The sequence below is a fragment of the Salmo salar genome, chromosome ssa16 (genome assembly GCF_905237065.1).
Source record: "Salmo salar chromosome ssa16, Ssal_v3.1, whole genome shotgun sequence".
Taxonomy (NCBI): domain Eukaryota; kingdom Metazoa; phylum Chordata; class Actinopteri; order Salmoniformes; family Salmonidae; genus Salmo; species Salmo salar.
This window is the reverse complement of record NC_059457.1, coordinates 71,699,682-71,842,417: the sequence shown is the minus strand read 5'-3', so window position 1 is coordinate 71,842,417 and position 142,736 is coordinate 71,699,682. Positions and strand designations below refer to the sequence as shown.

The window sequence follows — 142,736 nt, the reverse complement described above, 5'->3', positions numbered from 1 at the left end:
CACACACACACACACACACACACACACACACACACACACACACACACACAATATGTGCCACTCTCATGCTTACATTGAATCAACATGGCACAGTATAGAGTTTACCCCAGCCACTGGGTCTGACAGACACACAGAGCGAGAGGGAGAGAGGGAGAGAGAGAGAGAGAGAGAGAGAGAGAGAGAGAGAGAGAGAGAGAGAGAGAGAGAGACAGAGACAGAGACAGAGACAGAGAGAGACAGAGAGACAGAGACAGAGAGAGAGAGAGAGACAGAGAGACAGAGAGAGAGAGACAGAGAGAGAGAGACAGAGAGAGAGAGATGCATCCCTGTCTCACCCCACAGCGCTGTGGAAAGAAATGTGTGTTTTTTGCCAATTTTAACCAAACAACAAGTGTGCGGTTAAAATTGGCAAAACCACACACATTTCTTTCCACAGCGCTGTGGGGTGAGACAGGGATGCAGCTTAAGTCCCACCCTCTTTGACATATATATTAACGAATTGGCGAGGGCACTAGAACAGTCTCCAGCACCCGGCCTCACCCTACTAGAATCTGAAATCAAGTGTCTACTGTTTGCTGATGATCTGGTGCTTCTGTCCCTAACCAAGGAGGGCCTATAGAAGCACCTAGATCTTCTGCACAGATTCTGTCAGACCTGGGCCCTGACAGTAAATCTCAGTAAGACAAAAATATTCGTGCTCCAAAAAATGTCCAGTTGCCAGGACCAGAAAAACAAATTTCATCTAGACACCGTTGCCCTAGAGCACACAAAAACTATACATACCTCGGCCTAAACATCAGCGCCACAGGTAACTTCCACAAAGCTGTGAACAAGCTGAGAGACAAGGCAAGAAGGGCGATCTATTGCCCTTTATGGTTGTGAGGTCTGGGATCTGCTCACCAACCAAGAATTCACAATATGGGACAAACACCAAATTGAGACTCTGTATGCAGAATTCTGAATTAGGTCGATACCCGCTAATTATCAAAATCCAGAAAAGAGCCGTTAAATTCTACAACCACCTAAAAGGAAGCGATTCCCAAACCTTCAATAACAAAGTCATCACCTACAGAGATGAACCTGGAGAAGAGTCCCCTAAGCAAGCTGGTCCTGGGGCTCTGTTCACAAACATAAACAGACCCAACAGAGCCCCAGGACAGCAACACAAACAAATCATGAGAAAACTAAAAGATAATTACTTAACAGATTTCAAAGAATTAACAAAAAACAGTGCAAGCTATGATGCTATTTGGCCCTAAACAGAGAGTATACAGTGACAGAATGTAACTGACCAAAACGTAAGGAAGGCTTTGAATATGTACAGACTCAGTGAGCATAGCCTTGCTCTCAAGAGAAGACACACTGCCCACACAATTAGGTGGAAACTGAGCTGCACTTCCTAACCTCCTGCCAAATGTATGACCATATTAAAGACACATATTTCCCTCAGATTACACAGATCCACAGAGAATTTGAAAACTAACCCAATTTTGATAAACTCCCATATCTACTGGTTGAAATACCACAGTGTGCCATCACAGCAGCAAGATTTGTGACCTTTTGCCGCAAGAAAAGGGCAACCAGTGAAGAACAAACACCATTGTAAATACAACCCATATTTATGTTTATTTATCAACAACTATTTGCACATAATATGACATTTGAAATGTCTTTATTCTTTTGGAACTTCTGTGAGTGTAATGTTTTCCGTAAATTTGTATTGTTTATTTCAGTTTTGTTCATTATCTACTTCACTTGCTTTGGCAATATTAACATATGTGCCCCATGCCAATAAAGCCCTCAAATTTAAATTGAATTTAGGAGGGGGGGGGTAGAGTAGAGAGAGAGGTAAAGGAGATGGGGAGCAAGAGAGAGAAAGAAGACTGGAATAAATGTCCAACACGTCACACAGTGTCATCTTTACAATGTGTATTTATGTGGTGGGGGACACTAGGACCGTGGTGGACCCCTATCGGCCAGGCAGCCCCTTCCACTGTTGCCGAGGGATATGGAGGTGTGATGTGTTGAGTCACAGTGTAGAGGATTTACTACATCTGTAACAACGCCCATGGAGACAGACAGACACACACACACACACACACACACACACTATCCGGTCAAAAGTTTTAGAACCTCAATTATTCCAGTTTTTATTGAAATTCACACAGTTTAATCTCTTAATGTACTCTGAAACTAAAGCATAGAACAGATAAACAAATGGAAACAAAAATAAATTATGGAATAGTTTTGTTTAACAAAATTGTATCTATATTTTTGACTCATAAAATTAGGCACCTTTTGCAGACATAACAGCCGAACACACTTGTGGCATTCTTTCTACAATGGAAATCAAATATTGTTCGGAAAGGTCTTCCCAACACTGTTGCAAAAGTTCGCACAAATGTGTAGCACTTGTAGGTTTCTTTGCTTTCACCCTTCTGCCCAGTTCATCCCAAACCAGCTGGACGGGGTTTAAGGCTGGAGACTGTGCTCAAAAGTACCTTTTGATGGTGTAGGAAACTGTACTCACTGACACCTTGACTTTCTTTGCAATTTCTATAAAGGAAAGACCCTACACTTTTAAGGGTTATAATGGTCTGTCGGTCTTCCTTTATTAATTGCCTTTTTCTCTCCATTATGATAGTAATATACTACTTCCTTCCAGTACAATACCGTGCAAATAATGCTTAAGAGGGTGTAGTAACAGTCTGTCCCAACACTGCTTTTATACAGACAAAGTAATCAACAAAAGTTGGGACACCTGTAGGAATTGTTAGCGTCAACTTTCAAGGCTTAATTTACGACCATTACTGCAGAACAGCTGTAAGTGGTTAACCCTTTACATGTTCCCTGAAAAAAGGCATTTTTTTATAACTGAAATGTACCTTATTTTTCAGTTTTTTTGATAACCAAAACTTTTATTTTTATTTTTTACCTCTGGCAGTTTACCTTCGTACCATTTCAGGTTATTCACTGGACTTTCAAAAAAATGTCAATAAAAACTGTAAAAATGGGGGCGTTCTAAACTTTTGACTGGTAGTGTTCACGCACACCGAATGAATGACGTCACAGTAAGAAGGGGCGGTTGATAAAGCGATATCAGATCGAGATAAAGAAGGATGGCGGTAAGTAGCTTACATTTAGAGGATAACACATTAATGCACAGACGAGACAATCCGTGTGTGTGTGTGTGTGTGTGTGTGTGTGTGTGTGTGTGTGTGTGTGTGTGTGTAGAAATGAAAACCACAACACCATGATGGAATGACTTAGAAAGAGGGAGGAGATGGAGGTGAGGAGAAAGGAGGAGGGAAGAAAGGAGAAAGAAGATGAGGAGGAGGAGGAGGAGGAAGGACTGTGGGGAAGTTGGGCACCATCCATCCCCAGGACTGAATGGGGTGAATTGGGGATGAATGCGGCCTTGTTTTTATGTGTTAGAAACAAAGAACACACCAAACATGTCTAAACCTATCAGGCTTATATTGTCAAAATAACCTGTCAATATATTAGCATATAATAGATTATCCTGCAGAAAACACATGTAGTTTATAGAATAAGGTTTTCTACTGGGCCAAACTCAGTGGGCTAGCAAACTGGTGACCGGACAAGAGATCTGTTAGCGCCGCCGGAAAAGAGACGGAGCGAAAAGTCGTAAATTAGTTTATTGATCTGGGAGAATCGGTAACAACGCAATTTAAACACCAAGACATGAGAGGGCTTCTCTCTCTCTGCAGTGACGGAATCCAGTGCTTCGTAAAAGAGGGACGGGGATGTTTCATCAATCATTTAATAGCAGATGTCAGGATGGACACAGAGAGAGAGATTTCCACATTGTTAAAAACACTGTATATGGCTTATAATATAACACTTGAAATGCCTTTATCGCTTTGAAACCTTTATGAGTGCAATGTTTACTGTAAATAGTTTTTTAATTTTTTTATTGTTGATGTTGTTTTGTTTCTTCTCACTTTTGTTTATTTCACTTGCTTTGACATGGTAAACTTATGTTTCCCATGCCAATAAAACCCCTTTGAATTGAATTGACTTGAGAGAGAGATTCGGACATGGAGTTAATAAATCGTAATAACAACCATAGCCATCGCAACTCGCTGTCTCACCTACAGTCAATTCGTATCCTTCCATTTCGCCTTCATCGTACAGAAGCAACCACCCTCTCTTCTTCCTCCTCTCTCCACCCCTCCTCAAATCCCGCAATAGCCACACCTCCCATCCTCCTTCTCCGAGACACAGCCCCACACAGCCACCCCAGAGAGGGTAGAAAGACCCCCCCTGATCATACTAATACCCCAGTAGGTTAGTAGCTTGACTAGTAACAATACCACGCTTTTCTCCCTTAACAGACTGGTCTTAATCCGAAACGCAGCATTATGGAAAGACTAGCCGATTTTCTGATCAGCCTGCATTTAGCCAATTAGGCTACTCCTCTCGTCCTCTGAGAGAATGGACAGATGAGGATGGCAGTGCAGGCTACATGATGAGTGGTGTGGTGCCATTTTAGCACATCCTGTCAGTAGACTTTAGTCTAATATGATAGGTAGGCTAGTATTCACTTGTGTTGATGACATTGGCCTACATTGAGAGAGAGAGAGCGAGCGAGAAAGCAAATATTTTCGATATTGTGACACATAACCTACACCTACTATATTTTCTCCCGTAGCCTACCCGAATAGTTTTATTATGCTTGTGTCTGTCGAGGGTCGGCCATAAATGGATTCTTGTTGAACCATCATCATAGCCTACACCAAATAAAATGTCCAAACGATATTCACACAACGGGTCTTATGACAGGCTACCATGTAATTTCATATTTCTATTATTAGGCCAACCAGCACCGGGGGAAAATAATGTTCAACGGCAGAAAAGCGATTCTCTCATCCCAGCTTACCTCTGCGAAAAACGCCTCCATTCTTCTCTATGTTGCTGCCCGGCGCGCGTGAAGTCAGTCCGTGGGCAGACGCTTGCCCCAGTGTTAACCGGGAGCTAAATTACAGTGGGCATCGGGCGAGCTCGGTGTGGGTGGTGGTGGAAGAGTCTTCTTGGTCCTGTTCGGTGGTGATTTCCATTCATTTGTAAGCGTCCCGATTGAAATCCGAACGGCTACAATCCCTGATGTGTGTTCCCACCCAACGCGAACAGAGAGAGAGGAGACACACACACACACCTCTTCTCGGTGTGTGCCGCTATAAAAAAAAAAGTAAGATAAATCCCAAACAGGGAAGCCAACGGTTCCCTCTTCAGTCCTGGCCGGGAACTGACGGACTCCACCGAGCCGCAACCGAGTGTGTGTTTGTGTGAAAACGAATAATGGTAAGGATAATGATTATGAGAGACAGAGCGAGGTAGCAACGTTATCATCACTTGCACATATTTATCCAAACTGTTTGACGCCACCACAACAGAGGACATGATATCCGAGTCTCAGGAATTCTCTGTTTGTTTCTGAAGAGGAGGAAAATAACAGGATGTGAACAGAGCTGGGAGTCAGACACGCACGCGCACACACACAGTTAATCATTGGGCGGCCAGTAACCGAAAAGTTGCTGGATCGAATCCCCGAGCTGACAAGGTAAAAATCTGTCGTTCTGCCGCCTGAGCAAGGCAGTTAACCCACTGTTCCCTGGGCATCGAAGACGTGGATGTTGATTATGGCAGCCCCCCGTACCTCTCTGATTCAGAGCGGTTGGGTTAAATGTGGAAGACACATTTCAGTTGAATGCATTCAGTTGTACAACTTTCATTATGTGATCTTTCCCAAAAAGCCAACCTTTGTGGACTACCTGGGACAGAAACCGCCCTCAGGGCCAGAAGAAATACTATGCCCTCTCCGTCCATCTCTCTCTATCTGTCTCTCTCAGTCTCTCTGCTTGTGTCTGCCCATTAGCCATGTCACATGTTGTCTGTGGGCAATCCAATCACTCACAATGTCAAAGCCAATCAGTTTTAGGGGAAATGGCTGTAAATATATTTTTTATCAACCTCTCTCTTTCTCTCTCTACTACATTCTTTATATTTTCTGTCTAGATACACATTTATAACCGTCTGAAATAAGAGACAAAAAGAGAGAGGACGCCGACAGGCTATTCATCTGAGAGAGTGACCACAGAGAGAGAGAGAGAGCGAGCGAGAGACAGAGAGAGATAGAGGGAAAACTATCCAACTCTGGTTCTGGAAAGTTACCTGGAGTGCAGGGTTTCATTCCAGCCCTGCAGTAACACACCTGATTCAGCTAATTATGGTCCAGACAGAGAGAAGACCTTGATTAGTTGAATATTTGAATCAGGTGTGTTTGTGATGCGCAAGAACAAAAGCTTCCTTATTGTGAGTCACTCTGGATAAGAGCATCTGCAATATGACTCAAATGTCTGTGACTGGTGCGAATTAGCCAGTGGAGAGAGAAGCTTGTATCAGATCAGTTATAAGAAACAGCATCTTCAGATTGGAACCTTACATGGTCACACATTTTCAAGAAGTGGACATTTTCCGTTGACAGTTGAGAAGCAGCAAGAGGCAGCCCTATGATGCAGCCAGGGTTCATGAAGCACCAGTTGCATCTGGTTCTGTCACCATCAGCATGTTCAACCTGAGATGTTTTGACCCATCAGAGACCATCACCACTGCACTCTGCTCTGACATGTCAGGCCCTCCACGATTCTGTAGAAAAGATGAGGAGATATTGGGCTCAGCATCACGGGGTCGCCAGTATTGCAACATGGAGGCATAAGATAACTGACCAAAAGCAGATATAAGGTGAGTGGTTCACCACAACACATCAAATCAAATGTTATTTGTCACATGTGCCGAATACAACAGATGTGGCCCTTACAGTGAAATGCTTACTTACAAGCCCTCAACCAACAATGCAGTTTTAAGAAGAAATATAACAAATAATTAAGGAGCAACAATAAAATAACAGTAGCGAGGCTATATACAGGGGGTTCTGGTACAGAGTCAATGTTCGGGGGCACCGGTTAGTCGAGGTAATAGAGGTAATATGTACATGTAGGTAGAGGTAAAGTGACTATGCATGGATAATAAACAGAGAGTAGCAGCAGGTTAAAAATGGGGGGAGGCGGGGGGACAATGTAAATAGTCTGGGTAGCCATTTGATTAACTGTTTCAGCAGTCTTATGGCTTGGGGATAGAAGCTGTTAAGAAGCCTTTTTGACCTAGACTTGGTGCTCTGGTACTGCTTGCCGTGTGGTAGCAGAGAGAACAGTCTATGACTAGGGTGGCTGGAGTCCTTGGCAATTGTTTGGGCCTTCCTCTGACACCGCCTGGTATAGAGATCCTGGATCGCAGGAAGTTTGGCCCCAGTGATGTACTGGGCCATACACACTGCCCTCTGTAGTGCCTTGCGTTTGGAGGCAGAGCAGTTGCCATAACATCCGGGGATGTGACCAGTCAGGATGCTCTCGATGGTGCAGCTGTAGAACTTTTTGAGGATCAGAGGACCCATGCCAAATCTTTTCAGTCTCTTGAGGGGGAAAAGGCGTTATCGTGCCCTCTTCACAACTGTCTTGGTGTGTTTGGACCATGTTAGTTTGTTGGTGATGTGGACACCAAGGAACTTGCAGCTCTCAACCTGCTCCACTACAGCCCCGTTGTTGAGAATGGGGGCGTGCTCGGTCCTCCTTTTTCTGTAGTCCACAATCATCTCCTTTGTCTTGATCATGTTGAGGCTGTTATCCTGGCACCACACTGCCAGGTCTCTGACCACCTCCCTATAGGCTGTCTCATCGTTGTCAGTGATCAGGCCTACCACTGTTGTGTCATCTGTAAACTTAATGATGGTGTTGGAGTCATGCTTGACCATGCAGTTATGGGTGAACAGGGAGTACAGGAGGGGACTGAGCACGCACCCCTGAGGGGCCCCTGTGTTGAGGATCAGCGTGGCAGATGTGTTGTTACCTACCCTTACCACCTGGGGGCGGCCCATCAGGAAGTCCAGGATCCAGTTGCAGTGTTTAGTCCCAATGTCCTTAGCTTAGTTATGAGCTTTGAGGGCAGTATGGTGTTGAACGCTGAGCTGTACTCAATAAATAGGGCAGTGTGGAGTGCAATAGAGATTGCATCATCTGTGGATCTGTTGGGGCGGTATGCAAATTGGAGTGGGTCTAGGGTTTCTGGGATAATGGTGTTGATGTGAGCCATGACCAGCCTTTCAAAGCACTTCATGGCTACAGACTACAGACGTGTTCTTGGGCACAGGGACTATGGTGGTCTGCTTGAAACATGTTGATATTACAGACTCGGTCAGAGACAGGTTGAAAATGTCAGTGAAGACACCTGCCAGTTTGTCAGCGCATACTTGGAGTAGATGTCCTTGTAATCCGTCTGGCCCTGTGGCCTTGTGAATCTTGACCTGTTTACATGTTATACTCACATGTGTTACGGAGACTGTGATCACACAGTCGTCCGGAACAGCTGATGCTCTCATGCACGCTTTAGTGTAGCTCGCCTCGAAGTGAGCATAGAAGTTATTTAGCTCGTCTGGTAGGCTCGTGTCACTGGGCAGCTCGCGGTGCTTCCCATCAATAGAGACAGGGTGTGTACAATGGCTTCAGTCACAAAGCTGAGCGTTTTACTGGCTGGTCTGATCCGAACCTCCCATGCTGTCCAAGAAACCTATGAGATTATAGAAGGTGATGAATATCTCTTTTACAACGATGAATAAAATGACAACTGCTTAATATCCAACTGTAAAGCTAAAGAGAGCCTGTTGCTGTTGAACATTCCTAACCCTACGCCTGAGAAATCCACACTGGATGCAGAATTATCGAAGCGACCGAAGCTTACTTTCAGATCATCTCAGAACATTTGAACTGTCCTGCTCCAGAACCTGTCTCAGTCAGACTCTGGACTATACAAGGTGGAGTGCTGGACAGCTGGCAAGGTGTCGTTCCAGAAAAGCATCAACCGCAGTACTGTACATGGTCGGACGGTGTCTGACATAATGTATGCACATTTCAGAGGGCGCTAATTAGACCTGCAGTGTAGGGCTCCATAGGGTGGCGATAATATTACTGTGAGATGGGTCCTGAAGGACTATCATGACATTGACAAATCCATAAAGCCCGTAACGGAGGAAGTAAGCGGTCAAGTGCAGCTGACTGAGCACGGCTATTCTCTCCATATGACCAACTTCACCTTTAATGATGTAGGTGTTTACAGTTGCCTGGTAGTGGAGAGACAGAGTTGTGTTTAATCTGTCCATACCGGTGATTTTTAAGCCAAAGTATAGTCAGCCCCCAGTGGAAGAGGAGGCTGTACTTCACAATGGGACAGAGGAATGGGCCCAGGAAAGCCCAGTTGGAGGACTCACCAAAGTATCACCATCTCAAACCCAATCAGGGCCTGGGGAAATCCTTACTGACCAAGAGAAGCAGGCGGACTATCTTGTGACTAGAGCATCGTCATGAAATTACACCCTGGTCATCCCACCCCTGATGCCCAAACACTCAGGGTATTACTTGTGCATAAAAGTGTCCCCACTAAAAATCTTCAGAATATATCATCTGCCGGTGTGCCCCAAATCTGAGCCCCTCATAGAGTTCTTCTCAGAGGGAGGGGAGGTTGCTCTCAGATGTAACTCTGATGTCAAGGAGTATGATAGGTTAGTGTGGTACTGAAAGACTGCTACGGTGGACAACGCTTTTCTGATAGGGAGGAGTGACATACCTACAAATAGAGATGATGAGTACAAACAAATGCCTGAAGGTGTAGACGGCAGATTGAATGCATCTCCCCCTTCCGTCTCTCTGGTCCTCTCTAACCTCTCACAGGAGGACAGTGGGGAGTACTGTTGTGCTGTCATGTCTAAGACAGTCTGTTTATCAATAACTACAACCTTCTTGATCAACGGGGAGAGGGGCCCCTTTGGCATCGACTCCACGTTCTATGCAGTTGACTCTTCACTGATGGCCTGTGCTCTGCTGGAGAGTGTCTGTGCTGTAATCACGGTGAACCTGAAGACCAGGAGAAGAGACCAGGCTACCCTGAAGGCCCGAAGGACTGCAACCAAGATGCAGGGGCAGCAGAACAGCAGAGGGGAAGAGGAGAGTGAAGAAGAGAGGGAAGAGACAGGACAGTGAAGCGTAAAAGGGTTAGTTCACTATTGCAGCTTTTTTTTCTTCACTTATTCACTTGGTTTAAAGTGCATATTCAGGTTATTTTGTTACTTTTAGCAGCTATAGGCTAGAATTTACTATTTATGAGCGTAACAAAGCTAATGGAATTTAAAAAATATATATATACACACTACTGTTCAAAAGTTTGGGGTCACATAGAAATGTCCTTGTTTCTGAAAGAAAAGCACAATATCTACATAGGCGTACAGAGGCCCATTATCAGCAACCGTCACTTGTCACAGGATCCAACGAAAGTGGCGCCCCTCCTCGGTCAGGCAGCGCTCGGCGGTCGTCGTCGCCGGCCGATTAGCTGCCACCGATCGTTGTTTCTGTGTCTTTTAGTTTTGTCTGTCTGTTCCGCACCTGTTTTGTGTCTGTCATTAGTGGGGGCTTATTTAATGTGTGTTTTCATTTGGGGTTTTGTGCGGGATTGTTTATTGTCCACTCAGGACGGTGGGACGTATTTTTGTACGTTGTGTTTCCGACAGTTTTGTCAAAAGATTTACCGGGCTGCGCCCCTTGCCTTTTGTGCCGTGGAATATATACCTTTTTTGTGTTTTATGGGAATGTGTTTTTCCCAGGCAAACTTTGTGTAGCGCCCTGTGCTTTACGGCCTTTGTGTGTGTCATTTCATTAAAAGACACTCACCTCCAGAACCTCTGTCTCCTGCATCTGATTCCGCCTCTACACCAGTCCAAATCAGTCGTGACAGAATCCCGCACCTGAACACTTATGGAGTCAGCAGGAGCAGAAGCGCCGTCCATGGCTGAGCAGGTCTCCCAACATGCCGGCCTCCTCCACCGCCTAGGCTCGGACATGGATCAGGTGTTGGCCCGGTTGGAGAGCTGGGAGAGAGGTGCCTCCCCAGCCGGACCAGCTCCAGTCCCTCACCCTGCGCCCCTACCCACACCCACTGAAGCGGGTGCCAGCGGGATCCGGATTTCACCTCCCAGGGAGTTCGATGGGACGGCCGCTGGGTCCAAGGGGTTCCTCCTCCAACTAGAACTGTACCTGGCGACCGTCCGCCCCCCTCCCTCCGACGAAGAGAGGGTGAGCGTCCTCGTCTCGTGTCTCACGGGTCGAGCCCTGGAATGGGCCAATGCGGTCTGGGATGGTCCAGACTCGGCCCGGGGTGACTACCCTGAGTTCGCCCGCCGCTTCCGGGCGGTTTTCGATCATCCCCCGGAGGGCAGGGCGGCGGGTGAGCTACTATTCCGTTTGAGACAGGAGACGAGGACCGCTCAGGATTTCGCGTTGGATTTCGCTCCACAGCCCATGGAGATAGGGGGGCTGCATCGAGGAGGACCAGAGGGGGGGGTCTCTCCTGCACCCGATGTGGGCGCAGAGGACACACTGTGGACCGATGCTGGAGAGGTCCCTCCGGGAGTTTGGAGGGCAGGCAGAGCACTACTTCGACCCCCCAGGTGAGTCCGCACCAGCCACACCCAGAGCCCCCCGTCGACCACTTGTACACCTCCGTTTGTTTTCCAAATTTTTCCCCTCACTTCCAGTATAAGGCGCTAGTCGATTCAGGTGCAGCTGGGAGTTTTATGGACCATGGGTTAGCTAAGAGGTTAGGGATTCCCCGGGTTCAGCTGGACCACCCCTTCCCCGTGCACGCCCTAGATAGTCGACCGCTAGGGTCAGGCCAAGTAGGGGAGGTCACCGTGCCACTGGTTATGCAGACGTGGGGGGGTCATGTGGAGCGTATCAGCCTGTTCATCATTGACTCCCCAGCGTTTCCAGTGGTACTAGGAATCCCCTGGCTAGCCACACACAACCCCCAGATTTCGTGGGGGCAGAGGGCTCTAACGGGGTGGTCGAGGGAGTGCTCAGGTAGGTGCATAGGAGTTTCCATCGGTGCGACTACGGTGGAGAGTCCAGACCAAGTCTCCACCGTGCACATTCCCTCAGAGTATGCTGATTTGGCTATCGCTTTCAGTAAGACGAAGGCGACTCTATTACCCCCCCATCGACGAGGGGATTATGCGATAAACCTCCAGGCCGACGCGGTTCTTCCTAGGAGTCACGTGTATCCTCTGTCTCAGGAGGAGACAGTGGCTATGGATACATACGTCACTGAGTCCTTGAGACAGGGATACATTCGGCCCTCTAAATCCCCCGTCTCCTCGAGCTTCTTTTTTGTGAAGAAGAAGGAGGGAGGTCTGCGCACGTGCATTGACTATAGAGGTCTAAATGCTATCACAGTGGGTTTCAGTTACCCGCTACCTCTCATTGCTACGGCAGTGGAGTCATTTCACGGGGCGTGCTTCTTCACGAAATTGGATCTCAGGAGTGCGTATAACCTGGTGCATATCCGAGATGGAGTCGAGTGGAAAACCGCATTTAGTACCACATCGGGCCATTATGAGTACCTCGTCATGCCGTATGGGTTAAAGAATGCTCCCGCTGTCTTCCAATCCTTTGTGGACGAGGTCCTTAGGGACATGCTCGGGCAGGGTGTGGTGGTGTACATCGATGACATCCTGATCTGCTCCAGAGGCGGACAGAGCCTTCCATCGTCTGAAGGTTCTGTTTACCAATGCACCTGTCCTGGCGCATCCGGACCCCTCTTTGCCATTCATAGTGGAGGTGGAGGCTGGGGTAGGAGCTGTGCTATCGCAGCGCTCGGGCGTTCCTCCGAAGCTCCGCCCATGTGCGTTCTTTTCTAAGAAGCTGAGCCCGGCGGAGCGCAACTATGATGTGGGGGACCGGGAGCTGTTAGCCGTGGTCAGGGCTTTGACGGTGTGGAGACATTGGCTTGAGGGGGCACGTCACCCTTTTCTCATCTGGACCGACCACCGTAACCTGGAGTATATTCGGGCAGCGAGGAGGCTTAATCCCCGTCAGGCAAGGTGGGCCATGTTTTTTACGAGGTTTAACTTTACCCTCTCGTACATTCCAGGTTCCCGGAACCGGAAGGCTGACGCACTGTCGCGTCTCTACGACACCGAGGAGCGGACCATCGATCCTACTCCCATACTCCCCGCCTCCTGTCTGGTGGCACCGGTGGTATGGGAGGTGGATGCGGACATCGAGCGGGCGGGTCGGTCAGAACCCACTCCACCGCAGTGTCCCGTGGGCCTGAAATACGTTCCGCTTGGTGTTCGCGATCGCCTGATCCGATGGTCCCATACTCTACCCTCCTCGGGTCATCCTGGGGTGGAACGGACAGTGCGGGGCCTGAAGGGAAGGTACTGGTGGCCCACCTTGGCTGAGGATGTTCGGCGTTATGTCTCTTCCTGTTCAGTGTGCGCTCAGTGTAAGGCTCCTAGGCACCTACCTCGAGGGAAATTACAGCCCCCCCCCGTTCCACAACGGCCCTGGACTCACCTCTCGGTGGATTTCCTTACGGATCTCCCGCCGTCTCAGGGGAACACGGCGATCCTGGTCGTTGTGTTCCAATAGCACGTTGTGTTAGCTAATCCAAGTTTATCATTTTAAAAGGCTAATTGATCATTAGAAAACCCTTTTGCAATTATGTTAGCACAGCTGAAAACTGTTGTTCTGATTTAAGAAGCAATAAAACTGGCTTTCTTTAGACTAGTTGAGTATCTGGAGAATAATCAAATCAAATGTATTTGTCACATACACATGGTTAGCAGGTGTTAATGCAAGTGTAGCGAAATGCTTGTGCTTCTAGTTCCGACCATGCAGTAAGATCTAACAAGTAATATAACCTAACAATTTCACAACAACTACCTTATACACACACAAGTGTAAAGGAATGAATACGAATATGTACATAAAAATATATAAATGAGTGATGGCCGAACGGCACAGGCAAGATGCAGTAGACGGTATAGGGTACAGTATATACATATGAGATGAGTAATGTAGGGTATGAAAACATAAAGCGGCATAAGCAATTGTGGGTTCGATTACAGGCTCAAAATGGCCAGAAACAAAGTGTCACGCCCTGACCTGAGAGAGCTTTTTTATGTCTCTATTTAGGTTTGGTCAGGGTGTGATTTGGGTGGGCATTCTATGTCCTTTTTCTATGTTTTTGTATTTCTTTGTTTTGGCCTGGTATGGCTCTCAATCAGGGACAGCTGTACATCGTTGTCGCTGATTGGGAGCCATACTTAGGCAGCCTGTTTTCCTTTGGAGTTTTGTGGGTAGTTGTTTTCTGTCTTGTGTTTTTCACCTGACAGAACTGTTGGTTTTTGTTTCTTTGTTTAAGTGTTTCGTCATCTTTAATAAATTATGACCACTTACCACGCTGCATCTTGGTCCCCTCTTTCAGACGATCGTTACAGAACTACCCACCACAACTGGATCAAGCAGCGTGCTTGGGAGGAGATGGACACCTGGTCTCATGAGGAGTGGATTGGGAGGAGAGACTGGACTTGGGGCCAGGTGATCGACAGATATCGGAGCCTACCCGGGAAGAACGAGAGGCAGCCCCCCCCAAAAAATTGGGGGGGCACACGGGTAGTTTAGCTGGACCAAGGGTGAGGCCTGAGTCAACTACCTGTGCTTTTTGTGGTAAGCATGTGCCTGCCTCTCGCACTCTCTCTCCAGTGCGCCTGCCCAGCCCAGTACGTCCTGTTCCTGCTCCTCGCACTAGCCTTGTAGTGTGCACTCCCCGTCCTGAGCCTCCGGCGACAGTTCCCCGTCCAGGGCTTCCGGCGACAGTTCCCCGTCCAGAGCTTCCGGCGACAGTTCCCCGTCCAGAGCTTCTGGCGACAGTTCCCCGTCCAGAGCTTCCGGCGACGTTTTACAGTCCGGAGCCTGCAGAGACGGCCTACAGTCCGGAGCCTGCAGAGACGGCCTACAGTCCGGAGCCTGCAGAGACGGCCTACAGTCCGGAGCCTGCAGAGACGGCCTACAGTCCGGAGCCTGCAGAGACGGCCTACAGTCCGGAGCCTGCAGAGACGGCCTACAGAGACGGCCTGTCCGGCGCTGCCAGAGTCGCCCTCCAGTCTGGGGCCCGCGGCGAGGGACCCCGCTCTAGAGGCGCCACCAAAGTGGGGTGAGCCAGTGGTGGAGCGGGGTCTGCGTCCCGCTCCAGAGCCGCCACCGCGGAGAAATGCCCACCCAGACCCTCCCCTATAGATTCAGGTTTTGCGGCCGGAGTCTGCACCTTTGGGGGGGGGGGTACTGTCACGCCCTGACCTGAGAGAGCTTTTTTATGTCTCTATTTAGGTTTGGTCAGGGTGTGATTTGGGTGGGCATTCTATGTCCTTTTTTCTATGTTTTTGTATTTATTTGTTTTGGCCTGGTATGGCTCTCAATCAGGGACAGCTGTACATCGTTGCCGCTGATTGGGAGCCATACTTAGGCAGCCTGTTTCCTTTGGGGTTTTGTGGGTAATTGTTTTCTGTCTTGTGTTTTTCACCTGACAGAACTGTTGGCTTTCGTTTTTGTTTCTTTGTTTAAGTGTTTCGTCATTTATAATAAATTATGACCACTTACCACGCTGCATCTTGGTCCCCTCTTTCAGACGATCATTACACAAATAACTTTCTTCTGAAACTCGTCAGTCTTTTCTTGTTCTGAGAAATGAAGGCTAATTCCATGCGAGAAATTGCCAAGAAACTGAATATCTCGTACAACGCTGTGTACTACTCCCTTCATAGAACAGCGCAAACTGTCTCTAACCAGAATAGAAAGAGTGGGAGTCCCCGGTGCACAACTGAGCAAGAGGACAAGGACATTAGTGTCTAGTTTGAGAAACAGACGCCTCACAAGTCCTCAACTGGTAGCTTCATTAAATAGTACCTGCAAAAAACACCAGTCTCAACGTCAACAGTGAAGAGGTGACTCCGGGATTCTGGCCTTGCAGGCAGAGTTGCAAAGAAAAAGCCATATCTCAGACTGGCCAATAAAAAGAAAAGATTCAGATGGGCAAAATAACACAGACACTGGACAGAGGAACTCTGCCTAGAAGGCCAGCATCCCGGAGTCGCCTCTTCACTGTTGACGTTGAGACTGGTGTTTTGCGGGTACTATTTAATGAAGCTGCCAGTTGAGGACTTGTGAGGCGTCTGTTTCTCAAACTAGACACTCTAATGTACATGTCGTGTGTGTGTGTGTGTGTGTGTGTGTGTGTGTGTGTGTGTGTGTGTGTGTGTGTGTGTGTGTGTGTGTGTGTGTGTGTGTGTGTGTGTGTGTGTGTGTGTGCGTGTGTGTGAACAGTAAATTGATCTGCCCCCTACACACAACACTGACCTCCATCCCGCCTCTGCCCACCATTCATTATTTCATTACCCCCTGACTCAAACGCAGAGGACAGAATATGTATTTCACTAACCCATCCCCCCACTATCACAAACACATTACTCAAAACCCTCTGACACAAAGCTACTTGAATGCTGTATAGTGTATGCATTTGTACAGTGAGGGAAAAAAGTATTTGATCCCCTGCTGATTTTGTACGTTTGCCCACTGACAAAGAAAGGATCAGTCTATCATTTTAATGGTAGGTTTATTTGAACAGTGAGAGACAGAAAAACAACACAAATATCCAGAAAAACGCATGTCAAAAATGTTATAAATTGATTTGCATTTTAATGAGGGAAATAAGTATTTGACCCCCTCTCAATCAGAAAGATTTCTGGCTCCCAGGTGTCTTTTATACAGGTAACGAGCTGAGATTAGGAGCACACTCTTAAAGGGAGTGCTCCTAACCGCAGCTTGTTACCTGTAAAAAAGACACCTGTCCACAGAAGCAATCAATCAATCAGATTCCAAACTCTCCACCATGGCCAAGACCAAAGAGCTCTCCAAGGATGTCAGGGACAAGATTGTAGACCTACACAAGGCTGGAATGGGCTACAAGACCATCGCCAAGCAGCTTGGTGAGAAGGTGACAACATTTTGTGAGATTATTCGCAAATGGAAGAAACACAAAAGAACTGTCAATATCCCTCGGCCTGGGGCTCCATGCAAGATCTTACCTCGTGGAGTTGCAATGATCATGAGAACATTGAGGAATCAGCCCAGAACTACACGGGAGGATCTTGTCAATGATCTCAAGGCAGCTGGGACCATAGTCACCAAGAAAACAATTGGTAACACACTACGCCGTGAAGGACTGAAATCCTGCAGCGCCCGCAAGGTCCCCCTGCTCAAGAATACATATACATGCCCGTCTGAAGTTTGCCAATGAACATCTGAATGACTCAGAGGACAACTGGTGAAAGTGTTGTGGTCAGATGAGACCAAAATGGAGCTCTTTGACATCAACTCAACTCGCCGTGTTTGGAGGAGGAGGAATGCTGCCTATGACCCCAAGAACACCATCTCCACCGTCAAACATGGAGGTGGAAACATTATGCTTTGGGGGTGTTTTTCTGCTAAGGGGACAGGACAACTTCACCGCATCAAAGGGACGATGGACGGGGCCATGTACCGCCAAATCTTGGGTGAGAACCTCCTTCCCTCAGCCAGGGCATTGAAAATGGGTCGTGGATGGGTATTCCAGCATGACAATGACCCAAAACACACGACCAAGGCAACAAAGGAGTGGCTCAAGAAGAAGCACATTAAGGTCCTGGAGTGGCCTAGCCAGTCTCCAGACCTTAATCCCATAGAAAATCTGTGGAGGGAGCTGAAGGTTCGAGTTGCCAAACGTCAGCCTCGAAACCTTAATGACTTGGAGAAGATCTGCAAAGAGGTGTGGGACAAAATCCCTCCTGAGATGTGTGCAAACCTGGTGGCCAACTACAAGAAACGTCTGACCTCTGTGATTGCCAACAAGGGTTTTGCCACCAAGTACTAAGTCATGTTTTGCAGAGGGGTCAAATACTTATTTCCCTAATTAAAATGCAAATCATTTTAAAACATTTTTGACATGCGTTTTTTTCTGAATTTTTGTTTTTCTGTCTCACTGTTGAAATAAACCTACTATTAAAATGATAGACTGATCATTTCTTTGTTAGTGGCCAAACGTACAAAATCAGCAAGGGATCAAATACTTTTTTCCCCCACTGTATGTATGCTGTTATGCATGTTTTAGTGTGTGCATGTACAGTATACATCTGCATGAGTATGTGTGTCAGTCTCCTCTGACTGGTTCTTTAATGTCTGCACTGGTCTTTCAGGGAGGCAGAGGGGGAGGGAAGGGGGGAGAGGGGTGAGGGTATTTAGGGAAATACAGTAGGAGAAGGGGGGTGCGATCTAATTAAGAATCCCATGAGCGATTACTTCATCCTGGATACCCCCGATCACCACAGGGGACTCCCCCCACAACACACACACACACACACACACACACACACACACACACACACACACACACACACACACACACACACACACACACCAATGACAGCATGTCTTCTGACTAAATTATCTGGCGTGGCGACCTCCTGGCTCCCTACAGACAGAGAGGTAATTTAATCAGCTATATCCCCTTCAGCCGCGCATGCACATGTGTGCACGCACACACACACACTGACACAGCTTAGTTAGGCAAGTCAGCCCATTCATACATATGTGAACAACAATGACAGTGAAACTGTACAAAAGCCCTCAGAGTGGAGCAGCATACTTCTGAGATGGACTTGATCAGGCAAGTTGATTTCACCTGTTGACGCTCTCATGCAATCACACACCTGTCACTAATTATCAGGACTGGCCTGATAGGCTTTAAATACAAACTAGAAGTGTGAATGAGCCTGTCAAGCCATTTCTCAGTTTCTTACCAGTTGTGTTTGTCCAAGTTAAAAGAGTCATTTTTGTTTTGCTTCTTCTATTTTCTTTATTTGAGATGTATTGGTTTAATAGGTTTATCCTGATCACCTTTTATGTCGTATAAAAATGTACGTTTATTCACCGGAGTGCTGTCCTATTTCTGTTCTTTGGATTATATACGAGGATTGAGCACCTGATTTAAGTTTCTATAAGGTGGATTGGAGCACGTTGTTAATCTTTTCATGTTATGTAACCTGCTTATGACATCTCATTTTGTTACAGAACCACACACACACCAACCTTTACCATGTCCAACCACCAGTCCTAAATAAATATGTGAACTTTGGCAATATCTCTGCCGTCTGTTTGGTCTCCGACTGGAGCAGAGTACCCCTGGTGACATCTATCCCACTCCAATTCGCATACCGCCCCAACAGACCCACAGATGACGCAATCTCTATTGCACTCCACACTGCCCTCTCCCACCCCTGAACAAAAGGAACACCTATGTGAGAATGCTGTTCATTGACTACAGCTCAGCCATCAACACCATAGTGCCATCCAAGCGCATCACTAAACTAAGGACCCTGAGATGAAACACCTCCCTCTGCAACTGGGTCCTGGTCTTCTTGATGGGATCCTGGTCTTCCTGACGGGCCGCCCCCAGGTGTTGAGGGTAGGCAACACATCCGCCAAGCTGACCCTCAACACTGGGGTCCCTCAGGGGTGCGTGCTTAGTCCCCTCCTGTTCACCCATGACTGCGTGGCCGCAAACAACTCCAACACAATCATCAAGTTTGCTGACGACACGACGGTGATAAGCCTGATCACCGACGACGATGAGACGGCCTACAGGGAGGTCTCTCTCAACGTCAGTAAGACAAAGGAACTGATCGCTGAGCACTTTAAGTTCCTCGGTGTCCACATTACGAAGGAATTATCATGGTGCACACACACCAACACAGTCGTGAAGAGGGCACAACAAGCCCCCTCAGGAGGCTGAAAAGATTTGGCATGGGTAGCTGCACCATTGAGAGCATCTTGCCTGGCTGCATCACCGCTTGGTATAGCAACTGCTTGGCATCTAACCGCAAGGCGCTACAGAGAGTAGTGTGTACGGCCCAGTACATCACTGGGGCCGAGCTCCCTGCCATCCAGGACCTCTATACCAGGCGGTATCAGAGGAAGGCCCTAAAAATTGTCAAAGACTCCAGCCACCCAAGTCATAGACTGTTCTCTCTGCTACCTCACGGCAAGCGGTACCGATACACCAAGTCTGCAACCAACAGAACTCTGAGCAGTTTCTACCCCCAAGCCATAATACTGCCAAATAGTCTGGGAAGCTATTAAACAAACTATCTTCATTGACTCTTTTTGCACTAACTCTTTTGACTCATTTATTATCTATCCTGTCTAGTCACTTTACCCCTACCTATATGTACATATTTACCTCAATTACCTCATACCCCTGCACATTAACTCGGTACTGGTACCCCGTGTATATAGCCAACTTATCGTTACTCATTGTGTGTTCTTTTTTTAATATTGTTCTGTCTGCATTGTTGGGAGGAGCCCGCAACAAAGCATCTCACTGTTAGTTTACAGCTGTTGTTTACGAAGCATGTGTCAAATAAACTGTGATTTGATCCAGCCACTTACATACCTTGGGTTCGTTGGCCTACTTTTCAGAAACATACTGTTCATTCGTCAGTACACTGCATTTAAGGTTGTTTTACACACTGAGGGCTGTGTTATGGACAGAAGGTGTTGCCCAGGGGACTATTGCCATATCATCATATTAGCATCTCAGTATCAACTAAGGGTTGTTGTCAGAATAGATGTGTGTGTATATAAACTGTACACTCCTAGAAAAAAGGGTTCTTCGGCTGTCCCTATAAGACAACCCTTTTTGGTTCCAGGTAGAACTCTTTTTGGTTCCAAGTAAAGGGTTCTAGATACCACTTTTATTTCCTAAGAGTGTAGTGTTTCTGTCTTGGACAGACTTTATCAGATTATCCCAAATGAATCCTAATCGCACCAGATTTAATAGCCCTACTCACTATAATGAGCAGATTACACACGCACACATGTACACACGCCTGCACACACGCATACAAAGACAGACAGCGAGAGAAAGGGGGTAGAGGGTGAGATGGAGAGCGATGTGGGGAGAATGAAAGGATGAAACAGATGGCCAAATAGTTTCTTTATATATGCAACACGCACGTGTCCATCAGTGTTAACAGACATACTGAACAAAAGGCCAGCTGTCACTCCAGCGGCCCACCGTCACATTATGAATATTCTCATCCACACACTCCACAATGTCTATGTAGCTTGTTTGAGAACAAACAACTTGGTTAATAGCAGATACATGTAATTGGGAGTCTAATCGACTTCATCATTAGACTGTAAGGCACAGCCAATGCAACTTCAAACTTTAGCAGTAGGTTGGGTTTGTAGCTCAACCCAGAGGTTAGTTTTAGTATAGCAGCACCTCCGACTGTGTCAATGTTATTGTAATACCATACATATTCACCAAGTGGCGGTAAAATACCATTCATTGAATTTAGAGGCGCGCCCATAAATTCTTTATTAAAGAATTAAGGCTTTATTAAAAATGACTGTACATTCAATTAATGTAAGTTTTCTCGTCGTCAGGAACTACATGTAGTCTAGATACTTTTGCGTTTTAGATGACGATAGATGAGATTGCTTTACATTTAATTCAAAATATGGAGGAATTTAATAATTGACCATTAACCAAAACCTGCATGGCAAAAACCCTGTGTGAGGTTCAAAGGGCGTGTCATGAAAGCCGAACCAGAAGCTTTGAGGGCCCACCTCTTACTGTCTATGACTGGCTGTTTTTTTCCCCGTTTGGGAAAAACACTCTTCTGATTGGCTAAACCAGGTATGCATCAGCCGTGACAGGCATTAGTGTACATGATGTGTTTTCAGAAATGAAACCAAATGTCGCTTCAGACTCAAAATGAAACACGAAAACAAAACCTAAAAAAGGGCTCGGCGATTCTCCTTGACGATTAGACCGCCTGCCGTTGACGTATCAAAGGTAGGCTGCGACAGACTAATAGTCTAATGCAGTATGAAAATATAGAGCTAAATCATTGATGTTTTTGTAGATCTGTCATAAACAAGCACCTTTTTTCAACAATAGCATTTTGCCAGTATCCTGAGAACCAAATAATCTTGACGGTTTCGGTTCTTCCTAGGGTAACACATTTGCCTACACTTTCCCGGGCTACCTAGCTAACGTTACACAGTTTGTGTGTGCTTTATAAAATCATTGCTATATTGTAAGCAGTGGGATAGGCTTATCGTTACAATTTCATAATATTATAATTGTAATGTTCCATGTTCTCTTTCTGTAGGGTGAAATGTAAGCGGCAATCCCTTTACGTGTAATAATCCTGGAATGGAGCTAATCTATGCTTGGTCAACAAAGGTGGGCTATTTTCTTGTATGTAGGCCTAAATACGTGTAGCCGAATCATTTTCCAGGTAAACTATTTGCTGAAGACTCGAAGATGCAACAATGTTTACACTTACATGTAGATTATAACATAGGAGGAGGCTGCGTGTCATTGTCGCCTTTCAAAAGACTAGCTGGATCAGGAACGCCCATTGCATATAAATTAAAGCCACGCTCCTAACGTTGGTCGAAAAGCATTAATATACTTGGTTTTTGACGCTCACAATTTGTCACGTGAGTAAAATTAGAGCCATAGGATATTTGTAGGCCATAATGTGGTTTAAAACGCTCTCTGTCTCAATGTCTGTGGTTGTGATTCCGCTCGAGTCGCAGAGCACATTTCGCAACACTGTTCCATTGTGTCAGCAGCGTTCTGCCAGTGACATGTCTACATTGGCCAACATGATTAACGTCGGGTGTTTTATACTAAGCAAACGGTCATGGAACTTTTGTAGTATTATGGCTTATTATTTGCTGCAAGAATTGCTTTTGTGTGCCTGTATCCACACCTGTCAGTTGGCTGTCGTGTCTTTCAAGCATTGCTACATCCGGGTTCCAGTGATTGATGGAGCACAGGTGTGATATGGCTTATTTACATGTTTGGCTTCCTTTCCTCGCCTCCTCTCCTTTATCTACTTTCATGTGAGGAGCTGGGTAGGTGAATGTCTGAACGAGGCTCCCTCTGTTACTCAATCCAGTGCAGATGAGGGAAGAGAAAGACAGATGGTTATTGTAATAGACTATCTGTGGATTTATGGCACTGATCTCTCTCTCTCCCACCCTTTCTGTGGTCCACAGGTCCAATCAGTAGCTAGGGGCTTGATTTGCTGGGTGTAACTGAAGCTGTGGTTACCATGGCAGCACACTTTGACACAGAGTACCAGCGCCTAGAGGCTTCATACAGTGACTCTCCACCCGGAGAGGAGAACCTGCTGGTGCACATACCTGATGGAAACAAGTGTAAAGTTCTTAAGTAGATACACACACACACACACGCACACGCACACGCACACACACTAACCTGTTTTTGTTGTTGACTGTTCTCTGCAGCGCCGTGGCACCACATAGAGAATTTGGACCTGTTCTTCCAGAGGATATCCTTTTACCCCTCTGTGTCTCTGTACTCCCGGATCATTCACTACTACAACTACCCCAGGGGTTATTTTAAGACCGGAAGGGTCAACACCTTCCGGGAGAATAATAGAATCTGGTGTGTAAGAGCAGGGCTGGAATAAAAGCCTGCACGCCCAGTAGCTCTCCAGGAGGAGGAATGTTGAGCTTGTGACCTGAGTTAATACTATAGCCGACTAGACTTTCATTATGAGAGGACACATGCTACTTTTATGTCATCATCTGATCCTTGACCCCTGACACGTCTATAACCTGCACCAGAAGAATGGCTTCACCTGTATGCTGCTGGGAGAGGTCTTTGAGCTGGTGTAAGTACACTGTGTGTGTGTGTGTGTGTGTGTGTGTGTGTGTGTGTGTGTGTGTGTGTGTGTGTGTGTGTGTGTGTGTGTGTGTGTGTGTGTGTGTGTGTGTGTGTGTGTGTGTGTGTGTGTGTGTGTGTGTGTGTGTGTGTGTGTGTGTGTGTGTGTGTGTGTGTGCGTATGTCTTCTATGTGGTCCATGTCGGTGCCCTGAGGGGTCGTTTTTAACTTTTACTTCTCTCTCCTCTTTCCCCCTTTCTCCCCCTCTGTAGCCAGTTGCTGTTTGTGGTAGGATTCACAGTCTTCTTGGCTAACTGTGTGGACTATGACATTCTGTTCGCTAACAAGTTTGTCAACCACACCGACTCCTCCAAAGTCACGCTGCCTGACGCCTTCCTGCCTGTGGACGTCTGCAGCGCAAGGTAAGGCTTATAAACACTTCATAAATGCTTTATAAATGCATTCTAAACACTTTATGAACACGTCTTTAGCACTCAAGTTGATAAGGAATGCTGGAAATTGTCCTTACTGCTTGTTGTTTTCCCACCGGTATCCATGACAACCTGCTTGTTGTTTTCCCACCGGTATCCATGACAACCTGCTTATTGTTTTCCCACCGGTATCCGTGACAACCTGCTTGTTGTTTTCCCGCCAGTATCCATGCCAGCCCGCTTGTTGTTTTCCCGCCAGTATCCATGACAACCTGATTGTTGTTTTCCCGTCAGTATACGTGACAACGTGGCAGTGATGTTTGTGTTGATGATATCTGGAGTGTTCTGGCTGCATCGCCTCATCAAGTTCATCTACAACGTCTGCTGCTACTGGGAGATACGCTCCTTCTACACCAACGCACTCAAGATGAGCATGGTGAGTGTGTGTGTGTGTGTGTGTCGGTCTGCGTGTCTTCAACCTACTGGTTCAACTACTGATCTCCACCCCTCCTCTATTCCTCCCTTTTCCTCTCGCTTCTCCTCCTCCCCTCCCCCTCTCCTCCTCCTTGTCTCCCTCTCTCCTCCTCTCATTCTCCCCCTTCTCCTCCCCCCTCTCTAGGCAGAGCTGCCATACTTCACATGGCAGGAGGTTCAGGCCCGGATCGTTGAGATCCAGAAGGAACACCAGATCTGTATCCACAAGAAAGAACTCACAGAACTGGACATATACCACCGTATCCTGCGCTTCAAAAACTACATGGTGTGTCTGTGTGCACTCACGTGTGTTTGTGTTAGTGTCAGAGTACAGCTTCTTTACCATTCCTCGCTTGTACTCCTGCTACTGAACCACCTGTCAATCAAAAACAACACCACCTAAAGCCCTTTCTTCTTCCTCCAGGTTGCCATGATAAATAAGTCCCTCCTTCCCGTGCGTTTCCGCCCGCCACTGCTCGGGGAGAGTGTGTTTTACACCCGCGGCCTCAAGTACAACTTTGAACTCATCTTCTTCTGGGGGCCAGGTTGGTGTGTGTGTGTGTGTGTGTGTGTTGGAGTGCTTGGTACGCTTTGTTTGGTACACTTTTCACTCACTAGTGATGCACCGATATGACATTTTTGGCCGATTCCAATATTTTCCTTGCCAAAAAAAAAAACATACCGATATAACATTTTTTAGTGGCCTTTTAAGCATTCTAGTACAGTTAAATAGTTAACACACACACACATGGACGCAGCGGTCTAAGGCACTGCATCTCAGTGCAAGAGGCGTCACTACAGTCCCTGGTTCGAATCCATGTTGTATCACATCCGGGCCGTGGTTGGGAGTCCCATAGGGCGGCGCACAATTGGCCCAGTGTTGTCCGGGTTTGGCCGGGGTAGGCCGTCATTGGTAATAAGAATTTGTTCTTAACTGACTAGTTAAATAAAGGTTACACACACACACACACCACACTGACCAAAAATGTATTTTGTTGGCATTTATGTATGTCCCCATTACCAGTAAAAACATAATCAAAACCTATTTCTTTCACTTGCTGTGCTGTTTGGTTGTTCAGTTTCATTCTCGACCAGGATTCCTATGGACGCCGTTTGGGTAAAGATACACGTCAAATAAGCTTGTTGACCAATCAGGACCTGAGTATGACTGCACGTCACATAATAATTTAACGCAATCATACATTTTTTTCGTAGTTATTACACATTGATTACACTGTCACTCGTATTTCATAAGTCACAACGATTCATCGATACATATGCTATGATGCTGGTCAAGTTGTCTCGCGCACCTACAGTGCTGGTCATTAAAATAAAAGCTAACTAGCTGATGGATGCAAACAATGTTCTTCCCCAAAAACGTAGCAATATGACAGTCTGTTTCAGTAGCTATAGTTAGCTATCTAAATACACTGCTCAAAAAAATAAAGGGAACACTTAAACAACACAATGTAACTCCAAGTCAATCACACTTCTGTGAAATCAAACTGTCCACTTAGGAAGCAACACTGATTGACAATACATTTCACATGCTGTTGTGCAAATGGAATAGACAACAGGTGGAAATTATAGGCAATTAGCAAGACACCCCCAATAAAGGAGTGGTTCTGCAGGTGGGGACCACAGACCACTTCTCAGTTCCTATGCTTCCTGGCTGATGTTTTGGTCACTTTTGAATGCTGGCGGTGCTTTCACTCTAGTGGTAGCATGAGACGGAGTCTACAACCCACACAAGTGGCTCAGGTAGTGCAGCTCATCCAGGATGGCACATCAATGCGAGCTGTGGCAAGAAGGTTTGCTGTGTGTCCAGAGCATGGAGGCGCTACCAGGAGACAGGCCAGTACATCAGGAGACGTGGAGGAGGCCGTCGGAGGGCAACAACCCAGCAGCAGGACCGCTACCTCCGCCTTTGTGCAAGGAGGAGCAGGAGAAGCACTGCCAGAGCCCTGCAAAATGACCTCCAGCAGGCCACAAATGTGCATGTGTCTGCTCAAACGGTCAGAAACAGACTCCATGAGGGTGGTATGAGGGCTCGACGTCCACAGGTGGGGGTTGGGCTTACAGCCCAACACCGTGCAGGATGTTTGGCATTTGCCAGACAACACCAAGATTGGCAAATTCGCCACTGGCGCCCTGTGCTCTTCACAGATGAAAGCAGGTTCACACTGAGCACGTGACCAACGTGACAGAGTCTGGAGACGCCGTGGAGAACGTTCTGCTGCCTGCAACATCCTCCAGCATGACCGGTTTGGCGGTGGGTCAGTCATGGTGTGGGGTAGCATTTCTTTGGGGGGCCGCACAGCCCTCCATGTGCTCGCCAGAGGTAGCCTGACTGCCATTAGGTACCGAGATGAGATCCTCAGACCCCTTGTGAGACCATATGCTGGTGTGGTTGGCCCTGGGTTCCTCCTAATGCAAGACAATGCTAGACGTCATGTGGCTGGAGTGTGTCAGCAGTTCCTGCAAGAGGAAGGCATTGATCCTATGAACTGGCCCGCCCGTTCCCCAGACCTGAATCCAATTGAGCACATCTGGGACATCATGTCTCGCTCCATCCACCAACGCCACGTTGCACCACAGACTGTCCAGGAGTTGGCGGATGCTTTAGTCCAGGTCTGGGAGGAGATCCCTCAGGAGACCATCCGCCACCTCATCAGGAGCATGCCCAGGTGTTGTAGGGAGGTCATACAGGCACGTGGAGGCCACACACACTACTGAGCCTCATTTTGACTTGTTTTAAGGACATGACATCAAAGTTGGATCAGCCTGTAGTGTGGTTTTCCACTTTAATTTTGAGTGTGACTCCAAATCCAGACCTCCATGGGTTGATAAATTGGATTCCCATTGATTATTTTTGTGTGATTTTGTTGTCAGCACATTCAACTATGTAAAGAAAAAAGTATTTAATAAGATTATTTCTTTCATTCAGATCTAGGATGTGTTGTTTAAGTGTTCCCTTTATTTTTTGGAGCAGTATATATAGATAGGTGTCATCATCCAAAATAACCCTCATTTATAAGACCGTTCTTATTTGATTAATGGTGGCCGGACCCATCTATCGGAAACTAGCCACAGTAAGGATTAGCCACAATAGTGGACTTTGCGGTTAGCCTTAAATAAAAGTATGTCATTGACAGTGATACAAATAGTAGAATTATGCCACAATTGAGTAGATCATGCTAAACGAGGTTGGAATGTTATATAAAATCAACAAAAGACAATCATTTGTTAATTTGACAAAAATCTGTTGAAATCACACTGGATGTATTATACTTTAGAATTGCATTGAGGGCATACTTATTTCACTGTACAGCCTTACCTATGGATGGTGGTTCAATGACATGGGATATCAGTCTACTCAGTGACACCCAGAGAACATTAGCGTCGTAGCTCTTGTTGCGTGACTCTGAAACAACTGTGAATTGAGCCACATTTGTTGTCAACCTATGTGTATTGAACACTATTCCCGAGGAAAAACAATACTGCGTGGATGTTTTGGGGTTTGATAACTCTGAGGAGGACATTGGGGAAAAAATATATTTGGTATTGAGTAGACTGACACCCCATTTCATTGATCCCCAATCCTTAGCTAAAGCTGTACAGTGCAATATGAATGTCAATACACACAATAAGCTGACTGGGGAGGTGGTTTCACACAGTCACAGTCATGCGATAATAGCTACAACGCTAATATTTGCGTAAAGTCTTCACAGTTGTGTTCTGTGGGTGTCACCGAGTAGACTGATACTCCATTTAATTGCTTCACATTCCAACCTTGTTTAACATAATCTAGTCTAAATATGGCAGGATTCCACAAATTGTAACCTGCATCACTTTCAAAGAGGTACTTTTATTTTGAAGGCAAACCGCAAATTCCAATATTGTGCCTAATCCTTATTGTGGCTAGCATCACAACACATAACCCGGTCCGGTTGAGCCTCACTAGTCAGATGAAGTTAGCTGGTTGCTTATAACGTTAGCTTTGGGCAACAGGGTTAAGTAGCTGGCTAGCTACCCAGCTAGCAATGAGGAATCGGCCCAGAAGCGGCACTCTTCCGTGGGGCCGGAAATTATTGAATCGGGTGTCGGACTCGGCCCGGAATCAAAATGAATGACTGCCCAGAATTGGCCCAAGTACATCGGGCCGTTTCCGTCTACCAGAATTCAGCCGACTTTGCCGGCGTCTTACCAGAATCTCCCTAGAAGCGGCCCGATGCAAATTGATATAAATGTATTCAAAATTACCCGATTTTAGTCATTTTAAGTATGAATACTATACATTTTATACATACAAATTATACCCATCCACAAATAAAGATTTTGTCTCGGAGGAAACACATGGGGACCGTGTCAGCGTGCATGCGCCTGGCCCGCCACAGGAGTCGCTACACCGCGATGGGACCAATACATCCCGGCCGGTCAAACCCTCCCCTAGCTCGGACGACACTGGGCCAATTGTGCATCGCCTCATGGGTCTCCCGGTGGTGGCCGGCACGCGTCTCGAACCAGCATCTGTAGCAGCGCAGTTTGCACTGCGATGCAGGGTCTTAGACAGCTGCACAACTCGGGAGGCTCGATCCACAACGTTTTTAAATGCTTATCAATTGCCTTGCACATAGTATCAAAATACTACACAGGACTTAAAGAATTTCATTTAAATGTTAATTGTATTTTTTGATCACAGAAAATATGTAAAAATAAGTAATGAGATGTTAATTATATAAAGCAGCCCGTGTAATCATCTGCCAGAGAGTAGCCCCAATCGGCCCGAGCACCAAGTAATACATTTGGGCCAGATAACTCACACCAGAATTGGCCCAAGCTCAATCCCCACATCCTAGCCATAAGTAGCCACATGATGTCGGCCGAGTCTGACTCTCAGCCGAGTGCCCCGACTCTCAGCCGGAATCGGCCCAGATCCACTGTGCTAGCTGGGTATTTATTTTCATGAACTGAAGTTCAATTTCAATAGGCAAACAACAAGTGGCAACCTAGCTAATACTTACTCACAAGGATTCCTAAATCATTGCTAAGAATAACTGGTCATTGTTTTCAGGCAGGATGTATTAGTGCTAGCTAGGTACCAAGCTAAAGCTAGCTAGCTACCCCAGATGTTGCGGTTGATCAGATAATGCTTTATTACCAACGCGGTATTGTAAACATATCGTTCGTGGCCGGTGTTTGCTTGTTTGCAGATTTTTTTTTGTACAGCTTTGACAGTGCTACTGATAGTAGTGGTGGCACTTGGCTTACACGTGCAAATTCAGAACACACAACATTCAATAATAGAACTGTGTTATTTGACTTGTCAAATTAAAAGCTTATTTAACGCGTCAAATAGTGTTATTTGACGTGTATCTTTTTTGACACCCAAAGACCCAAACAGCGTTCCATAGTATGTCGTGAAGCTAATAGCAGTGACGCTATTACTGTGTAACTCCAGTAGGGCAACATCTGAAAAATAGCGCACTTGGTAGTGTGTACCGGTGCTCGACCAGTCGCGAAAGCCAACATCACCCATGACAGAGAACGGTTGATTATCAAAGACATTGAATTCCATTATCTTGGCTTTAATGGATTTTGCCTTTGAGTTGTCTCGCTGAAAATGTCTTACTCTTTCAAGTGTCTGCGCGACTTGTTGAGTGCTCGATCCACACAGCAGGCATTGTGGGATAGGTGAGGAATGCTGTGTTGCAGGTGTAGCGCCAAATTTTACGTGGCGCCATTACGTTATGTACCTACGTTATATAGGTATGCACGGTAGCTTTGACATCGGTTTTGCACATCGGCGTTAAACTAGAAATCGGGCCGATACCGACGTTGCCGTTTTTAGCTAATATCGTCTGATTCCGATATGTTCACCGATTCTTTTTATTTTTTATATTGTGCATCCCTACTTTTCACCTCTCCCTCTGTCTCTCTCTCTCGCTCTCTCTGTGTCTCTCTCTCACCCCCCCCTTCCCAGGCTCTCTGTTTGAGAGTGAGTGGAGTTTGAAGCCACAGTATAAGAGAGGTGGTAACAGGCTGGAGCTGGCAGACAAACTGGCATCACGTATACTGTGGATCGGCATCGCCAACCTCGTACTCTGTCCTGTCGTACTGGTCTGGCAAATACTGTATGCCTTCTTCAGCTATACAGAGGTAGGGACACACACACACACCGCTGTGCTCCGTTATGGAGGTGTAGCAGATACTGTAAAGCTCATTTCTTTGTGTGTAGGTGATAAAGCGTGAGCCAGGTAGTTTGGGAGCGAGGTGTTGGTCTCTGTACGGTCGATGTTACCTTCGCCACTTCAATGAGCTGGACCATGAACTGATGTCACGGCTCAGCAAGGGCTACAAAGTAGGACTGAACACACACACACACACACACACACACACACACACACACACACACACACACACACAAGGTGTGTAAGGTCATTATTGTGAAATTGATGAACTGATTCTTGTCTGTTGCTATCAGTGGTGGCTAAATGCCAGATTTTCTTCACTTCTGTGTGTGTCCCTCCTCCCAGGCGTCCTCTAGGTATATGAACTGCTTCCTGTCCCCGTTGCTGACGGTGGTGGCTAAGAACGTGGCGTTTTTTGCTGGCTCCCTATTGGCTGTCCTCATTGCTCTGACCATCTACGACGAAGACGTCCTCGCCGTGGAACACGTCCTGTCATCCATCACCCTGCTGGGAGTGTGTATCACTGTCTGCAGGTGTGTGTCTGTCTGTGTGCTAAGTCGTTTTGAAGGGTTTAGTACATTCTTTCACATTCTCCCTCTCTCCTCAGGTCTTTTATCCCAGATAAACACCTGGTTTACTGTCCAGAGCAGCTGCTCAGGGTGATCCTGGCTCACATCCACTACATGCCAGACCACTGGCAGGGCAACGCCCATCGCTACGAGACACGAGATCAGTTCTCACAGCTCTTCCAGTACAAGGCTGTGAGTAGCACTATAGCCACCCTTTATAAAGCATGAACTTATGAATCATTTCTGAAGCACATAGCATATTATTCTCTACCTGGCCAGAGCCTGTATTCACAAAGCGTCTCAGATTAGAAGTGCTGGTCTAGGATTAGTGTTCCCTTTTAAGGTTGTAATGAAGACGATTATATGTACAGGGGGGGGACCTGATCCTAGATCAGCATTCAGGTGTTTTAACCTTTCCTCTGGCTGTCCAGGTGTTTATCCTAGAGGAGCTGATCAGCCCCCTGGTGACTCCCTTCATCCTAATCTTCAGTCTGAGGAGGAAGTCTCTGGAGATCATTGACTTTTTCAGGAACTTTTCCGTGGAGGTGGTAGGAGTGGGAGACACCTGCTCCTTCGCTCAGATGGACATCAGACAGCACGGACACCCCGCGGTGAGACTCACACACACACACACATACACACACGACTCATACGTACACACACACACACACACACACACACACACACACACACACACACCAGATGGGCAATGCATAAATAGTGACTCTCTTTCCCTCTCTCTCTCACCCTTTCCCGTCCCTAACTCCTTCCTTCTCACCTTTCTCTTACTTCCTCCTCCTCTCCCTCCCTCCAGTGGATGTCTGAGGGGAAGACAGAGGCATCTATTTACCAACAGGCGGAGGATGGGAAGACTGAGCTGTCCCTGATGCATTTTGCCATCACCAACCCCCAGTGGCAGCCCCCCACCGAGACCACTCACTTCATCAGCCAGCTGAAGGAGAGAGTACAGAGAGAGGCTACAGGAGACAGACACACTCTCACCTCACTGTCCGGGTCAGAGGTAGGGAGACAGTCAGACATGCCAATATATAAATTGACACTTCAATTTTGATTTCAAGTTTAACCTCTCTAGGATAGGTGGCACCAAATCGTCCCACCTACTTAACAGCCAGTGTAATCCCGTGGCGCGTTATTCAAAAACCTCAAAAATGCAAAAACTTCAATTTTTCAAACATATGACTATTTTACACCATTTTAAAGACAAGACTCTCGTTAATCTAACCACACTATCCGATTTCAAAAAGGCTTTACAACGAAAGCAAAACATTAGATTATGTCAGCAGAGTACCCAGCCAGAAATAATCAGACACCCATTTTTCAAGCTAGCATATAATGTCACATAAACCCAAACCACAGCTAAATGCAGCACTAACCTTTGATGATCTTCATCAGATGACAACCCTAGGACATTATGTTATACAATACATGCATGTTTTGTTCAATCAAGTTCATATTTATATCAAAAACCAGCTTTTTACATTAGCATGTGACTAGCATGTGACTAGCATTCCCACCGAACACTGCCGGTGAATTTACTAAATTACTCACGATAAACGTTCACAAAAAGCATAACAATTATTTTAAGAATTATAGATACAGAACTCCTCTATGCACTCGATATGTCCGATTTTAAAATAGATTTTCGGTGAAAGCACATTTTGCAATATTCTCAGTAGATAGCCCGGCATCACAGGGCTAGCTATTTAGACACCCAGCAAGTTTAGCACTCAGAAAAGTCACATTTACTATAAGAAAAATGTTATTACCTTTGTTGTCTTCGTCAGAATGCACTCCCAGGACTTCTACTTCAATAACAAATGTTGGTTTGGTTCAAAATAATCCATAGTTATATCCAAACAGCGGCGTTTTGTTCGTGCGTTCAAGACACTATCCGAAAGGGTAAATAAGGGTGACGAGCATGGCGCAATTCGTGACAAAAAAATTCTAAATATTCCATTACCGTACTTCGAAGCATGTCAACCGCGGTTTAAAATCAATTTTTTTATGCCATTTTTCTCATAAAAAAGCGATAATATTCCGACCGGGAATCTGCGTTTAGGTAAACAGACAAAAGAAAATAAAGCATTCGGTCGACTCGGGCACGCGCCTAAGCCCATAGTACTCTGATCGGCCACTTGCCAAAAGCGATAATGTGTTTCAGCCAGAGCCTGCCTCGATATCGTTCAGCTTTTTCCCGGGCTCTGAGAGCCTATGGGAGCCGTAGGAAGTGTCACGTTAGAGCAAAGATCCTCAGTCTTCAATAAAAAGAGCCAAGATGAAACACCACTTGTCAGACAGGCCACTTCCTGCATGGAATCTTTTCAGGTGTTGGCCTGCCATTTGAGTTCTGTTATACCCACAGACACCATTCAAGCAGTTTTAGAAACGTTAGGGTGTTTTCTATCCAAAGCCAATAATTATATGCATATTCTAGTTACTGGGCAGGAATAGTAACCAGATTAAATCGGGTATGTTTTTTATCCGGCCGTGTCAATACTGCCCCCTAGCCCTAACAGGTTAACATTGTATACATTTCTGAGTTTTTTGTTTACACTGATATTAAAGGTAAAAATCGAATTCTCTTTCTCTCTCTGTGTGTGTGTGTGTGTGTGTCTCGCTCGCTCTCTCAGCCAAGGAGTCTGATAGCTAACTTCCTGGCAGGTCCCCCCTCATTGGCCTCTCTTCATCTGGGGCGGGACGGCTCCTTGACCAATCACGGGCCGGTGGGTGTTAGCGACGGCGCGTCAGCCTTGCGCTCCCTCTCAATCAGCAGCATGAGGGGCAGCTGTAGCTCCGCCCATAGGTCGGCCGGACATGCCTCTTCTGCAAGCAGAGCCATGCCGGGATCAAGGTAAAGCCCACACTCCTCCCACAACTAATCAAGCAGTCTATCAACTAACCGTCAATCAACAAACTCTCTTTCTCTCCCCCTCCCCACCAGTACTGATGCTCGAACTGCTAGTTCAGGCAGTAGTGTGTGGGAAGGTCAACTGACTAGTCTCGTCCTATCAGAATACGCCTCCACGGAGATGAGCGTCCACGCACTCTATATACACGAGGTCTGTCTGTCTGTCTGTCTCTGTCTGTCTCTGTCTCTGGATGGTTTTAAAAATGTTGCAATAAAGAGCGTCAAGTAAATGCGTCTCTCCCCCTCCCCTCTCTCTCCCACTTCCTCTCTCCCCTCTTCTTCCCTCCTTCTCCCCTCCCTCCCCCTCCCTCTCTCTCGCTCCCACTTCCTCTCTCCCCCTCTCCATCCCTCTATGAAGCTCCATAAGCAGCAGTCTGGAGGGGAGTTGTCCCGGCACACCTGGCACAGGCAGGACAGTGACGACAGTAGTGACAGCGTCACCGAGGAGGGGGGTTCAGGGGGAGGGAACCCTAACCCCCGAAACCCCATCCCCCGCTCACACACCTTTCCTATCTCCACCCCTATCACCACCCCTGGCCCAATCCCCAGCTCTAACTCGGGCCCTAACCCTGACCGAGGTACCACCCCGGGGCAGGATGTGACACCACTCCAGAGCAACAGCCAGCGTCGCTACGGGGGAAACACTGGTAACCATGACAGCCATGAAAAATGACACTCATTCCCTAATATGGAATGATATTGAAGATGACTGATATGGCTCATACTGATATCACTCTGTGTGTGTGTCACTCCTCCAGACTCTGTCGGCCCGGAGGGCAGAGTGGTGAGGTCGGCGCGTGTGCCCATGGGGGGTTGGGCAGAGGAGGGACGGGGAGGCCGACACCCTGACACTGTACCTGAGGAGGGCTCAGAGGACGACATGCCTCCCAACATACACAAGGTATTTACACACACACACACACACACACACACACACACACACACACACACACACACACACACACACACACACACACACAGAGATCTTGTGTATGGGGTTCCATACCATTGTTTCCCTCTCTCCTCAGGTGACGTAACTGATCAGAGAGATCCCACCTATCTACCCCCCTCCCACAAACACATCACACATCCTCATTCTACCAGAGAAGAACTTCCTGCTCATCTGTGAACTTTCGACCATGGCTTCACCTTTGACCCCAGATGAATAGACCTGTGGGATAGCAGCATGCCATGTTATTCACTCTAGGCTAGAGAAAAACAATCGAGTAACAGTGGGAAGATTACAAGGACTTTTTCTTGACACCCTCCTTGGATGACACTTTAGCCAATCAAGTGACGGTGGTTGATGACTTCATCATAACTGACAGCATGGAACCCGTAGCATATTTATCGGCTTTTATAGTTGCCTCCTAGACACTAATCTAAGGTCAGCTTTATGGTTTCTCTCCATAATGGTTAAGGTTAGGATTTAGGGAGGGTAAGCTGATCCTAGATCTGTGCCTAAGGGCAACTTCCATCCAGAAATGACTTTTTCTTGCATTCATTTTCAAATCAGGTGTGGGTGTAAACTGCCAGTAATGTACTTTTTAAAAAAAGATTTAGTAGTTTGTCATTATTTTTTTATTCTTAGTTTTTTCTCTTTGTGTTGCTTATATTTATTGCACTTTCAGAAAAAAATTGTGTTCTCATATATATATATATGACAGAAGAGCAGACTTCTACTGAAGTATGACTGCACTGGCACTAGGAATCCTTTTGGGATTGGGCGGTAGATTGTACAAAGACCTCATAGACATGAAGCAGGCACTAAACCGATATACACCGTGTGCATAGACATACTGGCATGAATCAAATCAGGACGTCGGACTATTCTAAGTATATCATTGAGGTGTAGATAGTTGAGATATACAATAAACACATAATAGTTATTGTTTTTGTGTCATACAAACAATCTTTTAAATGAAAAAAAGTAAACTTACCGGGCTGGTTGGAACATGTAACTTCAGCCTCTTCAGTGCCATATTTAAGCGCTTAAAGCGGCAATCCACAGTTGAAATGATAACAAATCACCCCCCCACCACTGTTTCAGTAAAAGGTTGAAGGATGGGGCTGGAGAAATGTAACCACACTGAAATTCATAGACAGAGCTGTGGATGCGAGGACTGGCCATCCATTCCGTTTGAACCATGTTTTGAGGCTATACAGTGTTTTTTTTTACATTTACAAGTTTATATTTTGGCTTCTGATGGGGTACGACAGTTGAACTTAGCTCATGGGGCATTTATAACGAATAATCTCCAAGAATCAATGGGTTTATATCCAAAATGGACATGTCCAAAAATTCATATAGTAACTGCAGATTGCCCCTTTAAGCACAACCATCCCATAACTATACAGAAATGGACCTTCAATCAACACTAATAGCTGGATAGAATAGTCAGCATCAGGCAAGCTGCATGGTTTTTTCTGCCCAACTGTCTGGGGAAGAAAGATAATGCACCTTATTGACTTTTATTGAATCCAAAGGATGTCACTTATCATTGTCAGTATATTGATATTGATCAGTTCATATTTGCATGACTTTATTTTAACCAGGGCTTGTGCCACCGTCATAGAGTTGAGGTTGAGATGCATGGTGATTTACAAGTGTTTTGTTTTTGTGGTTCACACTGACTCTGGACTCACAAGTAGACTTGCCTGGTCCCAGATCTGTTTAAGTGCTGTATAACCAGCCCAATATGGTCGACCATACAGCACTAACAGATCTGGGACCAGGCTAAAGATGACAGATGCTTCCAATAGATACTGTCAGAGACTCTACAGCTGGGTATTAATTTCTAGAAGGCAAGGTCTGCAGCGCTGCTCGCTTTATTGATTGATATATTCATGTAATTGAGTGGCCAGCCAGAGACTCCAATCTGAATCAGACCCTGGATAAAAATAGAAGGCAGACATGGAAGAATGGATTTGAATAATGTAAAGTGTCTCCTGGGACACAGTGGTACAAGCCACTGTGGTACAAGCTTAACAATGAGGTAGTAGGATGCCTGAGCTGACACGCATAGCCTATCTGTTTTTGTTTTTATAGATTGTCCTGTAAATTGCCATTTTGTACAGTTGTAAATCATCAATAAAACTGTATTTAATAACTTTATGTAATTCAAGTTTAGTTTTGTATGTACGGGATACACATGGTATACACTGTCCAATGAAATGCTTACTTGTAATGAATAATAAAATATAAGAATAACAACATAAAGTAAATGGAGCAGTAGAATATGATAAACATTTTAGCATAAATATAGGGTAATTTGGGGGGGAAATGCCCTCCTTAATAAGTGGGCAGTTGTTGTTTTTGTTTTTTGGGGGGGTATTCAATAAAAAGAGAAACTTTAGAAAGTGGGGGACAATGCCCCTGTCTATGGGGCAATTTTCCCTTATTTACAAATACCCCACAAAACAACTGACCAGTCAAGACTAAACCATCAGGTGGCAGGCTGACAGTTCCAATGTTTCTGTTGATAATTTTTGAGAGTTTCTAACGTTGGTTATGATATATAATGGCGGTTCATTCTACAAGAGCCCGGATAGCTCAGTCGGTAGAGCATCAGACTTTTAATCTGAGGGTCCAGGGTTCAAGTCCCTGTTCGGGCGATATAGTTTTCTCTCCAGGGAAGTTAGAATCTTGTGACTCCTCATGAAGTGATGTTCAATTACGCAAATCATGTGTGGCGACACCATTTTCTTTCCAGGGTGTTAGAATCGTATAACCACTCATAATATTCAGTTACGCAAATCACGTCCCGAACAATTTTCAGAGAAGAGTGACCTCTGTTGAACAGGTAAGCTTGCAAAAGAGATTTCTTCACTGAACAAAACATCATTCGTCCTCGGCTCTAAAGTTTATGCATTTGTTGTTACATATTTCTGCATACTTTACATTTGAAGTGCATCCCGTACCAAAGGGGTTGCTTGTCAGATGAACGACAGGTATGCAGGTAGTAGACCCATGGCTGACCTCTTGTTGGGTCCATGGATTGGAGTCGGCTATGCTCGGCTACAAGCTGTTATTAAGCGATCAGTTATTAATAAACGGATACATCACTAATAATATAGTAGCCAATTATTTGTTTTATGTACAATACATGTATTAATTCACAGTTGCAGGACTTGGACTCAGTCTTGAATGCAGAGGAAAAACAGCACAGCTGGCTTGTGCATGTTTGCCTATTTTTATTTAGGCTCACAGTCAGTTTTTTTTCAAGGAGTTTTCGGTTTTACTAGAGACCTTATTCTAATATTGACAGATTGGCCTTGGCTGGCCAGAGAAGGCGAGCATAGGCTGGTTGTGTAGCCTACGTCATTAGCAACTCCCGCTGAAGTCGGTAATGCTAAGCCATGCGGTTTTCATGTTTTGAGGCTCACTACTGCGCGGTTGAAATCTGCATTGCATTGACCATCCATTCTGTCCTTTCTTGATGTGCGCCCTCTGTTGCCACTGGGTTTCACTGCAAGTTTTACTTGAATGGGAGTGGGACGTCTATTTTAGGTCATGGCTAGAAGGGTTCTAGCTTTTGTCAAATTAACTTCAGATTTCACTTTTTGTAGCAGGTTAGGATAATTTACTCTGCAGGTTAGGATAATTAATGTAGCAGGTTAAGGTTAAGAAAAGGGTTAGGGTTAGCTAAAATACAAAACTCAACTTTTTAATTTGACAAAATATGTTTAGCCATGACCATTTTGAGCACTATAGCAGTGGTTCTCAACCTGGTCCTGGGGACCCAAAGGGGTGCACATATTTGTGTTTGCCCTAGCACTACACACCTGATTCAAATCATCAACTCCTCATCAAGCTTTGATGATTTGAATCAGGTGTGTAGTGCTAGAGCGAAAACAAAAATGTGCACCCTTTTTGGTCCCCAAGACCAGGATTGAGAACCACTGGGCTATATTGTTATGTTTATGGTGCAACAATCTTCAAATCAAAGTTTATTGGTCCATACACAGATTTGCAGATGTTATCGCAGGTGCAGCGAAATGCTTGTTTCTAGCTCCAACAGTGCAGTTACACTTAGTAAAAAAACAATACACATGTAGTCCATAAAAAATGAACAAATATCAGAACGAGCAATGTCAGAGACCGGAATATAAATATACACAGTGCATTAAGGACACCTTCCTAGTATTAAGTTGCAATTGGGTTGAGGTCGGGTAGGAGCAGTCAATTCCAATGTTTGGGTTGGTTATAATTTCTGACAAATACAGATCAGAGTTTCTAACTCTGATCATATAAAGGCAGTTCCCCTTGCATAGGAAAGAGCCCGGATAGCTCAGTCGGTAGAGCATCAGACTTTTAATCTGAGGGTCCAGGGTTCAAGTCCCTGTTCGGGCGATAGCGTTTTCTCTCCAGGGGTGTTAGAATCTTGTGACTCCTCATAATGCTTGTGACTCCTCATAATGGGTAGTTCAATTACGCAAATCACGTGCCATAACATTTTCAGATGAGTGACGTCGGTTGAACAGGTAAGCTTACGAAAGAGATTTGTGGACCAAAAAAAAAAAAGATTTGTTGACTGACAAAAATAAGATGTAATTCGTACGCGGCTCTAAAGTTTAAATGCATCCCGTTGCCTACCAAAGTTTTTTTTTAAAGGGTTGCTTGTCAGATATGCAAGTATTGGGCCTATGGATCGGAGCCTATGCTCGGCTACAAGCTGTTATTAAGCTATCTGGTATTACACACAGAAAATAAACCGATTAATCACTAACAATATAGTAGGCAAGTATTTTATTTATGTCCAAGAAATAAATAAAAAATGCCAATCTGCAACAATTCGCTTCTGGGGTCTCTCAGCTGTCCACCTGCAGTACTGTGTGCAGCCCAAAAAAGCATGCATGGGCCAACTGTTGCTCGTTATGAGTCTCATGAAAATAGACCTTGATTGTATGTAAAATATATAGGAATATATTTCTTTAGGCTCACAATCTTGTATTTTCAGAGATGTTTTTGGTTTATTACAGACTGTATTCTAATGTCTCTTTTCACCTTGTACACAAACCATCCATTGAATTATTAAAATAATTGTCGCTGAGGCCAAATATTTATTTTCCCATCACTCGCAGCCGAAGGTATTCACTTTTGTATATTCATCCAGTGCGATGTTGGTCAGTATGAACCGGATGCAACCCAGATATAAACGGCGCTGCCCTGTATTGTGCAATTCCAGTCCCCGGGGGCCTGATTGGTGTCACAGTTTTGCCCCAGCTAACACACCTGACTCCAATAATCACCTAATCATGATCTTCAGTTTAGAATGCAATTTGATTAATCATCTGTGTTTGCTAGGGATGGAGAAAAAGTGTGACACCAATCAGGCACCCGAGGACTGGAGTTGCCCAGCCCCAGTGGGACAGATACAATGATGAATCCTCTATTATTCTCTATGGTCTACACTTGCTGTGCTTCTCTGCTGCCATTGGGGGCTACTGCAAGTTTGACTTGAATTTGAATGGAACGTCTGTTTTCGAAGGGCTGTACGGTGTTATGTTTATGGTGTTGCCACTTCCTTGTTAGCTTATTAAAATATATGCGAACCGTACTGTTCAAACAGAAGTGTTTGTCTTTAAAAATCATGTTATTTACATGTGATCTTCAGGCCTCGTTGGCGCAGTAGGCAGCGCGTCAGTCTCATAATCTGAAGGTCGTGAGTTCGAGCCTCACACGGGGCAGACATCTTTTCTTGTAATTTTACAGTTGAAATGTGTTTTTATACATTTTACAATATTGAATTCTGAATAATGTTTATGGAGAATCATCATTTTGTGTATGCCTCTGTGGTAGAGTAGTTGAAACTGGGATCCAGTCGAGGCTACTTATAATAATGGTTGGAACAGGACAATGGAATGGCATCAAACACATGGAAATCATGTGTTTGGTGTATTTGATACCATTCCACCCATTCTGCTCCAGCCATTACCACGAGCCCGTCCTCCCCAGTTAAGGTGCCACCAACCTCTTGTGCTGGGATCCCGTGTGGCTATTGCTATTTATGTTGTCCTGTCTTTTGTCCCAACTAGCTCGCTCTTCTTTGTGACCAGGCTCCACCCATGCTCTTCTTTTATTATTGAAGTAAGAGTTGCTGATGTGGCAAATCGTTTTAGCCTCTGAGGAAAGTCCTGGTACTCAGTGCCCGGCTAGCTCAGTCGGTAGAGCATGAGACTCTTAATCTCAGGGTCGTGGGTTCGAGCCCCACGTTGGGCGTAAGTCTTTTTGTAGGGACAGCAGCAGAGAGGAAGTGAATTTGGCATTTGTGTGATGTATATTACTAAAATGAAAGTGTAATTGAGAGTACTTTTCACAGGAGTTATGGCAGACGTTAGTCTCCTGGCACTCTCTGTTCTGGGTGCTGAGGTTATGGTATAGGGAACAGCATTAATTCTGTCATGGCAGTAAAGTACCGGTATATGTGTTTAGGGAAAGAGGTTTGAAAAAGCATTGATCAATCAACCAGAGGTTTAAGGAGAAAACTAAAATAAATCGTCCCTGGGTGGGCTCGAACCACCAACCTTTAGATTAACAGTCTAACGCGCTAGCCGATTGCGCCACAGAGACGGTGAAACCGCTTAGAATAAAACGCCCTAAAAATCTGCATGTCTGAAGTTGGGTGACTGTCAGATCTTTGGTAGAGTTTAGAGAGCAATGGTAAGGGGTGATTTGTATTTCAGGTAGTCTCAGGTTATTGACACTGATCACTCATTAGCTCAGCCTACTGTGGGTGCTGCCGTGCTGGAGCAAGGCACTGAAAAGTGAAAAGCAGAGGCTCTGAAAAGATTGTTACTGGTGCAGGTCTTCTCAGAGCAGTGCACGTGTAGCAAAGGAAGCCACTTAGCATTGAAAAGCACCCCAAGTCTGACAGAGTACATAGATGATGAACTGGTCTGGCACGGGGACTGTGACATTCTTAATAATGGTCACATAAACATGGTGGAACTGTCTCTGTGGCGCAATCGGCTAGCGCGTTAGACTGTTAATCTAAAGGTTGGTGGTTCGAGCCCACCCAGGGACGAAATAATTTTCTGCCCCCTAATAAATAGGTCCTTGCAATCTAGAAGCCTTGGGACATCCCAACCCAATTTTAAATGGTTAAGGTTAGGTAAGGGTTTAGGGTTTAGGGTAGGGACGTCCCAAGGATCCCGAATAGCACTAATCCATAGGGTAGATCAGTGGTTCTCAATCGTTTTCGGTTACTGAACCACCAACTGATATTTGCTCTGCCCGGAGTACACCTGAACTAGCCCCTTGGAAAACGGGTCCTTTTCCAGCAATGCAGAGTAAAGATAAAGATAAAAACATACCTATATATAGAAATAGTGACATGAGGAATAAATACACAGTGAATAACAATAACAAGTAAAAGTATCATGGCTATACAGGGAGTACCAGTACTGAGTCGATGTGCAGGGGTACAAGGTAATCGAGGTAGCTATGTACATATAGGTAGGGGTAAAGTGACTAGGCAACAGGATAGATAATAGACAGTAGCAGCAGCGTATGTGGTGACTGTGAATGGGTGTGTGGGGCGTCAGTATGCATGTGTGCGCATGATGTGTGTATGTTGGGATGTCAGTATATGTACGCGTGTGTGTGGGTAGAGTCTAGTGTGTGTGCGCATAGTCAGTGCAAGATTTAGTGCAAAAAAGTGTTTGTCTTCCGGGGAGAATGGGATATGCAACAACAAAAAATCTCAGTTTCTCAGATAGTAAATGGACCAATAAAGTAATCCTTATCTTAAGTAGATCTATTTTTAGAGAATAACTTGTATGAAAAAAATAAATAACATAACAGCCTCCAATATGTAGACACTGGTGTTCCCCTTTATCTAGCCGGCTACTACCCGGTTACTAAACGCAGTAACTGTCATTAGCCTATCAATAGCAAAAGGTATTTTTTTATGAATAATGACGTAGGATAAATAAATAACATTATGTTTAGTCTATAAACTTTCAGTGATCCACTATTTATTGTCTATGTAAAAAAAAAAAATGCTTACAATTTTTTTTAAATCATCTTGAACAAATATAGATAGACCCTTTGCATTATACGGCTCGACTCTAGAAATAAGGAACTTTATCCTAGTTATATGTATCCATGTCATAATCTCCGAGAAACGGACCTTTTCCATTCATCAGAAATGTTCACTTACACAACCTCCTGTCTATTATAAAACGAACCATATAACACAAAAAAGGACCATAACACACCAATGAGGTCTCTGCCTTGAAGTCACGTGCCATTACCAAACGCAGCGCATTCACCTAGGTCACAAAAAAATAGGTTGACGGTGACCGTCTACCTTTGCAATTTATGGATGTTATTTTATTTATTTATTTATTTATTAATGCGTTGATTAATTTGAAGCGCAATATGCATTTAGAATGGCTCTCCAATCGCGCGTAATTTTATTCAGGAGGTTATACAAACTTTCAGTGCAGCAGGTTACATAAAAAGCAACCAGTGATTGGACGAAGTCAATTCTCGGTCTGTCTCTATTGACCAATTCAATTATTTTATTTGAATACACACATTTGTTTTACATAGATGTTATAGACTAAACTGATATGGATGTTCGTTTGAAAAACCACTTGGATTATTTTATCCACGACAATACTGCTGCTGTGGGCTTGAGCCCAGAAATGCTGGCAGTTGCACGGGAAGCCTTCGGTGCTGGGGACTTTAACCTCCTTGCTGAGATCTACAGCGCCCAGCTGGCGGACCTCCGACACCCGGACCGGAGCCTCTGCCTCCTGAAAGCGGACGCGCTAAGCAGGGCTGGGCGGATAGCGGAGGCTCTGGATTCATACTGCACCGCCGCCAACTTGGACAGGTTACGACCAAACGAACTAGGGTCTCTCGTTGACTGTATCGCGCACACTTTGCGCGTAAAAGAATGCCTAAAAGAATGCACAGACTCCAATGGGCTTTCCGAGGATGAGCATTCGTTGGACCTGTTCTCATGTCGGCTTTGCAAGTGCTTGTTAATCGAGCCAACAACTTTGGAATGCGGCCATACATTCTGTAAACCATGCATTGAGGATGACGGTATCAAAGAATGTGAATTCTGTCGTTACAAACTGAACAAAACAAATGGAGAATTAAAGCCAATCGGTTTTAAAGTGAATGTAGTACTCAGTGGCCTGTTGGGTAAATGGTTTTGCGTAGAGAGTGAAGCAAGACGATGCTGGCTTGAAGGGGACAGAATGCGGAACGAACAGGGCTTTATCAACGCCCTTGAAAAATACAACAACGCTCTTGAAAAAGGTAAAATAAAAACATATTTTAAAGGGGAAATCCGAAGTTGAGACAAAGGTATTCAGCCACACCGTTTTAGTAAAAAGCTGAGGGATGGGGCTGGAGAAATGTAACCACTGAAATTCATAGACAGAACTAACATTGCAGTAAAAGAAGCTCACATTTTGGGTTCTGATAACTGTTGAACTAAGCTCATGAGCCATTTTAGTTATATTCTTTAAGAATCAATGGGTACATAACATACATTTTAAGTCCAAAAATGAATGTAGCAACTGAAGATTGTCCCTAACATTACATCATCATTCTTTTTGCATGATAGTTCTGTGCCCATTGAAATAAAAGCCTGTAACCCACTTCTGTGACGTGTGTAGGTTTGTAATAGGTTATGTCGACCCATAAGGTCAAAGCCATGTTATTGACATCACTGATGGAAGGTGAACAGCCCTGGTCTGCAGGGATTATCCCATCACTGCCACCAGTGTAGTGATTGGATGAGGGAACCAGTGGTTATGGGATAAGTTACCACCTGCGCCACGTTCATAACACAAACTAGACCGGATAGAGGTTGGGATATATTGGCATCATCACACCATGATGACAAGTTCAGTTAAGGCATGAGTTGTGTAAGTAAAGTCATGCACTTTGTCATAATAGGACAGCCAGAAGATGCATGATTTGGGTTGACCTGGTTTGTAGATAAATGCCTGTGAAGTTTGTCTAGGGATCAGAGTGGGCAGAAAGGTAGCTTCTACCTTTTTATTACATGGATAGGTAGCTATGGTAGGCTTTCCAAATAAGTCAGGTGTTGCACAGACAAATGCTTTGTAGTGTTAGACACAGGCATACATTTTTGTCTTGACACACACAAAACATTTAATGACAGGGCGTTTTGGAAGTGACACTCCTTCTCTAATCTCCACCCAACAGTAATGTAGGCCTCAGCGCAAGGTAATAGGATAGAGGTATGCAGCGTTCTGAGGGCATGGTGGAGCTAGTTCCATATGACCTGGATCTTATGAAATAATATTCTGCCCTACATACAGCTTGTCATCATTTGTGTTGCTGCTTGTAGGTTGAATATTTAGCTAACACATTACCCTCTCGGGGGGGGGGGTTGTAAAAAGGGTTATGAATACAGTTAAAGCTGTTAAGTAATGACATATCAATGACAAACTAATAATTAACGGTTTACAAACCCATACAGCCTGGTTTTATACTGGTTTTAAGGAATTGACACAATGGACCCGAGCAATGGAGGGTGCTGGAGATATGTTAAAAACTGAATCTGACTCTTAACAAATGTTTGTATCATGCTCCCTCTGCACAGCCCCCTATATGTGTGGGCTGCTGGCCCGACGGGCAGAGCTGCATATGGAGATGAACAACTTCAGACAGGCCGTACAAGATGGAGACGCTGTGTGTCGGCTGATGCCCCTCTCTCCCAAGGTACGAAAACACGCAACTGTTTCCTGACATTAACACATTTTTTTGGTGTAAATTAACCTGAAAGCCACTGTGGTACTTTGGGTTTTGTGTGTTTGTGTTCTCAGGCTCACTACGCGAAGGCCCTGGCTCTGAACAAAGCCGGCTATAATGAAGAGGCCCTGCAAGAATACTTCTACTGTCTGGCTTTGAAGCCAGACTGGACCTCAGTCAAGCTGGAAACGCAGAAGTTAAGCTACTCTGCTGTGTTTCTATACCGTTGAAGTTGTATTAAATTGAATTAGTTAGTTCACCTAACCAGTTACGCAACCACTTGTGTGCCCGATTGACTGCCAATCACTGTCTATGTCTCTTTCCCCCTGTAGATGCTGAGTGAGATGTTCTCAACGTTCAAGACGGACGGTCTCCCCACGTCATCACTCCGCCCCCACCAAACAGGCCCCGCCTCCCACCTCAAACCAGCCTCCCTTCTCCTCGACTCCCTCCGTTCCACCCCTCGTAGATGGAGCCAAACCCCTACTGGCTGTAGAGACAGTTTGTCTGACACTGGAGCAGAGACCAAGTCCTCATGTGAGGACTCCAAGGCCCTGGCTTCTGTCCTGGCTGCCTTACCTCTCCCCCCTGGGCTAAAGAGGAAGTTCTCAGACGAGCCCCAAGGCTCTGCCCCCCCAAACAAGCTGCCCAGAAAAGGTACCCACCCCTCCCATTCCAATTAGCAATTATTTATTGTTGCCAAAAAGTAGATTTTTAAAGTAATACTAGTGAACAAAAATCTTGCAAAGTATCTTACTGTTGCGTGAATGGAATCATTATAAACATATAGAAACCTCAGCAATAGTATGATGGAAATGTATTTGTTTGAGTCTTGTGTTCAGATGAGTCGAGCTCATCCCAGATGCCTGCTGCTCGTTGCAGTGAGAGGAGAGAGGTGCCCCCTCAGGTCCTCGATAGCGCTGACCTGGAGTGCTCTGTTTGTATAAGGTAAGTCAAACACACACCCTGTCTGTAGGTCCAGTATTCCCTATGTAGTTATTAAAACCTAACCCCCCCCCATGTGTTTTCTCCAGGCTGTTCTATGAGCCAGTCACCACCCCCTGTGGACACACCTTCTGCATGAAGTGTCTTGAGCGCTGTCTGGACCACAACCCCAACTGCCCCCTGTGTAAAGAGAACATTACAGAGGTAAATAGTCACCACACAGACCTGCCTTCACTACTATTGGAAATGAATATCAGTTAGTGAAAGACAAAATGAGTTATGACCAAAATTCCCCTTGTTATCTGATTGAACCTGTTGTAATTGCAGTACCTGACCACTAGAGGGTACCATAAGACCCTGCTGATGGAAGAGGTGCTGCAGCTCTACCTGTCTGAGGAGCTGGCTGAGAGGAGCAAGGTGCACCAGGAAGAAATGGCAGCGCTGTCAAAGTGAGTCAGGCCTCATTACATTTCAGCCCCTAACCCCTTCTCAAAACAAAATGTCTGACTATGTTTTAGAATCCTATGATACAATATTATTTGGGCAGAATATCATATTTAGTGGTTTAACCCACGTTTTATTCTCTCTGCAGCTTGGCCCAGGAAGTGCCCATCTTCGTTTGCACCATGGCATTTCCCACAATTCCCTGCCCTCTGCAAGTCTTCGAGCCGTGTTATAGGCTGATGGTCCGACGCTCTATGGAGACGGGAACCAAGCAGTTTGGAATGTGCATCGCTGACGACATCAAAGGGTGAGTGGAGGTTTTACAACTGTGCCCACACAGCCATCAAAACACTTTGACACTAGTTTAACCAAAAGGGTAGCAAACCTGTATTTGCGACTCAATTCAAGACCATGTTAGCCCACTGAACTAAAGCCTACCCTAGACATTTTATCTGAGTGCTAACAGGTTTCCATCATAGTTACTCATCCTCACAGGCATAGCTCTGTGAACTACCTCCACCACACTAGCTATCCCTCACACTTTCACTCCAACAGATTAATGTGAGCAAATGGCTAATGCAGATGTAGGATCTTAATTTGATCACTCTTTTGTTGGATAGAATTTCCCTGCACAGCAGGAAATGCAAACTTGTAGTGCATTTAGAGTTTTAAAAAGGTTTCTAAGGTTTGTAAATTCGACTTGATTTGCCCTAATGGAAAAACTTTATCAACCCCAACAAAAATGTCCATGAATTATAATCCACATAATAATTCACATTTCCAGTTGCTGCTGAATAATTGTTCTGCTGTAGCAAACTGGCTCACAATAAGATCCTACATCTGTATACCCTGCGTTTCCCTGGCCACAGCTTCGCAGACTACGGCTGCATGTTGGAGGTGAAAGACGTGAAGTTCCAACCAGACGGCCGCTCGGTGGTCGACACGGTCGGAGTGTCCCGCTTCAGAGTGCTGAGCCACGGCCACCGTGACGGCTACAACACAGCCAAGATCGAGCACCTGGAGGACCAGAAGGTGGATGGAGAGGAGCTGGCGGAGCTGCAGAAGCTGCATGACTGTGTGTACGAGCAGGCCAGCACCTGGTTCACCTCCCTCAAAGACAACATGAAGAACCAGATCGTCAGTCACTTTGGACAGCTGCCTGAAAAAGACCCTGACATCCAGGTAAGAAACAGTCAGCAGATACATACAGTAGAACTAGGGTTCTGACTTTTTCCTGGTTTCATTGCCTGGTCAGGAGAAACTTTGACCCTATAGCTCTACCCAGCTAAATCTAAATACCCATATCTGTTCCTCTAAGAATTCACCTTTATAAAAGCTGATTAAACTGTGCAATCTTGGCCATAGACACTTTTGGTTGTGATATGGAATAATTCTATGTGTCCTGTCTTCTCTAACCTGACCACACTCTGCCTCTGTGTTCTCAGGGGAGTGCCAGTGGTCCTGCATGGTGTTGGTGGCTGCTGGCTGTACTGCCCCTGGAGAAGAGAGCCCAGCTAAGCATCCTGGCCATGACCACCCTCCGAGAGCGCCTCAGCACTACCCGCCGCGTGCTCAGCCTCGTCACTCGCAAACACCCTCCACTGCGGCGACCATCTTCAGCAGCGGCGGCATCATCATCACTGTAGTGGCCCCCCGAGAGGTGATCAGTTTAGAATAATCTGGGCCCAGTTAGGCGATATCCAGATTGTCAAAAGTTACCTGTCGGCTAGGATTAAATGCATAGAAATATAATGAATAGAACAGGAGTCCCCGTTGAAGTCGGTTATTTTTCTGTTCTATTCATTATATTTCTATGCATTTAATCCTATCTGATAGGTGAAATCCGGATAGATAATTTTTGGAAAACTGGGCCCTGGAGAAGAATGGAGAAGATACTCCATTTCTCAGAAGCTCTAGCCTCAGATAAAGAGTTTCAACAGTGGGAATGATTCAGCAGTGTTGTTCATGATCTCAGGAATGGTTTCTACTTGAGTCTTACAAAAAGGATCGATGGACTAGTCCTACCCAACCAAAACACATAAATGGGTGTCAGGTTTGCGCACATATCTTTTGGTACATTTCATTAAGTCCAGTTTTGTCATATATATGTGTGGTACATTAGGTTTATTTTGTTCTTGTTTTATTGTTGGCCTGTGTACAAATGAGGCCTTAAATTATTTTTGCAATATGTTTTTTTCTACTATTTGTCATGTGAAGCCAATTTTCATGTACAGAAATTCAGCATTTTTCTATGGGACATAGCACAGACATTGTAGTAGCACCAAACATCCACAGGGTGGCAGTAAGTGAGCAAAGAGGATCAGTGCAGACAACCCTACATTTGAACAGGTGTTTTTTTGCAGTGGACAGATCCACTCCTTTCCTCTGTCACAAAAACAACAGACAGTAGGACAACACCCCTGTCATTCAACAGCCTAGTTTAGTTAAATTAATCAAAGCTTGATTAAATATAGTAAGCCTAAATCATGTCTTTATAAGTGGCTTCATAGCTCGTCAACCATCTTGATTAATTAACCAATGATTTTCAGCTCGCTCAATTGCCCAGATGCACATCGGAACTAATGTTTTCAGCCTCTCCATGGTGTGTTTTCCCAGCAACACTGCTGTGTTCTGATCTAGCCAGACTGGTCACAGGAGCTGAAGTTGGATTGTGCCAGGTTGAAGTCCCTTAAGGGAATGTTCATCTTTGGATGCTGTACAGCAGGGGTGTCAAACTCATTCCACAGAGGGCCGAGTGGCTGCGGGTTTTTGGTTTTTCCTTTCAATTAAGACCTAGACAACCAGGTGAGGGGAGTTCCTTACTAATTAGTGACCTTAATTCATCAATCAAGTACAAGGGTGGAGCAAAAAGCTGCAGACACTGCACTCTGTGGAATGAGTTTGATGTGCTGTACAGTAACATTTTTTTTTTTTTTTTTTTTACAGTAACAATGAGGCCAAGTGGTGTTTTTTTCCACTGTGCTGTTGTGAGGTATGCATAGACACTCACCTTCATAGTTATCTACATGAGTCTATTCCAAAATCACACAGCGGGTCTCTTTCCCCCCACAACCAGAGGTTGTCAAGAGGCCTGGGCAAAGGTAAAAAATATGCCATATTCCAAATTGTAAGGACTGGTGTACTCTGTGTGGTCACCACATTAAAAGCTTTTGTGACTTGGCATATTTCACCCACACAGTCAGATCTTGGAGAAGCAGCCAGGTGAGTAATTTGGGTTACTTAGAAGTCAGAACCGGAGACGTCATATTTGTAGACAATGAGTCACCTCCGTGCTCCGTCATCACCATGTTGGAATGATCTGGATTCTCCCGAATTGATTCATTACCAAACCCTCTTGATAAACACACACGCCATCATTCTCCCAGACCAGTGGAGGTTGCTGAGAGGAGGACGGCTCCTAATAATTGCAGGAACGGCGCAAATGGAATGGCTTCAAACCATGTTTGATGTATTTGATACCATTCCACTGATTCCGTTCCAGCCATTACCATGAGCCCGCCCTCCCCAGTAAAGGTGCCACCAACCTCCTGTGGCCCAGACTCATTTGCAGAAATTGCTCATCACTACATTTTTAGTAACAGGAATGTGAAAATTGCATTCAGTGAATCTTAACTTACATTTAAAAGGTATATGATTTTGTTACTTGTGTGTTCATTAGGCCCAAAACATTTATTATTCAAACCATTCCATATAGTTATACATTTACCATCAATGCATCCTCAACAGTCATTGTCTTGTCAATTTGAGTGTGTTCAGGTGTGTTGGCCAGGGTTTATGTCTTGAAAGGGGGTCTATTTGAACAGTGGGAAAAGAATGCTCTGCAGGAAAGGTTTTTTTTTGGGGGGGGGGGTTGTTGTTTTAATAACCTTTTAGCATGGTCTCTTTGAACCATCTGTTTTATAGCCTAATAAATATTTATTGAATTCTGACCATTTTTATCTTGTCCCAGTTATTTATTTTGTTTAACCCCTTGATGTGCATGGGGTAAGGCCAGCTCCTTCACAAGAAACATTGTTGCTTGCCATTTTGTATTGAATACACACAGATCACATGATCTATAGTAGGAAAGAACAGGTTTCTTGTGTGAGTTACCACACTGATGTTATGAAGCACGGGGCAACCATAGAAAGGTGTCTGAATATGAGGCTAATATCAGGTCTTTGGCCAGATGCCCATTGACTGAGACGGGATCAGCCGTATACATATCAGTAATGACGAGAAAGGGAAGTGAGCAAAGGCAGCAGCAGGTAGGGGAAATATCACCCTGGGGTACTGCTTCAGGATGAGGGGTCGAGACTCCCCTAATAGTAGACAGTGAGCAGTGTGTCTACTATTAGGTTCCCCTCTCAATGAGGGTAACCTAATGCGGTAGCACATGCATAGCAAATAATGCCTTTTCAGTTCACACTCCGCTCAGGCTCGTTCGATTGTTCCCTTGCCACACCCATGATTACGAATATTGACACCGATGGCTCCCGTGCGCATGTCCATGATTCTGTGCGATAGAGGCCCGCCTCGCCTTTTCTCTGGCACCTATTCTTTACAGACATCCTTCGTTTTTACATGAAAAAAAGTTGTTTTTATTATTTTTGAGGGGCCGTTGACCAGACGAGGCAGAGAAGAATAGAAATAGCTTTGTATCTCTATTTCTTTACTGATTAATCACCCAGTCCCCGGTTATTGCATCAAGGCCCAGCCCCTCCTCTGATTCCCGACCGGCTTCCTGTGTTTGTGCGGTTCTCACCAGCCAGGGAGCGACGAGGAGGAGCACGACTGGGAGTTGAGCGAGCGAAGGGCCGAGCTGCCACCTCAACATGGACTAGCCTAGTGTCCTCGGACAACAGTAGCGGACCACAAAGAGGAATACTCGAGGGGTTGTTTTTCTACAAGGATGCGCCGCAAATGATACCACATCAAAGATTCCACAACGCGAAGGAAGGATCGGTTTATATTTAAAAGATGGCGAACGACTCTCCGGCTAAAAGTCTGGTCGAAATAGACCTGGCTTCTTTGCGGGTGAGTGGTGGACAAGGGCAGTGTCTTTTTATTTAAAGATTAATCTACCCCCAGATTTAATCTATTCCACTACAGTGAGTTAAAACATATAAAACAAACAGTTTTACCCAATAAAATATGGATACATTTTCGGGGTTACCATTTCTGGGAGGCTTATTTATTTATTATTCGGATCGAGAGAAAGCTGTCGTGCTGCCTGGCTTTCCTTTGTTCGAAATGCATTTGGCATGTTGTGGAGATCAGGGCGCAACAGCTGCGTTAATCTAGGTCACATTTTGGCAACAATTATTCAAAAACATTTACCATTTAAAAAAAAAATGTTTGTGTAAAAATAATATATATTTTTGACTCGTTTCAGGATCCAGCAGGGATTTTTGAATTGGTGGAAGTGGTCGGAAATGGCACCTATGGACAAGTATACAAGGTTTGTTCCAATATATATTATTTTCTTCATCTGTGGCCTAATCGTCGACACTGATTTCTGACACTAGATAGTTAACGTTACATTGATGCAGTTTTGGCATTGATCACTGAAATGATCCAGATGTCATGCTTGTGTGATGGAATAGATTCATGTCAAAATGTCTCGTCAGGATGTTTGCCATTGCACCCCAATAATCACAGGTTGGATTGGTAAAGATGATCTCCCTCTGTGTACTATTGCTTGTAAAAACATGTTTGGTGAAATATGGAAGGTAGCTTGCAATCAATCCATGCACCACTCCGTTAGCCCAAGCTCCTCTGTTTCTCATCTTCTACCCAGGTTAGGCCTTAAAGCTCAGTTGATTTGTTTCTGAATTGGACTTTTCTTCTCTTAATTTCCATTAATATTATAGATTTGGTTTAGAAGTAAATGGCAACTGGGTTTGCAGACCAGTGTTGCTCTGAGTGTTGTTAAACTGCAGCACATGTCCTACATCACATTCTGCTGTGGAGAGAAGGGGAAAGGGAATGATGATCCAGACAAGGACTTGCTTCATAGACCATTTGGTTAAGTAAAATATCATGTGTTACACAGCAGGCTTTTTCCCCTCTCTCAACCAATCTGTTTCTTGGTGTCATGTTTCCCTGTGCAAATTATCATGGTGACTGTTTAAAGTAATTGTTGAAATGGACCTTTTTGGAGAATTTGGTGGGTTCCTTCTCTTGGATTTTGAGGATGAGTCTGACCCACTATTGGTGACCTGCCTCTCTTCCCCGTACCCTCGTTTCCATTGGAAGGTCTTGTCTGTATTTAACCCCTCCTTTCAAACAGTCAGGCTAGCAACACTGTGCAGAGCAGCTTGAAAACAACTGGAAAGTCTGTTAAGCAGGGTGGTTCACAGGGGCTGCAGCAGTGCTGTGTCCTGTGTCTATTCTCTTAATCTTAACTCTCAGGAGCAGGGTAATCTGGACTCCTGACTGAGGAGAAACAACAATGATAGTCTGGATGTTCGAATGTAAAAGCAGAACCGTTCATCTGATCCAACCCCGTGGAACAGAGGGCTTTAAAGACCAATGCTGTTTTCTTTTGGTCATGTGACCCCGTTGGTAATGGAAAACTTGCTAGCAAACATCTTCCTTCCATGAACAGATGGCTTCATGGGCCTATGTGGAGAGAATTATTTACTTATAGGCTTTTGTCACTCACTCTCAATCTCTTTACTGCTCTTTCTAAATTTCACCAAATGATAGACTACAGAGTTTATTGGAATTGGTGCATTAAAACGTTTACATCAAAGGCTCTAATGGGCCTTATGCTATCTTTCGCTATTTATAGTCAGGCAGAGCATGAGCCATTCTTCCACACTGCATGGAATAGAATGGACGTCCTGCAAAAGGGCCCCGGGCTGGCTGTGTATGTGCCTGTTTCGTTCCACAAAATGGAGGACATCCTTGGTCTAATGATTCCAAGTAAAGCCAACTTGTCTGTGGCAGCTGATTTGAAAGATGGAGAACCAGGGGGTAATAGTTTTCGTCCTGAAATTCATACGTCTTCATTTTCTATTCTGCAGACAGTTAGGTCTGCATGCTCTGGTTTGCTGTACATTTTCACAACAGACGGACCCAAAGCCATTGGATGTCCGAGGTTTACTGTATGCCAACTTCTAACCTACATAATTGTCATGCCAAATAAAGGCAGTTTGTTTCAATTAATTATTCCCCTTCCTCTAGTGAGACTGTACTGTGAACTGCACGTTATAAACTAGGCTAATATGTAGCCCAGTTATGTACACTACATGACCAAAAGTATATGGACACCTGTGCGTTGAATATCTTTCGTTGCAAAATCATGGTCATTAATATGGAGTTGATACCCCGTTTGCTGCTATAACAGCCTCCACTCTTCTGGGAAGACTTTCCACTAGATGTTGGAACATTGCTGCGGGGACTTGCTATCATTCACCAACAGGAGCATTAGTGATGTTGGGCACTGATGATGGGTGATTTAAGTTTGGCTCGCAGTCGGCGTTCCAATTGATCCCACCGATCTCAACCAACCATTTCTGTATGGACCTCGCTTTGTGCACGGTGGCATTGTCATGCTGAAACAGGAAAGGGCCTCCCCCAAACTGTTGCCACAAAGTTGGAAGCACATGATTGTCTAGAATGTCATTGTATGCTGTAGTGTTAAGATTTCCCTTCACTGGAACTAAGGGGCCTAGCCCGAACTATGAAAAACACCCCCAGACCGTTTTTCCTCTTCCACCAAACTTTACAGTTGGCACTGCATTAGGGTAGGTAGCGTTCTCCTGGCATCGGCCAAACCCAGATTTGTCCGTCAGACTGCCAGATGGTGAAGCGTGATTCATCACTCCAGAGAACGTGTTTCCACTGCTCCAATGGCGGCAAGCTTTACACCACTCCAGCCAACACTTGGCATTGCGCATGGTGATCTTAGCCTTGTGGGTGGCTGCTCGGCCATGGAAACCCATTTCTTGACGCTCCCAACGAACAGTTCTTGTGCTGACGTTGCTCATAGAGGCAGTTTGGAACACCATAGTGAATGTTGCAACTGAGGGCCGACAATTTTTACGCACTTCCGCACTCGGCGGTCCCGTTCTGTGAGATTGTGTGGCCTACCACTTTGTGGCTTGAGCTGTTGTTTCGCCTTGACATTTCCACTTAACAATAACAGCACTTACAGTTGACTGGGGTAGCTTTAGCAGGGCAGAAATTTGACAAACTAACTTGTTGGAAAGGTGGCATCCTATGATGGTGCCATGTTGAAAGTCACCTGAGCTCTTCAGTAAGGGTAGTAGAATGACAGTTTTTTTTTTTACCTATGGAGATTGCATGGATATGTGCTTGATTATATATATCTGTCAGCAACTGGTGTGGCTGAAATGGACAAATCCACTAATTTTTGAAAGGTTGTCCACATACTTTTGTGTGTATATATAGTGTTTTCTTTCCTACCTCCATCAGCTGCCTGACACCAATGCTAGGTCTGAATGAGGGGCGCTAGCTGGAACTGGAGGAGGAGGAGCAGCTGTCCTGGGCCCCAGACAGAGCCTGCATGGCCAGGCAGCTTCATTACAAAGCTGGTTTTGTCTCTGGCTCTCTTTGGGAACCACCACCAGACCCACAGAAAGGATGTGTTCATCAGTCGGGTCTCAAATGCTGAATAATCAACTAGCCCTGTTCTGGAAATACAACTTTCTATCTCTTTCTGTGAGCCTTTTTCTTCTTCTTTGCAAAGTAGTTTTTCACCCAATCAAACCTCTCACAATAAGACAGCCAAGCACAGTCTATTTCTTCTATTCTGAAGGCCCAAGCCAATTTCTTCCATTCAATTACAGTTTTGAAACGCTGACTTTTTTTTGGGCCTACCTTATCTCTGTCCCTTCTGTTTGTTATTTTGGTTTTCAAACTGTTTGCCTTGTAGGTATGTTTTTGTGACACTGTTTGTCTCCGACCCAGTCGCCACAGCCTGTTTGATGCAGCTAGCCCAGATGACATACAGTACCTCACTGAGTGACCTTTTCATTTTGGAGCTTTTGACAGAAGCGGGTTGCAGGCGCTCTAAGAACTGAAATGCCATATCACAGCCCCGTGCTGCACGATGTGGCTCTTCTGGATTCAAATGCCTGCAGCCAATCACAGCAGCAGAGGCAAGGTGGCAGTGATTGTTGCCTGGGGCTAGTGCCAGGTTTAGATCTTACTGTTAAGCTCAGTGGTAGCTCGGGGGTTTAGATCTTACTGTTAAGCTCAGTGGTAGCTCGGGGGTTTAGAACTTACTGTTAAGCTCAGTGGTAGCTCGGGGGTTTAGATCTTACTGTTAAGCTCAGTGGTAGCTCGGGGGTTTAGATCTTACTGTTAAGCTCAGTGGTAGCTCGGGGGTTTAGATCTTACTGTTAAGCTCAGTGGTAGCTCGGGGGTTTAGAACTTACTGTTAAGCTCAGTGGTAGCTCGGGGGTTTAGATTGACTTGGCCAACCAGCTGAATGACCTTTTTGAAGTCTTATCTAACTATCAATATGTGGGTGGGACAGTCAAGGGAAGGGGGACATCATTTTATATGCTCACTAGGGATGTAAATATTGCTGCCGACTAACCCACCCTCATTAACCTGTCAACAAACGGTAGATTTTTTTCAACAGAAAGTAGCCTACTATGTATGCATACAAGGAAGGACATTTTTCATTAGGAGCTTAATGGACACATGCAACAATAGCAAGCCTATCGTCTTACAGTCAAAAGGCTATAGCCTATTATTGAACACACAACTCCTGTAATGAAGCAGCTATTAAATAAATCGTCATTTTCCATCTTTTGCCAAAATGTAATTTGTTGGAAAACAGTTGTAAACAGCTCGCCTATTGCGAGCACTTCCATATGTGACACAGATGACAATCTCAGTTAGAAACTAAGGGGGCTTTCACACTAAATTGGTTTGGTGTGTTTTTTTCCAAACTGGTGCATTTACCCCCTTAGTTGGTTTACTTATTTAGGTCGGTTCGTTTGGACTGCTGTGGACTTTATCCGTACTAAACAATGCACCATGGTTCTCTCTAAAAGGGTGATTTCGGTCTGATTCAATTTGTACGTTGGTACGGTTCGCTGCAGGTGAGAGTGCAGTCCGGACCAAACGCAGGAAACCAGAGTCACGCATTATTGGTTGTTTGACATCGTAACTTGACATCTCTGAAACATTTGTGAGTAGCAGCGCATTTCTGAACACATCTGATGCAGGTTAGGGGAGACGAGGGCTATACCGGGGATCTAGGTTACTGAATATAGACTATTCAGGTTGCAGTTAGTGGCTGTTCTCCCACATGTTGTTGGAATACCAAAGCAAAAGTAATATGAAGATTTGGACACAAGTGATGTGTCAGGATACTCATAAATGGATTTAACGTGAGCATATTTGTCAAATAAACGTATGACTTGCATGGAGAAGTGGTTTTGTTGTGCAATGTGAAACCAACCAGACCAAATGGGGAAAAAATACAATGTAACAAATACTGACTCAAACTGTGAAAACTCCCTTAGACATTTTTGGGAATCTACTAGGATTTGTTGGTAATATGACTGCAATTGTGCCTTAGGCTTGTGGACAAAAAAGTTTATATAAAAACCAATAGAACAGTCGAGAAATTATGGTAAGTGGCATGAGGAAGTCGTTTAAGAAAAATAATGTGCCTCCAATTTTGGTTGGATTACTTTGAAGTAAGCTAAGACATGCCTCATTATTTGAAGTAAAGTAAAACGTTTAGGTTTCAAACAATTATACTGCCTGACGCTCACGTTGCAAGGTGATTGGTGACGCATTGATAGCCTGCCTACCATTGACTATAGCCTATGCAAGTGAGCTTGAATTACGAGTTGAGATTGAGAAATAAAAATAGTAGCTCTTTTTTTTTAATAGTAGCCATCTCAAAAACGTTCTAAAACCACACGTTACAGTCCAGTACCAGCTTTTTGAGGTTCAACAGAGGTTCAACAGAGGTTCAACAGAGGTTCAACATTAACATCCCTAATTCTCACCTTGCACTGGAATGAAAGCTAGTAGATACCGGTTCTCACTTAAATTTTTACAGGAGGACCCTTCTCAAAATGGGCAATGTGGTGCTGCTGCTGGCTGCTATGTTACACTGTGGATGCAATGGCTTAGGCTATTTCCCCCAATCACATTGTTCTATTTCAAATCTTACTGCCAACGCCCCCCTCCTTCTGGCTCTCAACATTTCTTAATTAATTGCTTATGATAAACTCTGGTACGAGTCCCAATTGCACTAAAAGCATTGAAATAGGAGGGAGGCGAAATACATGCTTGGGGGTAATGGCTTGCTGCAGCACTACAATCTCCCTGAACGTCATTGACGTAGTGTTTGTGGGAACTCAGTCCTCTTCTCAATACCCACGAAGTGGCAGTGGTTCTTCCTCCCCAGCCAAGCCCATCTTCAGCATCCGGTGTCTTCATGGCGCTCCCCCAGCCACTGAACAATTGGCCATTGTCTCATTAAGGAGACAGTCATCAGTGTCCATGCTGGTCTCAGATGTGCACAGCTTTGTAAGTTGATCCAGACTGTATCAAGTAGTCCTACGTCTCAATACAGTTAGTTGTTGGATTTGCAGTGTTTTCATATTACCACCATCCATTTAAAAAAAATAAAAACATTTTGCCTACAACTACACAGGCCATGACCTCCTAGTCCCATTGTGGTGGTAGGCTGAAGTTGTATGCTATTTCTATACCCCTGAAAAGCCTCTTCCTGCACTGACTGACTCCACAATGGGATTCTCAGATCAGTCTGATCTCTTCTTTGGCTCCAGACCAGCTGGCACTGAGAGATGGGATGGAGAGCCCTCCGGTGCGTCTGTGAAGAGAAAATGATAGCGATAAAAACAAAACCTGAAGAATTCATTAAGTTCTCCCTTGGTGCGTGGTATGTGGGGGAGGATTCCCTCTGCTGGGCTGTACAGAATGGCCATATATAGACCTAGTTAGCCAGCCACTCTGTCTGTCAGGCCTGCAGGGCTGGTGGTGCCCTGGCGCTCTAATCCCTATGATGTGCCAACCTCTCTTAAACATCATGCCTCTTTCTCTTCCCTCACCGCCCACCGGCTTCTGCTCTGCAGTCCATGTCAGCCCAATCTACAGGGATGCTGGGAGAATATACCCACAGTCCTGTGGTGCTGGCAGCTCCTGTGACCTCACTCTTTTGCACTCCATTGTTTTCCTTCCCCCTCTCTCCCTTCTCTTGCCCCCTTCTTTCTTTTTACCTGTGGGTAAACCATTTTACTTCTCCTGCTTGCTCATAACCTCAAATCATCCCCCTACCAGTCTCTCTCCCCCACTCTTTCGCTCTCTCGCCCATGTCTGCTTTGCCAGGGGAAGGACTTGGCAGGTTTTTGTGGACCCAGGGTGAGGGGACTGCTGCAGCTTTAAATAGCTTGGCCCAGTTCTGTGATTGTAAGGTGCCACTGAGGGTCACTGGTTCCAACACTCTGTTTGACACGGTGCCATGTCTCTGTGACAGAGGCCACATGTAACCCCCCCTGCAGGTACAGAGGAAAGGTCATAGGTCATGAGCAGCATCAAACCCTCTGTGGCAGTAACGCTATATAGGACCCATACTGGGCTAGCTTCCATATTGTATTTGGGCTATAGCCTTTATACTGGCTTTGCTTTAACATTTCATCTGTCCTAAAATGGCATCAGAAACTTGTAGTTGAGATTTGAATTTCCTCACTTTAAGCTGTCTTTAATATTGGAGACTTAAGGATGAAGATCATTCAACGGAGCTTTATTTTTCCACGAATGAAAGACAAACTTCCCAGGACCTGAACCCATGACATCACCATAGAGCAAGGTTTCTAAACTCGGTCCTGAGCCCCCCCCCTTGGTGCATGTTTTGGTTTTTCCCAGGCACTACACAGCTGATTCAAATAATCAAAGTTTGATGATGGTTGGTTATTTGAATCAGCTGTGTAGTGCTTAGGGAAAAACCAAAACATGCACCATGGGGGGGACTGAGTTTAGAAACCCTGCCATTAAAGGATGTAGATGGGCTAAACAAAGGAGAAGTGACGGATGATGCAACACTGATGCAAGCACACCTGTCTGCCTCCTAATCGTCTAGACATCCCCAGTCTCTGCCCCTCCCTGTCTTTTCCTCCTCCTCATCTCTCCTCTCTGTACCACTTGAGAGTTTTTGGTTCGATTATTTAGAAATAATCACTGTTTTCGGTGTAATCTTTTTTGGGTGGACATCAAATGCGCTTTGCATTATGTGGGTTGATAGATGTAACACAGAACAATGAATACAATTTCATGACATTTGTTTTATTTGATGACTACTATTTAATTCCAAGTCATCTCTGAGAAGGCATACTTTTATGACTGCTTAGTATTAACTATCAATCTCTTAGATCATGTATTTTCAGAGATTCTTCTCTCCATCTCAGTGCCAAAAAAGACCGGACTAGTAGGAGCGCAATGGATTATGGTCATTGTAGTTAATTAACACGCTTTCTCCCCAAAAACTACAGCACCAGTCAAAATTTTAGGAAGGCCTACTCATTAAAGGATTTTTCTTTTGTACTATTTTCTACATTGTAGAATAATAGTGAAGACATCAACTATGAAATAATCACATATGGAATCATGTAGTAACCAAAAAAGTGTTAAACAAATCAAAATATATTTTATATTTGAGATTCTTCAAAGTAGCCACCCTTTGCCTTGATGACTGCTTTGCACAACCTTGGCATTCTCTCAACCAATTTCATGAGGTAGTCACCTGGAAGGCTTTTACAACAGTCTTGAAGGAGTTCCCACATGCTGAGCACTTGCTGGCTGTTTTTCCTTCACTCTGCTGTCAACTCATCTCAATTGGTTGAGGTCGGTGATTGTGGAGGCCAGGTCATCTGATGCAGCACTCCGTCACACTCCTTCTTGGTCAAATAGCCCTTACACAGCTTGGAGGGTAATTTTCCTGTTGAAAAACAAAGGAGAGTCCCACTAAGCGCAGACCAGATGGGAGATCGCTGCAGAATTTTATTTAATTTTTTACCTTTATTTAACTAGGCAAGTTAGTTAAGAAGCAAGCACCATCATACCACCACTACCGTTCTTCATGGTGGGAACCACACATGCGGAGATCATCCGTTCACCAACTCTGCGTCTCACAAAGACACGGCGGTTGGAACCAAAAATCTCATTCGAACTCTCAGAAGGACAGATTTCCCCCGGTCTAATGTCTACTGCTCCTGTTTCTTGGCCCAAGCAAGTCTCTTCTTCTTGTTGGTCCTTTTTAGTAGTGGTTTCTTTGCAGCAATTCAACCATGAAGGCCTGATTTCACACAGTCTCCTCTGAACAGTTGAGGTTGATCTGTCTGTTACAAGAACTCTGTGAAGCTTTTATTTGGGCTGCAATCTGAGGTGCAGATAACTGCTCATTTCTGAGGCTGGTAACTGTAATGAACTTATCCCCTGCAGCAGAGGTAACTCTGGGTCTTCCTTTCCTGTTCCGGTCCTCATGAGAGCCAGTTTCATCACAGAGCTTGATGGTTTTTGCAACTGCACTTGAAGAAATTGTAAAAGTTCACATTTTTCAGATTGACTGACCTTCATGTCTTAAAGTAATGATGAGCTGTCGTTTCTCTTCGCTTATTTGAGTTGTTCTTGCCATAATATGTGACTTGTTTCAGGAAACTAGGCTTATGTTGTGCGCCACTACTTCACAGGAGTGCCATTTGAATGTAAACTTTTAAAAATATTTTTTTATCAAAAATTTGCTCTGGCTATCTACTCTGATTTCAGAGCACTCTCATCTGTGTGTGAGAGCGCAGAATAACTGATGAATTTTAACCTGTCTGGGCAAAGTGGAATCGCGTCGCGCGAAATACAAAACCTCATAAATGCTATAACTTCAATTTCTCAAACATATGATTATTTTACACCATTTTATAGATACACCTCTCCTGAATCGAACCACGTTGTCCGATTTCAAAAAGGCTTTACAGCAAAAGCAAAACATTAGATTATGTTAGGAGAGTACCCTGCCAAAAAAAATCACACTGCCATTTTCAAAGCAACTAGATGGATCACAAATACCCAAAACACAGCTAAATGCAGCACTAACCTTTGACAATCTTCATCAGATGACACTCCTAGGACATCATGTTACACAATACATGCATTTTTTGTTCGATAAAGTTCATATTTGTATATAAAAACAGCATTTTACATCAGCGCGTGACGTTCAGAAAATATTTTCCCTCAAATGCTTCCGGTGGATCAGCGCTACAATTTACAAAATTACTATTCGAAAACATTGTTAAAATTTAATAATGTCATTCAAAGAATTATAGATTAACATCTCGTGAATGCAACCGCTTTGCCAGATTTAAAAAGAACTTTACTGGGAAATCACACTTTGCAATAAACGACGTGGTATGCTCAGAAAAATAGGCTAGGCGATACATGTTGGCGCCATCTTGGAACCATCTAAAATCAAAAATACTATTGTAAATATTCCCTTACCTTTTGATTATCTTCATCAGAAGGCACTTCCAGGAATCCCAGGTCCACAACAAATGTAGTTTTGTTCGAAAAAGTTAATAGTATGTCCCAATAGCTCCTTCTTGTTAGCGCGTTCCGAAGGCTACTCATAATGTACTGAAGCGCGCGGGACTTGTCGTCACGAATGTGCAAAAAATATATATTTACGTTCGTTCAAACATGTCAAACGTTGTATGACATAAATCTTTAGGGCCTTTTTCAACCAGAGCTTCAATAATATTCAAGGCGGACGATTGCATTGTCTTACTAAACGTTTCGGAACAAAATGGTTCCCATGGGCGCCCGCGTCATAGTAGTAATAGCCCTCCCCCTGTGACCAACTTCCCAAGCCTCTCTTTGGGTCAGTTTCTACCATAGAAGACTCAAACCACTTTGTAAAGACTGTTGACATCTAGTGGAAGCCTTAGGAAGTGCTAAATGATTAAGTCCCTGTGTGTTTCAATGGCAAAGGCTTGAAGTGATTCCACACATCAGATTTCCATTTCCTGTTAGGATTTGTCTCAGGGTTTTGACTGCCATATGAGTTCTGTTATACTCACAGACACAATTCAAACAGTTTTATAAACTTTGGAGTGTTTTCTATCCAAATCTATTAATTATATGCATATTCTAGTTACTGGGCAGGAGTAGTAACCAGATTAAATCGGGTACGTGTTTTTTATCCGGCCGTGCAAATACTGCCCCCTATCCCCAACAGGTTAAGAACGCCTTACACCGGTTTTAATTTGGCCGGTGTCAGTAAACGTTGGCAAAAAAGCGTAAATTGTTGCCAGCAGCACAGTTGCAGTCACCAACGCTCTGGATGACATAAAAACAGCCAAACCAGCTCTGTTAGGGCGAGTAAAATGGTCAGTGAACGGTTCTCTCATGTTAGCCGGTTAGCTTGACTGTTGTTAGGACAGAATGCTCAGATCAATCCTTGGAGAGATGGGTGGGGCTGAAGCTTAAGAGGGTGTGAACGATGCAGAATGGGTGTAGACAAAGCTCTCCAGCAGGTACCAAAACATTCAAAGGCCTTTTTCTCCAAAGTGAAGTTAGAAGCTTATCAACTTTCAAAGCAGAAGTATTTTCCCATTGTTCCTCAAATGCCGTGTATGATATACCGCTGTGTATCTCTGTGCCTCAGCTTTGTGCCACTACAATTTCAAATGTTGCTACACAAGGCCGAATCAAGGCGGTCAGTCACATATGGACTTGATCTTTTACCAAATAGCCCTATCTTCTGTATACCCCCCTACCTTGTCACAACAACTGATTGGCTCAAATGCATTAAGAAGGAAAGAAATTCCACAAATTAACTTTTAACAAGGCACACCAGTTAATTGAAATGTATTCCAGGTGACTACCTCATGAAGCTGGTTAAGAGAATGCCAAGAGTGTGCAAAGCTGTCAAGGCAAAGGGTGGCTACTTTGAAGAATGTAAAATATATTTTGATTTGTTTAACACTTTTTGGTTACTACATGATTTCCATATGTGTTATTTCATAGTTTTGATGTCTTCACTATTATTCTACAATGTAGAACATAGTACAAATAAAGAAAAACCCTTTAATGAGTAGGTGTGTCCAAACTTTTGACTGGTACTGTATGTAGAATATTTGCCACCTACTACATCGCACATTCAGGCAAGATCTGATTTATCTCCAGAGAAACTGCATTGAGCTCAAAAAAATAAATAAATGGAACTCAAATAATTGAACTGACGTCGGTCAATTAATTGTTTAAAAAGCTAAAAAAAATAATTGTCATTTTGGTTAATCGCTCTGCACTACCTCCCAGGACAAACTGTGTATTGCTGGGAGGACTCGGCACGATAAAGGCTGGCTGGCCAACCCAGTAGGAGGAGTTGGGGGTAGCATCGGAGCGAAGCGGCGGGGATGATGCTGGCCCGGGGTCCATTTCGGCTCCTTGTTACATCCACTAGGCCATTTGGTGTACCCAGATCCTCCCAGTCCGCTAATAGTTTTTTCGGTCAGATCTGTTAAACCCCAAAGTGTTATGGGCGAGGGACCAAAATGGAACCAGTATGAAGAAAAGTTAAAGATCCTCTTGAACATTCATTCTCCTATAAACAGATCTATATTTAGGTAACACCTGTAGGTGTGGGTAGCTTTGGAAACATGTCTCTGTGAGGTGCTCCAAGCAGCAGTGTTGAGCTGTAGTACACAGGCCTGTTAATGTGCGCTATGCAGCAGGAAGCTAACCGGCCTGCTCAGTTAAATGGTGCTAGCTGTGGGTTAACCACTATTTATAGCCTAGCCTTCCACAGTTGGTGGAGGCACAATTGTAGGTTAGTATGCTGGGAATGGGAGTGGAGGGCCATAGGCAGTAGGCATGTCTCAGTGGGTTAACCCCATGGTGTCTGCACAGATTGTAGACTAGCTCCTATTACCCTCTCGGGTACAAAATGATCACAGATCGCCCATTTTAATCTCTGATCTAGCAAGGTAGTATTGGTATTTGGTACTACGCTGGACACCTTAAACATCAATTCCATTTGAGTGCACAGCCATTGAAGCCTATCCCTCTGGGACCAATCAGCTGGTCTGGTGTTGAACGTGTCACCCACTCTGTGACGGGGGCCAGGGTCTCACCCTGTTTCACAGAGGCCATGTCTAGACTTGACAGTTAATGCAGCTTTTTCGTGTTCTGATCATGGAATAGCCTTCCCCGTAGCTCAGTTGGTAGAGCATGGTGTTTGCAACGCCAGGGTTGTGGGTTCGATTCCCACGGGGGGCCAAGTACAAAAAGAAGAATAAATAAATAAATAAATAAAATAAAATAAAAAATTGTATGAAATGAAAATGAAATGTATGCATTCACTACTGTAAGTCGCTCTGGATAAGAGCGTCTGCTAAATGACTAAAATGTAAAATGTAAAATGAATTCTGAACACGTCATGCGTCTAGATAGAAATGTCTACCGTGTCCAGATTCCCGTTTCCTGCGCCGTATTCAAATGTCAGAATGCTTTCAATAAACGGTGGGATAGGCAAAATATAACACAACATCTGATGGCTGTAGATAATTACTGTAGCTAACTAGCCAGATAACCTCTGTAGCTAGCAAGCAACGCTAAAGGCGTTGCAAACGGATTAGCGTAACTGTAGGGGCAGACCTTGTCTGACGGTGACCGCTAGGTGTGTCTGGTAATGTAAGTGTAGACATGCGACTGCTGCGATCAGAATACAAAGATGGCATTGAACAGATGGTCTACAAAAGTGGCTTTGGTCTGATTGTATTCAGATTTGTCTTGACCACCTCAGTCTGGACGCGTCCAGCCTACCGGAAGTGCATACAGTGGGCGACGTCATCTGTACTCCTCCCAAAAATCTTGTGTTTTGGGACTGAGGCACCTTTTCATTATAACGGTGGAGGAAATACATTCCTAGCATGTGAGGAATATGTTTCCTGGCCTCATAAAAGCTAGCCACCTAGCTAATATTTTGAAAAACTATTTTTTTGGTTTGGCTTCAGGTAGGCTGATCTGACCATGTGCTCACACTTTGTGTGTGTGTGTCTTCCCTACACACACACACACAGTCCGCTACAGCTCCTTTTGTCTCTTCTCCCCCCCTGCTCTAGCCCTTGCTCTAATGGCTGTCACAAGACCCACACAGCCCCTGGGCTGTCCACACCACTGCCTGAACACAACTCTGCTCTGTGTGTGTGTAAGTGTGCGTGATGAGCGACCCGTTGAGCCACCTCGTTATCACACGGGGGCGAGACGCAGAAGCCCCTCGCGGACGCGACGGCGTTCCCATCCGGGGCTGCAGCCCAGTCTGAGATTCAACAGGCTTTCCTTCCGGTGTCCCGTTTCTCACGTAGCACCTCGTCGGTTCAATCCGCAAACAAGCAGGTGAAGTAGACCACACTTTGAGTCTATTGAACACAACTCAAGTTTTTATGGCTGATACTCGCCTCTTCCATTGAGACCACAGCCCTTTCTCTCCAAGTGCTGAAGGAAAACATGTTTTCTGTTGGAGTGTTTCTTCAGAGGCCGGTACTGTAGCAGCTGCACTGTGATCAATAGCAGCTGCATTATTGACTGGTCTCTACTCTCACAGCCCGCCCAGCGTTGGCTGGTCTCTACTCTCACAGCCCGCCCAGCGTTGGCTGGTCTCTACTCTCACAGCCCGCCCAGCGTTGGCTGGTCTCTACTCTCACAGCCCGCCCAGCGTTGGCTGGTCTCTACTCTCACAGCCCGCCCAGCGTTGGCTGGTCTCTACTCTCACAGCCCGCCCAGCGTTGGCTGGTCTCTACTCTCACAGCCCGCCCAGCGTTGGCTGGTCTCTACTCTCACAGCCCGCCCAGCGTTGGCTGGTCTCTACTCTCACAGCCCGCCCAGCGTTGGCTGGTCTCTACTCTCACAGCCCGCCCAGCGTTGGCTGGTCTCTACTCTCACAGCCCGCCCAGCGTTGGCTGGTCTCTACTCTCACAGCCCGCCCAGCGTTGGCTGGTCTCTACTCTCACAGCCCGCCCAGCGTTGGCTGGTCTCTACTCTCACAGCCCGCCCAGCGTTGGCTGGTCTCTACTCTCACAGCCCGCCCAGCGTTGGCTGGTCTCTACTCTCACAGCCCGCCCAGCGTTGGCTGGCTTCTCTGCTGGCCTAAAGTGGCTCAACTCCTTCAGTCTCTCGCGGACTCTGTCACGTGTGGCTCTATATCCGATGGGAGAATGCACAGACATCTACATACTGTACCATGGAGTAAACCACGACCTCTCCCCCATCTCTTTCCTCCTGTCTTTGTCTGCTCTGTCCCCCCCCCATCCGTAGTGTGTTCTGGTAAGAGGTAGGGTCAGCAGTGGGTCAGTTACCTGGTATGTGTAGTAGATACAGTACAGACAGGGTCTGTTAGTGAGGTAGGGTCAGTTACCTGGTATGTGTAGTAGATACAGTACAGACGGGGTCTGTTAGTGAGGTAGGGTCAGTTACCTGGTATGTGTAGTAGATACAGTACAGACAGGGTCTGTTAGTGAGGTAGGGTCAGTTACCTGGTATGTGTAGTAGGTACAGTACAGACAGGGTCTGTTAGTGAGGTAGGGTCAGTTACCTGGTATGTGTAGTAGGTACAGTACAGACAGGGTCTGTTAGTGAGGTAGGGTCAGTTACCTGGTATGTGTAGTAGATACAGTACAGACAGGGTCTGTTAGTGAGGTAGGGTCAGTTACCTGGTATGTGTAGTAGATACAGTACAGACAGGGTCTGTTAGTGAGGTAGGGTCAGTTACCTGGTATGTGTAGTAGATACAGTACAGACAGGGTCTGTTAGTGAGGTAGGGTCAGTTACCTGGTATGTGTAGTAGATACAGTACAGACAGGGTCTGTTAGTGAGGTAGGGTCAGTTACCTGGTATGTGTAGTAGATACAGTACAGACAGGGTCTGTTAGTGAGGTAGGGTCAGTTACCTGGTATGTGTAGTAGATACAGTACAGACAGGGTCTGTTAGTGAGGTAGGGTCAGTTACCTGGTATGTGTAGTAGGTACAGTACAGACAGGGTCTGTTAGTGAGGTAGGGTCAGTTACCTGGTATGTGTAGTAGATACAGTACAGACAGGGTCTGTTAGTGAGGTAGGGTCAGTTACCTGGTATGTGTACTAGATACAGTACAGACAGGGTCTGTTAGTGAGGTAGGGTCAGTTACCTGGTATGTGTAGTAGATACAGTATAGTTACACACTGTCTCGGTCGTCTCGTGCTGCTGCTCACTAGACCATCTCTCTCTCACCACTGCTCATCTGGTTTGTGTTGAGGCAACAATATACGTTCCTGATCTGTGTGTTTATGATTTCTCTCTCTGTGTGTGTGTGTGTGTGTGTGTGTGTGTGTGTGTGTGTGTGTGTGTGTGTGTGTGAGGCATTGCCTGCGTAGCCTAGACCATACATTGCCTGCCCTAAAGTGGATTAGCTCATCACCCAACGCCTGTACCCCCCTCTACCCACCCCCCTCCCCCTCTACCCTCCCCCCTCTACCCACCCCCCTCTACCCACCCCCCTCTACCCACCCCCCTCTACCCACCCCCTCTACCCACCCCCTCTACACACCCCCCTCTACCCCCCTCTACCCACCCCCTCTACCCACCCCCCTCTACCCACCCCCCTCTACCCTCTACCCCCCCCCACCCCCCCCTCTCTCCATGCTCAAATGTCACCTTACATCTTCATCTGACCCCTCCCCCCTGGTGCTATTAGCCCCCCATTACCAGCCAGCTCACCTCCCTTTACCTTGCCTCTGATGTGCTGGACCAACCTTTATGGCAGCTAGGCTATATGCTTTAGCAGTGTGTGGCATAATAACATGGATGGATGGCAGTAACAACATGGATGGATGACCATCCGTTAGAGCAATCCTGGTTGCTGTGAGCTATCGTATTACCATGTAGGATGACATAAAGTGATTTCAGCATTCTGTCATTCCTCCGGGAAGCTCCGCCTCTAGTGGGAGTTGGCTTATGTGTTTCCAGGGAGTCGTTGACTTGAGAAGGAAGGAATGGGAACGCGTGGGATTTGCTTCTGGTTTTACTGGATGAATGTAGAAGGACTGACGAGAGGGTTTCAGTGCTGTGTGGAGAGACTGTGTTGAATGGCCTACTAGCTAATAGTGTCAGTGTGATCTGTCTAACTCTGGTGATAGTCTAAGGAGTGGGGAGGTTGAATGTACGCCTGCTGAGCTCCGGTCTTTAGAATTGGACAGAGGCCAGCACATCTGGCTGTGGTTAGGGGCTTTATGAAGTGTCTGGAAGCTGCCTGTTCAGTGATAACCCCCCAGCTTCAGGTTACCTCTCCAGGGCCACCGTATCAGACCAGGGGCCCACAAAGACCCCTGACTCAGTCAGCTCCTTCCCTGCCTGCTGTGTTCAGACAAGGCCCCTGACTCAGTCAGCTCCTTCCCTGCCTGCTGTGTCCAGACAAGGCCCCTGACTCAGTCAGCTCCTTCCCTGCCTGCTGTGTCCAGACAAGGCCCCTGACTCAGTCAGCTCCTTCCCTGCCTGCTGTGTTCAGACAAGGCCCCTGACTCCAGTCAGCTCCTTCCCGGCCTGCTGTGTCCAGACAAGGCCCCTGACTCAGTCAGCTCCTTCCCTGCCTGCTGTGTCCAGACAAGGCCCCTGACTCAGTCAGCTCCTTCCCTGCCTGCTGTGTCCAGACAAGGCCCCTGACTCAGTCAGCTCCTTCCCTGCCTGCTGTGTCCAGACAAGGCCCCTGACTCAGTCAGCTCCTTCCCTGCCTGCTGTGTCCAGACAAGGCCCCTGTAGCTCAGCTCCAGCAGGTTGTTATTGGAGGATGAGGCGTGATGTGAGGTGAGTGTTTGTGTTGTGTGATAGTGGAGGGGAGTTTAGGACTGGTATGGGAGAGGGGACTGGCTGGAGCAATGTGGGCCCTCCTGAAGCCTTATCTCACACCGATTGGTTGATCGATCATCCTCCACTTCCTGTCTATAGCCTACATTCCTTCCTGCTTTATTTTCTAGTCCACCCTGCCCCATGACCTGAATCTGAGACATGAGAAATCAGTGGGCACAAAAATACATTCACGTCACGGGTAGTGAATTGGCCTACATATCCAACAATGTTACGGAGATTCCTCTTCGTTTTCTCGATAAAACCAACATTTTCTTCCAAAGATTGTCACCCAAGCGTCATGCTTTAAGGACTGCGTTCTCTGGGCTCACGGAGTTGGGGGGGGCCGCAGGGGGGTGAAAACTGAACCTCTCCAATGCACCTGTGACCTTTCACCTCGACCAAAGGCTTGCCTGTCTCGACGGGGACTCGAGTGATCAGTAATGTCACTGATGTTTTTATAGACAGTGGCCCCGGGATCAAAGTTGAGAGGATTTTAAGTCCAGAGAGTAAAGGCATGGAGGCTTTCGTCTCATCCGTAGCTGGAGAGAATAAGTTGCTCGGCTTTTGTAATTAACCATGCGTATTTTCAATTGACTGTGGATTGTTCACTCATAATAGGCGACGGTCCAGAGATGGTCGTCGTGTGTGTGTGTGTGTGTGTGCGCGTCGTGTTCAGATAGAAGCAGCTGTCTATCATCAAAAACAACACTGCTGTGGCTGTTATCATACACACTGCAGCCCCACAGTAGTGGAAATCCCCATTTTGGTTTCTATCCGGATAATTATTAGCAGCTTTTATCTGTTTTGAGGGGTTTGAGACTGAGGGAGAGTAAGAGACTATTTCTGTCTCTGCTGAGAGGGAGAGAGGAGAACTGTGGGAATGTTTGTTCAGCCCAGACATTGTCTGTCTGTTTGGATGCTGGTGGTTGTTCTGTATCTATGCTAGGCTTAACCAGCCACGTGACGCTACACAGTGGACTTAATCAAAGGGATGATGGTTGTCTATGGAAACAACTCTCACGGTTAGTCAGCTGTAGGCCACTATGTACATAGCTAAGATGGGATTTACTGTAAGAAGGCATGTTTTGCAAGTTCAAGTGGCGTGTGTGCGCACGCACACACTTATTAACCCTAACCCTGCTGATCAGTGTATTACTGTTACCCTCGGTTGACCTCGTGATGACTGACCTGCTATCTTCTCCTTTTCTCTTCGTCTCTACAGGGGAGACATGTCAAAACTGGACAGCTGGCCGCCATCAAGGTCATGGACGTCACAGAGGTAAAGAAGTTCAGACTAACTGTAACAACCCACCCCTCACCGTGTGTGTGTGTGTGTATTGTTCAAGGAGGATGTTACATGGCCTGGTCAATTGGTGAAACAGTGTAGTCCTGAGCTGAGATGACCTTTGACATTTCAAACTGCCTGCTCTGCCTGTTTTATTTGTCAACCAGGTCTCAGATCAGCTGACCATTGTCTTATTTGGGCCTCAGATTAAAGGATAACTGGCCTCACGTCAGGTGGTTTTGCAGGGTTATTACATTGAGATTGACGCCAAGAGCCTTAACCAGGGTTGTTGAAAGTGTCTTCGCCTATTCAAAAATCTAAAATGCTACCTTCAATTAGTGGAAGTACAAGCTCTTGATGTATTTTAGCTGTGTGTGTGTGTGTGTGTGTGTGTGTGTGTGTGTGTGTGTGTGTGTGTGTGTGTGTGTGTGTGTGTGTGTGTATTTATACATATATATATACACATACATACATACACACACACACACACGTATGTGTATATATGTGTGTGTGTCTATATATATATATATATATACACACACACACACACACACAGTGTATATTCACACACACACACACACACACACACACGTGTGTATACAAAAGTATGTGGATTCGGCTATTTCAGTGTATAAAATTGAGCACACAGCCATGCAATCTCCATAGACAAAAATTGGCAGCAGAATGGGCTTATTGAAGAGCCTAGTGACTTTCAACCGTCATAGGATGCCACCTTTCCAACAAGTCAGTTTGTCAAATATCTGCCCTGCTAGAGCTGCCCCGGTCAACTGTAAGTACTGTTATTGTGAAGTGGAAACGTCTAGGAGCAACAACGACTCAGCCGCAAAGCAGTAAGTCACACAAGCTCACAGAACGGGAGTGCTGAAGCATGTGAAAATCATTGGTCCTCGGTTGCAACATTCACTACGAGTTCCAAACTGCCTCTGGAAGCAACTTGATCACAAGAACTGTTCATCAGGAGCTTCATGAAATGGGTTTCCATGGCCGAGCAGCCGCACACAAGCCTAAGATCACCATGCGCAATGCCAAGCATTGGCTGGAGTGGTGTAAAGCTTGCCGCCATTGGACTCTGGAGCAGTGGAAACATGTTCTCTGGAGTGATGAATCACGCTTCACCATCTTGCATTCTGACGGACGAATCTGGGTTTGGCGGATGCCAGGAGAACGCTACCAGCCCCAATGAATAGTGCCAACTGTGAAGTTTGGTGGAGGAGGAATAATGGACTGGGGCTGATTTTCATGGTTCAGGCTAGGCCCCTTAGTTCCAGTGAAGGGAAATCTTAACACTACAGCATACAATGACATTCTTGATTCTGTGCTTCTCACTTTGTGGCAACAGTTTGGGGAAGGCCCTTTCCTGTTTCAACATGACAATGCCACCGTCCACAATTCGAGGTCCAAACATAAATGGTTTGTCGTGATTGGTGTGGAAGAACTTGACTGGCCTGCACAGAGCCCTGACCTCAACCCCATCAAACACCTTTGGGATGAATTTGAACGGCCACTGAGTCAGGCCTAATCGCCCAACATCTGTGCACAACCTCACTAATACTCTTGTGGCTGAATGGAAGCCAAGTCCCTGCAGCAATGTTCCAACATCTAGTAGAAAGCCTTCCCAGTGTGGAGTGTGGAGGTTGTTATAGCAGCAAAGGGGGGACCAACTCCATATTAATGCAATGATTTTGGAATGAGGTGTTTGACGTTCATGTCGTGTTGTGGTCTTGTATTGTAGTTAGTCAACTCCTCATTTAGAATGTGCTAGTCTACATGGAAGTTCTTTTGAGGTCCGTCTACATTTCAGGAAGAACTTTGACTTCTCCGTAATCAGCCACTCGTAAATCTCAGGATAATAATCAGAGCTCATTACAGCTAAAGCCAGCAGGATGTTTTATGGCTAAATTATGTCATTTTGAGGCAGGCAGGAGGGCAGCCCTTTGCGCTCTCTGTGGCATTCTGCTACTGAAATAGGACCTCCCAGTGAATATGGAACTAGCTGGGCCACACACACACACAACCTAATGCAATCAACCCCCCCCCCCCCCCCCCCATCCCAAGGGACTTGTGGTTAGTTTTATGATATAGCCTTTGTACTATAGGCCTACCATGTGGCCCATGTCGAATAACGTTTACTCTTAAACATTGCCTAAGTCAAATTCTCAATTCCGTTGCATGCCAATTTGGTCATTCTGGTTCTCGACCAGTTTCTCTGTTCTTATGCCCTGACTTGCCCCTGCCTGCCACTCCCTGCTGCCTGTCATGAGTAAGGCTCTGATGATGTGTTGCCTAACCGTTTCCTGCCATGGGTGTCATAGGGCATGTCTCACCTGGTTCCCACAAAGCCAAAAAGGTCTATCGCTACAATTCATGAAAACAAAAATGAGTTGTTTTTTAGTGTTAGTTTAAGGTTAGGCATGAAGTTGGCATTGTGGATAAGGTTAGGCTTAAAATAAAAATTAAGAATAGAAATTGTAGAAATAGGTGGGGTTTATTACTCTGTGGTAACTAGTGAGGACCCACTCCACCCCGCTGTTACGTCGTCATACACCTGCCCTGATATCGCCTCTAGTCTAAGATATGATGGATAGATGTAGTGCGATTCACCTCTATAGGCAGGTTACGTACACACACACAGAAGTACAGTTATATGAGTATGAATGACTCTGTAGCTTCACCCTGCCAGGTGGAAGAGCGCTTGTTACCTCAACAACAGCTCTCTGTTGTCCTAGCAATCTGTTACTGTTGCTGAGAGAGGGAGAGGTGGGCAGGGCCGTCCTGGGCAGCACTGTTAGCCAGCTCCAAGCTCTGCTCTCCCAGTTTAAATGCCTGGCTATGCTGTGTATTGTTTTACCCTTTGACCTACATGGTGCTGAGTTAACCGCTTGAATGATAATGGCAATGAAATGTACATTTCTGTCTAAATAGACAATCACATACCCAAAAGTGAATTCCCCCCCTCGTTTTTGTCCTAGTGATTGTCAGGAATGCTCAGGCAGCCGCCTGTCCCTGTTCACAAACAGCTGCGGGGAAAATGGGAAAGAGGGAGGGAGAGCAGCAATACAGCTGCCTGCACAGCCGACAGACAGCCTCTACCTGCTGGTCCTGGAAGGGTCTGGTGGAAGAGAACTGTGTGCGTGTTCCTACGTGCGTCTTTAAACACACCTCTGCCGTCACAGGGCTTTACCACTCGCTGTGTGTCAGTTGGTGTCACTGTTAATCATTGTTTAAGTTGTTGCAACAGAAGAGATCGCGGCGTGACCTTTTCTCGCCGTTTTCATGTGAGGTGGGGGAGGGAGGCTGTTTTTGTGTGGGTGTTAAGGTCTTGGATGTGTAAAACCCCATTTGTGTGTGTGTGTGTGTGTGTGTGTGTGTGTGTTTAGGTTATGAATGGGGATAGCACATTGAAATCATTCTACTGCTGAAAAGCCTGATTTTAAAATGATTCTCTCCTGAAGTTGGAAATAAATGTGTAGGCATGGGCTCTAATGGAATTCCAGTTGTTTAGCGGAGGGGGTTTGATATATACATGTACAGTCGTATTAGGGCTGTGGTAAATTAAACATCTTTTAAATAATTTTTTTTAAATAATAATCGGTTTTCTGTAAAAACGATAAGAAAAATTCATAAAATTCCACGTCAATTCACAATGCTGCTGCGCTTCTGCCAGCAACGGTTTGTGTCTCACGGTTAGTCCCTTTTCAGATGGTTAAGCATTGCACCTGTACCTCAATTCCACCTCAAAGTTTGCATTTCCTTCTCATTGAACTTCTCAAAGTATTGCCATACAGGGCTTAGCTGCTGTCGCTTGCCTTTCTGTCTTTTTCCGTCCGTTAACTACGATGGTATAATGTTGGAGAGTCGACTCCCACGTGACTCTTAACATTCAGTATGTTTAGAACGGAGGAGACTGATTAGTTGCCGTAATTCCGTGAAGACAAACACTCGCATCTTTCGTCGTGAGGGATGGCGAGAGAGGAGCGGTGCACAGAATAGGCAGGTTGGTCACCAGGCAGACAGGCAGAACCGTGCACTAGGCCTATCTATCAGAATAGGCAGGTTGGGTCACCAGGCAGACAGGCAGAACCGTGCACTAAGCCTATCTATCAGAATAGGCAGGTTGGGTCACCAGGCAGACAGGCAGAACCGTGCACTAAGCCTATCTATCAGAATAGGCAGGTTGGGTCACCAGGCAGACGGGCAGAACCGTGCACTAAGCCTATCTATCAGAATAGGCAGGTTGGTCACCAGGCAGACAGGCAGAACCGTGCACTAAGCCTATCTATCAGAATAGGCAGGTTGGTCACCAGGCAGACAGGCAGAACCGTGCACTAAGCCTATCTATCAGAATAGGCAGGTTGGTCACCAGGCAGACAGGCAGAACCGTGCACTAAGCCTATCTATCAGAATAGGCAGGTTGGTCACCAGGCAGACAGGCAGAACCGTGCACTAAGCCTATCTATCAGAATAGGCAGGTTGGTCACCAGGCAGACAGGCAGAACCGTGCACTAAGCCTATCTATCGGCAATCAAAAGCTGTGTCTCACAATGGAATGCTGTACACACTCGCATCATTAGCGAAGAGAAAGAGCAGGCGAGCCAGGGAGGGGGCAGGCAGAACCGGGCTCATGTGTCTTGGTAATCTGTCTCTCGCAATGTCTTGTCTTCCTTGATTTGCAAATTCACCAAAGTAGCCTGAAGTTCGCCTCTTCCTCTCTGGTTTTATTTAAATGACACAACTTTCCCCAGGCCTCTTACGCTGTAACACGGAAAATAATGGAACTGTACTGTGGTTTTAAATTTGTGGAAGGAAACCGTTTCTGTTTGGAATTTTTCTTAATGTTAAGGATCTCAATTTAGTTTAAATGTTCACACTCCTAAGTCGTATAGAGAGATGGGTCACAGATGGTATAATGGATTCTGTCTGCCATGGACCACACACACACAATGAGATACACATCATTAATACCCAAACAAAGAAGTCGTTAGGGCAGTGTGTGTACTGCGTAGCCGAGATGTCACATTGTTTAGGGGCCGTGGATGAATGAGGGTTTAATTCCCCCCTACAAAGGCACTTACCAACCCCCACGAGACTTGGCCTTTGTGGAATGTGGGAAATGATGGATAATAATCAATCTGGAACCGTCCGCACACACACACACGATAGTTATTTTCCTATGAGGTCTTCCTCCCCCTTCTCTCTTCATCTAATGACTAGTGGTGTCTGTGTGCCTGTAGGATGAGGAGGAGGAGATCAAACTGGAGATCAATATGCTGAAGAAGTACTCCCATCACAGAAACATTGCCACATACTACGGTGCTTTTATCAAGAAGAGTCCCCCGGGGCACGATGACCAACTGTGGGTGAGTGTCTAGCAGGACTGTTTCCCAATGGCTTTTACTGTTTTGACACTCATTTAGCCTTAGAAGTGCTTATGTATTCATCTGTGTGTGTTTCCTGTAGCTGGTGATGGAGTTCTGTGGGGCGGGCTCCATCACAGACCTGGTGAAGAACACTAAAGGAAACCAGCTTAAGGAGGACTGGATCGCCTACATCTCCAGAGAAATCCTCCGGGTGAGCTTCTCCTCCGGCCCCCTCCATCCCCTCCTCTTCCCTTTTACCTCCTGTCTTCAGTCTCCTTGTTCATTATGTAATACACATGTAAATAGAAAGGTGACAAGTCTTCACCCTCCACTACATCAATGCTCAGCTCTGGTCTTAGACATGTGGTCTCATCTCTACACACTTCCCTCTCCTCCTCCTCCTCCTCTTCTTCAGGGACTGGCCCACCTGCACGCCCACCACGTCATCCACCGTGACATCAAGGGACAGAACGTCCTGCTCACAGAGAACGCCGAGGTCAAGCTTGGTGAGTGACATTGTTTTGTACGTTACGGACAACAACCCTGATTGGTCTAAACCCTGCAGCTGCCAATCTCGGAACTCCAAAATCACAGCCATTTTAGCCAGTCACCTAGTCTAGGTGTTTACTGCAGTGCAGTTGTATATAACTAGTTTCAACTTGTCTCTTCTGATTGGTTGTCTTGTCAGTGGACTTTGGCGTGAGTGCCCAGTTGGACCGAACGGTGGGGAGGAGGAACACATTCATCGGGACGCCCTATTGGATGGCGCCCGAGGTCATCGCCTGTGACGAGAACCCTGAGGCCACCTACGACTACAGAGTAAGACCCTCTTCCTCACAGTACTCAGATCTTTTAGCCCCCTATGTCCTCCTTGACATCTTTAGCTACTGGTACGATGTGGGGTCGAGGATGTTGCTCCTCAGTGTCTGATGTAGTGTGTGTGTGTTGCTATCTCTGATGCCTCTCTCACTGTGTGTCTCTCAGAGTGACTTGTGGTCCACTGGAATCACGGCCATTGAAATGGCCGAAGGAGCTCCTCGTAAGTACCTGCCTTCCCCAGGTCCCACCTCTATCGTCTCTTTTAGATGGCAACTCTATTGGTTCCTTCTGCCCTTGTCTTTTGCTTTTCTCGCTGTCATGTTTCTACTGATTCCCTCCTTTATCTCTTCTGGTGTGTGTGTTCACTTTCAGCGCTGTGCGACATGCATCCGATGCGAGCACTCTTCCTCATCCCAAGGAACCCTCCCCCGCGTCTCAAGTCCAAGAAGTGGTAAGTTACCAAGATTCTGTCAGCCGGGTTTAGAGGTCTCCTCTCTCGCTCTCCTCCCCCCTCCTCCTCCTCTCTGAACAGCTGTGGCACATGGGAGGAAGGCCTGTTGGCTCACGGCGAGGCTCCCCAGCCCTCGTTCCGGGGGAAAACTCAACCCTCAGACTTTCCTCTGGCACCGGTGCATTTACGATTATGACCGCTTTTCTTCTGAGACGACGGGTTTTTCCCAGAATATTCATTGTATATAAGTTATGAATGGCTCACTGGGTTTCTGTCTTAATGGATAAAACAGGACCTGCCTATTTCAGACTTGTAGGTTCTCAGGCTCTTGACGGTTAGTTTCAGTCTGTCATTTGTTGTCTTGTCAGAGGGTTGTAGAAGATGGATTTATTTTATGTCAGACAACAAACCCCTCAGACCACATGTTTACTGGTGGTAATACGACTGGTGGTGATCTCATTAGCGGCCTCATCTGCCCCCCCCCCCTTAGGTCTAAGAAGTTTTGCAGCTTCATCGAGGGCTCCCTGGTGAAGAACTACAACCAGCGGCCCCCCACCGAGCAGCTGCTCAAGCACCCCTTCATCAGGGACCAGCCCAACGAGAGGCAGGTCCGCATCCAGCTCAAAGACCACATCGACCGCACCAAGAAGAAGAGGGGAGAGAAAGGTGAGTCTACCTGTTTAATCACAGTCTTAAAGTAATACTGTCAAAATGATGACGGTGCCCTTTTAGTGTAAGAGCTGTTTTGAAAAGATTGCCTGAAATCTCTGCCTGTTTTGGGTGGGAAATCACCAGGTGGTAAATTAGTTAATAGACCAATGAGAGAGTTCCAAACCATTTTCCCAACTCAGACCAATCCCAGATACTTTGGGAGTATAAATTGCTCTTTGCTAAGTAGCTATTTTGTTTTCAATTAAAATGGTTGAAAAGAAACAAATCACATTAACGTACTTAATTGTTACCCAGAAATGATTTGATGTTAAGAAATGATTTGATGTTTACATTGAATAGCCCATGTTTCTACATCTTGCCACACTATCCACGTCTTGTTTTTTCAGATGAGACTGAATATGAGTACAGCGGGAGTGAGGAGGAAGAGGAGGATGCTGGAGAGCAAGAGGGAGAGCCTAGGTAATGTCTTAGTGTTACACGTTGATGTACACAGTTCATTTTGCAATTCACAATCTAGCCGGGAAAGCACTCCTCGCCTGCCACCAGTGTAGTGAACACCTACCTGGAATCGCTAAACAACTCCACCCATCTGACACAGAAACCGACTTAACTATTCCCTTGAAATAATCTTGAATTAACTCATGAACTAACTTACTGTTCCCATGAACTAAATCACTATTCCCTCGTATCCGCTGGTCCACCCTGCAGCTCCATAGTGAACATGCCGGGGGAGTCGACGCTGCGTAAGGACTTCATCCGGCTGCAGCAGGAGAACAAGGAGCGCTCGGAGGCGCTGCGCCGACAGCAGCTCCTGCAGGAGCAGCAGCTCCGTGAGCAGGAGGAGTACAAGCGCCAACTATTGGCCGAGAGGCAGAAACGCATTGAGCAACAGAAGGAGCAGAGGAGGCGACTGGAGGAGGTAGAGTTAATAAACATTGATTCATAGATGTAAACTTTTTTTTAAAGTAAAACTTGTATGTAGAATTTAGGGTGCGAGTACAGTGCGAGGTGCTGCATGCTCTGAATAACTCGATTGGCGAGTTCTGCTGTCTGAAGAAATGGGCGGGGTGTAGGTTGATCCTGCAGCCACGATTGGACAGAGAAACTGTGATCACCCCATAGAGGGTCGAACTTGGATAGCCCACAATGACTCAGCCCATGCTGTCACAGAAGACTGCCATTACAAGGATAAAAGGTGTCCTATGTTTCTAGATCTATAGACAGCTGCTCCTCGCTTGATCAATTCACCAAAGCCTGTATTTGACTTCCCATCCTCTCTTGTTTTCCTCAAACCATTCAGATCACTGCTACTATGGAAAATCATTGCCATAGTAGCAGCGATATCTCATAATATCTTTGAACAGGGAATCCCAACTAGAATTTCAGCTCTCCCTGTGTGTCGTATCCCTGAGGTTCTCTCTCTGTCGCCCCCTCCTGGTGCCTCACAGCAACAGCGGCGCGAGCGCGAGATGAGGAGGCAGCAGGAGCGCGAGCAGCGCCGCCGCGAGCAGGAGGAGAAGAGGCGCATGGAGGAGATGGAACGGCGACGGAAAGAGGACGACGAGCGCCGGAGGGCGGAGGAGGAGAAGAGGAGGAGCGACCGTGAGCAGGTAGGTCTTTAAGTGACAAGAAGCACTCTAATTGGCCGACACGCTGGGCAGTTTTGTCACTTCCTGTATTTCATCCAATCATGGAGGCTGTGTTTGATTGACAGGAGTACATTCGTCGGCAGCTGGAGGAGGAGCAGAGGCACCTGGAGATCCTGCAGCAGCAGCTGCTCCATGAACAGGCCATGCTCCTGGTAAGAAACTTGCATCCTACCACTCTTACTTTCCAGGGGCGCGTTCAGGAGGGCGCAACGTTACAGAACGTTCAGAAATTGGTTACGTAGAGCACCCGTGAGGCTTGTCAAGTAGAACAGGGAATGGTGTCTGGAGCTGTATTCTATTACATTTGTATTGACAACGTTGGAAATGTTGCACCCCGCTGAGAAAGCCCCTGTTTTCAGGACTGGATCGCACATTTAGGAGCAAGCTCTTTTCTAGAACATAGGTGGTAATCAAGGCAAGGTGTTCTGGCTATGTTGTCTGATATATGGTTGATGTTAGCTGTTGTATAGATTTGTCATTGGGAAATACCATACAGGAAGATGGAGTTCCTATGTTTCTCTGTCGGTGTCTCCATTCACATCCTGAGGAAATTAGTTGAGAGAGAGGGGTATATATATATATATAATCACCTTTTTATGTTTCTTTATTGCTCAGAATTCACCATTCTGTCTTGCTTCCCATAAATTGAACCATTCCACACTATTCACCCAATCCTCAACTTTGTTTCTATTACTCACCAAAGAAGGTTGTAACATGAATTTATTTGTGGGTAATGAAATGAAAGAATCTGCATCTTAATGTAGACTTTATTTAACATGTTTGTAGGCTTTAATTTATCAAGTTTACTTCATCTTTATAGAACTACGCTGAATCAGTTTTCAAGTGATAACCCCAAGGTAGCATTAGCTTATACATGCCATTAGCCACTTCCCCCATGTCTAATGTGCCTCAACTCAGCCGCGCACTCTGCATCAGGAGTTCAAATGGCGGGAGCTGGAGGAGCAGCGGAAGGCAGAGCGTCTCCACAAGCGTCTGCAGCAAGAGCAGGCCTATCTGCTGTCCCTCCAGCACGACAACAAACCACCGCAGCCCTGCGAAAAGACCGAGGACTCCAAGAGAATGTCCCCTGACAGTACTAGCAAAGGCCCTCAGACAACGTCCCCGGGCCCCGTACGCGATAGAGCCCCAGCTCCACAACCCCACTTCCTCAACAATGTTAATTCTCTTGCTTCACGGAGAACGTCATGCGATAACACTAGGTCCCCACAAACCCACTTCCTGGACAACGCCACTGCTAACGCCCCACGGAGAATGTCCTTGGATACCACAAAGTCCCCACAAACCACGTCCTGGGAAAATACGACCAAGACCCCTCAGAAACTGTCCCCAAACAGTGTTGATGAAGACTCAGAAAATCCCCCCTCTGACAATAGCGATGCCCTAGCCAGCCAGTCCACAGACGTTACTAAACCCTCACAGACCGGGGGCCTAGATGGCCCCAAGTCCCCACAGACCGACCACTCGGAGCCTAGCGACCCTCTCGGCGACCCTCAGCCAATCAGAGAGGTGAACCCCAACACCGACGTCACTTCCTTCTCCTGCTGCCTGCTGCTACTTCTATTCTAGCTGCCTGCCCGCCTCTCCACACAGCGTGTTCTGTTAGTCCTGGTGGTGTGAGCTGGAGCTATGGATTTCTTTTTTCTTTCAGTTATCATCTTCTAATAATGTTTCATACCTCACACAGTCCAATGTAGCGCTGCGTTTAATGTATGCGACACAAAATAGCCTGTGACTTCACCTTGCTAGGATAACAATGTCGTTGTCTGTTTCTTATTCGGTGGCGCTACACAAAATGTATTAGTGAATTGACTTCTCAGGCAACCGTTTTGTTTGACCTTGCGGCTGAGAGGAGAGGACAGTAGAGAGAAAAGAAAGCCAGTCGCTCACAACCACCGCCTCTCTAAAACTGAACTAATGCAGAGCTGTGTTGCTTCACTTCTGCCTCTAGTCTTTGCTTGACTATCTGAAGCTTCTCTACTAAAACGTCTCGAGGATGACGTGTCTGAATCTTGAGAGGACTGAGCAAGAAAAAGACTAAGTATAGACTGAAGCGCTGCAAGCTGCATCTCTGTCGACATCATTTTGTGTTTAGGACCAAATGGTTTGACTACGCAAAACACCGTACATTTTCTCTTGCCATTAGTCAGCTATAATTCATTTCAAGAAAAATGCATCTGTTTTTCTTTCATATGCGTTCAGTTGCGTTACCATACCTGAATGTAACACAAATATTTAAATCAACGGGCTTGAGTTGATATAGCCTTAAGCAGTAGGTGATGTTAAGTCGACGCTGTCAGTCCTTCACACATTCCTGTGTTGTATTGCTGTCTCTGCCCCGGTGATGAAAAGCAGATGAAGTATTCAGGGTTCCTGCTCTTGTCTTCCACTCCCGTAACCCACTAAATGAGCGTGATGGTTTGTTATGCGGCTGTGCCTTGTACTCTTCAGGTAAGTGACTGGAGAGGGTGTCATGCATGTGGTCAGCTCAGGCCCACACTAACGTATGTGTGCTGCTGGGTCCTAGAGAGAGACTGTGTTCTCTGGGATGACTCCCCCTGGAGGTGTTTAAGATTATTAACAGAGGTGGGCTCGTGTGCATGTCAGCGGACCTTCCCTCCCTGTCCATAACAAGGCGTCGGCTTCAGTGTTGACTCTTCCTCGTTCTCCTTGTGTATTTTGTCGTCGCGTTAATGCCTCAACCTTGACCCCGCTGATCCTCACTGACCCTGTCTGTCTTTGTCCTGTCTGTCTGTCCTGCACTCCCAGGCCGACGAGCGCTTCCGAAAGAACATCCAGGGCTCCCCCCAGACCGCCCCACCCACCAAGCAGCCCCCCGTGCCCCCCCGCTCCGAACCCTTCTCTAACGGCGGCTCCTCCTCCGAGTCCGTCCCGCCTGCCATGCACCGACCCATGGAACCACAGGTAAACCCCTTCTCATCCTTCCCTTCTCTCTCTCCATCTATCGCTCTCCATTCAGTAGGTCACCTGACAGCAAGGCATTGACGCCACGAGTTGTCCATTCTAGCACCCACACAGATATGGAATGATGTATCTCTGTGGATGAGCTAGTAGAGGTCCCAATACAATGACATGCTCCGTGATGTCAGTAGATCTACTCATGTGTGTCAGTGGGATTTCTGGAACCTTCCACTAATTGACCTGAGCAAAAGGTTGTCCCTTCAGTGGCGTGATAAACATTACCCAGGATGCCAGAGGAGGCTGCATGTGATTGGCTGCTTGGCTCCACTTCACTCATCTCCGTGCCCCTCTCACTGTGCCATTCAACTACCTGTTGTCCTGTTATTTGTCTTCACTGTAAATGTTTTTGTGCATGAACCTGTCTGACGGTTTCTGTTGTCGCTTTTGTATGTGTACGTCTCTGACTGCATGCCGTCTGTATGTGCAATGCATGTCTATTATATGCATATGTTACATGTATATATGCATATGTTTTCAGCCATGCCCTTCATCTCTGTGCCTTCACTCTGGTTTGACCTTCTCCCTCCTACCTCCCCCCTGTTTTCTCCCCTCTGTGTGTCTGTCTGGAAGGTCCAGTGGTCCCACCTGGCCGCTCTTAAGAGCAGCAGCGCCGCCCCGCCCCCTGTCGTGTCTCGCTCCCATTCCTTCAGTGAACCCGCCGTTCCTAGTTTTGCACATCTCCATCTGCGCTCCCAGGAGCCCCACAACCACCACCTTCACCCCTCTGCTGCCGCACCATCAGCTGCACGCACTGACCCCCAGCCCCCCGCCTTGGGCCCCAGCGACGAGGTTCCCCCCAGGGTAAGAAAGGACACCCCAGGGGACCCCCTTTTTCAGCCCCCATCTGTGGTCCCCTCTCAAGGGCAAGCTAGCCATGTCTACAGCCTCTCTGGGTGTCCCATTCAACACCAGTGGGATTGCACTGTGGGCTTTTGCCTTCGCCATTGTAAGGCTATGTCCCACAGCATAGTGTAGAGCTACAATAAGGTAGATTAGACTGGTGGTCTGGTCCAGTAGTATGATCAGTGACTGACTATAACTCCTGGTTGTAGCTGCAATTGTCCCAGTGTATAGTAACTAGCTGTACTCAGTGCTGTGCTTCCACTGCCTAACTACACACCACGTGGTCCTGCATGGCTTCATGAGTTGTTCCTCTTCACCGTGTACATCATGCATGCCCATCATATTCACTGTTCACTAATGTAACTTAGGGCTGACCAAAAGCAGCACCTAGACCAGGGTTTCCTGAGTTTGGAAACCCCTGAACAGACCACTGCTTGGTGGGGATAATACATCATAGCTAGTGAATAATGATCTGGGTCCATTACCAATATCCATGTCTTCGTAGATGAATAAAATGATCCAGCCATCTGTTTGTAGTTGGAGGGTAGAAGGCCCATTTTGGGAAGAGGGATTGGGGCTATGCAGCGGTGCGAGGACCTGCTGTGTGGTGGTGGTGGTTTATGCTCCTGTAGCCAGGTGTGTGAGGGCGTCTGTCTTGTCTACTACAGGTTCCAGTGAGGACAACGTCCAGGTCCCCTGTGTTGTCACGCAGAGACTCTCCTCTCCAGGCCTCTGCCCCGCCTAGCAACCAGGCAGTACAGAGGAGCGCCGGCAGGTAGGCGGTCAGCTCTGTGTGGTGTTTGAAGAAGTTCAATTGTTCGCGGGGTGGGTATGGGGAAGTGTGTGTGTGTGTGTGTGTGTTTTCAATCTCTCTCCTGTGTTGTGTGTCTTCCAGTAATGCGGAGCCACGTCTGCTGTGGGACCGAGTGGAGAAGCTGGTTCCCAGGCCCGGTAGTGGCAGCTCCTCTGGCTCCTCCAACTCCAGCACCCAGGCTGGCTCTGGGGAGAGGTTCAGAGCACGCTGTGAGTGCACACACACACACACACACACACACACACGAACAGACACACACACACGAACAGACACACACACAGCATACTGGATGTACAACACTGCATTCAGTATCTTGTAGGTCTTCCACTGACGTTGGTTTACCATCCTCTCCTCCAGCATCGTCTAAGTCTGAGGGCTCCCCACTGCAACGCCCCGACAACTCTGCCAAAAAGCCTGACGACAAGAAGGACTTCGCCCGACCCAACCGGCCAGCCGTAAGAACCTGTCTCCTATGACTGTATCCACATAGTGTTGTAGTGATGGTCCCTGCATCTGGCTGTAAACCAGGCCAGCACTGCAGCCTGCTACAGTAACAGTGTGGTGGTGTTTGTATGACTGACTGACTATCCCGTTGTCTTATCTTTTGGTGTTCCCTATGGGCCATGACACGGCAACCTGTGGCATCCCATTACTCCAACCATGTGATTATGGGGGGAATTGTATAGGGTGACGTGGTAAGCAAGCGTGCATAAGAACGTCATGCTCTGTTGCTATGCTTATTTACACACCGCATGGGCCACCATGTATGCCAATCCGTTTTCAGAAGAGGGTTGTCCTGTGAGAAGCTCAGTGCCCAATTCCATCGCTTTTCCATTTGCCTCATTGGTCCTCCTCTCCTTGGCTGCCACGTGATTGGCTGACGACGCACCTCTGACCCCGCCGTTCTCCCTGCTGTCTTCTTGCCTCCTGCCTGCTCCGTCCCAATCCAGTTTCTCTTACTCCATCACCAGTCCAGTCTTTACCTGGCACATCACTGTTTTCAGTAGAACTGAGGTTAATGTTATGGCCTTAATGTATGGGGAATGATTCAATCCTTTTGACAATGCATCCTCCCCCTGTAAGACTAGTAGTCAGTGATCTGACATGGTTTAAATCAGTGATGATATTAGGAAAGGGAGTATTGAAAATATTCAGAGCCTTATTTGACCCCTCGTTGATCTCTGACCTCTAGGACCTGACGGCCCTGGCCAAAGAGCTGCGGGCAGTGGAGGATGTGCGGCCCCCCCACAAGGTGACAGACTACTCCTCCTCCAGCGAGGAGTCGGGCACCACCGACGAAGACGACGATGAAGAAGTGGACCAGGACGCAGCAGACGAGTCCACCTCGGGAGCAGAGGATACCAGGGCCGGGTACGTAACAACCCTGACCTCTGACCTGGGCACCGTATTCACAAAGCGTCTTAGTCTGCAATCAGGTTCCCCCCCCGTCCATGTAATCTCATTCATTATGATCTGAAAGGCAAAACCGATCGTAGATCAGCACTCTCTGATGCTTTATGAACTCTGGGCCTTAGTGATACTGCCCTAAAGAAAGGCTTTCAGATGGAGCGGGCGGCACACCTTGACGTTACATTATATCAACATGAAAAGACGATCATATATACTATATAGCACAGAAAGACTTGTATGAGGTGGGTCATTTGGGTCATTGAAAAGTGCGATATATAAAGTCCCATGTATTATTAATAATTGGAGTTTGAATATGAGACGTACTGTTTACACCAGGAGAGGTCTGAGTAACGGAGAGACTGCATCCCTGAAGACCTTGCTGGCCCACGACGACTCAGAGAACGACCTCACCACACCCTCCAAGGATGGTACCTTGGTCATCCGACAGGTAGGACTGCAGAAGACCCTCTGCTTGTTATCATGTCTCCCCTCTTTTGTCTGTAGTACTAAATGTAAGCCATATTCCCCCACTTCCACCCCTGGTTTCATTTGTTATCATCTTGTTTGATTTCCTATGTTGAGTCTTTGTTTGCTGGTAAAGCACACTATCATGTACAGTTACTAGTGGAAAACGAGAGAGAAGTTGAGGTTGTTCTTGGTTACAGAGCGCGGGCGACAAAAAGCGCCCGGAGGTCAATGTCTCTTCATCCTCCTCCGGTCCCGGTGCGGCCGTTCAAGCGCACACTCCTCACGGTCCTGGTAACGGTCACCAGGAGAAAAACGGCTTTGCCGGCCGCATTCACCTGCTGCCAGACCTTATTCAGCAGAGCCACCACTCCCCCACCTCTGCCTCCTCCACCTCTTCTTCCATCTCCATCTCCTCCTCCTCCTCCAGCCATGTCAGCCCAGCCATGTCCCCCCAGACCCCCCTGGACAAGCTCATTGCCATCGAGGTATGTCCCCTGTCCCTTAAGCTGGCTACTCTGGTTGTTCAGTCTACTCTGTCCCCTGTTGGCTGGCTACTCTGATTTATTCAGTCTACTCTGTCCCCTGTTGGCTGGCTACTCTGATTTATTCAGTCTACTCTGCCCCCTGTTGGCTGGCTACTCTGATTTATTCAGTCTACTCTGTCCCCTGTTGGCTGGCTACTCTGATTTATTCAGTCTACTCTGCCCCCTGTTGGCTGGCTACTCTGATTTATTCAGTCTACTCTGCCCCCTGTTGGCTGGCTACTCTGATTTATTCAGTCTACTCTGTCCCCTGTTGGCTGGCTACTCTGATTTATTCAGTCTACTCTGCCCCCTGTTGGCTGGCTACTCTGATTTATTCAGTCTACTCTGCCCCCTGTTGGCTGGCTACTCTGATTTATTCAGTCTACTCTGCCCCCCTGTTGGCTGGCTACTCTGATTTATTCAGTCTACTCTGCCCCCTGTTGGCTGGCTACTCTGATTTATTCAGTCTACTCTGCCCCCTGTTGGCTGGCTACTCTGATTTATTCAGTCTACTCTGCCCCCTGTTGGCTGGCTACTCTGATTTATTCAGTCTACACTGCCCCCTGTTGGCTGGCTACTCTGATTTATTCAGTCTACTCTGCCCCCTGTTGGCTGGCTACTCTGATTTATTCAGTCTACTCTGTCCCCTGTTGGCTGGCTACTCTGGTTATTCAGTCTACTCTGCCCCCTGCTGGCTGGCTACTCTGGTTATTCAGTCTACTCTGCCCCCTGCTGGCTGGCTACTCTGGTTATTCAGTCTACTCTGCCCCCTGTTGGCTGGCTGACTGAACTGACTAATGATCTCTGGGCTGCTGCACCTTCTGAATATTACTCATAGCACTGCCTCTAACACTAGCACCACCTAGTGTGGGACCTAAGCAATGAGCAAGCGGCTTTACTCGTCTAGAGAGCGTTTGTAAAACACTTTGCCCAGGTGCAAGCTGGGAGGTGAAGTCTATGTAGTCCATCTTGTCAGGGGTTAAGAGGTTGTGGAACACCTCATTGGACTTTATCTCACATCTCTCCATGGCCCTAGTGCTTTGATGTAATTTCACTAGCAGTTTAGTAGTAGGCTGCGCCTGGGTGGTAGCTAGCATGCTTGGTGTGCGGTGCTTTTGGACAACCCTAGCTTGTATGGATTTTTACTGCCCAACTAAAGGTGTGTGTTAGCATGATAACGCTACTATCATGGAAGACACTGAACAGCGCGGCTACCTTTTAGCCTAATGATAAACTGCTGCGTTTTGATGGTGGCGTTTGATCAAATCTGTGTGCTTTACACTGGCAACTTTTCATATTTCATCACGTTTCATCCCGTTTCTCTCTGAATTTCTGTTTCCATCCTGAACACGCCATCTTTGTTTCGTCTTCCATGTTGGTTCTGCTTTCCTTTTAAGTCACTAACCTTGTTTTTTTATGTCTGCTTCCAACAACAACTGCATGTCAAATCTTCTCATGCGTTTTGTGTGTGTTTATTGTTTTGTTCTTGCCGTCCGTAGAGTAGATGTCATGTTTGGTTACTAGATGATGTCCTGATGTAGAGTGTTGTAACAGAACTCAGTGTGTAGATAGTGTTTTATGAAGCCCTGTGGTTTCTAAAGCAGATCTGAGTGATTCTCAGTTTGATTGGCCAAGCCTGCAGGCCCTTCCTATTGTACTGTTAATTGGCTACTATAAATCCTGTTCAGCCTTATGACGTTATTGTCAGCCCAGCAATGAACATGTCTACCATAAAACGTCATGAGCGCAGTAAAATGAATCCGTTGCTGAGATGGAACCAGACTCACTGCAGCTGCCATAGCTCCCCCTGCTGGGGAAAAAGTATTCTTCAATACAAACGGATTATACAATAAACAATATTGTAATATTTGACTGTATGAAGCCAAGGAGAAATGGGCTCAGGCAATACTGATAGTGTAGCAGACCCGGTTGAGTTCCAGGTAGATGGGGATCTTTTAGGGCGGCAGATAGCCTAGCCAGTAACCGAAAGGTCTCTAGTTCGAATCCCAGAGGCGACATGGTAAAGAATCAGCTGATGTGACCTTGAGCAAGGCACTTAACCCTCACTGCTCCAGTGTCACAACTGATAATGTCTGACCCTGGCCGTGACCCCACTCTCTGAGGATTGTCTCGGGGGTAGTTGGGATATGCAAAAAACACATTTCCATTTCGCACCTGTATAATACACAGTTGAAACAGGACAAATATAAGCACCCAACATTCTTATTATTATTTTGTGTGTGTGTGTGTGTGTGTGTGTGTGTGTGTGTGTGTGTGTGTGTATTCTGCTCTCACTCCCGTGCCTGTGTCGCCAGACCCAATCGGCCAGCAACACCATGCAGAAACACAAGTCTTCCTCCTCCTTCACCCCCTTCATCGACCCGCGCCTCCTGCAGGTCTCCCCCTCCAGCGGCAGCTCCCTCAACAACATGGGTGAGTCACCTCCTCTTCCTTCTCTACCCTTTTTAATGCTGATTTTTAGGATGCGCTCTCTTTTCTCCCGTCCTCATCTTATCCATTAGCAGTAGAATCATCTCTGGGTCAGTAGCTAGGAGTTAGTAAACCCTGAACTAGACATAGAACATGAAGCCACTGCTTGGCCCAGGAAGTGTAATACAGAGCATGATCAACAAAGGATATTCATGACAAAGCAAAGCCCCGCCCCTTCTCTCTCTGACATCTGACCTTTGGTGTCCACAGCGGCCTTCGGGAACGACGGGCGGCTGGTGGACGCCCTGCGGGCTGACCCGTCCCGTAAGGGCTCCGTGGTCAATGTGAACCCGGTCAACACACGCCCCCAGAGCGACACGCCCGAGATCCGCAAGTACAAGAAGAGGTTCAACTCTGAGATCCTGTGTGCTGCACTATGGGGTACGTACCTGAGGGAGAGGTGGCTGAGTGGAAGGATAGAGTTGATAGATAGATAGATGGATGGATGTGATATACTGCTTGGATGGATAGATGAATGGATGGATAACATTTATAGAGAAAGAGAGAATGAGTTGGAGTATAGGATAAGTCAATCCATCATATGTTTAATGTCAAGCATGACAGACCTGCCTCCCCCTGGGTTCTGACTGGTGTGTGTGTCCCTGTCCTCCCCCTGGGTTCTGACTGGTGTGTGTGTCCCTGTCCTCCCCCTGGGTTCTGACTGGTGTGTGTGTCCCTGTCCTCCCCCTGGGTTCTGACTGGTGTGTGTGTCCCTGTCCTCCCCCTGGGTTCTGACTGGTGTGTGTGTCCCTGTCCTCCCCCTGGGTTCTGACTGGTGTGTGTGTGTCCCTGTCCTCTCCCAGGTGTCAACCTGCTGGTGGGGACAGAGAGTGGTCTGATGCTGCTGGACCGTAGCGGTCAGGGGAAGGTCTACCCCCTCATCAGCCGACGGCGCATCCAACAGATGGACGTCCTGGAGGGACTCAACGTCCTGGTCACTATATCAGGTACGGACCACGGAGGTGCACGGACACACTCTCCTGACTTATCCTATACTCCAACTCATTCGCCCTTTCTCTTGTTTTTCTATCTCACCATCCCTCCCTCTCTCTCGCTCTCTCTCACACACACACACACACACACACACACACACACACACACACACACAGGGAAGAAGAATAAGTTGCGTGTGTACTACCTGTCCTGGCTGAGGAACAAGATTTTGCACAACGACCCAGAGGTGGAGAAGAAGCAGGGCTGGGTCACTGTAGGAGAGCTGGAGGGCTGCGTACACTACAAAGTCGGTACGGAACTCTCCATTTACCATCAGGAATGACACTTCTCTAGTTACAAGGCTGTATGTAGCATGTCCACGTCCAATCTTGACGAGCGGTCAGAAATAAAAACGTATTTTCTCTTGACTTCAGTGAAATATGAGAGGATCAAGTTTTTGGTTCTTGCCTTGAAGAACTCTGTGGAGGTCTATGCGTGGGCCCCCAAGCCGTACCACAAGTTCATGGCCTTCAAGGTACTGTAAACTGGCAAAGGCTGCAGTCGGACCACCATGGCATTTGTTTACATTCACATTCCCACTACAAATATGACCTTAAAGGTGCATTCTGTAACCGTCTTCCTCCTGCAGTCGTTTGGTGACCTGGTGCACAAACCCCTGCTGGTTGACCTGACGGTGGAGGAGGGTCAGAGGTTAAAGGTCATCTACGGCTCCAGCAACGGCTTCCATGCCGTGGACGTGGACTCTGGGGCGGTGTATGACATCTACCTGCCCACACACGTAAGAGACCATCTATTATCCATCTCGTTCCTCTGCTTCCTGTTTTTCTTTGTTCCACCAATCCATGGCCGAATCTCAAACCGAACACTCACCACTGGACACGTTCGCGAGTCAATCGAGCCAATCTCAAACGGTAATTGTCGAGTCATCCCTTCGGATGCCTATTTATCAAATGGGCATCCTATTCCGACTCAAAGCCCTTGGCAGCAACTTCTTCCCATGAATCTTAGCATGTTACCTAGCAACAATAGTCACTACTTCCTCGCCCTCAAACATTTTCAGAATAAGTCAAGATAAATCAAAACATTTAATACATTTTGAAGTTTAATTCTGAGTTCTTAGTGACAGGATTTTACATCTAGCTAAGGAGTTTAGTGTATTTCTGAAGTTTGATCATTTACACAAACGTGTTCATTATTAACTAGCTAGCTAATCCTGAGCCAGTCACGTCATATGAAAGGAAAGAGAAGCTAACCAACCAGCTAGTGCAACACTAAATGCAGTGCTCTTTCCATAAGCAAGTTAGCTAGCTACTGTAGTAAAATTTTATCACGATGAACATGTTTTAATGAAGCGGAAAACAGCATGCTCTGCCCAGATTCAGTACATTTATCGAGTCTGTTGCTGTGCTGTGCGTTTAGCTGACCCAACATAGCGATTGGTGCTTTGGAAATATGTTGAAGTGCGGACTGACTACTGGGGACATGTCTACAACAAGCTGTCCAACTCTCGTAAGTAAGTGACAAGCTACATGCTGTTTCAGTGCAGTGCCCAACATCCTTAGCCAGTGCTAACTGAAATTCCCTGTGTTTGTCAGTGAAGCTAGCTAGCGGCAGGCTACAACAAGCTAAAACCAGCTGATGAAATCACTGGCAACCGATTTACTTGCACACACTTTGTGCAGGACTATGGAGATGTTGTTTTTACAACTTTCTCACTGTCTGTCGGAGTATGAGTCTGTCTGCCCAAGGAACCCGGTGTCCGTGTTTCATAGCAAATGAGTCGTGCTACGGGAACAGGTCGCAGAAGACGACGCTCGCAAATAGATTTGGAAAAGTTGCAGTTGGGACATAGCATGCTATCGTCTCAATTATCATTTTGGCCAAAACACTGGCAGACTGGAGTGATCACTGTCAAACACAACAGCCAGTAGCCACTCGATAAAGGACTTAAGGGCCAAGTCTTCGGTTTGAGATTCAGCCCATGTATCTGGGGGCATATTCATTAAATCACACTGTAGCAAAAAGATGAAAGCGAAAACGAGTGTTTCTTATTGGGCAAGTACAGATGGTCCCTACTTGTTTCAGTTGTTGTTTTTCTTCTTCAGCTAAGTTCCTAATGAATACGACCCAAGACTAACCTTTTTGTTTCTCTGTTTGCTCTGTCTCTCTCCTCCTCCTCCCACCCTCCCTTACCCCTTTAGATCCAGACCAATATCCAGTCCCATGCCATCATCATCCTGCCCAACACGGATGGCATTGAGCTGCTGGTGTGTTACGAGGATGAGGGTGTCTACGTCAACACCTACGGACGCATCACCAAAGACGTGGTGCTGCAGTGGGGCGAGATGCCCACCTCAGTGGGTACGTAACACTCACACACTGGGACGCACAGTATTCAGACCCCTTCACTTTTTCCACATTTTGTTACATTACAGCCTTACTCTAAAATGGATTTAATCGTTTTTTCCTCTCATCAGTCTACACACACTACCCCATAATGAAAAAGTGAAAAACATGTTTTTAGAAATTAACAGATTTATAAAAAATACTAAACTGATATCACATTTCCGTAAGTACTCAGTACTTTGTTGAAGCACCTTTTACAGTTGAAGCAACGATTACAGCCTTGAGTCTTATTGGATATGACCCTACAAGCTTGGCACACCATTATTTGGGGAGTTTCTCACATTCTTCTCTGCAGATCCTCTCAAGCTCTGTCAGGCTGGATGAGGAGCGTCACTGCACAGCTATTTTCAGGTCTCTCCAGAGATGTTAGATTGGGTTCAAGTTGGGGCTCTGGCTGGGCCACTCAATGACATTCAGAGACCAAGCCACTCCTGTGTTGTCTTGGCTGTGTACTTAGTGTCGTTGTCCTGTTGGAAGGTGAACCTTTGCCCCAGTCAGAGGTCCTGAGGGCTCTGGAGCAGGTTCTCATCAAGGATCTCTCTGTACTATGCCCAGTTCATCTGTCCCTCAATCCTGACTAGTCTCCCAGTCCCTGCTGCTGAAAAACATCCCCACAGCATGATGCTGCCACCACCATGCTTCACTGTAGGGATGGTGCCAGGTTTCCTGTGTGTAGATCCATTTTAGAATAAGGCTGTAACATAACAATGTGGAAAAAGTGAAGGGGTCTGAATACTTTCCGAATGCACTGTACACACACACACACACACACACACACACACTGAACATGTTTTAAGACATATACACACACACAGGAGTGGCTTGTGGTGAAACTAAGTTGTATACCTTTCATTTAAGTAAAAGTTCTTTGCAATAAACACACACACGTTCTTACTAACTTGATTGTCCATCTGTGTGTGTAGCCTACATTAGGTCTAACCAGATCATGGGCTGGGGGGAGAAGGCCATAGAGATCAGGTCTGTGGAGACGGGACACCTGGACGGGGTCTTCATGCACAAGAGAGCCCAGAGACTCAAGTTCCTGTGTGAGAGGAACGACAAGGTGAGTTCTGCGTACAACACACACACACACACACACACACACACACACACACTCTTTGCTTACTCGCTTAGAGATGTTGACAATGAAGCTACTCTCTCACACTCACACACTCTCTCTCTCACACTGTCTTTGTCCTGCAGGTGTTCTTTGCGTCGGTGCGCTCTGGAGGTTCCAGCCAGGTCTACTTCATGACCCTGGGCCGTACCTCCCTGCTTAGCTGGTAGTGTACACACACACCCAGCAGCATGAAGACAGCACCCCTCAGTTTATTACCATCATAATGATGACTCATCACAACGATTATCTTGAACTTGACGTACAACTGGAGTACCGAGCTTCACTGAGCTCTGAGGCGGCGCGTTACCTAGAATTTCACCTGTTTCAAATAAGAAAAGACAATTGCACGATAAACGGACTGAAATCATGAAGGGGAGGCCACAGGGTCCCTATAGGCTGATGGGACTGTGTTTGTTTGTCAGTTGGTAGTGCTGTTATCATGCCCATTGGCCACTCTGCTCTGACAACAGACGTTCTCGGCCCCCAAACCCTACTAGAGCCTTCCCTTCCCTCCTGCACCAATGGGAGTAGGGATCTGAGCCCGACTTATTCAAAACACTGGTAGATGTTAATGTCTCTCTATTGGGAGAAGAGAGAGGGGCCTGTGTGTGTGTGTGTGTGTGTGTGTGACAGAGGAGGATCGAAAGGGAGGAAAATAACAAAAGATGAGAGACTGTTGCGGAGGAAGGGGACCTTATAGCACCAGACAGGTGAAAGGTCATACAGTAGTTTGTTATTGTGTTTAGTCCAGGTCATGTTCAGGTCAGCTTCTGTGTTGAGCGTTTCTTAGATCAGTTCCTCTGACTGACGTGCCGTTGACACCACATGGTTCCATTTTCAAATGGGTCGTGCTTGACATTGAAAATGTAACTTTTTTTTGTTGTCTCTTTTTCACTCCGGCCTTCCTCTTGATAAAGGTTAAAGACAGGGTTAAAGTATAGAGAGAAGTTTCATAAAAGACGTGGACTTAACCCTTAATAGGACACTGCAACCTTATAGGGGCCTTTCCAGTCCCATATACTCCTGAGGGTCTTTTCCAGCCTCCCTCGACTTTAACGTGCCACATTGCCTCTCCTTGGTTGTGTTGGAAGAACTGTGAATGGGTTGATATGTACAGTAGACTCTAGAAAACGGTCTGGGTCATGAGTTTTGACTTTAACCCAGCATTTGGTAGCATGATGACCAGGGTATTCAATGGAACAAGTGTCAAGATTTAAATATACCTTAAAGATTTGTAGATGAAGCATTAAAATCCACAACATATCCAAATGTATCAGCAACCACAGCTTTCGATTTGTTTATCATTTTAATGGGCCCCTCCACTGAATTCAGGTTTACGTTTGTGGCTACTTGTACAATCTGTTGTGACAAATGCATTAGGTTTTGCTCATCACTCCTACAGGAAATGTATCAAAGTCTGACATTTGAGTGAGATTGAATTAATAAATGTAAAACCTATTATGAAGCAGCATGGTCCCCATTTTGATACATTTGTGAAATCGTTGTAATTCGATGTTGGACTCTTTAATACCAACAGACTAACATAGTCGGGTAGCTTCACCCCCCTCAGCCTGTCTGCATTATTTTAGTATCTCGACTCTGGCAGAAGGGGACATTTTGTTTTGTGCAGTCTGTCCCAGTCCAGGCAGTAGTATGCTATGGTTTAAAGCAACATGACAACAACCTGGAAGCTTTTCCAAACCCCCAGCAGCTCCTGGTTTTATTTCCTTTGTTTTCCTCTCGCCTCTTGATCCAACTAGTGAGAAATGGGACTGCACTTGTTTGTCCTAATGTTTCCTGGTTAGCCTGGGTGCCAGTCTGAAGGTGCGTGGAGGAGCTCCACTGTCCTTGTCTTCTGAGATACTGGCACCACGGTTAGATTGTTTTGTATGTGTATGGACAAACGTTTTTTTTAAAGAATGGAAATCATAATGTCTCTAGGGTTACATGTCCCTCCAAAGCTTGACCCTCTTACAGTGGACTGTCACATCCTGTTTGGGTGCGATGATTCCAGGCCTCTCTAAAGAGGCCTGTAAGAATTTAGAAATGAGATGCTTTTTCCTCTGCAAATCTGTGAAACGCGGTGCAATGCCAAGATGGCACAAGTCACACATTTTAACAGTGTTACAAACCACTACAGAAAGTATCGCTAACATTTTTAACAACTAGATTTAGTTTGTCATTTTTATTACCCTTATAATTATGCGACTGCAGTGGTTTTTAAAAATTAATGCACACATTATGTTGAAAATGTTTACAGAGGCAATGTTTTGTTAAACCAATGTGCATCAATATAAATATTTATGGTTTGTTTTAGGGCAATTCTCCCTTTTTTTTAGCTTTTGTATCATTTGGAGGTTCATGTACAGGAATAACCCTCGACCTCTGTTCATTCACTTTTCAAAAATGACAAAATTCTGAGTTTAAATCACTGATTTTCCTGGATTACACAGCAGTGTGCCCTTGGCTGTGGCAATGTTGCAGCAACGTTGTGACAAGGTTCTCTGCTGCCCAGGTGCCAGGTGACATGTTTTCCTCAAGTGTTTCTACCATGCTACTCTAATTTATGCCCTCTGTGTATTATGGGAATTATTGTATTTTCCTCAAGGTCTTTTTTCCATTGAATAAAATCCTAAGTAATTTACTAAATTGCGTGGGGTAGTTTTGTAACACTTTAACATAAAGCATTCAGTCTTCTCTATTGTGTAAAATATATGGGTGGCTGTAAACAAATTGAATGTCAAATTTAATCTGAGCCTAAGAAACATTATGGAGATATTGTATTTTAAGTGTTCCAAATATGATAACATTTATACAAACCATGTAAAAGAACCCCAAGTAAATGTTGCATGACATTTCCAAAATGTAACCCATTTAATTAAAGACTAATTAAAGACGTGTACTTCTGTCAGCTCACCACAAGATGACCCTGTACCACACACTGCTCCTAGCCTAGCCTGTCTGCTCTAGCCTGTCTGCTCTAGCCTGTCTGCTCTAGCCTGTCTGCTCTAGCCTGTCTGCTCTAGCCTGTCTGCTCTAGCCTGTCTGCTCTAGCCTGTCTGCTCTAGCCTGTCTGCTCTAGCCTAGCCTGTCTGCTCTAGCCTAGCCTGTCTGCTCTAGCCTAGCCTGTCTGCTCTAGCCTAGCCTGTCTGCTCTAGCCTAGCCTGTCTGCTCTAGCCTGTCTGCTCTAGCCTGTCTGCTCTAGCCTGTCTGCTCTAGCCTGTCTGCTCTAGCCTGTCTGCTCTAGCCTAGCCTGTCTGCTCTAGCCTACCCTGTCTGCTCTAGCCTAGCCTGTCTGCTCTATCTCCCTCCCAGACAACTCGAGACGGATGTTTATGTCAAGCATCAGCAGGTGAACTGCATCATGACAAGAAATGTTCAAGTTTGGGCCACACGTACAAGAGCCATACATTTGACTAGCCGTTTGTATGTAGCTAGCTTGGACGATGTTACTGGTGGTTCTGACTGTGTCATGATGCTTGGTATGAATTGCACGTCGAACTTAAAAAGGAAGCAGCAATGCCGCAGGCGGTCTAATCCTGTCAACGCTAGCTAACTAGTTAGGTAATCTACAAACGGTATCATTTTGCAGCTGTCAACTAACACTGTCTCCTCTTGTCCATTCAGCTGTAAGAGAGAGGGGCACCTGCACCCCAGACATGAGCATGGAGGCCTCATGAAAGATTTTGATGTTTTTTAACAGAAGCCACCATTCACAATTGGGCGGGCTGACTGACCGGGGAGTTGCCTGGCCTGGGCAATGGGTTTGCTTGGCCCAACAGCTGGCCCCGTCCCATGAGGGTCTCTCCCTTTCTCCTGCCTGCCTCCAGGTCCTCACCCTTGCCCCCATGGACCACAACACTCCTGCTACTGCTCCTCACTGACCTGGCCCTCTGCCAAAGCTGGAGGCAGCCGGTCAAAAGTAGTCATCAGTGGTCAAAAGTAATTAAACTGATAAAATTATTAAACCTGTTTTTTTTATTGGGGCAAAAATAATTTTCTAAACATTTCCTGAACTTTCCTCCTGTTTTGTGCCTACTGAACATGACAGTGTATGTTGACTGGAGGTCAGTGGTGATGTGGAGGCCAGTGGGGTCAAATAAATGCTAGATGCTATTAAATTACTATTCTAATTCTATGACGGTGGCCATACTCTTCTGCTCCCTTTGACAGTGGTAGCGCAGGGTCTTCTAGTAAAACTTTCCCTGACTCTCTACTTCGCTACTTGTCTTTTTAACCCTAATTTGCGTAGTTCAGGCCTATTGCCCTAGGCCTGTTCCTGAGTTGAAAAAAACATTTGAAACAAAATCTTCGTCTAACCGTTGAAACTGTTTGGAGTGCTGTGTTGAAGACCTGCTGCCATTTTGAGGAATGCCAGCTATTTGTGGCCTGAGAATGCAAATCGGGGTATAGGTGGACTTCCAGCAGTTGTTGCTGCAAAGACACCTGTTTACTTTAAGCCGAGGGGGCAGATGGTCTCTAAGCCGCTGTAACAGAGATTGGCTGGCAGCTTACGGTCAAAGGGCTACTGCAGCGTTCCCCAACTAGTGGCCCGGGGGCCGAATTTGATCGTAAGCAAAGTTTGAAATGATTGTTAAAGTGAAACACATTTGTTTGGACTTCTTGTGGGCAATTTGCAGTCTACAAATTATTTGTAATTATGTTCTGGGCCCCCGACCATCTGCTTAAGAAGATATTGGCCCGTGGCTGAAGTTAGTTCGTTGAAGATTCCTGGTGTTGTTAGACTGTTATACAGTACCATGGGTCAGCTTTACTCTTTTGCCTCCAGCCCTCAAACATCTGCCCAGGCTACTCTGCTCTCCTCAGCTGCTGTGGTTCTATTACACAGCCATGGTAATACTGAGTGCTGAAACACAACTAACACAACAAGTCACAGTTGGGGGCATTTTACTTTTGTTTGTTAAAAAAAAAAGTTATGTCCAGTGCTACCAACTCCGTTTAAACTTGCTTTTGTTTTCTCTAGCCTAAATACATGCAGTGTTTATCCCAACTTAAAGTTCAGGAACTAAACTAATTCTTTGTGCTTCGAAGTCATTTCCCTTAAAGTGTGCCGCCCGCAACAAAAAGGTCCCCCTTTTCATACTCATTCCAGCCCACCCTACATGCCCATCCTGTCCCCTTTCACCCCACTGCGACTCCCCCCTCCCCTCTTGCATTCTCTGTAAGGACATGCAGTGCTTTTAACATGATTTACCCCAGCAGAAGTGTGTAACCCTGACCCTCACCCCAACCAAGCCAAAAACAAAGGGGTTAGAGTGGCTGCAGTTCCCCAGCTAGCCAGGTGTTCCTCACCCCAGGCCTGTGTTCTAGTAACACTGGCCTCATGTTGCAGCTGCCTGCATGGCTCCCTTTGTCTGCTTCTATTATTGACCATACACCCCCTCGTTGATTCATTGGTCACACAGGGAAGTCCATTTCAGAGTGACAAGGGCTGTGTGTGTGTGTGTCTCCAGTCTGTCTACGCATGCCTATAGGAGACTGGGTTCATATGCGTCTGCCCGCCTGCGTTTGTGTGTCTCATTGTGAGGTCACTGCACTCCCATTGGTGGAGCCAGGCAGCCAGTGTCTATCCGAGGAATGGTCGACATTGTAGCTCCATCTGTTGAGCCACTCATTGTTCAACCTGCCTGGCTGGCTTGGGAAAAAACTGTGCCTTATGATAAACACGCTATCCTTGGATTTTGGGTTTGAAGAGTAGGAAGCGTATGGAACGTGAAATACTAAATTTTTTGCTCTGTTGAGCAGGGATCTATGAACTTCTAAATGCTTTCTCTAATGGGGGAATGAACCAAGTTATTTCCTTAAGGACATTTTACTGAGGTTTGGCTGTTGGATGTTCTGCTGAGGTCAGGGTAAGTGGAGATATTAGGCCTAACTATTTAACCTATCTTTCCCATTAAACCATGTAGTCTGTTTCAATGCAGAATTTCAATAGGCTTATGTCAAATGTCTTCTGACGGAATTATAAGAGTTTTAAGAAAACAAGTTGCCATGAGCGTTTTGTAATGACATCAAATATGTTAGTATTTAGCTGTACCCAATTAGGCCTTTGTGTAATTTTCCCTTGGAATGTGTAGTGATTTGTGTTTGACCAAGGGCCTGTCTCTTCACCAGTGGAGTGGTCACCTTTGAACACATTGTCTCACCGCACCTGTGTGACTCGTTTCTCTTTCTTATAGGGCTCTCACGGGGCTTTGGGGCCCCGTGAGAGCCCCAAAGCGTGACCACCAAAGGGTGTATGTTATGAGACACTGACTGTGCAAATTTTTGTTTAAACATTTAGTTTATTCTGGTTTTACAGTTTAGTGAAAAATAACAAATCGTGAGGAGGTTGTAGCAAGTTGTGCTTCACTTCATACTGAAAAGAATAATCTATTGGGATAGTCTGAATTTGATCTAGATATACAGTGCCTTCAGTAAGCATTCATACCCCTTGACTTATTCCACATTTTGTTACAGCCTGAATTCAAAATAGATTAAACAAATTCTCACCCATCTACACACGATATCCCGTAATGACAAAGTGAAAACCAGTTTTTAGAAATGTTTGCACATTTATTGAAAATGAAATACAGAAATCTAATTTTCATAAATGTTCACACCCCTGAGTCTACTTTGTAGAAGCACCTTGGACAGCGATTACAGCTGTGAGTCTTTCTCTTACAGCATTCCACACCTGGATTGTGCAACATTTCCCCATTCATTCATTAATCATTGCCAGACAACCATTTTCAGGTCTTGACATAGATTTTCAAATAGATTGAAGTCAAAGCTGTATCTTGGCCACTCGGGAACATTCACTGTCTTCTTGGTAAGCTACTCCAGTGTAGATTTGGCCTTGTGTTTTAGGTTATTAGTCTGTGCAGGCTTCCTTCTCTTCACTCTGTCCGTTAGGTTATTGTGGAACGAACTGCGTGCCAGCGCCAAGACCTCTGCCACCTCTACTAGCGCCAAGGGCCAGGCTGGCCGGGCTGGTGAAGAGCCACAGCGTGCCCAACAATGTAGCGATGGGCACCAAGAGAGCTTCTGTCCCCAAAAGGCAGTGGGACCCCAGCATCCGGGCGCTGTCCTACGGCGAGGCAGAGGACAAGCTGAGACACGCAACAGCCTCTGTAGTGGGAGTGTTACTTTTTCCCCTGCCCCTGGAGGACCCCCCTCCTCTGCCCTCAGCGACCCCCAGGAACAGCCACCGAGCCTGGGCAGGGACACACCCTACATGACCCTGCCGCCCCCCCACCCTGACCCCTACTCCTCCAGCTGTGACCCTCCAGATCTGAGCTACTACTCAGTGACACCGGCCCACTCTGGCCTGGCAGCACGGAGGAGTCCGGAGTGCTCCTTCCCGCTGGACACGGACCTGCGTCTGCTGGGCTCGTCAGACTGTGGCAGCAGCGGCTTTGACACGTACGGAGAGAGAGCCTCCTGTCTGTGCTGCCCGGGCCCTCTGCTGGACAAATACATCCATCATCATCAACACAACCGCCTGTACTCTCAACACTCTGCCCCCCTGCTCGAGCCACACCACGCCACCCCCCACACTCACACCTCTGCCCTCCATGGCTATCACCAGAGCCTGTCACGGGGCCACAGCTTCCCCCACGATGAGCCCCCTGACCCTCACCTGAAGCGCCTTCTGTACCCCCTCCCCTCCAGCACCAGGCCATAGGCGCCCACTCCAGCTGCCCTGGAGACTACCTTTCTGTGTCCCAGTCCGGCCCCTACCCTGCTGGCTCCCCTCTGGGCCGCTGCCTGGCCAACACGCGGCTGGAGACGCTGTCAGACTCCCGGCTTTACGAACGCTCCGCGCTGCACCCCAGGAAAGCCTTCTCCTGGGATCCCTACTGCAGCCAACCCCCTCAGTCCCGCTATGAGGCCTACCAGAGACCCACGATGTAGGCTGGGGACACACATCTCCATGGGGACAGACCACCCTACTCCTCTTAGCCATCCCGCCCGTCCATGCCCCCCAACCACATGCAGCAGGAGCCCCCCCGCCCTGAGCCGGTGCGGGGGAAGGTCTCCCTCAACCTGTGTAACATCTTTCCCTCTGAGCTGGTGGGCCGGGTTATGGGAAGGAACCCCGACGTGACAGACGCCCAGCAGCTAGCTGCTGCCATCCTGGCTGAGAAGTCCCAGTCCAGCTTCTGAGTCCTGCTAGCCTACTACTCTACCCTATTCATAACAACACTTAGTTGTAGTTTTGACAATATAAGGGTTTGAATTTGTTTGACTGTACATTTGTTTGTGGATAACTTAGTGTTAATCGTGTGCAGGTGAGGATGTGCGTTGATTCACAAATCACTTTTTCTCCGCTGTTTACCACATCTGAAACATTTTTAAAATCACTTTGGAAATGTAATCCGAGGGCTCTGATTATATGCCTAGTCTTACTTCTATGCTATATTTTCTACTCCATTTGTAAATATTCACCCCCAAATTGATGACCATTTATCAACAGAATATTGGTTGTTGGGGATATGCAACATTTGTATATCTGTATGTCTAATTTATTAGTTTTCTGTTTTTCAGTGCTGTTTGTGCCTGTTGTTGTGATAGTAGGTGGCTGAGTTAGTCTTCTCACTTGAGAGAATGTCTAAGTACCTTGCAGTAGTTGTAGAGACGGGCACGTTCGTCGACCTTGTCTTGTTGTCCATCTTAGTTTTAGTAAGTGACGTCTCTGGCCACTCGTTTTGTCTCCGCCTGCAGCTGCTGCAGACACAGTAGACTCGAGCTCAAATCCCAAGTCAATTCCCTTTGGTTGTTTTCCCTGAAGACCTATCCGAAGGGCTCGGAGCACTTGGCTTGATGTTGACAATCTGTTACAGTTACCGGCACAATTCATGGTAGACAGAAAAAGGCTTTCTTTGTTGATACAAATTGTATCGTTAATTTAGGATTATATACCTGTACATATCTCTGTAGGTGTTTAATCGATTCATGAAAAGCTGTTTATATATAGCTGGTGCATTTTGAATAATACTGTATGAGATTCCGGGCAACATTTGATTATTTTTAGACATGTTTAGGAATATTAATCAAATTAGATACATGAAAAAAGGTGGGTTGGCTACGTCTTTCGTGAGGTATTCTGACTTTTTTGGGGATGGAGAATAGCCTAGGCTGGGTTGAACCCATGTGGCCAGCTAGGTGAAATGAAATGGGTAAACTGTTGCCTGAAATATGCAGTGGGTTGGTTAAAAAAAATACAACTTTTTATTTTGTAACGAAGAACCTTCTCTCTGGCACTGTGTGTCAGTGAGGGCAAAAAGTAATGCCTTTACACGGCATTGTGCTTATGACACATGAAATACTCTGAACCATGTTCAGCAAACTGTTTTGTTAACACTTTATTTTAATAGTCTGTAATAAACCATTTAAGGCATTTATAAAGTGTGTTCACCATTTATTAATCATTATTCCCACATTTATAACCCATTTACTAAACATTAGTTGTATTTCTGCAGCCCCTAATCTAAAGTGAGCGCTATTTATACATATTTTGAGTGACCAGTGTAATTTCTCCTAAAAAGATGGGCTTGATATTTCAGCAGTACCTGGTAAAAGAATAAACTGACAACACAGGATATTTAAGGAAATATATACACTATGATTTATAAATAGTGTGTACTGTTTGTAAATGCCTTATAATTCTTAGTTTATTACGGACCCATAAAATACCCATGTTTTATTCAAGTGTTCTTGTACCATTTTTTTTTAGCTTGATTTATCAGTTCTTTTGTATTATATCAGCTTTACTTCTCCATGCCTATCAAATATAGTATTGGCTTGTATTCTTCATTAACATTTGGTTGTCATTGTGTCCTTGTTTTGTTGGAAAAGCATAATCTTTCAGTCAGATGTGATGAGTTGTCCTACACTATGATGCAAATAGTCAGTCATTGTAATTTCTAGAACACCAGACTGAGAATTTCATGTTGTACTAGAATAACATTTACTCTGTTACAGATTGGAGTTTTCCTTTCATCTAATTCTGAGGGCAGAAACAAATGTGATTGGTTAAGTTTAGGGCTGGGTTAAAAAAAATCAAACACACACCAGGCTTCAAACCTCCGGCCTCATCAAGAACCTGTGACCACCTGATCCCTGTCCCAGTGCACTGCACCACTTGTTTTTTTCCCACATATTTAGACTTATAACTAATCACATTTCAATTCTAAGTATGTTGGAAAATAAGTCTAATTTGGATTTGAACTGGCAACCCTGTGTGACATGCTCTTTATCCACCCCCAAGGCCTTATTTGACTCACCTGTATACGCTGCCCACGGACTGACATGGGTTCATCCAGAGATGGACTGTAGTGCCCAAAAGCCTGTTTTAGCATGGGCAGTGCCATTGAGGCCTTTCACCATTTTGAAGTAGTCAGCAGGGTGGGACTTCCTATGGGTTAAGGAAGGATCACATAATTCCATCCAGGTCATCGGGAGGGGTCACCCATTGAACACTCCATAACTGCAGGTGGCAGTAAATCACCAACCTTGGCTGTATGCACCCTTTCCATTTGTTTGCCGACTCGTAGAAGAAAATGAACTACTTGAAAGTGGAGATGGCACTACCCGTGATCTGACTCCATGTCTATGGTTTAATCCAACCATTAATTCTTCCCTTGAGGTCGAGCTGTCAGAACAAGTTCAAATAAAGAAAAACGCCAATGAGCCAAATATTCGATGTGCAACAAGTCAAAGGCAATTACTGTAGTTCATTTGGCTTTACCTTTCATGTTGTAACCAGATATGACACTGCTTTTTGTGAGAAAATGTACATTAACTGCTCATTGTATGTTCTTGTTATCACCAAGCATCAAGATGGCTTTGTCTGCCCTGCATTAATTAAACCATGACTGAGCAGTGTTGTTAATGTCTAAAGAATGACTTACATTCAAAATCACTTAAACATATTTTACTGGTGTCAGAAATCTAGTTTTGGTTTAAATGATTGGTACACAATTTGTTGTTGAACTTTTATTGTGAAACCAAATGGACTGAGGTCCATCTGTGTCTTTTATCTTACAGAAACACTAGTTTAAACATAAGGAAAAACTGAACTGCAAACATGACAGCTGTTTCCAACAGAGGCATCACTGACATGGTTCTCATTGGAGGTCAAACACAAGCGGGCTAACAGGCTCAGCCAATGGGAAAAGCCCAACTCAAAGCACCCTGCCCTAAATATGGGGGATGCTGGCATGTAGAGTTCTCTTTTCACCTCCAGTGAGCAACTGACGCATGCTGGTAGTTAGTTTGATCTTGGAACACATTACAAAAATAACAGTTGGAAGCACAGTTTTTTTTTTCACCTGCTATGGCAAATAAAACCTCTATTTGGACACTCTCTGGGTTAACTAAAAGGCAGGTTTGGGTCAAGCCCCTTCAGTGTCCTCCGGATCCAAACAAGTGCTTTATTTTATTAAAACTCTGGCTTTAAAGATCTCAACTTAAACCAGCTGTCTAGTGTAGCATAAATAATCACTTCATCCGATTGTAAATAAAAATTTAACACTCCGGTTCGTTCAAAACACATCAGTAACATTTATCCACAAAACTGGAGTTAATGTGAGTTGGATCGAGTAAAAAGGTTGTGTGAGAAAAGATCAAGGTCTGAAAAAAAGTAATTGGCCTGTTCTCTATTCCCACTGAACATAACATTTAAATCTGCAGAATTCTAAGATTGAGGTGGGGGAGGTGACCCAAGAGGTTGGGTCCCTCTAATGAGAGCGAATAGATGGGGGGCACATTCACCTCTGACATCTGCACCCGTCTGTCTCTTCACAGTCCTAAAATGGTGGCACTCTGCCATTGGGTTTCCAGCCATCCTGCTGACAGCTGTGGCAGAGAACGGTGAGCAGATCTGTCCAGCAGCAGAGAAGAAACATGACGGTCCTATTCTGGCCCCAGTTGGCTGTCGGCAGAGAGATACAGGTCCCGGGTCAAACCAGCTCCACTACCACAGGACACCATGTCTACACAGCATGGGTCACTGAAGTCCTCAACCTCACTACTGCACAGTATCAGAACAGTCCTCTACAGACTCACAGCCCTGTCATCGGTGCTGGATTGGCTTGGATTGCTTGATCTTCTGAATAATTTAGGTGTAGTTACAGTTCAGAGAAACTTTAACACAAAACATAAGGTAGATGTATCAAAGAGGCCACCATGTAAAACATTTTTTGATCAATCGTCTCCACTAGTGACACTTCAATGAGTCACCGCTTGAAAGTACATCTGGCATAAAAATAGCATTCTTATTTCGGTTGAAATGTTAACCAATAAAGCAACATCGCCTCTTAGTCTGAACTAGTCAAGCCAGTCAAAACTCAGAATCTGTGGGAGGGGATTGAGACCGAGTATTTGATTGGTCAGTCACTGTGGTTACAGTATTGAGGTAGAGATCTGTTCTCTGACGAGGACTGACGTTTTCATGTGCTCTCCCAGCCAGAAAGACGATGGTATACCTCTTCAAAAGTTACGATGCAGAGACAGACATACTGGCACTCTCACAGCACCTCTGTCCATCTTTCCTGGGCCTTTGTGAGCTGGTAGGCAGTGAAAACCATCTATGGTGACTGGACATGAAACACTAGGAGTCAGCTCACAGGAACTAAACTCACAGCTTTCACTCTCTTCCTACCCGTCTCTCGCTCACACACACCTAACCAATTAGCTTATCTTCACCATAATATCAGCTTATCTCCGACCAAATGTGCTTAACTACAACATTATGTATCCTTGAGCACCAAATCACGCTATATTCTACAACCTTATCACGTGAAATCATTGGCTTCCCATTGGAGACCAGTAATTTATTAATCAAGACTCGCACCTCTCCCCAAGACTGGTGTAGTGGCTTTGCACTGAGTCTAGATAGTAGGGCCATTCCACAAAATGACTTCCTTTTGCATCCCTTTGATATTTTAAGACGAAATGGTGCATCGATATAGAATTTTAAAAGCCTGTTCTTTTCAATGAATTGCCCTTTAATATAGACTCCACGGTAAATTCAATAAATCATATTTTTTATATGCATATAAAGACTTACTAAAGTGGAATAAATTCAGCATTCATCTCCGTGCAGCCTCCGACTTCCAGGAAGACTTCAACCCACTTAACATCAACATTTCTCCAGGTTTTCACCATCATTGTTAAGCAATAGTTATTTTGTTGCTTTGACAAAGTAATTTCTGAAGACTTTATTTCATGCGATTCATTTTAAGGTTACAAAAAACCTGGTCTCTCATTTTAAGGTCAACCCTGTTACGACAACTGAACTCTCACTTTAATATGTTGAAAATATTCCTTTTTAAATATATTTTTCTCCAAAAGAAAAATGGAACATCTAATAGTCAAATCATAGTGTAAAAGCAGGAGAGCTGGTTCTACTCTTTTTGGCCATTTTGTGGTAGAAGACTGAGTGGGTCGAGCACAACACGTCAACCCTGTTACCCATGGACTCATTTGTTTTAAAACAATTCAATGTTTTGAAATTGTTCACAACATAACTGAATGGATCGATCCCCTAACTAACACAAGCCTCTACCAGCCTCGGACCGATCTACCTTCAAAGTTTACAATGAGCACAGAGAACTTTAACAGGGCTTCAATAAAACGTGTCAGAACCATAGATCAGAACAAAAACAAAAAAAGGTTCTGAAAGTACCAGACAACATGAATACGTTCAACTGAAGATAACAGAGTCAGTAATACTAAAGCTTTGCATACTAGCTTACCGGCGAGAACAAAAAAAAGCTTCCGATAGCCTTGTTCGCTTAAAAATCCAATCTTCCCCATTTTGGTTTTTCTTGTGTGTCTCCATATTAGATATTTGAAAGCAAAGCACAGACGTATTCTTTGCAATACAAGGAGGATAGCATGTTCGGAACGGTGCAAAGCGTTGCTTGCGCCCGATTGGGCGATTCCTGATGGCGATGCGGGCAGAGCTTTGGCAAAGTTTGAGGCGGTGGCTGCCGTGCCCTCTGGAACCTTTGCGGGTATGGGTACGGGGAAAAGGGGGGAGTGTAGGAGAGACAGAGCCTGTTGCTTTGACGAAAAGCGAGTCGCCAATGGACGGATGGGGGGACCAAGACCAGATCACATGGACTCAAACTCGTCGATGCGCTGCTTGGTGTTGCCCAGGCGGATCTGACGTAGGGTCTTGTACTTGTCTCTCCCGGCCTTCACGTTCTCCGCGTGAAGCATGTCATTCCGGGTCTTCATGGTATCGTCTATGGCTTCAGCCAGCTCCGAGCTCAACACCTGGGGAGGAGAGAAAGGGAGAATAAAGAGAGATGATTGAAACCTCTCAATGACAGTTAACACCATCCAGCAACTAAACAAAGCCCTTTAAGGGGAGGTCATCAGGTCTTGGTGTTAACCTGTTGGGGCTAGGGGGCAGTATTTGCACGGCCGGATAAAAAAACGTACCCGATTTAATCTGGTTACTACTCCTGCCCAGTAACTAGAATATGCATATAATTGTTTGATTTGGATAGAAAACACCCTAAAGTTTCTAAAACTGTTTTGAATGGTGTCTGTGAGTATAACAGAACTCATTTGGCAGGCCAAAACCTGAGAAGATTCCAAACAGGAAGCGCCCTCTCTGACCATTTCTTGGCCTTCTTTGTCATCTCTATCCAAAACAAAGGATCTCTGCTGTAACGTGACATTTTCTAACGCTCCCATAGGCTCTCAGAAGGCGCCAGAACGTTGAATGATGACTTTGCAGGCCATGGCTGAAAAACAGTACCGCATTTGGTAAGTGGTCGATCTGAGAACAATGAGACGGGCGCACGCGTGCACGAGACGACTCCATGTTTACATTTTCAGTCTTTGAACGAAAACAACGACTCCCGGTCGGAATATTATCGCTATTGTACGAGAAAAATCGCATAAAAATGGATTTTAAACAGCGTTTGACATGCTTCGAAGTACGGTAATGGAATATTTTGACATTTTTTGTCACGAAATGCGCCGGGCGCGTCACCCTTCGGATAGTGTCTTGAATGCATGAACAAAACGCCGCTATTTGGATATAACTATGGATTATTTGGAACCAAACCAACATTTGTTGTTTAAGTAGAAGTCCTGGGAGTGCATTCTGACGAAGAACAGCAAAGGTAATCCAATTTTTCTTATAGTAAATCTGAGTTTGGTGAGTGTCAAAATAACTAGCCTGTGATGGTCGGGCTATCTACTCAGAATATTGCAAAATGTGCTTTCACCGAAAAGCTATTTTAAAATCGGACACCGCGATTACATAAAGGAGTTCTGTATCTATAATTCTTAAAATAATTGTTATGTTTTTTGTGAACGTTTATCGTGAGAAATTTAGTAAATTCACCGGAAGTGTTCGGTGGGAATGCTAGTCACATGCTAGTCACATGCTAATGTAAAAAGCTGGTTTTTTATATAAATATTAACTTGATTGAACAAAACATGCATGTATTGTATAACATAATGTCCTAGGAGTGTCATCTGATGAAGATCATCAAAGGTTAGTGCTGCATTTAGCTGTGGTTTTGGTTTTTGTGACATTATATGCTAGCTTGAAAAATGGGTGTCTGATTATTTCTGGCTGGGTACTCTGCTGACATAATCTAATGTTTTGCTTTCGTTGTAAAGCCTTTTTGAAATCGGACAGTGTGGTTAGATTAACGAGAGTCTTGTCTTTAAAATGGTGTAAAATAGTCATATGTTTGAGAAATTGAAGTAATAGCATTTCTAAGGTATTTGAATAACGCGCCACGGGATTACACTGGCTGTTACGTAGGTTAAAGGTTAGAGGTCAGAGGGGACTGACCTGCAGCTGTTTCTTGAGGCGCTCGTTCTTCTGGGCCTCGGTGACGCGCTCCTCCTCGCTGCGCAGGTCCAGGGCGCTCACGCCCTCCAGGGAGAGCTCGGCGGCGTCCTCTGCGTGGTTCTCGTCCTGCTCTTCATGCTCGCTCTCTGTGGAGCCGCCCGCTGGCGCCGACGGGATCGTCATCACCGTCTTCAGCTCCTCCTTGGTCTTCTCCAGGTCGTCCTGGGCTGAGATGGCCTGGGGAGAAGGGGAGTCAGGGAGGAGAAGTGCGGGTGAGTTATGGGACTTATTCAGGAAGATGCAACGATTTCAGTACAACCTACTGTGTTCAACAGACTGATTCTATACAGTCTATATTGTAACCAGGACACAGAATGTAGAGAGGTAGTTACCTTCTGCTGCCATTCAGTGGCCTCCTCTTCCTTTTTTCTCTTGGCTTCCTCCAGCAGGGCTATTTTGGCGGTGAACTCGCCCAGCTCAGCGGCCAGTTGTTCCTGGTTCTTCATCTGGTCAGCAGCCTGCCTGGCCAGCTCCGCCTTGGCCTCCTCCGCCGCCTGTCTCTCCCTCTCCAGCCTCTCCGCCTCCTCCCTGGCTCTCTTCCTCTCCTGCTCCAGCTCCAGGGCTCTGTGTGTCTGCTCCTCCAACTCTGTGTCCATTAACAAAATACAGAGTCCGTTAGACCGTCTCAAAAATATATATTTTCTTCTTCCTCAAACCATGTCCAGCAGCTCCCACAATTTCTACAATGTGACCAATGGGAGGCTCAGTCAGCCATGATCTCACAAATGTGATTGACTAAGAACAAACAACAAAAACGAAGGAAAAATGATATAATAGACAGGAAATGCCTATAAAAAGTGAGAGGACCCACACAACAGTAAAAACAGTACAGAACAAAAAGAATACAACATGGATGTCTCAACACACCGCCCAAGTCTTTAAGGTCAGGTGGTAGGGTTGGGGTTTAAAGAAGTGTTTCTGAGTGGACTTAATGTTTACCTGGTGCTGAGAACAGTCCTATAAGAAGTAAGAGATGAGAGTTTAGTACCGTGGTGCAGTGAGGACCAGTCTAGAAGGTTAGGGTCAGGTCCCATTGGCATACTGACTGTCACTGACCAGCATTTGCAACAGTGCAACATTTGCACCTGATATTGCCCTGGGACAATACATTTAAGTAAATATCTAATTCCCTATGGCAAATAAAAGGTGCAGAAGGCTCTTATTTGCATGAAGGCTGAATTCATCTGGCCTTGTAGCGTGTCTTCAGTAGTGGGTTGAAGGTCAGGGGCGCTGTGGGAAGAGGCAGACTGATACCTTTCTGGGCCCTCATCGTCTGGTCCTCGATCAGCCTCAGTCTCTGCATCAGCTCGTCCTTCTCTCGCTCTATTCTCTCCTTCTCTTTCTCCGCGTGCTCTCGTTTCTTCTTCTCGTTCTCCAGCTGGGCTCTGTCAGGAATTGATGAAGGGATATCTCATCTAACCGCTAGGAAATGAACCCTTGCAACGAAGCACTATATAGGTGTGTTTTTCATCGTCACATCAATAGTGATTTTGGATCTTATTAAAGTGTACTGTAATATCCAGAGTATCAAACTGACATGGCAATGTATCGTACATGACGTCCTGCCTGTCTGTATGTAATATCAACATTCTGGATGATTCATATTGACTTTATAAAATATTCTGAAAAGGTGATATGGTTGTTTGTTAGAAAGGTACAAACATACATTTCATAGCAGGTATGTTGTATCTTTACATAGGCTTTCATTTCTGTCAACATATAGCCATGACTATGAAAGTAAAGTGTGTGTGCTTGCGTAAGATGCGTCTGTGTGTGTGTCTGTGTCTGTGTGTGTGTGTGTGTGTGTGCTCCTCCTGTACCTCTCCTGCTGTTTGTGATGTTTCTCCTCTCTGGCCTGGGCCTTCATCTGCTGCACCTCGATGGTGTCAGGCTTCCTCCTCCTCATGTACAGCTCGTGGTTCCCCATACACAGAGCCAGGATACGCTTGTTGATGCGCAACCGCGGCGCGTAGAACACAAAGTCCTACAGGGACATAGGAGACCGAGTTCAGGGGAAAACCGTTAGGATGGCTAGATAGACCATGAGATTACTATGTTTGACAACAGAGAATATGACCACCTCTTTAGAGTATCTTTCACTACTACAGATTAAAGTGTTCTGGAAAAAGGATCTGTGCCTTCACATCTCGTCGTTTTGGGATCTTAAAGGGAAATCAGACGAAGGGAGACTTACTGGAGCTTTCTTGTCGATGGGTTTGATGACGAACTTCTTGTCGTTGAAGGAGATGTTTCGGATCTCGCTCCAAGGGAAGCCGATCTTTGGTGTCAGTCTGGGGGGAAATGTTGATATTTGGTAATTGATGCACACAGACAGTTTTCAATACTCAAAATGAAGTTATATCTTTGGGGTGTAGAATATTTTGCTATAAAAGCTGCCAGCAGATGGCGATGATATGCGAGAGACCTCCAAATAAATCCAAGTCAATTGCTGTATATTATAGTGATCTGTGATCAGATTTCAGTCCTGCCAATACAAGTCTCTACTCAAGAGATGGGCACTGAATTATTGTGTACCAGCTGATGTGCGGTCAGTGTTGGGAAAGAAAGGGAATGGGTCTGAGTGGCAGGACAGGAAACCATTTCAAAGCCGTGTCCCACCCACGAATGGGAGGAAGACAGGAAGAGTAACAGACCCCACCCCTCTCTCCTCTACTGCTAAAAATAACATTTACTCATCCTTCCCTTTCTTTCCTTCTTGGACATCTTTCAGTCACCCCAACACTCTCAAACCGGTTTGTAAAGTAGAACAACTAGGCGAAATCTGATTAAACATCTGCTTATCATTACAGTACGTAGTTTAACAGTGGATTTCCAATAGGCCAGCCATAGTAGATACAGCTGTAGTAGTAGTGAGACTGACTTGTCTTCGTGTTCATAGATGTTGAGTCCCAGGGCGTCCACTCCCAGCCACAGCTCTGTCCCCTTCTTGTTCTTGATCTCAAAGTAGTTGACCCCGTACATCTCCAGGTCCTGAGCGATCTTCAGGTACTCCATCATAGAGTCCTCTCTGGGGAAACACACGTCAGCGTTACGTTTCTGACATTGAACTGTCTCGTTGTGGGGGAACCATTCAGAAACATGCATCCTCTACGAGACAAAAACACCTCTCCCAATAACCCTCATAAACAAACACAGAGAAAGAGAAAGAAATCCAGACAGACCTGAGCATGCCTCTGTGCTCCTCATGCCAGGTCTGTATCCGGTCCTCCCACTGCTCCTTGGTGAGCTTGTGCTGCTCCAGGACTCTACACAACACAGAACATTCCAGAGGAAATCAAAAAATAAATAAAAGTACATTCCAGGATTCCTTGTTAGTATGTGGATGGTGCATGACTCTGGGATATCCCTGCGTCTGGCCAGCGGCCACTCACCTCTGTGGCAGCAGTCTGTCGTTGGTGAGGTAGCCAGGCTTGTGGCTGTCTTTGTTGTAGTCGGCGTACTTGGCCTGGACAGAGTAGGATGCCAGCAGCACGGCAGTCTCCGGGGGACAGTAGTTCTCATCGTTCAAAATGGCCTCCTTCACCTGGTCAGAGAAGCCAAAAGGAGAGCGGAAAACAGAAAGAGAAAAATAAAGTAGAGGTCATGTGACCTCCTCAGCCACTGAGTACTGAACTTAAGAAGGATTTGGCATTAAGACACTACGAGTAAACATAGTACGAGTACGTCTGTTTTTGACCGTCAAGACTTAGAATCCTAGACCAGCAATGAAGAGGGCCCCCCCCACCCCGCCCGACATGGTGATGTCATCAGTGTGTGACAGACAGAAGCTGTGTTCGAATACCCATAGTAACATACTGTATACTATTAGTTCATTTTAGCATACTGTAAGCGAACGGTATCCTTTCAGTTGAGTGTACTAGTGCTTTGCCGGTCTACCGGAAGTTGATGCTGTTGCTATGCAACTTCTTGCTAGCTTGTTATTAATTACTAGCTAGACTTCATTAACAATGTCCATTAAGAACGCACAACGACTATACACTTAGCATAACGTGAATAATCAAGTCAATAAACATTGGGTAGGTAAATAGCCTATAGTTAATATCCTGGCAAGTTCGATGCATTAGTAGCCAACTACCGTTAGGTAGATATGTAGGTAGATAGCTAACATACCAGTACATACAAGCAACTGCTTTAATGATATGCTATAATGCTAGCGTACCTAACAAATTGTCAGTAACTTATTTGAAAAATGAATTACATTGTTAATTTCTTAACAGTTGTCATAATTAGTTAAAGCAATGAATTTGTATCCGCTCTCGCCGGACTTCGGCTGCATATTTTACGCCAAATCTGAAAATGTTGTGAAGACGCGCTCATTTTCTGAAGAATTGCATTATGGGCCCTAAAAGCGCAGAAATAGTGTCCACCGTTTGTATACTTCGTATTTTGGCGAATGTACTACAACATTCGGGAACTTTGGGCATACTAAATATATCCATACTATGACCAATAAGCATACTACGTTCTCAATTTACCTCACAAATAGTATGGATAGTATGAGTATTGGAACACAGCTAGTGTCAGTTACCTGCAGGAAGAAGAGTCTCTGTGTGATCTCCTGGATCAGCTCCTCAGACACGTCCTCAGGGAAGAACTTGGCCCGGAACTTAAACTGCAGAGGGTTCTCCTTCTTCACATCCTGGGCTGTCACCTGGAGAGGACAAGGACAACAAGACCACTAGAGGTAGACAGTCTCAGTAGTCTGAAGTGCCTTCTATCACCTTGTCTCCTCTCCTTTATCTGCGCTGACAAACAAAAACGTGGCTGGCTAATAAGTAAGCATCCATCTTTGATCCAGAAGCTTTACAATCTAATCTTTATAAGCTGGGCTATAAAGATAAATCATAGAAGTTGGTTATGAAGCCATAAAGGTATGAACAAACTTCTTCTGTTATCTAATCTTTTCCTAATTAGTGATAGGATTGGACCCTCTTTACAGCCGCTTATGTCCCAGACTCCGGGGCCTAGAATCAGAATACTTTCCAGTGGAGACAACTGTTAAAATAAATCCTGTTGTAGATCACCCTGACAGAACCACACTGCTCCACGAATACTGAACCAGTTCCAACAACACACACACACACACACCTTGCTCTGTCTTTTACGGCACTTCAGAGCAGCTTTTTTGGGGTCGGAGGGTCTTTGGCGTGAATGTGACAGGAAGCCTGTGAAAGTGCACATCTGAGGCCACCTGACCACAGCCTAATAACCAGCTCAAACTGACTGCCTGCTGGCAGCTGCTCTGGAAACGGAGAGCGAGAGAAAGAGACACCAAGTGAAAACACGAGAGCGAGAGAGGACTCACCTTTTTATTAAGCTTCAGCCACGTGCTGTAACCCTTGCTGTCCACGTACTGCAGTCCGAAGAACCAGACCTCTCGAAGCCCCACCGTCTTCACCACCTGTTAACAACGTCAGACAATACTCCACCATCAAACAGTTGGAAGGTGGGATTACTGAGAAAGTCATACATTTCTCATGTGAAAAGTCATAGAACGCAACATGCTAGCAACCATTTGTTTCGTGACAAAAGTTATCAGATTTTGTGTGACTAGGATGGAAGTTAGGCTCGCATGCTACTGTGTAAATAAATACTGCAATGCGGGTTTAATAGAGATTGAGAGGGGTGTTTTAGCCTCTGCTTGACTGGAGCCTCCTCGGCAGCGATGAGCCCACTGTGGCATAACTTCTCCATAACGTGCCCTGGGCTCACCATTAAACTCTGGGAGGGTGACTAATAGGCCAGCCAGTTGACACGAGGCAACAAGCTACTTAGATTCACTCTGCCTGTTACTGCAGAGGAGGGCAATGAGCCGGACGTCCATAACTCCTGCTGAAGCCCTGGAAATGGACTGTGTGTGTGTGTGTGTGTGTGTGTGTGTGTGTGTGTGTGTGTGTGTGTGTGTGTGTGTACTGGGAATACAACACACACACTGTGGACTGTGAGAAGACAGCTGGACACAGTCCAGGACAGTCGGACAGTCGCCACCTGCCTGCACATGTCAATGGCCTCATTCACTACAGTTGTTCAGCCCTCCTACACACTCTCCAGCTTCTGTTGGTGAGAAAATGCTCTGGTACGGTTTGCTGTCAAGGCGATATCGTTAACATGTGTTACAGAGTAGCTGTATAGGAACCTCAACAGGGAGAGAAATGAGGATTGGACATTACAATATCATCATCCTCCTCCAGTGTCAGGCTGAGAAGTTGCAGAAAATATCTAGCCAACAATAAAGATCCCGAAAACAGTCTTTCAATGACCTCCAATGCACCCTCAAAGCTGTGAAACTACAGTATAACCATGTCATTGGTGAAATGACATGGATGTAATTAGTTGGGGACATGAGTTGAGTGGAAACTTTGTGGGACAAATCCTTTGCGTGAACCATAGGACCAGGGCAGGTCCCAGTTTTACCCCCAGCTAGCTAGATGTCTATGTCATATGAATATTTCAGCCAGGGACATCAATACTGCAATGGGGGGGGGTCTGTGGTGCCTTGGCATGACTGTCAGTCACAGTAACGCTGCTCCATCATGACAGGAGAACAGTACAGGTACTATGACAACAGTAACGCTGCTCCATCATGACAGGAGAACAGTACAGGTACTATGACAACAGTAACTGACTGTCAGTCACAGTAACGCTGCTCCATCATGACAGGAGAACAGTACAGGTACTATGACAACAGTAACTGACTGTCAGTCACAGTAACGCTGCTCCATCATGACAGGAGAACAGTACAGGTACTATGACAACAGTAACTGACTGTCAGTCACAGTAATGCTGCTCCATCATGACAGGAGAACAGTACAGGTACCATGACAACAGTAACTGACTGTCAGTCACAGTAACGCTGCTCCATCATGACAGGAGAACAGTACAGGTACGATGACAACAGTAACTGACTGTCAGTCACAGTAACGCTGCTCCATCATGACAGGAGAACAGTACAGGTACTATGACAACAGTAACTGTCAGTCACAGTAACACTGCTCCATCATGACAGGAGAACAGTACAGGTACTATGACAACAGTGACTGTGTATATCAAAAGACTGATCTTCCATGATAATACCAGCAAAAAGGGAAAAATTAACCTCATCCAGGAACACCGTAAAGCACCCACTTGATCTTACATACTATAGTTCTATTAGGTTTTAAGTTATGTGAATTCTCAGTTTGTATTGAGTCCTGGCCCTTTCTTACCTGGTCAAAGAGCTGTTTGCCAGTGGTGTTGGGCTGGATGGCAAACTCCAGCTCTGCGTCCATGGTGGTCACCCGCACATTCATCTACAAAACAAGTTTGCATGTTATTTGTCAGTTTGCATGTAAATTTCCATTCACTGTATTGCTGTACCGTAGGCTGTCAACTTTTCACACGACACCGTCACCACTGTGTGCCATGGTCAGCATTTCAGGAAGTGTCAGCAGACGCAGCTTTAACACATTTAAAATGGCTGTGAGTCAGCCATTTTGGTGGAAATGAACAAACTAAATTTCAGTTTGTTTTAGTGCATTAGACTGAACCCTCAAGGGAGCAACAAAAGGCCTTCCAGCAAGACAGAGAACTGAAGGAGCGTTGTCTGTGTGTGTGTGTGTGTATATGTGTGCGCAACAACTGTGTGTGTTTGAATGGGCTAATGCAGTGCCTTGTGTATGCACAAGTGTGAGTGTGTGTGTGTGTGTGTGTCTTTTTGCCCCCTCAGCACTGAGTGACTGCTCCTCTTCCTACGGCCGCCTCCTCCTCCTCCCCGTGAGGCGGAGCGAGGCCAGCCATTGGCTGCTGCGGTCTGAGCTGCACTAGGCTGGCCTGGCACCAGACCTGACACACAGCTGATAGAACAGGCCTGACCCCGAGGGAATCCTCCATGACTGACACACACACACACACACACACACACACACACCCCCTCCTCACTGGAGACACACAGAGGTAGTGGGGAAAAAATAAATAAATAGATACACAGTGAGATACACAGAGAGAGAAAGCGATGCAGCACGCTGGCAAGAGAGACAGATGATGCAGAGTGGCGGCCAGATGCACTCCAATGCGGATAGTGTTACTACGTTACTGTGTAGTTACAGTACCTCAGTCACCCATTGAGAGAAGCAGCTTCCCTTGCTCTCCCCTCTTCCTATCATGAATTACCCATGAAACCTCAGGACAGGAATACTACACGCACATTCTCTATCCCCGTTTACCCTAGCACACAGTGCTGGGTGCGCACACACACACACACACACACACACACACACACACACACACACGTCATTAATTATCCAGAAAACGTTTCAATATCCAGCACAGTACTGTGACTCTCTCTCACATAAATCACACTGTAGAGATTGTGCATCTGCCTCTGTCTCGCTAGCATTAATTAGCCAGGAAACCGCCTGTACGCTCGCTCTGCCCCACTAACTATTTAGCATTCTACAATGAAAGCACACATGCGACCCTCTCCACCTGCATCCTAGTACAGCACAGGAAAAGCCAAGTAGACTAGAGCTAGAACTATGAAAGGAAGAAGTTTATCAACCAAACATGCTAACAGATGTATATTGGGCAGACAAATCAAGTCAAATTGTATTTGTCACATGCGGCAAATACAACTGGTGTATGCTTTACCTTGAAATGGTTCCTTACAAGCCCTTCAACGCTGCAGAGTTTAAAACGAATACCACTAAAAACTAAAAAAGTAACAAGAATAAAATACACAGAATGGAGCTATATACACAGAGAGAACCAGCTCAATGTGGAGCTATATACACAGAGAGAACCAGCTCAATGTGGAGCTATATACACAGAGAGAACCAGCTCAATGTGGAGCTATATACACAGAGAGAACCAGCTCAATGTGGAGCTATATACACAGAGAGAACCAGCTCAATGTGGAGCTATATACACAGAGAGAACCAGCTCAATGTGGAGCTATATACACAGAGAGAACCAGCTCAATGTGGAGCTATATACACAGAGAGAACCAGCTCAATGTGGAGCTATATATACAGAGAGAACCAGCTCAATGTGGAGCTATATATACAGAGAGAACCAGCTCAATGTGGAGCTATCACAGAGAGAACCAGCTCAATGTGGAGCTATATACACAGAGAGAACCAGCTCAATGTGGAGCTATATACACAGAGAGAACCAGCTCAATGTGGAGCTATATACACAGAGAGAACCAGCTCAATGTGGAGCTATATACACAGAGAGAACCAGCTCAATGTGGAGCTATATACACAGAGAGAACCAGCTCAATGTGGAGCTATATACACAGAGAGAACCAGCTCAATGTGGAGCTATATACACAGAGAGAACCAGCTCAATGTGGAGCTATATACAGAGAGAACCAGCTCAATGTGGAGCTATACACAGAGAGAACCAGCTCAATGTGTAGCTATATACAGAGAGTACCAGCTCAATGTGCAGCTATACACAGAGAGAACAAGCTCAATGTGGAGCTATACACAGAGAGAACGAGCTCAATGTGGAGCTATACACAGAGAGAACGAGCTCAATGTGGAGCTATACACAGAGAGAACGAGCTCAATGTGGAGCTATACACAGAGAGAACCAGCTCAAATGTGGAGCTATACACAGAGAGAACCAGCTCAATGTGGAGCTATACACAGGGAGAACCAGCTCAATGTGGAGCTATACACAGAGAGAACCAGCTCAATGTGGAGCGATGCACAGAGAGAACCAGCTCAATGTGGAGCGATGCACAGAGAGAACCAGCTCAATGTGGAGCTATGCACAGAGAGAACCAGCTCAATGTGGAGCTATGCACAGAGAGAACCAGCTCAATGTGGAGCTATGCACAGAGAGAACCAGCTCAATGTGGAGCTATACACAGAGAGAACGAGCTCAATGTGGAGCTATACACAGAGAGAACGAGCTCAATGTGGAGCTATACACAGAGAGTACCAGCTCAATGTGGAGCTATACACAGAGAGAACCAGCTCAATGTGGAGCTATACACAGAGAGAACCAGCTCAATGTGGAGCTATACAGAGAGAACCAGCTCAATGTGGAGCTACACAGAGAGAACCAGCTCAATGTAGAGCTACACAGAGAGAACCAGTACCAGCTCAATGTGGAGCTATATACAGAGAGAACCAGCTCAATGTGGAGCTATATACAGAGAGAACCAGCTCAATGTAGAGCTATATACAGAGAGAACCAGCTCAATGTGGAGCTATATACAGAGAGTACCAGTACCAGATCAACGTGGAGCTATATACAGAGAGTACCAGTACCAGATCAACGTGGAGCTATATACAGAGAGAACCAGCTCAATGTGGAGCTATATACAGAGAGAACCAGCTCAATGTAGAGCTATATACAGAGAGAACCAGCTCAATGTGGAGCTATACACAGAGAGAACCAGTACCAGCTCAATGTGGAGCTATATACAGAGAGAACCAGCTCAATGTGGAGCTATATACAGAGAGAACCAGCTCAATGTGGAGCTATATACAGAGAGAACCAGAACCAGCTCAATGTGGAGCTATATACAGAGAGAACCAGTACCAGCTCAATGTGCAGAAGTACGGGATATGATACAGTATTTGAGGTAGATACAGTAAAGTGACTACGTATGACGATAGATAATAATACAAGTAAAATGAAGAACAGCAGCAGCAAATGATGAGTGTAAAAGTATGTACAGTGCCTTCAGAAAGTATTCAGAACTCTGGACCTTTTCCACATTTCGTTACGTTACAGCCTTATTCTAAAATTGATTAAATTGTCCCCCCCCCATCAATCTACACAAAATACCCAATAACGACAAAGCAAAAATATCACTTTTGCTAACGTATTAAAAATAAACTGAAAAATCACATTTACATAAGTATTCAGACCCTTAGTACTTTGTAGAAGCACCTTTGGCAGCAATTAAAGCATCAAGTCTTCTTGGGTATGATTCTACAAGCTTGGCACACCTGTATTTGGGGAGTTTCTCCCATTCTTCTCTGCAGATCCTCTCAAGCTCTGTCAGGTTGGATGAGGAGCGTCACTGCACAGCTATTTTCAGGTCTCTCCAGAGAAGTTAGATCGGGTTCAAGTCCGGGCTCTGTCGGGCCACACAAGGACATTCAGAGACTTGTCCCGAAGTCACTCCTGCGTTGTCTTGGCTGTGTGCTTAGTGTTGTTGTCCTGTTGGAAGGTGTACCTTCACCCCAGTCTGAGGTCCTGAGCACTCTGGAGTAGGTTTTCGTCAAGGATCTCTCTGTACTTTGCTCCATTCATCTTTGCCATCGATCCTGACTAGTCTCCCAGTCCCTGCCGCTGAAAAACATCCCCACAGCATGATGCTGCCACCACCATGCTTCACCGTAGGGATGGTGCCAGGTTTCCTCCAGACGTGACGCTTGGCATTCAAGCCAAAGAGTCAATCTTGGTTTCATCAGACCAGATAATCTTGTTTCTCATGGTCAGAGACTTTAGGTGCCTTTTAGCAAACACAAAGCGGGCTGTCATGTGCCTTTTACTGAGGAGTGGCTTCCGTCTATGGTAGAGTGGCCAAAGGCCTGATTGGTGGAGTGCTGCAGGGATGGTTGTCCTTCTGGAAGGTTCTCCCATCTCCACATAGGAACACTAGAGCGCTGTCAGGTTCTTGGTCACTACTCTGACCAAGGCCCTTCTACCCCGATTGCTCAGTTTGGCCGGGCAGCCAGCTCTAGGAAGAGTCTTGGTGGTTCCAAACATCTTCCATTTAAGAATGATGGAGGCCACTGTGCTCTTGGGGGCCTTCAATGATGCAGAAATGTTTTGGTACCCTTCCCCAGATCTGTGCCTCGACACAATCCTGGCTCGGAGCTCTACGGACAATTCCTTCGACCTTATGGCTTGGTTTTTGCTCCGACATGCACTGTCAATTGTGGGACCTTACATAGACAGGTGTGTGCCTTTCCATATCATGTAAATCAATTGAATTTACCACAGGTGGACTCCAATCAAGTTGTAGAATCATCTCAAGGGTGATCAATGGAAACAGGATGCACCTGAGCTCAATTTCGAGTCTCATAGCAAAGGGTCTGAATACTTATGTAAATAAGGTGTGTTTTTTTTCTATTTTATACATTTGCAAAAATTTCTAAAAACCTGTTTTCACTGTCATTATGGAGTATTGTGTGTAGATTAAAAAAATTCTGAAATTATTCAGGTTTGGAGCGAGCAGTCGCACTACGCTTCGCTCCACAGGTAATATTACACTTCACTACATTACAACGGCTTGATTTGTTTGATCTGAGCAATTCTTCTTAGCTAGCTACATAGCCGTCTTTGTATCAAAGATAATTGTGTAGTTTAGAGTAATTAGAGTAATTATCGAGGTTAGCTATCTTCGTCCTCCTAACGTAGTCAACACTGCTAGCTGCTAGCTAGCTAGTCATCACTGCTAGCTAGCCAACTTCTACCGACTAGCAGCACTGTAGAAACTATTACATTACAAGGTAACGACTTGATTAGTGTGGTGTTAGTGTTAGTTAGCCAGCTACATAGTTGTCTTTGCTGTCTCTGTATCTAAGATAATTGTGTAGTTTGAGTAATTATCGAGGTGAGCTAGCCAGCCGCGACGCGGCGCCAGACTTAGTCAACACACCTAGTCATCATTAACCCACTGCTAGCTAGCCAACCGTTACCGACTAGCAGCGCTGTAGATACTTATACATTACAACGGAACGATTTGACTAGTGCAGTGTTAGCTAGCTAGCTACTTAGTTGTCTTTGTCATAGCTTGATAATTGTGTAGTTTAGTAATTATCGAGGTTAGCTAGCCAGCCATGAGGTTAGCTAGCCAGCTATTTCCATCCCCCGCGACGCCATTTTTCCTAACCCAGCCAACTATTACCGACGAGCAGCATTGTAGAAACTAAATACATTACAAGGAACGTCTTGATTAGTGTTATGTTAACTAGCTAGCTACAAAGTTGCTTTGTATCATGACAAGGTGTAGTACTGAAACTATCGAGGTTACCTAGCCAGCTACACGTTCAAAGTAAACAACGCAGCCACTGCTAGCTAGCCTACTCCACCAGCCAGCAGTACTGTATCATTTTCGTCATTTTAGTCAATAAGATTTTTGCAACGTAAGCTTAACTTTCTGAACATTCGAGACGTGTAGTCCACTTGTCATTCCAATCTCCTTTGCATTAGCGTAGCCTCTTCTGTAGCTTGTCTACTATGTGTCTGTCTATCCCTGTTCTCTCCCCTCTGCACAGGCCATACAAACGCTCCACACCGCGTGGCCGCTGCCACTCTAACCTGGTGGTCCCAGCGCGCACGACCCACGTGGAGTTCCAGGTCTCCGGCAGCCTCTGGAACTGCCGGTCTGCGGCCAACAAGGCTGAGTTCATCTCAGCCTATGCTACCCTCCAGTCCCTAGACTTCCTGGCGCTGACAGAAACATGGATTACCACAGATAACACTGCTACTCCTACTGCTCTCTCCTCGTCTGCCTACGTGTTCTCGCATACCCCTAGAGCATCGAGACAGCGGGGTGGCGGCACTGGAATCCTCATCTCTCCCAAGTGGACGTTCTCTCTTTCTCCCCTGACCCATCTGTCTATCTCCTCATTTGAATTCCATGCTGTCACAGTTACCAGCCCTTTCAAGCTTAACATCCTTATCATTTATCGCCCTCCAGGTTCCCTTGGAGAGTTCATCAATGAGCTTGACGCCTTGATAAGTTCCTTTCCTGAGGATGGCTCACCTCTCACAGTTCTGGGTGACTTTAACCTCCCCACGTCTACCTTTGACTCATTCCTCTCTGCCTCCTTCTTTCCACTCCTCTCCTCTTTTGACCTCACCCTCTCACCTTCCCCCCCTACTCACAAGGCAGGCAATACGCTTGACCTCATCTTTACTAGATGCTGTTCTTCCACTAATCTCATTGCAACTCCCCTCCAAGTCTCCGACCACTACCTTGTATCCTTTTCCCTCTCGCTCTCATCCAACACTTCTCACTCTGCCCCTACTCGGATGGTATTGCGCCGTCCCAACCTTCGCTCTCGCTCTCCCGCTACTCTCTCCTCTTCCATCCTATCATCTCTTCCCTCTGCTCAAACCTTCTCCAACCTATCTCCTGATTCTGTCTCCTCAACCCTCCTCTCCTCCCTCTCTGCATCCTTTGATTTCCTCTGTCCCCTATCCTCCAGGCCGGCTCGGTCCTCCCCTCCTGCTCCGTGGCTCGACGACTCACTGCGAGCTCACAGAACAGGGCTCCGGGCAGCCGAGCGGAAATGGAGGAAATCTCGCCTCCCTGCGGACCTGGCATCCTTTCACTCCCTCCTCTCTACATTTTCCTCTTCTGTCTCTGCTGCTAAAGCCACTTTCTACCACTCTAAACTCCAAGCATCTGCCTCTAACCCTAGGAAGCTCTTTGCTACCTTCTCCTCCCTCCTGAATCCTCAAATTTCTCAAACATAGAACTATCTTACACCCTTTGAAAGATAAACATCTCCTTAATCTAACCACGTTGTCCGATTTCAAAAAGGCTTTAGCTAACCTCGAAAGCATAAAGTTAGATTATGTTAGGACAGTACATTGAAAATAGCTGTGTGTAATGTTTTGTCAATGCAAAGACAGGCGTCACCAAAAGCAGAAAACCAGCTAAAATTATGCACTAACCTTTGACAATCTTCATCAGATGACACTCCTAGGACATTGTTAGACAATACATGCATTTTCTGTTCTATCAAGTTCATATTTATATCCAAAACAGCATTTTACAATGGCGTTGATGTTTAGAAAATATTTTCCCTCCAATACCGCCAGTCAATCAGCACAACAAATTAAATAATTACTATTCGAAACCATTGGTAAAATATTATATTGTCATTCAAAGAATTATAGATTAACATCTCGTGAACGCAACCGCATTGCCAGATTTAAAAATAACTTTACTGGGAAATCACACTTTGCAATAAACGAGGTCCTGTGCTCAGAAAAATAGGCTTGGCGATACAGACTAGGCGCCATGTTGGAGAGATCTAAAATACTATGTAAATATTCCCTTACCTTTGATTATCTTCATCAGAAGGCACTTCCAGGAATCCCAGGTCCATAACAAATGTAGTTTTGTTCGAAAAAGCTCATAATTTATGTTCAAAAAGCTCCGTGTTGTTAGCGCGTCCTGTAGGCTACTCAAAAACATGAACGTCGCCCGCCGGACTTGTCTTCACCAAAGAGGGGAAAAAAATATTTACGTTCGTTCAAACATGTCAAACATTGTATAGCATAAATCATTAGGGCCTTTTTCAATCAGAACTTCAATAATATTCAAGGAGGACGATTGCATTCTCTTTTAAAACGTATTGGAACGAGAGTACCCAAACATGCACTCGCGCACCAGAGTAGTATAGGCCATCCGCTTATGACCAACTTTCCAAGTCTCTTGTTCGGTCAGTTTTCACAGTAGAAGACTCAAACCACTTTGTAAAGACTGGTGACAACTAGTGGATGGCGTAGAAAGTGCTCAATGATTAATAAGTCTGAATGGTGTCTGAGTATAACAGAACTCATATGGCAGTCAAAACCCTGAGACAAATCCTAACAGGAAATGGAAATCTGATGTGTGGAATCACTTCAAGCCTTTGCCATTGAAACACACAGGGACTTATTAATCATTTAGCACTTCCTAAGGCTTCCACTAGATGTCAACAGTCTTTACAAAGTGGTTTGAGTCTTCTATGGTAGAAACTGACCCAAAGAGAGGCTTGGGAAGTTGGTCACAGGGGGAGGGCCATTACTACTATGACACGGGCGCCCATGGGAATATTATTGAAGCTCTGGTTGAAAAAGGCCCTAAAGATTTATGTTATACAACGTTTGAACGAACGTAAATATAACATGTATCGCCTAGCCTATTTTTCTGAGCATAGCACGTAGTTTATTGCAAAGTGTGATTTCCCAGTAAAGTTATTTTTAAATCTGGCAATGCGGTTGCATTCACGAGATGTTACGCGCCGATGTAAAATGCTTTTTTTATATATAAATATGAACTTTATCGAACAAAAAATGCATGTATTGTGTAACATGATGTCCTAGGAGTGTCATCTGATGAAGATTGTCAAAGGTTAGTGCTGCATTTAGCTGTGTTTTGGGTATTTGTGATGCATGCTAGTTGCTTTGAAAATGGCAGTGTGATTTTTTTTTGGCAGGGTACTCTCCTAACATAATCTAATGTTTTGCTTTTGCTGTAAAGCTTTTTTGAAATCGGACAACGTGGTTCGATTCAGGAGAGGTGTATCTATAAAATGGTGTAAAATAGTCATATGTTTGAGAAATTGAAGTTATAGCATTTATGAGGTATTTGTATTTCGCGCAACGCGATTCCACTGGCTGTTGACTAGGTCCCACGTTCCCAGACAGGTTAAAGGGTTAAAAGTAAGCCTTTCCTAAAGAACTAACCAACAGCGATAAACTGACTCGGACAGACCATGTCTTTGTCTCGTTACATAATGAAGTAGCAACATACAGTGTCGGCAGGACAAACGAACGCCTTGTTGGGTATCAGAGTGACAAAGCTGTTATGGGGAGTCAAGTGCTTAACTTGTGTTTCCGACAGAAGTCTTGTATTATGTCCCTTTCCTGGTGTTTGTGTGGGGGCTGCCTGCCACCAGCAATCAGCTGTGAAAGTGCTGACCTTTGTTAGACTTCACCCTGTGTGTGTGTGCGCCTGTCTGTATCTCTGTATGCCTGTATGCCTGTGTGTGTGTGTGTGTGTGTGTGTATGCCTGTGCGTGCGTGCGTGCCTTGCATATGTGTATCTAAGCCAAAAACACAACTAGCCCACGGAGTGTGAAGGAGAAGAGAGTAGTCTAGCTATAGCCAAGCAGACAGACGGCTCTCCATAATCCCTGGCTGTCCCGTGTGTGGACAGAAGGAAGGGGGGAGGACAGACGTGCCACAGCACCCACACAGCTAATCATGTCCTCTGAAAACAACACTGAACCAAGCCCCAGTTACTCATGACACCCCAAATACAGTACATAAAGCATCAATGTGATACAACTGGTGGATTTCAACCTAAAAACAGTACAGCAGCACTTTCTCTTGGAGATAGCACCGGTTCTGATTCTGGCCTAGAAGAAAACGGCACAAGAATCTAAGGAGGACTCATATAAGTCAATTGGGAGTGTGACCAGGAGTTGTGTGTGAGGGACATGGTCAAAGGGATCTGTCTTTTGGCTCTAGCGGTCATGTTTCCCAACATCCATGTGACTGAGCCAGTAGGGCAGAGCTAAATGTGGACGGCCAAATGCCACAGAGGCCCTGCATGAATAGAGTGGTGATAAAGGGAAGGCCTATTGGGCCACACAGTTTGCTTGTGTGTGTGTGTGTGTGTTATGAGAGAGAGTTCTAGAGAAGTTAGTTGAGTCACTTTTCAGTCAGAATCTTTATGCTGTTGCTCGTCATGGCATCTCTCCATGTTGCTTAGAGGATGAGTCTTTTCTCAGACAACCCCCTCAGTAAATGTGCAGCTGTTTGTCCATAAGCTGTTTACAAAGGCTTTGCTGAGAGGAGAGGAGGCCTCGCACAAGCGTACACACACAGGACTGCTCTCCTTTAGTCAGAGAGGAGTTGCTAATCTGGCCCGCTGGGCTCTGAGCAGCTGTCTGTCCGGCTGATTAACCCCCCTACTGGGGAGAGAGGGGAGGACCCCCACCTACACATGTACTCAGGATCAGGAGGCGCTCCACTCAGACTCATAGAACAGGGGTGTGTTCAGTTCGCTTTAACGTTTGCTACGTTGCGGAACAGTTTGTAATGAACGATACATTTTTCCAAAACGTTCTGGTATGTACTTGAACAGACAGATACGTTTGCACCGTTCGGTGGGTGTGGCTTGAAGCATTGAGTGATATTTAAAAGGACAGGGGTGCATTTCGAACGCACAATCCAACGCCTCCCTGTTTTTCAACTGGTTGTTCAGTACAGCACCGTTTCAGTTCAATTAAACAACATTACATTTTTGTACTGAACGCAGCCCTGGACAGTGCAGCGCTGGGCAGGCTAGAATGTTAACTAGGGCCCAGTCAGTTCATTTGGACTTCAACAGGCAGGCGTGAGGATAATGGATTAGAGGTCGACCGATTATGATTTTTCAACACCGATGCCGATTATTGGAGGACCCCCCAAAAAAAGGCGCTACCGATTAAATCGGCCGATTTTTTATTTTATTTATTTGTAATAATGACAATTACAACAATACTGAATGAACACATTTTAACTTAATATAATACATCAATAAAATCAATTTAGCCTCAAATAAATAATGAAACATGTTCAATTTGGTTTAAATTATGCAAAAACAAAGCGAGCCTTAGGTCATTAACCTGTTATGGCTAGGGGGCAGTATTTTCACAGCCGGATAAAAAACGTACCCGATTTAATCTGATTATTACTCCTGCCCAGAAACTAGAATATGCATATAATTATTAGCTTTGGATAGAAAACACTCCAAAGTTTCTAAAACTGTTTGAATGGTGTCTGTGAGTATAACAGAACTCATTTGGCAGGCCAAAACCTGAGAAGATTCCATGCAGGAAGTGCCCTGTCTGACAATTTCTTGCCCTTCTTGATTATCTCTATCCATTACAGAGGATCTCTGCTGTTACGTGACACTTCCTACGGCTCCCATGGGCTTTCAGAAGGCGGCAAAAAGCTGAATCGTGGCTTTGCAGGCTCTGGCTGAAAAAAAAGTAGCGCGTTTGGGTAGTGGCTGGTTACAGTACTGTGAGACTCAGGCGCGTGCCCGCGTCGACCCCATGCCTTGTTTTCTTTCGTCTGTTTACCTAAACGCAGATTCCCGGTCGGAATATTATCGCTTTTTACGAGAAAAATGGCATAAAAATTGATTTTAAACAGCGGTTGACATACTTCAAAGTACGGTAATGGAATATTTAGAAATCTTTTGTCAAGAATTGCGCCATGCTCGTGACCCTTATTTACACTTCGGATAGTGTCTTGAACGCGCGAACAAAACGCCGCTATTTTGATATAACGATGGATTATTTTGGACCAAACCAACATTTGTTATTGAAGTAGCAGTCCTGGGAGTGCATTCTGACGAAGACAACAAATGTAATCAAACTTTTGTAATAGTAAATCGGAGTTTGGTCAGGGCTAAACTTGGTGGGTGTCTAAATGGCTAGCCGTGATGGCTGGGCTATCTACTGAGAATATTGCAAAATGTGCTTTCACCGAAAAGCTATTTTAAAATCGGACATATCGAGTGCATAGAGGAGTTCTGTATCTATAATTCTTAAAATAATTGTTATGTTTTTTGTGAACGTTTATCGTGAGTAATTTAGTAAATTTACCGGATGTTTGCGGGGGGGTATGCTAGTTCTGAACATCACATGCTAATGTAAAAAAGCTGGTTTTTGATATAAATATGAACTTGATTGAACAAAACATGCATGCATTGTATAACATAATGTCCTAGGGTTGTCATCTGATGAAGATCATCAAAGGTTAGTGCTGCATTTAGCTGTGGTTTTGTTTTTTGTGACATTATATGCTAGCTTGAAAAATGGGTGTCTGATTATTTCTGGCTGGGTACTCTGCTGACATAATCTAATGTTTTGCTTTCGCTGTAAAGCCTTTTTGAAATCGGACAGTGTGGTTAGATTAACGAGAGTCTTGTCTTTAAAATGCTGTAAAATAGTCATATGTTTGAAAAATGGAAGTTTTCGGATTTTAGAGGAGTTTGTATTTCGCGCCACACCCATCATTGGATATTGGAGCAGGTGTTCCGCTAGCGGAACGTCTAGATGTAAGAGGTTAATATGGTCGAATCCGGAAACTATCATGTTTATTCTTTCAGTGAAATACGGAACCGTTCCATATTTTATCTAACTGGTGGCATCCATAAGTCTAAATATTCCTGTTACATTGCACAACCTTCAATGTTATGTCATAATTACGTAAAATTCTTGCAAATTAGTTCGTAACGAGCCAGGCGGCCCAAACTGTTGCATATACCCTGACTCTGCGTGCAATGAGCGGAAGAGAAGTGACACAATTTCACCTGGTTAATATTGCCTGCTAACCTGGATATCTTTTAACTAAATATGCAGGTTTAAAAATATATACTTCTGTGTATTGATTTTAAGAAAGGCATTGATGTTTATGGTTAGGTACAGTCGTGCAACGTTTGTGCTTTTTTCGCCAATGCGCTTTTGTTAAATCATCCCCCGTTTGGCGACATTGGCTGTCTTTGTTAGGAAGAAATAGTCTTCACAGTTCGCAACGAGCCAGGTAGCCCAAACTGCTGCATATACCCTAACTCTTGTTGCAGTGGTGACACATTTTCCCTAGTTAAAAGAAATTCATGTTAGCAGGCAATATTAACTAAATATGCAGGTTTAAAAATATATACTTGTGTATTGATTTTAAGAAAGACATTGATGTTTATGGTTAGGTACAAGTTGGAGCAACCTTTTTCGCGAATGCACACCGCATCGATTATATGCAACGCTGGACAGGCTAGATAAACTAGTAATATCAACCATGTGTAGTTAACTAGTGATTATGATTGATTGTTTTTCATAAGATAAGTTTAATGCTAGCTAGCAACTTAACTTGGCTTCTTACTGCATTCGCGTAACAGGCAGGCTCCTCGTGGAGTGCAATGTAAAGCAGGTGGTTAGAGCGTTGGACCAGTTAACCGTAAGGTTGCAAGAATGAATCCCCAAGCTGACAAGGTAAAAATCTGTCGTTCTGCCCCTGAACAAGGCAGTTAACCCACCGTTCCTAGGCCGTCATTGAAAATAAGAATGTGTTCTTAACTGACTTGCCGAGTTAAAAAATATTTATATTAAAAAAAATATGGCCCCATTTATTTATTTATTTAATAAATATATATATATATAATTTAAAAAAATGGCAAATTGGTGGCCAAAAATACCAATTACTGATTGTTATAAAAACTTGAAATCGGCCCGAATTAAATCGGCCATTCCGATTAATCGGTCGACCTCTATAACGGATGCTGCTCCAACTTTGTGTTGTTGGTTTATCTATGTGATATGGCAGAGCTCACCAAGGCCCTCAGAGCTCACTATGGCCTTGAGAGCTTTCACTAGTAGACAGAAATAGACCGGAAAACAAAGCTAGCCATCCGCCACTTACAGCCCCTCACCCTTCTTTCACAGGATGTTGACACAGCCCATTTATATGGGCCCAATTCACACTCAGGCCCTTCTGCAGCAAACAAGGCAGAGAAAACAGGCGCGTCCCTGCAGGGGCCCCTTCCTGTCAGGTCTTTCGGGGCGTTGGTCAGAGTGTGGGAGTTCTTATGTCAAATGAATAATGCAGATTATTCAGTATAGGCTACCCCAACCCCCCTGACCTCACACTGTTACCGCTACCCCAGAGGTGGGCTACCAGCACAGCAAAACGCAGGCCTGGCCTGGGGTACAAAACAAGCACAAGGCCTCTCAGCACTACTTAGCAGCCTGCCATTCTGAGTTATGAGCCATTTGACTTCCTAAAGCCATTTTGAACATATTAAAATTTTCCATCCTCAGAGCAATTTTAAAAACAGGATAACTAACCCCATCATGAATTGTAGCTGGGTTAACCTAGAGGCTAAGCCCCGTCTAAGCTGGGGGAGGGGTTCTAAGCTAACATATGGAATTGTTTTAAGATGGTCAAACCAATAATTATTTAGATATTTGATTTTGAATTTTAAGACCCCTTAAGGTATCCCAAAAAATACAAGCTCTGTTAGGTTGGATGGGGAGCGTAGCTGCACAGCTATTTTCAAGTCCGGGCTCTGGCTGGGCCACTCAAGGACATTCATAGACTTGAACAGAAGAAACTCCTGCGTTGTCTTGGCTGTGTGCTTAGTGTCGTTGTCCTGTTGGAAGGTGAACCTTCAGCCCAGTCCGAGGTCCTGAGCGCTCTGGAGCAGGTTTTCATCAAGGATATCTGTACTTTGCTCCATTCATCTTTCCCGTGATCCTGACTAGTCTCCCAGTCCCTGCTGCTGAAAAACATCCCCACAGCATGCCTCTGCCACCACGTTTCATCGTAGGAATGGCGTCAGGTTTCCTCCAGACGTGACGCTTGGCATTCAGGCCAAAGATTTCAATCTTGGTTTCATCAGACCAGAGAATCTTGTTTCTCATGGTCAGGGTCCTTTAAGTACCTTTTGGCAAACTCCAAGTAGGCTGTCATGTGCCTTTTACTGAAGAGTGGCTTCTGTCTGGCCACTACCATAAAAGGCCTGATTGGTGGAGTGCTGCAGAGATGGTTGACCTTCTAGAAGGTTCTCCCATCTCCACAGAGGAACTCTGGAGCTCTGTCAGAGTGACCATCGGGTTTTTGGTCACCTCCCTGACCAATGCCCTTCTCCCCCGATTGCTCAGTTTGGCCGGGCGGCCAGCTCTAGAAAGACTTGGTGGTTCCAAACTTCTTCCATTTAACAATGATGAGGCCCTGGGGACCTTCAATGCTGCAGAAATGTTTTGGTACCCGTCCCCAGATCTGTGCCTCGACACAATCCTATCTCGGAGCTCTACGAACAATTCATTCGACCTCACGGCTTGGTTTTTGCTGACATGCACCGCCAACTGTGGGACCTTATATAGACAGGTGTGTGCCTTTCCAAATCATGTCCAATAAATTGAATTTTCCACAGGTGGATTCCAATCAAGTTGTAGAAACATCTGAAGGATGATCAATTGAAACAGGATGAACTTGATTTCAAGTCATAGCAAAGAGTCTGAATATTTATGTAAATTACTTTTGTTTTTAATAAATTTGATATGATTTCTAGAAACCTGTTATCACTTTGTCATTATGGGGTATTGTGTGTAGATTGCTGAGAATGTTTTTTTAGAATAATGCTATAATGTAAGAAAATGTCTAAAAAGTCAAGGGGTCTGAATACTTTCCAAATGCACTGTATGTTAATTAGATTGCCGTGGGGGCATGGAAATTGTAGGCTAAGGATTAATGGATAAATGAAACTTATGGATATTCCAGATCAGAATTCAGCCACCCTGAATTCCCCTTGGTGGTTTTTAAGAGCCTTTGAGTGGCCCCTGGGTGGCTGACAAACTCTGGGGGACATATTATTCTCTAGTGCCTTCGACAGTGACATTGTCCTTATAGAAAAGGTTGCCTGGCCTGTTCCTGCTGTGTACTGTGTCGGGACGGTGCGCTGATGACTCAGGAGACAGAGTCAGAGGATGACGACATCATCAGTGCATGTCTGCGCCTCTCTCTACTGCCATTCCCCCACCACCCAAGATTCCCAATATATCCACAAGGAGAGAGGAGTGTGTATAGCTAACTGCCGTCTTAATAATTTGACAAGAGACAAAACCAGCCCTCCTTAACTCCAGTCTCAGGCAAGAACAGTTCCCCTAACAGGGCTTCCAAAACGCTCTCTCCCCTACAAAGTTCTCCTCCAGGGACCGTAAACCAAACCCCTTATCATAACTGAGCATAAAAATCAAAGCAGGAGTTGTGCAACAGAACCACATGACTCATCCTCTAGCTCCATGTCCCGACCTGCTTCTTAAGACATGAACAGAGAAACTAGGAGAAACAGTGAGAATGTTCACTGGATATCTGACACCATGCACTGCATTTAACGGTTTGTTTTGGCGTCTCTTGTACAGCAGAGGGCCCTGGTATTCTCGCTGTCCAATTAGCTGGAAACAATAGCAGCAGTGTTGCAGAGCCTCTGGCCCTGTGTCTGTGCCTGAGATGGGCTGAGAGTCTACGAGTCAGACGTACACACAGGCCTACACTACATCACACCATGGGTCTTGGAAGGGAACCATCAAGGGCAAGGGTGAAGGAGGGTGGGAGGTACAAGCACATACACACTTCCTGTACACCCAAGACACTAGTCTTATCCAGAGCATCTTAGACAGTCAATAGTCAGGTCAGTGCATGTGGCCCCAAGTAGGAAGTCAACCCACATCCCTTGTGTTGCCAGCAGTACAAACTAAGCTCCCATCGACTGGACAGGAAGCAGTCTGACCAATGAAGACCACAGATGGTTTTGAATTGGTTATCTCGTCCTTTCCACTGCATTATAATTCAGTTCATAGTTCAGTTTCTGGGTTCTTACCGGTTTCGGCATGTTTGTCTCCTCTCCTCCCTTCACCCGGCAGCTGAGAAGACAACTCACAGGACGGATAGCTTCCCTGTTTCACAGGACCTGGGAGACAGAGAAGATCAGTTCAGTTATGGGGACATTGTAGCAGATCTAATGCAGGTAGAACAGCTGATGCAACGCATGGATGAGACAGAAAAACCAGGGCAAAGGGGAACGGATGAAAGAGAGGAAAGGGAGTTTAGGACAGTGGGTAGAGAGAGGGTGACGATGATATTGTCACTGTGGTGTCAGGGTACCAAAGGACAGAAATAAATAAGGACGATTTCTGATGCATTTCTGAGTTTTCCGCACATGCTCAATAATTTGTCAAATATGAAACCATATTTTTCTTTCATGCACAAATCAGTTTGGGATTCCCTCCGGATATCATACATGATATGGCCAGATATTGAGTCATTAGATATCCTGAGAGAGGCCTATGTGGACATCTTATTTTCTCTATATAATGACAAATACTGACAGTAGGCCTGCAGAGTATATTTTCTCGGCACAAGCAATGCATATGCCGAGGTTCATAATCAGTATTCTGATATGCTAAATAAGGACAATTTCTGGTGCTTATTTGAATTTTGAGGACATGTTCAATAATTTGACAAATATTAAATCCATATAATTCTTTGACACTTGCTGAACTTTTTGTATTCCATCTACATAAAGGCACACGTAAACCGTGAGGTAAAGGCACATGCAAACCGCAAGGTAAAAGCACTAACTGGTAGCCTAGCAACAAGAATCACCCTTTTTCTGATGTGGAGAGTCTGATGTCATTTTTTAGATTGCAAACAGTGTGTGGTCTAACTGACAACTGGAGAAACAAAGAAATTAGAAAATGTTCCAAAAATACCTCAAATAAGTTAAAGCTAAAGTGAGTATCTAATTTGAGATGTTTTATTTATCTTAGTAACTAGAATCAAGAAAGTTAGCTTTTACACTCCCCCCTAATTAGCTAACTGGTAGCCCAGCTAGCTAAAAAATAACATTTCTTTCCCTTCAGGGAATACGTTTGGGTGTATTTTGTATTACTGGTTAATATAAGATAGCTAACCAGCAACTTGGCTAGCTAGTTTGTACCAGTTCGCTTTCTCGTCATGAATGAAGCAGGTACGTAGCTACCTTGTTGGTTATGCGAAATGACAATATTTTCTTGCAATATCGACACAATTGTGATGAATGATTTATGCATTGACAGTTTGGAGTGGATCACAAAACAACACTATCACCACGTAGGGTCTGGACTGCCAGGGACCGCCCCTGACAACCCAATCTGCACCCATCGCATCCATTGTCCTTAACAAACAGGGCTGGAAGGGGGATTGAGGGTGTGCAACTTTTATTTTCTGTTAAATAAATCAAATACCTTTTTAGCAAAGATTGGCCTACGTTTCTATCTTTACAGAAAACAGGTGTTCTGATTGGAGCTCTGGATTTGCTATGCTGCATTTTTTTTTAAACAGAAATAGCAGATTTCTTTGGATTAAATCGGACAACATTTGCTTTCCCGTACCTTGTAGCCAACTACTGAATATGGTGCTGTATGCTCAGATATGTCGCCTTCATGTGAAGAAGCACAATGATTTTCGGTGCCTGAACAGGTCAAATCATTTGGATGCTGGACATTGATCATGAGTCTGATTTAGTCCATTTTCGATCAGACATATGAGGATGAATATTACATATCATGTAAGGATATCTATTGAAATGAATCATTTGGGGATAAGTATGGATCCATAAAATGATCAGGTAATGACTACAGATATGATACATTTCAGAAAGTATGTTCATGCCTAAGCATAAAGGCTTAGATATGTCAGCATGTGAACACATATCCTTTCCTGAGTTAACCTGTTATGGCTAGGGGGCAGTATTTTCACGGCTGGATAAAAAACGTACCCGATTTAATCTGATTATTAGTCCTGCCCAGAAACTAGAATATGCATATAATTATTAGCTTTGGATAGAAAACACTCCAAACTTTCTAAAACTGTTTGAATGGTGTCTGTGAGTATAACAGAACTCATTTGGCAGGCAAAACCCTGAGACATTTTCTGACAGGAAGTGGATACCTGATGTGTTGTATTACCTTTAAACCTATCCCATTGAAAAACACAGGGGCTGAGGAATATTTTGGCACTTCCTATTGCTTCCACTAGATGTCACCAGCCTTTACAAAGTGTTTTGAGTCTTCTGGAGGGAGATCTGACCGAACAAGAGCCATGGAACGCCCATTAGACACCTGGCGCGCGAGTTCATGTTGGGTACCCTCGTTCCAATACGTTATAAAAGAGTATGCATTCGTCCACCTTGAATATTATTCATGTTCTGGTTAAAAAAGGCCCTAATGATTTATGCTATACAACGTTTGACATGTTTGAACGAACGTAAATATATTTTTTTCCCCTCGTTCATGACGAGAAGTCCGGCTGGCTTAGATCATGTGCTAACAAGACGGAGATTTTTGGACATAAATGATGAGCTTTTTTGAACAAAACTACATTCGTTATGGACCTGTGATACCTGGAAGTGACATCTGATGAAGAGAATCAAAGGTAATGGATTATTTACATAGTATTTTCGATTTTAGATCTCCCCAACATGACGTCTAGTCTGTATCGCAACGCGTATTTTTCTGGGCGCAGTGCTCAGATTATTGCAAAGTGTGATTTCCCAGTAAGGTTATTTTTAAATCTGGCAAGTTGATTGCGTTCAAGAGATGTAAATCTATAATTCTTTAAATGACAATATAATATTTTACCAATGTTTTCTAATTTTAATTATTTAATTTGTGACGCTGACTTGACTGCCGGTTATTGGAGGGAAACGATTTCCTCAACATCAATGCCATAGTAAAACGCTGTTTTTGGATATAAATATGAACTTGATAGAACTAAAAATGCATGCATTGTCTAACATAATGTCCTAGGAGTGTCATCTGATGGAGATTGTAAAAGGTTAGTGCATCATTTTAGCTGGTTTTATGGTTTTGGTGACCCTGTCTTTGAATTGACAAAACATTACACACAACTCTTGTAAATGTACTGTCCTAACATACTCTAAATTTATGCTTTCGCCGTAAAACCTTTTTGAAATCGTAAAACGTGGTTAGATTAAGGAGATGTTTATCTTTCAAAGGGTGTAAAATAGTTGTATGTTTGAAAAATTTGAATTTTGACATTTATTTGGATTCAAATTTGCCACTCTTGAAATGCACCTGCTGTTGATGGAGTGCACCACGGGTGGGACGCTTGCGTCCCACCTAGCCCATAGAGGTTAAACAGCGGTTGACATGCTTCGAAGTACGGTAATGAAATATTTAGAAATCTTTTGTCACGAAATGCGCCATGCGCACGACCCTTATTTACCATTCGGATAGTGTCTAGAACGCACGAACAAAACGCCGCTATTTGGATATAACGATGGATTATTTTGGACCAAACCAACATTTGTTATTGAAGTAGAAGTCCTGGGAGTGCATTCTGACGAAGAACAGGAAAGGTAATCAAACTTTTCTAATAGTAAATCTGATATTGGTGAGGGCTAAACTTGGTGGGTGTCTAAATAGCTAGCGCTGTGATGCCGGGCTATCTACTGAGAATATTGTAAAATGTGCTTTCACCGAAAAGCTATTTTAAAATCGGACATATCGAGTGCATAGAGGAGTTCTGTATCTTAATTCTTAAAATAGTTGTTGTGTTTAAAATTGTGAACGTTTGTGAGATTTAGTATTCTGAACGTCACATTTGCTAATGTAAAAAAGCTGGTTTTTGATATAAATATGAACTTGATTGAACAAAACATGCATGCATTGTATAACAATGTCCTAGGGTTGTCATCTGATGAAGATCATCAAAGGTTAGTGCTGCATTTAGCTGTGGTTTTGTTTTTTGTGACATTATATGCTAGCTTGAAAAATGGGTAGTCTGATTATTTCTGGCTGGGTACTCTGCTGACATAATCTAATGTTTTGCTTTCGCTGTAAAGCCTTTTTGAAATCGGACAGTGTGGTTAGATTAACGAGAGTCTTGTCTTTAAAATGCTGTAAAATAGTCATATGTTTGAAAAATTTAAGTTTTCGGATTTTAGAGGAATTTGTATTTCGCGCCACGCCCATCATTGGATATTGGAGCAGGTGTTCCGCTAGCGAAACATCTAGATGTAAGAGGTTAAAATGTTCTACAAATATGTAAGCGGGTGCATGCGCATCATGGGCATGTCTTGAAGGGATCTCACCCCAGATATCTCCCTGGACTCATACAGTAGTAGGGAGATTTCTGAGGTCTGGATTGGATGCCTGTAGAAAGTGTCCCATTAGGAGGAATATCCTATCAGAATATATGAAATGAAGGACATGCGTTTCTGGAGCATGTCTACTCCTTATATCTAATGAAATGTCAGATATCCGGATATATACAGATAAAGACACCCCCTGATATTGACCCTTTTTGCCCAGTGCTGCTTTTCGACTAACACCAGTGTTAGGGCTTCTGCAGGCAATCCATCCAAAACAGTTCCTGCATATATTATGACAACATTTTGTGACGTTTTTGTTGGTTTTGGTAATTCATTTTTGGTTGTTCGTGCACACAAACATTTTGAGACAAGCCGAAGTAGGCAGCCGAAGTCGAGGCCCCTTCGTAGGTGATTGGTCAACAGTAGGGATTATTCAATTAAGTGTTTGTTGCCATTCAACAAGATGCGACTTGCTTTCATGCAAATGTTTTCACTTGAGAAATACTGCTCCAAACATCCTTGGCAAAAAAGTCAAAATGAATTACAGATTAATTGAGTTATTTTAGATGAATTCTAACTATTTTGAGGAAGCATATATTGGCTACGGCATCTCAAAATGCACAAACAGTACTATTGGCGATTTTTTTCTAGTTTTCGAGAAAAGGTCTTTTAAGGGACTATGCGAGCACACTCGTTCGGTTCAACCAGCCGAGTTCGACTGGCGCCTAGCCGAACTGAAGCATGAAGTGATGACGCCTTTACACTTAGTGAATACTGATGTTATACTGGGAAATGTAGTTTTCATAGCTAGGGCTGACAATGAGGATTTGTGAAGAGCAGAATCAACAACCTCTGCATAATTTATACAGTTGCTTTGTGGAAAGGTGTTAAAGTTCACAGTTAGCCATTGTGATGTAAAAGACAGCTTTGGCCCCATGTGAGGGCAGGTCAGCTGGAGCTATGGCCCACTGAGACAGGGGCGCTGGCAGTGTAGATGGAAACAGAAAAGCCTGTGCCTTTTGGGTAATGGAGGGATAAAATGGAGAGAAGTTAAATCTGCTTTATGTTTGGTTTGCTTGCCAATGACACTAACGATAACGAATATCGCGATACTGGTATCGTCCCGGCCCTATCAGACTGTCAGTGATAAGTTGTAACATTGTTTGCACCTCTGATGCAATGCATTGAGTCATGGGCAAACACTCCCAATATTTGGTTAATTTCAAGTGCATGTTCATTACCATTAATGACCCTCAACATGTTTCATGTAGATGGTACATTTAGTTAAGTTTAGTAAGATAGACGTGTAAAGCACTTATGTACAGTTGGTGATTATTTTGTGGGAAAAAAATATGGTCATGTGTAAAAAACGTTGGGTAGGACCGGTGTTTATGGCACTGGGGTAACGTTACTTAAGTATTGGCGCCTGTAGAAAGTAACGGCATTATTTGTAGGCTAGGCTGTAATTTATGGACCGTGATCGCGTCGAGCAATATTGTTTCAATCATTGCAACACTGGTTACACTACTCACCGGCCCGCCTCCCTTTGCAATAGATGACAACCTTCGAAACGCGCCAATGCTACATTGTAACAGGTTAACCATACTAATGAAACAAAATTATACTTGCTAATAATGATACACTATGGCTAAGGAAAACTGGAATTATATTATAGGCTACGTTTCAGGTCTAATAACACGAGGCAGTGCATGCCAGACTAACAAAAACGTTAATGCAAACAAGATAAGTTAAGTCAGGTTTTGAAATCTTCGCGAGACAGATGTGACCGCGTGTCCCATAGCCTAATGTTGTGCTTTCATCTAAGTGCAAACTCTTACTGCGCAAATAATAAAAGTAGCTTATCTCCCAAAAAACGGTGTTCAGAGACAAAGACTGTTAATTCTCTCACACGTATCAGTAATAGTTTAAAATTAAGGCCTGCCTTAGCCAACTTTTACAACACGCAGAGTACACAAACATCGCCCCTTTTTCATCAGCTTGCAGAAGCTCTTCTAAGGAGACAGACAAACTCACCTCTGGTGAAGGACTACGGCTTCAAAGACCGACAAAATCCTGAGTATTGAATGCTTTCGGGTTATCCACGCTGTAAACTAAACGACTATATTAAATGAACTCTTGTCGCCTCCAATTTTCTCGTGAAGCCTGTTAGAACGGACATGAGTGAGAAAACCGTGCAATTGAGATCCACCGTAAGGCGATTGGTGAAGACATTCAATATGGCCGTCGGACTAGTCGAGACCAGGCGTGGTTGATTTAATATGTGGGGGTACCCGCTCTGCTCTGCTCAGCAGCAGCGATGAGAACTCCCCCAACTTTAAAATAGAGTATTCTAACAGTGTCAGTGGGAGTACACTATACAGTCATAGTTGTGTATACACTCACACACACACAATATATCATACTAAATGGAGGGAGAAAATCAACATACCAAATCCTACGAATTGTCCTGAAGCCAGGTTGAACACACACACCTTGATATGAGAAAGACATGTACTTCTATCTCCCTTTATTCCATTTTCTTTCCTTTCACCTGTGGATCAAATATAGTCTATGAAGTATGAATGATAAATAGAACAATAACAAGGGGAAAGTCAGTGCACAAAGGGAAACAGTATCCATATTAGTTATATTACATCATAAAGACCATCAGTTTTGTCTCACAATAAGGACTATGTCTGCTATGATGTCTGTGAATAATTCTCTCATACCTGCTTTGTAAAACACGGAAACATTTAACATGAAGTTCTTGTCTTCGCAGAGTATCACACAAACAGTGGTGGAAAAAGTACCCAATCATCATACTTGAGAAAATTACTCAAGTAAAAGTAAAAGTCACCCAGAACAATTCTACTTGAGTAAAAGTTTAAAGGTATTTGGTTTAAAATATACTTAAGGATCAAAAGTAAATGTAATTACTAAAATATACTTAAGTATCAAAAGTAAAAGTAAAAATCATTTTAAATTACTTATATTAAGCAAACCAGATGGCACCATTAAAAAAAATAATCAGAAAGCCAGAGGCACACTCCAACATTCAGACATCATTTACAAACGAGGCATGTGTGTTTAGTGAGTCCGCCAGATCAGAGGCAGTGTGGATGACCAGGGATTTATTGGTTTATACGTGCGTGAATTGGACCATTTTCCTGTCCTGCTTAGCATTCAAAATGTAACGAGTACTTTTGGGTGTCAAGGAAAATGTATGGCGTAAAAAGTACAATATTTTCTTAAGGAATGTAGTGAAGTAAAAGTAAATGTAGTCAAATATATAAATAGTAAAGTAAAGTACAGATACTCCAAAAATCTACTTAAGTAGTACTTTAAAGTATTTCTACTTAAGTACTTTACACCACTGCACACAAATAACGCTCCCTCACTCAATAATCGTCCAAGGCAATGCAATGAATTCAAACATGAGAGTTACACATTATGGACCAATTTATAATACTTATAATGTTCAGTTCTGTGAAGCTCTTTGTTTAAGTTTCATCAGTTAGTGTTGTTAGGCTATATTTGCTGTGAGCCTAAATGGGGTGCCTCTTGAAAAAGTGACTAATTCCATGTTGCATTCCCTGCCATCCTGAGCCTTCTTTACTAACACATAACTTTGCATATTGCTTCATCTAGTGGACATAAACTGTTATTACACTAAGGAGCCAGAGAAGTGTCTCTTCTAAAACACAGGTTTAGACATTTCCTTGACCAAGCAATTAGACATAACTTGATGTTTCAGAGATTTACTTGTTTGGGTGAGCAGCAATCAAAGCATTTTGTATTTCATCAACAGCGGGTGATTAGTAAGTGCAGTTCGAATTTTGGA

At 45.2% G+C, this 142,736-nt stretch overlaps 5 protein-coding genes and 6 non-coding genes across 29 annotated transcripts in view; 8 read left to right on the top strand and 3 right to left on the bottom strand.

The window, feature by feature from the left end:
* The window catches only part of LOC106574531 (unconventional myosin-X-like), a 72,648-nt gene extending 67,090 nt beyond the window's left edge, over positions 1-5,558 (bottom strand). The window contains 1 exon segment of the mRNA XM_045697683.1: positions 4,904-5,558. Within this exon segment, the coding sequence (XP_045553639.1) occupies positions 4,904-4,924 (21 nt within the window). The 5' untranslated portion in view covers positions 4,925-5,558.
* A 16,143-nt stretch (positions 5,559-21,701) lies between these two features.
* Positions 21,702-37,415, top strand: LOC106574532 (autophagy-related protein 9A). 2 transcript variants are annotated; one of them, XM_014150468.2, is made up of 20 exons: positions 21,702-21,858; positions 22,178-22,251; positions 23,076-23,237; positions 23,328-23,371; positions 23,652-23,716; positions 23,979-24,128; positions 24,432-24,573; positions 24,757-24,897; positions 25,036-25,156; positions 30,595-30,770; positions 30,850-30,972; positions 31,148-31,335; positions 31,410-31,563; positions 31,803-31,982; positions 32,186-32,392; positions 34,023-34,243; positions 34,334-34,451; positions 34,659-34,947; positions 35,059-35,201; positions 35,329-37,415. In XM_014150468.2, the coding sequence occupies exons 3-20, from the start codon at positions 23,132-23,134 to the stop codon at positions 35,335-35,337; spliced, it is 2,577 nt and encodes an 858-aa protein (XP_014005943.1). In that variant the 5' UTR covers positions 21,702-21,858; positions 22,178-22,251; positions 23,076-23,131; the 3' UTR covers positions 35,338-37,415. The 2 variants fall into 2 exon arrangements, with proteins under 2 accessions (XP_014005943.1, XP_014005944.1); XM_014150469.2 differs by having other exon boundaries at positions 21,721-22,019.
* Positions 37,416-37,842: 427 nt separating this feature from the next.
* trnak-uuu (transfer RNA lysine (anticodon UUU)) lies at positions 37,843-37,915 on the top strand. Its single transcript has one exon. It is a non-coding gene; the product is annotated as a tRNA-Lys (tRNA).
* Positions 37,916-39,580: 1,665 nt separating this feature from the next.
* trnak-uuu (transfer RNA lysine (anticodon UUU)) lies at positions 39,581-39,653 on the top strand. The gene has a single exon. It is a non-coding gene; the product is annotated as a tRNA-Lys (tRNA).
* Positions 39,654-40,917: 1,264 nt separating this feature from the next.
* On the top strand, positions 40,918-40,990 carry trnam-cau (transfer RNA methionine (anticodon CAU)). Its single transcript has one exon. It is a non-coding gene; the product is annotated as a tRNA-Met (tRNA).
* Positions 40,991-41,449: 459 nt separating this feature from the next.
* Positions 41,450-41,522, top strand: trnak-cuu (transfer RNA lysine (anticodon CUU)). Its single transcript has one exon. It is a non-coding gene; the product is annotated as a tRNA-Lys (tRNA).
* Positions 41,523-41,799: 277 nt separating this feature from the next.
* Positions 41,800-41,873, bottom strand: trnan-guu (transfer RNA asparagine (anticodon GUU)). The gene has a single exon. It is a non-coding gene; the product is annotated as a tRNA-Asn (tRNA).
* Positions 41,874-42,253: 380 nt separating this feature from the next.
* Positions 42,254-42,327, top strand: trnan-guu (transfer RNA asparagine (anticodon GUU)). The gene has a single exon. It is a non-coding gene; the product is annotated as a tRNA-Asn (tRNA).
* A 1,252-nt stretch (positions 42,328-43,579) lies between these two features.
* Positions 43,580-51,385, top strand: LOC106574533 (LON peptidase N-terminal domain and RING finger protein 2). Of its 2 annotated transcripts, none has more exons than XM_014150472.2 (10): positions 43,580-44,579; positions 45,898-46,016; positions 46,121-46,243; positions 46,379-46,703; positions 46,889-46,994; positions 47,081-47,195; positions 47,319-47,440; positions 47,584-47,742; positions 48,305-48,617; positions 48,881-51,385. In XM_014150472.2, the coding sequence occupies exons 1-10, from the start codon at positions 43,880-43,882 to the stop codon at positions 49,079-49,081; spliced, it is 2,283 nt and encodes a 760-aa protein (XP_014005947.1). In that variant the 5' UTR covers positions 43,580-43,879; the 3' UTR covers positions 49,082-51,385. The 2 variants fall into 2 exon arrangements, with proteins under 2 accessions (XP_014005947.1, XP_014005945.1); XM_014150470.2 differs by having other exon boundaries at positions 46,877-46,994.
* Positions 51,386-51,940: 555 nt separating this feature from the next.
* On the top strand, positions 51,941-97,248 carry LOC106574534 (mitogen-activated protein kinase kinase kinase kinase 4). 16 transcript variants are annotated; one of them, XM_014150475.2, is made up of 33 exons: positions 51,941-52,472; positions 52,831-52,896; positions 71,544-71,600; positions 76,859-76,984; positions 77,085-77,195; positions 77,400-77,490; positions 77,673-77,803; positions 77,969-78,023; positions 78,176-78,254; positions 78,745-78,920; positions 79,313-79,385; positions 79,635-79,845; positions 80,375-80,536; positions 80,641-80,727; positions 81,512-82,102; positions 83,363-83,518; positions 84,146-84,376; positions 85,087-85,193; positions 85,314-85,441; positions 85,590-85,687; positions 85,919-85,927; positions 86,425-86,603; positions 86,979-87,090; positions 87,308-87,595; positions 89,950-90,067; positions 90,335-90,505; positions 90,928-91,071; positions 91,234-91,368; positions 91,492-91,592; positions 91,707-91,856; positions 93,280-93,439; positions 94,408-94,547; positions 94,688-97,248. In XM_014150475.2, the coding sequence occupies exons 1-33, from the start codon at positions 52,416-52,418 to the stop codon at positions 94,769-94,771; spliced, it is 4,584 nt and encodes a 1,527-aa protein (XP_014005950.1). In that variant the 5' UTR covers positions 51,941-52,415; the 3' UTR covers positions 94,772-97,248. The 16 variants fall into 16 exon arrangements, with proteins under 16 accessions (XP_014005950.1, XP_014005951.1, XP_014005948.1 ...); XM_014150476.2 differs by having other exon boundaries at positions 81,494-82,102; positions 89,977-90,067; XM_014150473.2 differs by having other exon boundaries at positions 81,494-82,102.
* Positions 97,249-105,590: 8,342 nt separating this feature from the next.
* Positions 105,591-141,212, bottom strand: LOC106574536 (radixin). 2 transcript variants are annotated; one of them, XM_014150485.2, is made up of 15 exons: positions 140,930-141,212; positions 134,621-134,710; positions 117,723-117,806; positions 115,823-115,918; positions 115,046-115,168; positions 113,889-114,040; positions 113,679-113,762; positions 113,378-113,524; positions 112,691-112,787; positions 112,317-112,480; positions 111,751-111,881; positions 111,436-111,453; positions 110,829-111,082; positions 110,437-110,673; positions 105,591-108,893 (listed from the first exon to the last, which is right to left on the bottom strand). In XM_014150485.2, the coding sequence occupies exons 2-15, from the start codon at positions 134,630-134,632 to the stop codon at positions 108,729-108,731; spliced, it is 1,764 nt and encodes a 587-aa protein (XP_014005960.2). In that variant the 5' UTR covers positions 134,633-134,710; positions 140,930-141,212; the 3' UTR covers positions 105,591-108,728. The 2 variants fall into 2 exon arrangements, with proteins under 2 accessions (XP_014005960.2, XP_014005962.2); XM_014150487.2 differs by lacking the exon at positions 111,436-111,453.
* Between the last annotated feature and the right edge of the window lie 1,524 nt (positions 141,213-142,736).

Excerpts from the sequence above, each read along its gene's own strand:
- LOC106574532 (XM_014150468.2), top strand. The coding sequence starts at position 23,132 with ATGGCAGCACACTTTGACACAGAGTACCAGCGCCTAGAGGCTTCATAC. Across the intron at positions 24,898-25,035 it reads TGCGCTTCAAAAACTACATG|GTTGCCATGATAAATAAGTC; the intron begins GTGTGTCTGTGT and ends TTCTTCCTCCAG. Across the intron at positions 34,452-34,658 it reads ACGCACTCTATATACACGAG|CTCCATAAGCAGCAGTCTGG; the intron begins GTCTGTCTGTCT and ends CCCTCTATGAAG.
- LOC106574533 (XM_014150470.2), top strand. The coding sequence starts at position 43,880 with ATGGATGTTCGTTTGAAAAACCACTTGGATTATTTTATCCACGACAAT. Across the intron at positions 46,995-47,080 it reads GAGTGCTCTGTTTGTATAAG|GCTGTTCTATGAGCCAGTCA; the intron begins GTAAGTCAAACA and ends TGTTTTCTCCAG. Across the intron at positions 47,441-47,583 it reads GAAATGGCAGCGCTGTCAAA|CTTGGCCCAGGAAGTGCCCA; the intron begins GTGAGTCAGGCC and ends TTCTCTCTGCAG.
- LOC106574534 (XM_014150473.2), top strand. The coding sequence starts at position 52,416 with ATGGCGAACGACTCTCCGGCTAAAAGTCTGGTCGAAATAGACCTGGCT. Across the intron at positions 87,596-89,949 it reads ACAAGCTCATTGCCATCGAG|ACCCAATCGGCCAGCAACAC; the intron begins GTATGTCCCCTG and ends CTGTGTCGCCAG. Across the intron at positions 94,548-94,687 it reads TGTGTGAGAGGAACGACAAG|GTGTTCTTTGCGTCGGTGCG; the intron begins GTGAGTTCTGCG and ends TTTGTCCTGCAG.
- LOC106574536 (XM_014150485.2), bottom strand. Across the intron at positions 114,041-115,045 it reads AGAGACTCTTCTTCCTGCAG|GTGAAGGAGGCCATTTTGAA; the intron begins GTAACTGACACT and ends TTCTCTGACCAG. Across the intron at positions 110,674-110,828 it reads CCACTGAATGGCAGCAGAAG|GCCATCTCAGCCCAGGACGA; the intron begins GTAACTACCTCT and ends CCTTCTCCCCAG.